Source organism: Salminus brasiliensis, chromosome 3 (assembly GCF_030463535.1).
Source record: "Salminus brasiliensis chromosome 3, fSalBra1.hap2, whole genome shotgun sequence".
NCBI lineage: Eukaryota > Metazoa > Chordata > Actinopteri > Characiformes > Bryconidae > Salminus > Salminus brasiliensis.
The window spans coordinates 12,475,160-12,619,338 of NC_132880.1; the positions used below are offsets into that span (position 1 = coordinate 12,475,160).

Sequence of the window (144,179 nt, forward strand, 5' to 3'; positions counted from 1 at the left end):
ACCCCTAAATGTCCAAATTGAGCACTGCTTGTCATTTTCCCTCCAAAATGTCATGTGACTCATTAGTGTTACTAGGTCTCAGGTGTGCATAGGGAGCAGGTGTGTTCAATTTTGTAGTACAGCTCTCACACTCTCTCATACTGGTCACTGAAAGTTCCAACATGGCACCTCATGGCCAAGAACTCCCTGAGGATCTTAAAAGATGATTTGTTGCGCTACATGAAGATGGCCAGGGCTACAAGAAGATTGGCAACACCCTGAAACTGAGCTGCAGCACAGTGGCCAAGATCATCCAGTGTTTTAAAAGAGCAGGGTCCACTCAGAACAGACCTCGCGTTGGTCGTCCAAAGAAGCTCAGTGCACGTGCTCAGCGTCACATCTAAATGCTGTCTTTGAAAGATAAGTGCAGAAGTGCTGTCAGCATTGCTGCAGAGATTGAGGAGGTGGGGGGTCCGCCTGTCAGTGCTCAGACCATACGCCGCACACTACATCAAATTTGTCTGCATGGCTGTCACCCCAGAAGGAGCCTCTTCTGAAGTGATGATGATAATGCCAGCATGATAATGACCCCAAACAAACCTCAAAGATGACCACTGTTTTATTGAACAGGCTGAGGGTAAGGGTGATGGACTGGCCAAGCATGTCTCCAGACCTAAATCCAATAGTATTACATATTTGGTAATACAGTAATACATATTTGGGGCATCCTCAAGCGGAAGGTGGAAGAGCGCAAAGTCTCGAATATCCACCAGCTCCGTGATGTCGTCATGGAGGAGTGGAAAAGCATTCCAGTGGCAACCTGTGAAGCTCTGGTAAACTCCATGCCCAGGAGAGTTAAGGCAGTTCTGGAAAATAATGGTGGCCACACAAAATATTGACACTTTAGGAACTTTCATTAAGGGGTGTACTCACTTTAGTTGCCGGTGTTTTAGACATTAATGGCTGTATATTGAGTTATTTGAGGGAAGAATAAATTTACACTGTTATATAAGCTGCACACAGACTACTTTTCGTTGTATCAAAGTGTCATTTTGTCAGTGTTGTCCCATGAAAAGATATACTTCAATATCTGCATATATATGTATATATATATACAGTACATCTACATATATATACAGTGGAGGAAATAAGTATTTGATCCCCCACTGATTTTGAAAGTTTGTACTCTAACAAATAATTAAACAGTCTATGATTTTTTTGACTTGACTAATGTTGGCTCCCACAGACCACTGACACACCCTAATCTCAGTGAAGTCGTTACCTGCATGAGAGACACCTGTCCCAAATTGTCACCTGTGTAAAAGGCCACCTGCCAAGAGACTCAGTGACACTCCAACATCTCCACCATGGGCAAGACTAAAGAGCTGTCTAAAGATGTCATGGACAAAAGGCTGGAATGGGCTACAAAGCCATAAGTAAGAAGCTGGATGAGAAGGTGGCAACTGTTAGTGCAATTATTCGAAAGTGGAAGAAGTACAACATTACTGTCAATCGACCTAGGCCTGGAGCTCCATGCAAGATATCACCTTGTGGAGTCTCATTGATCATGAGAAAGGTTAACAATCAGCCAAGAACTACATGGGAGGAGCTGGTTAATGATCTCAAGGCAGCTGGGACCACAGTCTTCAAAAAAACACTGGTAATACACTGAGACGTAATGGTTTAAAATCCTGCAGTGCACGCAAGGTTCCTCTGCTCAAGAACGCTCATATCCAGGCCTGCCTCAAGTTCACCAGTGAACATATTAATGACTCTGAGAGAGACTGGGAGAAGGTGTTGTGGTCAGATGAGACCAAAAATTAGCTCTTTGGCCTCAACTCAACATGTTTGGAGGAAGAAAAATACAGAATATGAACCTAAGAACACCATCTCCACTGTCAAGCATGGTGGTGGAAGTATTAAGTTTTGGGGGAGTTTTTCTTTTAAGGGCACAGGCCAACTTCACGCATCGACTGGAAGATAAATGGGGCCATGTATCGCAAAATCCTGGGTGACAACCTCCTTGCCTCTTGACTCGTGGATGGGTCTTCCAGCACGACAACGACCCAAAACATACAGCCAAGAAAACAAAGGAGTGGCTCCATAAGAAGCATATCAAGGTCATGGAATGGCCTAGCCAGTGTCCTGACCTCAATCCCATAGAAAATCTATGGAGAGAGCTGAAGCTTCGCGTTTCCAAATGCACGCCTAAAAACCTTAAGGATTTGGAGATGTTTTGCAGAGAGGAGTGGGCCAAAATTACTCCTGAAGTGTGTGCAAAACTACAAGAAACGTCTGACTGCTGTGCTTGCCAACAAGGGTTTTGTCACCAAGTTTTAAATGATGTTTTACTAGGGGGTCAAATACTTATTTCCTTCAATGACATTCAAGTTCATTTTTATTTCTTATTTAAAAGGTAAAGGTGCATGTATTTGTCACTGTACAGTGTACACTGTACAGCGAAATGTGTCCTCCGCATTTAACCCATCTGTGGTAGTGAACACACACTCACACACACACACTAGTGAACTAGGGGTAGTGAGTACACACACACACCCAGAGCGGTGGGCAGCCAACTCCAGCACCTGGGGAGCAGAGAGGGTAAAGGGCCCTTGCTCAAAACTAAATACTAAAAACTATATTTAAGTTTATTTATACAGTGTATTTTACACGTTTTTGGTGTTCTGTTTAACTCTGCTATTATAAAAACATCCTGACACAGGCTTCTCTCTGCCATCCAATATTGCGATAAACATTTAAAAATATGTTTTTTAAAAGTTGCTCAAGCATTAAACAAACTGAAAAAAAAACAGACCTTGAGAATCTGGGGAAAGGTGTAGGTATCCGTGCAAGGTTAAAAGCTAACTCCAGCCAACCAGCTTTACCACCTCATCAGCAAGCTAAAAACACACTGCAAGACAGGATATCATCACTATCCGGTAAGACTCAGGAGCATTTACAAAAAAAAAGCTTAAACCTGTAAAACAGAGTGCAGCTCATCAAGTTATTGCCAGCCCACCATAAAAGGCAAATTGTTTTATTCCATGCCCAAAACAAATAATTTACTTTGAACTCTTTTTAGATGACTTAATTATGATTATTTGGATTTATATAGTTAGGACACATATTGGTACAGCATTTGTGTGAAATCAGTGTCATAGTGCAAATGCTTCCCTTGAAAAAAGAATGTAGTACTTCTGAATGTTGTGCCAATATATATCTGCTCAGGTTTGTTCAGTGATGGATATAAAAATACAAAAAATAATGTAATGTAAGTATTTTAATTTTTTTTCTACTTAAACCACAATACATTTTAATGCAAAATATCCTACTGCCTACTCCACTGTTGTCTGCAGTTACCAGTTACTCCTAAGCAGAACAAAACATACAGTACAGCATTGTATCAGATTGTGCACAGGAGGTCCTTGTGTGTCGGTGAGTTTAAAAGAGGTGCTTTGAATGAATGCTCTTCATACACTTTTAGTGTCTTTCTTGGGCAGTAACTCCATCGATGTGGACTTAGCAGTTACCTCTTAACCAAAGTGACCAAATGTGATGAGTATCTCCTACATGCAGTCAATTTTATCAGCTATTGTACATGCATAGATTGTACGTCATTTGAGTTTGTCCAAAAATTGTCAGCTTAATTTCCATCCCAAAGGATCCCATGGAGCCAAGGTCAAGTAGGTTAAAGAATGCACAAGATTAGTTCTGTGCGCAATTGCATCAAACTGTCAACAGATGGCACAGTGAGGTAAGTTATTAGTATACATTTGTCATCAGCGAGAAGTCAACAGCCATTATTGAATTCATCATTCAACTGCTTCAATTGATCATTAAAAGTTTTATTGTTTTGATCAGGTAATCAGCCTGTTATAACAGGGGGTTCAAAAGCGAGGCACTGATATACATATAGACACTAGACATATATTAACAATTATTACTGAAATATTTCACAATTTAAAGATGTTTTTCACTGTTTCAATTGATGTTCATTTTCCATTCAGTCACAAACATGCTTACAAGTAGTGGAACATTCTTATAGCATAGTATATAATTATATTGTTTTATTAAATGTCTTTTAATTTCAAATGACTTGGGTGAATTTGCATAGTGGTACATGTTTAGCCAACAGTAGTCAAATAATCTTTAGAGAAATGCAGTTACCTATACAACTTCCCAAATGGCAAATAACTTGCTACATTTACCTTTATCCTTTTAGCATTATTAGGCTTCTGAGAAATCACAATGTGACACACATCACAGTAATTTTACAATGTACAAATACATACTGGATATATTTTTGTTTATTCCTTTCTGAAGTTTTGGATGCATTCCTCCAAAATGAGAAAGGAACCTGCTAAATGATTTTAACCAACCAACAGTGACCAAAGTTAGTGAATAGTCACTTTCAAAAGAGTGTGGCAGAATGTTATTGGTCTAAAATTATGTCACCCTAAACAATGCGTGTTAGTGTTTGTTTTCAAAATAATCTGTTTATTTTTTTACAGCGTTATTGGGGCAGGTGTATGTGCAGCAGCAGTCTGTGGTAGGTTAATAAAACTCTCAAAAACTATACAAAAGTGTCTTAATGTTCCTGTTTAGTGATTTTAAATGTTTGTGCCATTGTGACATACTCCTGACACACTTCCTTTATTTTTTAAACTTTATTTTAAACTCTGAGTACATTGAGGGCAAGTCTCATTTACTATGTAGCTGAGCCCATACATAACATTTTGAATATTGAAAATTGAATTTAAACAAACTATAAAAAGGCTAAAATGATAAGACAAAAAGAAACAAAGCAAAGAAAACATGAAAGGTTTTATTTTTTATAAATATTTCATGAATGTCTTATAACTGTGCACCACTACTTTAATGTATGTTTAATCTTCTTGAAGGTCTTTTGCAATTAATTTTTTATCTTGCAATCTTACGAGCAGTTTTCTCAAAGTTTCTTTGTTTTTATGTAGTATGTTTTTATGTAGTATGACTGACAATTTATTAATAATTATTAGGAGGCAATTTGACCTACTGACCTACAAGACAAGTTATTTAATATTAAGTCACCAGGAACAGTGGCCTCCATTATATTTGCCTTAAAACAAAACGTATGCCTTTGTCCATGACTTGGGCATGACCCAAATACCCACTCCGATATTTTACCCAATATTGAGGCAAAAGTAGGCTAAGTATGACAATTCAATATGTTGGAAACACCTTTTTCCAGAAATACAGCAGAATGTTGCAGGAGAATATTTGTGACTAGCTGTGCCAGAAAGAAACAAATACATCTGCACACTTAAAAACATACTAGTGAATGTTTGTCTAAATAAAGAAATGTGTCATGTAGGTGTGCATTTAATCTGAAAGATCGGCACAGGTTATCTCTCACTTATGAGGTTTTATCAGTGTAATTTTGATATTAGACATCCAAATAGTACAAGGCCAATAAACAATTGTAACAGAGCACACTGCCAAAAAATCAAATAGAAGCATTTCATCTGTTTTTAAAGCAATGCTTAACATATGACCAATTCCTTTATAGTGGTGGTGATACTGTGAACCAGGGACTGCAATGTCCACAAAGCAATCATGGCAAATATGCTTTAAGGCTCTAAAGGGATTTTACTTTGCTTACATCTTAATTATTTAATTATGTAGACATTTTGTCACCTTGTCCGATCTAGACTAATGCTCTGCTTTTTCTACAGAATAATCCATAATATTTGCATATCTTAATGAGTAATGGAACGTGTAGCCTAATCACTGGGAGAGCTATAGTAAACGAATGGATAGAGTGTCTTCAGAAGAACATGTTCTGCAACCCCTGGAAAAAGCGGATAAGAAGATGGATGAATGCAGATTCTGTAACCACATACTAAGTCGTGCAGGGTTCTCTGCCTGGGTTTGGCCAGTTTGTGCGACACTAGGTGACGTCACAGCTTCTAACCACGCCCCTCCAACACCAATCGCTTCAGCGGAAGGGGTCTGGAAGCTGTTTCACCATCCATGCACACCGTTTGTCTTCACGAACACACCGAAGACGTTTACTCCCTGTCTGCACGCCGGCCACCTAGAGACGGACTATTAGATGTTTTATGCCTGGTACTGACTGGAGACCAAGAACGGGCATCAAACAAAACACTAATTCGCGTGGTCAGACCTTTAATCCACTTGGATTTTGCCCTCAGTGGGTTAACGACACAAGTGTCTTTCAAAGTGAGTACACGGCGCGCGGAACATTGACGATTAAGAGTATATGAGCTTAAGGATTGTTTATTCTCGGGACTGTGTGCGTTAAAAGAAGGCTGTCGAGCAACACCGACGGCTCCGACTTTAACATGGGGAACAGCTGGCTGAGTCTTGTCGTCATTCTTCTGTCCAGCAAAGGTACAGTAGCATTCGCTAAGTTGTTGTACTTACAAGCGATATAATGTGAGAGCTTGTATGCAGGTCGCCGATTAACAGTGCTTATGACAATTTGGAAATGCGTAAAGTCAGACGTCCCATGCGGACCGAGCTGGCAATAACTTGCAGGTTTATAGCCTATGGGACAGGCTGCTCGTGCATGCAGGCAGGTTAGTTCCAACATTTAATTATTCTGGTGAAAGATTTGTAGAGATCATCTTACCACCATTCCTCACCATCATTGGGTTACTTGGTTTTGGTGCGCCATGTTAACGCAAGGTGTGGCTGCCTTGGGTGTTTCTTTCTGTAAACGGCAGCAGGTGGGATTGATCCTAAGCCGCCCAATCAAATGAGTTCCGACCATGCTTCTACCAACGATTTATATCCTGTCACATTTCTTACGACGCAGATGGTTGTGGGGAAACGAGCCAAGTGTAATCTCAAACGCAACAGGGTGTTCTAGCGGCGCCCAAGATTTCACTTGCTGCTGTTGTAATGTAATTATCTGATCAAGTGGTTTCCTCCACCGGCCTACAGTTTTACACATTGACATAAAGCAAAAGGAAGAACCACTGATTTACGCCAGGGCGCATGTTCTTGGACTTCCTACGTATGTCTTCTACTGCTCGTTTCCCCTTCCAATAAACCATTTGTCCTCGAGACTGAATTTGAAAGTTCATACGGTCGGTATGATTTTGGCCTCCAGCTGTTGTGGAAGTTGTATTTTGGACGTTCGGTCACGGTCAACATCAAACCCGTTTGGTGGCGCCGGTGAAATGTTCCGTTATCCTCCGAGCTGCTGCGCGTAGATAAGGACAGAGATGACTGCGGGCCGACACATAGGTTACACATATGCGGACGAGAGCCCACACACGGGGCAACAAAGAGTTACTGGATTTTTTTAAAATTCCTTCTCAGAATTATAACTGACTTCAGTTGGGAGGGAAATCATATACATTGGAATGCTGCACTGGGACATCAGCTTGCTCTCATTTTGTTTATACATTTCAGCACCTCTCCACAGTTGTGAATTGATTTGTTTATTGGTTCTGAAATTCAGTTGTCATGAGTCTTGCTTTGCATTTGTTATGAATTTCCTTTCTAGTTATGAACGTTGTTTCCTTATATGTGTTATTTCATCGATCCAATGGTCTGCCTATTGTAAGGGCTGATGTTTCAACAATGTAATTTAGAGTGTTTTTATCTGGAATTGTGAATTGCAGGGACTCCGATTACTATAAGGTGATGGTGACTGGTACCAGAGGTTGCAATCCCTACTGTCAATCCCAGCTCTCTGGTTTCCATCTGAACTGTGCAGAGATAAAGAAAGGTGGAATGGTCCTTTAAAATTTACTTTGGTCCCAGCTCTTTGCAGGTCATTCATCAGGTCCCTCTGTGTAGTTCTGAGATTTTTGTTCACCATTCTCATGATCATTTTGTCCCCACAGGATGAGATCATGCGTAGGGCCCCAGATCGAGGGAGATTATCAATGGTCTTGTATGTCCTATATTTTCTTACAATTGCTCCCACAGTTGATTTATTCACACCAACTTGCTTGCCTATTGTAGATTCACGCTTCCCAGCCTGGTGCAGGTCTACAATTTTCTTCCTGGTGTCCTTTGACAGCTCTTTGGTCTTGGCCATGGTTAAGTTTGGAGTCTGACTGTTTGAGGCTGTGGACTGGTGTCACAGATACAGATAACAAGGTCAAACAGGTGCCATTAATACAGGTAACAGGTGGAGGATAGAAGAGCTTGTGCACTACACTTTGTCAGATGAAGTTTTTTTTTTTTGCAAACTATTCTCTTTTGTAGCCTGTGAACAATGGGTCTCAAAGTGTGTGTGGCTTAGAAGGTGTACAAGGGCAAAAAGGGGTCAAGTAAAAAAAAAAAAGAAAGAAACAATGAGAACTTCTGAATGCCCTTTCACAGTAACCTCCCTCCACCCTTTTTCTAAACCGGCATTCAAACCTTCATTGTGCGCCATTGTTCTAGTGGCTTTAGTCATTGGTCAGTTGGAAGCTCCCCTGCCTCTCATGGCTAGCCTTTGCAGTCCCATTTGTTTATTGGAATCTGAGGGCATGATCTTAGCAGAGGGATTCCTGTAAAATAATTTGTGTATCAATAATACTCCTAATGCAACATCCGACTACGTGTGTAACATCATTCGAATGATGCTTAAATAAGAGCATCAGCCAAAGGCCATATATGCAAATATAAAAAAAAAAAATCAAATAATAATAGCTCAGTAAACTGTTCATTGGGATGGTACATTTGATCACTTTTTATTTTTAAGCTTAATAGATCATGGCAGCCTAAATTAGACATACACTGATATACTGTGAAGAGTAGGGTTTGGCGTATAATGTTAATACTGTATATTACAGTGTTGACGGTATCTCAAAATCACGATGTGAAATCCACCCGTAAAAAACGCATACTGTCTAGTCAGTAATCACAAACCATTGGAATCAAAAGTCCAAGCCTCTAATCTTACACATTCAAGTAATTGATTTTGTACTGCAATGAGTAAATGGATGCTCATCAGATGCAAAAATACATATCCTCTGCAGATGTATTAAAGTTCAACTGTATGTCGTACCTGGAAAGTATGCGTGTGTCATGCTTTTTTCCCCCCTTAAATTCTGTTGCTCTCTTGCTTTTGCTGTCTGTGCATTTTCTTTTTGTATGCCCATCCCTCAGTCTGTCTATAACCACCCCTCCCCATCATCCTTTGCATTCGACCAGTTATACAGTGGGCTGTGCCAACCTATTGTACTGAGGTCTCCCATTAGTGCTGGCTGGAGGGCTCTTGATGCCTCAGCCTTCAAGCCCTGCCACCCACCAGCGTTCTTGGATGAAACGAAGGCTAAAGAGATGGATTTTTGCGTAGGCTTCAAGATCATCCTCTTTCTAACCCATCCACGTTCTCACAGAGAAAGTTTTTTTATGCTACTGTTTACTTTTCTCTCCACGGTTTTCTCACAACTGACCTTTCTCCTTGGAAAAGACACAGAAACTTCGCTTTCTCCAGCTTGCTCTTATAGCACTGCTGTTGGAGGCTGATGAACCAGTATGGTGTTGCATGCCTTGCTGCTTGTGGGCAGCATGCTAGCAGGCTGTACACTGGTTACTCTCTTGGTGAGAGCAGCTTTTAATTGCCATCTTTATTTTCAGAAGCTTGCTGCTTGCTAGACTTTGTCTTGTACCATTGGCAACTGTTTTGTGTGTGTATCCATCTTTAATCCCTCCATTTGGTCACAAATCTTATGTTCACCTCACCAGACCTTGATGATTCAAAACCCTGGTAACCTCTATAGAAACAGTACATTTGTGCAGTCAATGAGGAGGCACAAACAAAAAAGTTTCCTCCTCACTAACTTCTAAACTTTTTTAAACATATAGCCATTCTTGCTATATACACTTCTGCATTTCTGTGCCTCTGAATGTGAGCTCAGCGTGCTATCAGTATTTTACCATAATAATGTGATGACTTCTAATTACAATCAACTGACATGGTAATTAAACTTAAAATCTCACAGGTCACATAAATGCAGAAGTGTATATAGCAAGAATGGCTGTATGTTTAAAAAAGTTCAGACGTTAGTGAGGGGGAAACTTTTTTTGTTGGCCTCGTTTAATGTTTTCTATCCCTTTTGGTTATGAGTAGGATTTTGAGCAAAAGAAGTTATTTGATTAGAAGTAGCATAGACCCCAAACTCCCCCAATTTCTTCTCTCTTGTTTGTAGAATTGAAATGACAGGCATGTCTCAGTCCTGCAACTTAAACCCTAGAGAGGATTTTACAGCGCCACTTTCTTGACTGAGAGAGACGCTAATGCTTTCAGAGGTTTCTGTGGTCTTTCACTTGTAGTATAGAGATGACATCCACAGGGGAATTTGCTTAAATGTTTACGCAAGCGGCTGCTGGAGTTCTTTCTGTCTGACTGTTTGAGTTTTGTTTGTGTGGGTGTATTTGTTTTATTTCTGCTTTTTTAACTGTGCTTGGCTGCAATTCTACTGCAGCAGACATTTATGTAGCCATGTATATTTTTAACAGTGTTTTGGAAGCAGGAATACTTTGTCATACCTCTTACTTACTGTACTGTACTTCCTTGTCGATAGAGGTGCATTTACACTCAACCTCACCTATTAGTGGTGGCCAATTATGACAATATGCTTTTCTGAGCTGAACAACCTTGTGTTTCATAACATTTAAAATAAATTGTTGCTCTCTATTGGTCCATTTCATCATGAAATTGTCATGCAATGTAAAGAACAACTGTAAGATTCACCAGCTGCCAGATATGTCAAAAAGTGAGAACAACCAAAAAGGAGATACACAGTTTTTGTATCTCCACTTTAAGCTTTTAAGAAAAAACAAAAATTGTAATTCACATTTTATATTGTGAAACTTATATAATTGCCATTTCCCCTTCCTTCACCACCATGACAAACACACATAGAGGCTGACATTGTACAGCTGATAGCTCTTAAATTCTTAGGCTGCACCCAGTTTCCTAGGCTTAGTGCTCCAAGTTTGGCAGGACTGTCATAACTGCTGCTATTTGTGGAGCTTTACCGGCCAGGGTTTACTGTATGGTGACACTCCTTTTCTCTCTGGTCAGTGTCAACTATTACATTTTTCTATCCGAATGATGGTGGGAATTCCCTATTTAGTCATGAATAAGAAAGTGAACATGTAAGCATGTTATATGCTTTCCAATGAAATTCACATGTAGCAGAACCTGAAAATAGGCATTTTTTGTGAAAGATGGTACATGATAACTTTATGGTGGGTGAGTACAGCAGTGGTGATAGACTCCATCCTCTCTGCCCCGGAGTTGCAAACATGCACCTCACATTACAGTAGCTGAGTGGCGGAAAATGACCCTGCCACAACAATCCTCATGCATTTATTTTGGAGACACTCCTATCTAGAGCAACATACAAAAGTAGTTTCTTATCCACTCAAAAAATGGATCTGTAACTAGTTGGAGTAGGCTAGAGTGTACCTATGTATATAGTTACCTATGTATATAACTAAAATTATGCTAGAAACAAGAGTTTACTTTGCTACTGCTGCTGGCATTTGGAATATATTCTGGCCCATAATTCAGATAGAAAGATACATAATACAGAAACATTCAATTTAAATAAATACAATTGACCAACTATACCAGACATTTTTCAACTACGCTAGAACTCTGTGATCATGCATGCTTTGCTCACACAACATTCTCTATTAGCTTACAGTCACAATGCGATCTCATTACTGGAAGATACTATGAAGAAAAAAATCTTAATGTAGACTTTTTTCTCTTCCCTGTGATAGCCAGGATAAAGACCACAACACAATTGGCATGTTCTAGTCCATGTTGACATTATTAAATTGACATTAAATAAAAATATATGGCATCAGTGAGTATTATCAAATATTACTCTATCCAGGGATGCATCACATTTAGATAATGAACCATAATTTTTCAGCATCTGAAGAATTTTCTCTCCATTTAGAGTACATATTCATTGCACTTTTTTAGCAATGTTGTGAACACTTTCAGAGTTGTTCAAAGTGTTTACTCATTAACATTATTCCAGCTGGTGAATTTTGGTCTTTAGCACGCACTGGTTAAAATGTCATAAAAAGTGGTGGTTAATTATTGATCCAATATTTTTTTTCACTTTTCTTTTGAAATGGTAATTTGGTAATGCAGAATCTCAGCATGTGGAATCGTAATTTAGCACAACACCTGTTGCGGAGAGCTCAAATCAGCTGAAACATCAAGAGCATAAAATCTTTTAATTCTTTTTTCAACATTATATGTTAAATCAGAAATCTGATAACAGCTCGTTGTCCAATTTCTATTTTATGTTTATGAAATGGCTGTGTACTATACAAACAACCCAAATGCATACAATCTGCTAATGTTCTTTATATGTTCTTTCTACCTTGCATAAGCACTTATTGTAACAATACAACCACAACAAAAAAAATTGACTGACGTGACATGAATTACCTTGAAATGGAACATGTTAGACATCTGGACTTTTTGGCCTATATCATCTCCAAAACAGCAGTTCTTGTGGTGTTCCTGGTATGCAGTGGTTAGTACACTGTTAAAAGTGTAAGATCCTTGAGGAATTGTTTGGAGGTTCTTCAGTTTGACACTGTGGAGGAACCTCTTAAAGTGCTTTGAGAAACCTTCAAGAAGAGGTTTTTAGAAAAAAATCCTTTGATTCCTTGAAGGTTCCTCAAAAGAATTCCTTAAGAGGTTCCTCTACATTGTCAGACTTAGGAACCTCTAAAAGTTCCTTAAGGATCTTATACTTTTAACAGTGTACCTATCAAAAGTGGTTAAAGGAATAGCAGTTAAAACTGCACAATATCAGGCAGGTGGTTGTAATGGTACGGCTGATCGGTGTATGTTACCTTTGGAATAACGCCATGGAACATACATTTTATCCAGGAGTTGTGATGGCTCAAAATGATATTGTTGATGAGACTTGAATATTAACAAGTTTGGAAACTATGATGTAGGTAAAGCCTACATACAAAGAAAAAGACTGATCCTGAGTCTCGCAAAACAAAATTTTTCATCAGTTGCTGTTTAATGTTACTCTTCATCATTGTTTTTCTTATTTGAAATATTAAAGTGAGACATTACACTCATTTTGATGGCCATTAGTTTAGAGAGAATCACCCTGATAGTGTGCGACCAATTTCACATTGTATGTTTACACAAAGTTGTCCTTCATAAATGACTGGCAGAGAACAGAATGCTCTCTAATCTGTCTGAGACTGTGCAGGCATCTGCAGCTGGGACAGCAGCTATGCTGACAATACACACATCTTTGGCATGCTGGAGAAATGAGGCAGCCCAGTGCCTGTCTAGATGCCAGGCCCAAAGGTTAGTGTAAGTGTCCAGGAGGGTACGGATTTCGTGAAGGGGTGGGTTGAGACTTCAGTTCATGGGGGCTTTGGCTCATATTTGAGCAGTGAGTCATACAACAGGGAGAAAAAGCAGTACCTAGCCAGAGGCTGCTAATAGCTGTTTTAGCAACTCTGTCATTAGACCAAAAGAAATGCTGTACAAAGACATATTAAGACAGGTTTGTGCAAGCAAATGTGCACAAACCTGCACATCAGCTTAATGCTGTTGATTGATACAAAAGAATGCACCGTCACCCATAATTGAATATGATGACAGAAGTTCTTGTATGTTTTGGCACAGAAACTTAGAGCTTTAGGCATGGTTTTAGTATGTACAACCTAAAGGACCTGTGTGTGTATATGTGTGTTTGTTTAGGTGTATGTACATAGCTTTGTAGTCTTGGAATTTGCATTCACTCTTGGTGTGCAGAATGGCATGTGTGTTTTGTGGATTCAGCCTAATACTGGTTTCTTTTTTACTCACTCTTTCCTTTACGTGTATTTTGTTCTCTGTTCATTGCCTTTTCTCTCTTCCTTCCTTACTTCTCCGTTCTCAGAGACCACCCCCCAATTCTAGTGCTCAGCAAAGATGTTTACTCATCATGTTTAGACAAACACAGATGATCTGTGTTGATCTGCATTTGATTTTTAGCACTGCCAGATTGACGTCGTAAACCGCTGTTTCCTCCCAGTGACCATCTGAAAATTGGCTTTGATCGCAAAATATTTTATGCACTGGTTTGCAGAACAGTTCCTTAAAACCTGACAAAGGGCTGAGGTATTAAAACATATCTCTCGTTTTTGTCAGTCAAAGGCTTTCCCAGGATGACTGCTGGTGAAAGCCAGATTGGCTGTCTGCCCTCTGCTTTTCCATCTCTCATTGTCTAGACTTTTGTTTTCTACTTCTTGTTTGTTTGACTACTACTTTTTTATCTTTGATCTTTGTCTCTTCTTTGTTAGCTTTATGTTGCCATATAAACAATTTATATTGAATATATATATTAACTATGACAAAGTGAAATGTATCTTCTTAAATAAGAGGTGTAATTGTGAGATATGAATGTATCTTGTTGATAATTGTATAATGATATAAAAACATGTTGCCAAATACTTTTAACACCTTTTCAGCCAGACTGTCTTCTTGGAAAGAAGCATTCACATTGAATGTTGAATTTTTGTCTTTGCCCCTCTATCTTACTTTCCCTTTCTTTAATGTATCCTCTATTTGTCACCTCAATCTTTCCCTTTGCTTAGTCATACCCTTTTGCCATTGCCTCCTAATTCTCTTGCACTGTTTTAATTACAGTTTGACTGCAGGAATTAGTATGCCCCTCCTACACCTCCCATTCTGTCCTTTGTAACTTCCCAGAGTAATTCGCTTGTTTTACAAAGAATATGTAAATACAGTAAACCATCAGGCCAGAGATAACAGGCTTCTCTCTGTCCCCTCTCGTCCAGATCTGCTCTCTCATCTGTTTTGGACACAACCCCATCATCTGTCGCTCTCAGACATGGCAGTGTTCCACAGATATCACTGGAAAGCTGTCAGAAGAAGACATCTTTATTATTCCCGTCTCTTTTTTATTCGCTTGCCTTTTTAGAAGCCTCACGCTTCCCCCTCTGAGGTGCTTTCCGAACCCTTACACTGTGTGTGTGCGTTTGCTCTTTAATTGAAGCAAAATAGGTTACTAGCATCACTGGGGTTCCGCAGACACACCACACACATGGTCACCACACACAAGTGATTTTCTACTATACTGATTTTATATTTGGATTGTAGTTAGGCCTTCCATTTTCTCCCAAAAAAATACATTTAGTTTCAGAAAATTAAAAGACAGAAAGGACATTTACAAGGACTAGGTTTGAGTGTAGAAATTAGCAGCAAGTGAAAATTTCTCACAAAGACAGGAATACAATTTTTTTTAGAAGATGCAGTATAGATGTGTAGCTCAGTCTTATTCTTGCTGAGCAGTCTGACAGGCAGTCTGTAATGCCATCAGTCTCCTGCTGCCCATGACGGCAGACTGCACTGCAAACACTCTAATTGTCTGTCCGCCCCACCCCACTTCTTCTGAGATGGGGAGGAAAGAAAAATCTTTGCTTGAACATAATGTTGGTTTCCATAGTAAATGGGTTGATATGCTTGTGGTAATGATGGTTCCAGCTTTTAACATGATCACAGAACCCATGCTCCTGGTTTCTGTGTTGTCTAAATTGGCATTTATGTTCCTGCTTCCAGTGAAGTTTAAGTCTACGCAGTACTGGCTCATGCAGGAATTTTCTCATGTTGGAATTAGATCCATTGGATAGGTTAGATTCTGTTAGATGTATAGGTAGGCCTACTCAGTTAGGCTGTAGTCTTTTAGCATGTGTAGTCTTTTTTGAATGTGAAGGGGACCGTGGTTATGTAATGGATTCGACACACTACACAACTTGTAGAGTGGCCAGGTCGCTGTACTGTTCAAACTACAAAACTCGAACTCTTGTAATCGTGAATGTTTAAGTCATTGTGGTTTGCACACTACACGACTGTTCAATGACAGCAGCTCGCACATTACACGGTCATTCCAGGAAAAGCGCAGACGAGTCTGTTTGTTCTTGTTTTGTCATGAAAACACGCAAGACATGACAAAATTTGTTTGCATGCTGAAAAAAGAAAAAAAGGAGAAAAGAATATGAATGAAGGAGTGGATTGGAAACAATTCACACATAACAATCTAGAGCTGTTTTTTGAGCCCGGCGGGAACATGGATTTGTCTATGAACTGATGTTTTTCTATTCCAAAACCTGTCGGCGAATGAAAATTCAGGACTAAAATCATGTAGTGTAAACTCAGGATAAGTGTCCCTGCTAGTTTAAAAGTATTTTTACACAAAAATAGAAACAATCCTCCAAACATTATGTTTAATTCCAGTGAACACTTTGCAATTAATCATGGATTGTTGTTTAGTCTTTATTATGATTGAAAAAGGAAGTTTAAAAAAAACAACAACAAAAAAAAAAACCTGTACTGTAGCAGGGATTGAATCTCTTGGACCATTAGGCTGTTATATTAATTTAACACCTGCACTTACCAAAATGTCTGTCATAACAGTTTTTTTTATTTAGTTATGTGAACATCTGAACTATTTTATGTAAACATATTATATATATTTATTACCTGTATCTAATTTCATGTTACTTGTTATTGTTTACAGTGTTTAACTGTCTAATGTTTTAAGTGTTTAACATCCCAAGTTTGAATATTCTGAACAAAATATTAAAAACAATTGTCTAAATATTTAGCCCATAATAAGGAGATTGAGAGTTTGAGTCCCCTTAAAGCCACACACATGTTATTTGTTGTGTTTGCAGTGGCTCTCTGGTGGTCTTTTCCACCAGAAACCACAATAAAGCCTGGATTCAACAGTGGTTTTGCGCATGATTTCCACATTGATTCAACTGCAATATTTGCTATTGAATATTCGCCTCTCTACTTTGAAACATGATTGGGCAGAGCTCCAAACCAAATTGTTCTATTTTTTTTTTCTCCAAGATTTAGTTAGTACCAAAAATGCCACTGTCCTTTATCTCTGTAAAAATCATGGGGCTAAAACGTCGACATAAGACATACAATCCTGGTGCTTTTTATTGGTTGACTCTTTGTGGAGTTCTCTGCCTGATCATTAGGATGAGGTGTGGTCTTCCTTGCCATAATGCTCTGTGTTTATCACCGTCACAAGTAGGTGGAGGTGACTTGTAATATACGTAATATACGTGCAAGTCACCTCCACCTACTAAATACGTGCACCTTTACCTTTTGTAGTTTGTGATGACCTTGATGCCCTGCTACAAGTCAGCAGTGTCCTGAAAGTGTGCATGCATTTTTGTGTGTGTATGCAAGCTTTGCCTTTCTAATGGCCCAGAAAAGCTTGGCCCTTGCCGTTTTGAGACCATACTTCTGCAGTCATCCATAGCTTCTGGTCTGGGTGTATTGTGATATGTTTGGAGACAGTAATATCATCAATGCTGATGTAGCCAGTCACTTATTCTGTGTACTCCTCCAGGTTGATGGAGTCACCTGAAGTCCTCAAGGGCAGAGATAGCTCCTGGGGGCCAGGTTTTTACTTTGATTTGGCATGTCTGATTAGCAGTCTTTATGCTGGAATAAGCATCACAGACAGAGTAGACATAGTGGGTGCAGGGCTGGTTGTGAAGTCCAGATGCTGGTGGGAGCACTGACTTGAGATTTGTGCATGGTTGAATTCTCTGGTGACAATAAAAAGTCTTTCTGGATGTTTATTTTGCCGCTCACTGATGATAATCGTAAAACACACAAAAAAGTCTCTGAACTCACGCTGAGTAGCACGCTGGGTTAGAAGATCGTCCAGTTTGTTCCCCAGGGAGCCTAGTGCGTATGCTGGCTCACTTGCCGTGCTTCTGCCTCCTGGCATACTGCTTTTAGTGTACTCTCTAATGGCCAGTGGCTTCACACAATGCTGTGGATTGTAGGTACTCTTTGGTAGACATTGGTGCTGGTTGTAGTAGCCATGATTTTAAGTACATGCCGGATTGCAACAGATATTAAACCAAAAAGACACCAACCTTTTGTAGTGGCCGCTGGAAGTGCCGTGTAAGTCAGATTGCACCATTGAATGAAATTAGATTTTTCCATGTTGAGTTATCATTAAACAGCCCAGCAAATTCAAATAAAAATCTTAAATGAATTAAATTTTTTAATTAAGTGATGGCAGTTGCTGTTTAGCTGGTAAAAACTGCAGCATCATAGAGCAAGATGCAAGATGGTTGCTGTGTTTGTGTGTGTAAGTATGTTTGTGCATGAATGCTTATGTGTGTGTGTGTGTGTGTGTGTGTGTGTGTGTGTTGGCAAGTGAGTTATTGACTTGGGATCATCTAGTCAAGAGGAAGGAAACAGACACAGGGGACCTTTTTTGATACAGTGCCATCCCTTCTATTGAGCTGATTGTGTGTGAGTGTGTAGATGGTCAATCTCGATATACTTTCCCGTGAGGATCTCATTTTGTAGAAATGGCTACTTACCCTACTATCATCTTTAGGAATGAGGTCATTACTGGTTGCCCTCCTAGATCTTTCTAATTTTACACATACTAACTGATAAGACTTTCTCTTCAGCTTCCGACATAAATGAACCAGATGCAATTGCTTTTATTTCCTTCAATCCCCTGTGCACATTTGTGAAGGCACACACGCTGACTTTAGCTCGCTGTCTCAGAATTTAAGGGAAAGAAGGGGGGAGTAAAAGTTTTTACTCCACACAATTGAATGAAATTAGGTTTTTCTATGTTGAGCCCACAGAATTTCTTCCTTTAGTCAACCTGGTCATTTCCCATGCTACAGATCTTTCTCTGATACTCATGCTTAACCCCCTCCCCACCCTCAAAACAGTCCTCTAATAACATGTGGTGATGGGGACAGTAAAATCAATCCTCAAATGTGAGGACCAGATGTTTACAGTAATCTGAATATTCATATGTTTATAAATCATTATGAATCATTGATTGTGTTTGATTCCGAAACCTTCACCAAATGTGAACCACTACACACTACACTTTCTCTTTTTCAGTGTGAAGTCAGGATGTGCTTTTGATCTTTAAAGTGTCTGTGTTGGGATTTCACAGAGGTGGGAATAAGTCACAGGTGCAAATCACGAGAAAGTCTTATGTCTAACCTTTAAGTCTTAAACAAGTCCAGAGTTACTGTGGTAAGATTCAAGCAAGAGTCAAGTCCAGTCCCTGCTATAGATGTCAAACAAGTCTCAATCAAGATATATAATTTATGTTGTTCTAACTCCAGTGTCCACATTTTAATAATTTTTTTAAAAGTACACTGCTAAAAAAAATAAAGGGAACACTCAAATAACACATCCTAGATCCTAGGCCTGGATTTGGAGTCACACACAAAATTAAAGTGGAAAAACACACTACAGGCTGATCCAACTTTGATGTAATTTCCTTAAAACAAGTCAAAATGAGGCTTAGTATTGTGTGTGGCCTCCACGTGCCTGTATGATCTCCCTACAATGCCTGGGCATGCTCCTGATGAGGTGGCAGATGGTCTCCTGAGGGATCTCCTCCCAGACCTGGACAAAAGCAACCGCCAACTCCTGGACAGTCTGTGGTGCAACGTGACGTTGGTGGATGGAGCGAGACATGATGTCCCAGATGTGCTCAATCAGATTCAGGTATGGGGAACAGGCAGGCCAGTCCATAGCTTCAATGCCTTCATCTAGCAGGAACTGCTGACACACTCCAGCCACATGAGGTCTAGCATTGTCCTGCATTAGGAGGAACCCAGGGCCAACCACACCAGCATATGGTCTCACAAGGGGTCTGAGGATCTCATCTCGGTACCTAATGGCAGTCAGGCTACCTCTGGCTGTGCAGCCCTCCAAAGAAATGCCACCCCACACCATTACTGACCCACTGCCAAACCGGTGCAGGCAGGCAGTAGAGCGCTCTCCACGGCGTCTCCAGACTCTGTCACATCTGTCACGTGCTCAGTGTGAACCTGCTTTTATCTGTGAAGAGCACAGGGCGCCAGTGGCGAATTTGCCAATCCTGGTGTTCTCTGGCAAATGCCAAGTGTCCTGCACGGTGTTGGGCTGTGAGCACAATCCTTATTTGTGGACGTTGGGCCCTCATACCATCCTCATGGAGTCGGTTTCTAACCGTTTGTGCAGACACATGCACATTTGTAGTCATTTTGCAGGGCTCTGGCAGTGCTCTTCCTGTTCCTCCTTGCACAAAGGCGGAGGTAGCGGTCCTGCTGCTGGGTTGTTGCCCTCCTACGGCCTCCTCCACGTCTCCTGGTGTACTGGCCTGTCTCCTGGGAGTGCCTCCAGCCTCTGGACACTACGCTGACAGACACAGCAAACCTTCTTGCCACAGCTCGCAGTGGTGTGCCATCTTGGATGAGCTGCACTACCTGAGCCACTTGTGTGGGTTGTAGAGTCCGTCTCATGCTACCACAAGTGTGAAAGCACCACCAACATTCAAAAGTGATCAAAACATCAGCCAGAAAGCATAGGTACTGAGAAGTGGTCTGTGGTCCCCACCTGCAGAACCACTTCTTTATTGAGTGTGTCTTGCTAATTGCCAATAATTTCCACCTGTTGTCTATTCCATGTGAAATGGATTGTCGATCAGTGTTGCTTCCTAAGTGGACAGTTTGATTTCACAGAAGTTTGATTTACTTGGAGTTATATTGTGTTGTTTAAGTGTTCCCTTTATTGTTTGAGCAGTGTACTTCTCATATGACACTCCAGTGCATAATCCTTGCATCCAAACGTTTTTTATTTTTAGAAGAGCTACTTCCATGAAACAAGATACTTTGTACGTTGGTCTCTGCTGGTCTGCCGCATTTTGATAGGTTGCCAGGTTGTCATGCATTGCAGAACAAAAATCACTAGTCTAGAATGTCTAGAAAAAACTAATATTTACTAAAAAAGATCCTTTTGAGTCATCTGTCTAGTCTTAAGTCATGAATGGCAAATCAAAGTCGAGCCTTTTATTAGTGTTATTTAAGCAAGTCTCAAGTCCTTAAATTTGCAAATCGAATCCCCTAGCTCTGGTATTTGTTGTCTAGGTATTACTTGGCATTCAAGAAGAAGGTACAGATTAGCTGTCACCTTAGCAGGCTGATAGATGCATTGTATCATAGGAGGAATGCAGAGGGTAGAAGCTGGCTTTAAGTAACACTGCTGTGAAATTGATTTCTCTGCATATGGCAGATCATATTTTAGGAACATGTATGAGCTTTTCAGCTTGCATATGTGGTTAAAAATCAAAACATAAAAAATTAGTACTGAGGGAAAGTTCAGCAGCACTGATGCTTGAAAGATGCTCTACTCCAGTTCAGCAAATTATTAACTGATGACCTGCACTAATTATTTCCTCTGAATATGAGCAAACCTGGCTATTGCATATAACTCGCAATTCAAGGAACAGGTTGTAGTAGTATGATAGTATTTGGTTGGTCTGAAATAAAGAAAAATGATGAACATGCCTGAGGCCCCTCCTCCCAATTTAACTTCTTATAAATAATATACACATCATTTATATTGCTAACCAACTTAAGCCATATGATTGTTCCCCTTTCTATTATGTCATGTCTACTGCATTATTTTTTACTATTCAAAAGATAAATTATGTCATGTTAGACCAAAAGAATAGTTATGTAGTTAATTGCAAATCAATATACAGCTTACAATAACTGTAATAAATGTCTAAATTGTGTGTTACACTTTTTGCTGAGATTTATTAAGAATGTAAGTTGTTTAGGTTTGCATTCATTTTGTGTTATTTGTGTGTGGCTTGCCATTTCACCCTTTCACTACATTTTTAAAATCCATATATTGGGACACCATCACATGAGTCACTTTACCTACCACCCCTAATTCACAATTCTAGTTGCAGACCATTTTTCCTAGTCTCGTTTCTAGACTCTCACACACAAAAAGAAGGGTTTTACACAGAGTCAGGTCTGTCTATACAGAGAGACAGATAAACAGAGAAAAGGGAGAGAGAGAGAGGGGGCACTGAAAGAGGAGCAGACACTGATGCTCTCCAGATAGGTCAAGTCAAGTGGGTTTATTGTCATTTCAACTACATACAGAGTACACAGGTGACAGCAGAGGTCATAGCAGCCTGGGTCGTGTAAGGGGTGACAGTGTCATGAACGTGAGTTCTCTGAGGAGTGAAAACTGAGAAAGAAAGGGAATGTGGAGTTCCAGAAAACGCAAAAAACTAAATTGAGAATCACTAAAGACACATCATCTCACTACAGAGACTGCAGCCTGTGAGAAAGCAGGAGCAGAGTGAGTAACAACAAAGAACCAAAGGTTTTCAATCTGAAACTGGGAGAGAAAGCAGACATATGTGTGTGTGTTAGTGCACCTGTGTGGGGGAAGGTTATCAGAAGGCGACCGTAAGAGGAGAGATAACAAGGATTTTGAAAGCTGAGCTTTAGCTTATCTGGGCCAGAATTTAGCTTGGTTAGTGCAGTGGGCAGATCCTCTACCTGCTTTAACCCCCTTAATTACAACTTATAGGGCCTGTTTACACATTAACGTGCATTTTATATCCGGATAGTATCTAGATCTACTTTGATACTGGATCTCCTTCGGATTCTGTTTAATGCTTCTCGAATTTAATTTTTCTGTGTGAAAAGCTTAACAACACGTACATAATTTCTGTAATATTGCCATCATCTGCCATGTTACTGGTTTCTCTGTATGTGTGCAAGAGTGTGCACCCTTATTTAGTGATAGATAATTTACCACAGCTGGTAGTATTATAGTTCCCTTGCATTTTTTGCAATGCTTTTTACTTCTGTGGCCAAACGCAGGAGTGATGTTTTATAGTGATGTTTGTTGACATGCTTGTTATATAGCAAAGTAAATCCGCTCACACTGTAGAAGTATTGTAGTAAAAAGTATAAAGAGAAGTAGAACCCCTGTTTCTCAGCCTCTTCTATGTATGTGAGTTCTTTTGAAACAGAGAGATTTATTTGGGCATGTGTATCACTTAATAGTCATTGCCCTTTGAGTGCCCCTCTTCCTCTTTGTCTTTTTTTCTTCTTCTTCTTCTTCACTTTCTCACTTACTCTGTCTGTTTTCTTTTAGTTTCCAGGCTTTAAGTAAAGGAGTACTTGCCACTTGCCATTTGCCCCTTTTTGTGCATTTTTAGTCCCTTTTTAGTCTGCATTTTCCAAGCACACTCCTGCTGTGTGTTTGTCAGCGATTCATTAAATTGTCATTATCATGACCATCATCATTGCTGTGGAGTCTCACTGCTCCTGAAACTGAGGACACACTCTGTCCTCCCATCTCTCTCTCTCTCTCTCTCTCTCCCTCTCTCTCTCTCTCTCATTCACCACCCTTGCTCTCTTTCTTTTGTCTTAGGCAGTAGGGAAATGTGTGTCTCTTCATGGCTCTCTTCAGCAAAACATTTCATATAGTATATGTATCTGTTCATTGTTTTGGCATCATATTTCATAATGTGTTGTAGTAATGTTTTTTTGGCTCTTTTTCATTTTTCTGTTTCTCATTTCTGCTGGTTTATCTGTGCCCTAATCTCTCCATTCCACTGCCATTATTGGCTCTCTTTGCAGTGTGGATGCTTTCTAAGAACCCCCCCCCTTTCCCCTTTCACACTATTTATCCCTCACTCTCTGTCTCTGGTCTTTCTATGTTTCTGTCTGTGGTATTGAGTAGGGCTGCATATCCCAGGTTGAAGTGCCCTACTTTTTCTCTGCCCCTCCCTCTATTTATTTATTCACATTCAGAGGAATGAAAGAAGGGCAAGCAAAAAGGAGGGTAGAAGTGATAGAAATAGAGAAAGATAAGGAGGAGAAGTAGACATTAGATAAGTGATGATGAGCATATTTGCCAATGAGGCCCTGTTACAGTGATAAAAGTCAGAATTAACAGAGACAGTAAAGACAAACTTCAGTGCAAGTTGGCAGGCCTCTTTTTCAGTAGCTGACTTCTTCCTGAACCTGCTCATGTTTCCACAGCCATCACACACATTTTTCTTACTGAATGACTTTTTCTGAATATTACACTCAGTTCAAATCAGTTCAGCATAAGTCATGCATATTGTCACAAATCTGTTTACAGAATAGTCCAGTACTGTAATGCGCATGCATTAGGGGAACAATGGCAGGAATAACTACCAAATACGTAGTCACATTGTCATATGATTTCTGAACCTGGCATCTCTAAAAAATGACTTTATAAGAGAAGGGAAATTCTGATTATTTAATTGAAATTAATGTAAATGAAGATGTTACTGCAGCCACCTTCAGGTTCTGCTTGGTGGGTCTTTCTGCCTCTAATTAGGTCTTTAAATAAAATGCATGATCAATAGTGACTTAAGAATAGTCATTTAAGAACATTCCATTTCTTTGCTTTATGAAGCTTCTGGGTTGCTTTCACCTGGTTTAGGTCATTAGCCATCTGGAGATGCACCATACTTTCAGTTGTGGAGCATTTGAGTAAATCTAAACAGTCTAAACTAAATTATACTTTTCAGAAGTTATACTGCTATTTCAATCAGCAGTTACCTCATCAATAAACATCAGTGACCCTGTGTGATTGGCGGCTGCATGCCCATACCGCTGTGCTGCCATCATATTTGACAGATGATGTGGTATGCTTCAGATTATGAACCCTTTTCCATTCACAAATTAGTCTTGAACCAGAAATGGGTAGTTTTTTTATGTATTCCATCAGTCTTATCTAATCGTTCTGATCCTGTGTGTTACAAGTGGCCCCAAAACTGCATATAGTCCAATTACTGTTGAAAACAGTAACAGAGGGTCCTAAAAATCCTAAATGGTTAAGTTTTGGGCATTTAATGGCTTCTTTTCAAATCCATTAAAGGGAAAGGGTTCTTTGTACAGTGCCAAAGAAGAATCACTTTTGTTCCTTAGAACCAATGTGTAATCATAGTGTAATTAAAGAGTCTGACAAGCCCAGCATAGACTGTTTATAAGAACAAGGTAGGACAGGTATGAGGGTACACTGTAAGATCAGATATAATTATTCTTTTAAACCATCCTCAACCAATCTGTGAGCTCATGAGGAATGATGAGGATGACTGCACCAGCATCTTCATTGATGACAACCCACTGTGTCCATGATTCCTGAACTCTTAATCCTTCATCTGGAGAGAAAAAAATGAAAAACTAGTAGGTTTTTAGCCTTTCAGAAGACTAAGGTTGTATCTTAATACAAAATGAGGTTACTTTTAGCTGGACGCTTTGTGGGGGAAAAGCTGGGCCCTAACCCTAACCCTTTCTTTTATACTGAAGTACTGATAAAGAGCCTCCAATTGAAGCTTGTGATTGAACATGTACAGTGGATCATAATAAGAAGCGAGTTCACTAGTATTGTGAAGCAAGACTGTATAGATCTTTGTGTTTGAAGAGATTTTGCAGTCCATATGTGTAAACGGCAGCCTATTTTGTGCTAAAGGACTATTGAAGGGTAATTGGACAACTCGCTGAGATAACGTTAGTTCTTTTGAACAAAGTTGTGATTACTGTTAATCTGAGAATATTTGGTACAGAGCTGAGGCAAAAAGAAATTATGCACATTGAAGCAATGTGGAATCATGTATACAAATATTATACAAGCAGATAATTGTGAGCAAGAGGGCAGAGAAATTAAACCTGAATTGAGGAAAATGATTCCAACTGCTCCCCTGATGTGTTCTAGTGGGCTGCGATTTGTTAAACAATGTTCAATTTCATGTTTGTGAAACTACACCAGACAATCTGGATTTTAGTAGCTCTCCGGTTCACTGTGAGGTTTTGAGGTACTGAGGTTTTGAGCTATGGTTGAGGAAATTGCTTGATTTGTGTAGCAATGAAAAAACACTTCTGAAACAAGTATAACTGTTCAGCTGTGTAATGATTGTCTGCTCATATGCTGGTCATGTATAATTCATCCACAACAGCTAGCATGACTATAATATGTTTTAATAAGAATTAATTAACAGAAGCCAACAAAACCACTAAGAATTCAGGTAATCTTTGTGCTACAGAGCGTGCATTAAGTGTATACCAGCATTATTTGGTTGACAAAACTCATTCACAAGTAGAATCTGATGAAGTATCTACTACGACAGCTGTAAGTCTAAAGTAGAGCTTGGCAATGTGATGTTATTTTAGCGTATCGTGATACATTTATTATCGCGATAATATACTTTTCTAAGCATATCGAGGATACTGTTAGTGCTTAATAAACACTGATCAGCTGCAGGTTTCATTACTAACAGTGTAATTAGACTGGTTTAATTAGATGAAGTGCAGCAGATGTTTAATAAAAGTCACTTACTATTCAGTATGGGAGAGAATAGTATCTGAATAGTGTCTAATAGTTATATATATAACTATATATAAGAACCTGTCTGCAATTACATGTACCGTGATAAAGCATCCAATTTGGCTAATCAACTTGCTGGTATTACTTGAACAAAACATTGCACTGTTCTGATTGCACAAATTCACCAGAATGTCTACATTTACACAAACCTGTGTGTAAAAATGAAGGGAGATTCAGTATTTTGCTTTCTTTCACAGTGTATATGTATTTGCTCTAATTTCATTGGGAACTCTTTTAAATCATGACAGATCAGCAGAATAATCTTTTCTTAATTTATATCGGTTTTAATCTCAATAAAATTCTTTAAATGTGCTATAAAGTTGTTAAAGTTCATCTCAATTAACCAGAATTAACTTTTTAAAATGTAAGTTAATCACCTGAGCATGTGAGTATGTGTGAACTCTGTATGTAAACTCTGTATGTATGGAAAAAATATTTAAATCAGTTTGGCTTCTTACTGGGACATTTACCATGAGGTTCATTCACTGCTGTGCCAGATTTCTACAGGAAACTATAAACTGTAAACTTCAAATAATTATAAAATGCAGCAGTACTCTCACTAAACACACATTTACGCAGGCTACACTTTTTGGAATATACATAACCATGAAAAGTATCATGCTGATAAGTATGCACACATTACGCTACAACTTGCAGTGCAACATGCAGTGTCATTTAGCATACAAACTCACATGGACCTCCTCCATAAGCCAGATCGAATGATAATGATTTTTTATTAGACGCAACCGACACTCAGGGGAAACTGAGTGAAACCAATGCATATGTGTGTGTGTACAGCCTGCCACTGAGGAGTTGCTTAATTAATTAACTTACTGTAATGAGCCAGAAAGTGTGGCTTTATTATTATGTTCACCATTTATAACATCTAAACTGGTGTCAGCTTTAACTGGTTAAATGCTGCTTTCTGCATGCAAATTAAATACACTTTCACTGAACTGACAGCAGCTGAGTCTAATATAAAAGAAAAATCAGATAGACCTTTTATGGTGAATGAGACACAGGTGTTGTGATAAAAAGCGAGAGGAAAGGAGATGAGATAGAAGCAGAGGAGTGCTGTGACTACACAGGAGGCCAATGCAAGCCACACTGGCTGAGAGAAAAGAGAAAGACTTGGGGAGGAAGTAATAGAATGAGTGAGGAAAAAGAGAAAAGAATTACAGTCAATCAGATGGCTCGAAGAGGAATGGAACGCTTGGACTGAAAAGATTGGTAAAATAATAGATGAAGCTGGAGAAAAGAAGTGAGAAAATGCAAGAGGAACCAAGTAAGAGGGAAACAGCAAGCTGGGTGCAGGAAGCTTGTCACCAGTTTGGGGGGGGGGGGGGGGGGGTGTAGTTGTGGGGGATGGGATTGCCTTATAATGAGCTGTAGAATCTAAAAAAAGAGAGCAAGTGTGAGTCTGATTGAAGGTGTCTGCAGAGCTCATTAATGAGCTGATGTTATGTGATGAATGGTGTGTGTGTGTGTGTGTGTGTGTGTGAGTGTATGTGTCAGGAAGAAGTGAAGTCAAGTTGATAATGCAAATCAGGGAGGCCTTGCATCTGTGTTCCCCAACTGGAGGCAAAACGATGTTTGAGAAGATCCTGAGCAGTTTGAAGTCTTCATGGAAGCTGACTCTGGATTTGGGCCACCAGTTTAATCAGTGCTTCTCTGTGTGCAACCTGTTCTTTAGTGTCTGATCTCAGCAAGCAACCATGCTTTTTTTACAGATGTGGGCCACACTGTGCAGCGTGACCCTGATGCTTGTTGTTGAACATTAGAACATGGCAAGTGAGAGCACTCTACTGTGGGCCGCTTTGTTCAGTGGTAGGCCATTAAAGAGGCCTGTCAAGTCCCTATTAGCAACTATGCAGTATGTTCCCTAAAGCAGCATAGATCTAAAGATGGCTTTGTACAAAATACTTTCAACAAATGGGTTTAGGCTGGTAGATTTTTCCTAGCAGGGCCCCCTCTGCTGGTTTGTTGGTTCAGTTTTAATAAACCTCTATGTGTCCTTCATCTCCTGAAGATAATGGAAACCACAAAATTATTTCCTCTGCATGTAACTGTCTGGCAGACTCTGTCTCCTAGACTCTAATCTTATCACCCTGAAACCCAACAGACACACTCCAATGAACACAGTAAATTCTTCTCTATCACTTTTAAGATAAGAAGACTTCTGTGAAATTAAACAGTCTGGTGGAGTTCCCCTGCTCAAACATCCTGTCTGTGAGCATCTAAGAGTCTGACCATCACTGATCTGACCCCGGAAGTTATTAGGCAACCTCCTACCATAGTTACCCACAGCTATTCTCTGAGCAGTTTTACATGTGTAGTAAGTTTTAGAATACATTGTCAAATAGCAGATTTACAGTATTGAACAGATTATTAGGATAAGGTTAGCACTTAAATGGGGGGAAGGTGAAAAGGATCACAAGGGTAACACCTTGTTTTTTTCTGTTCAAATGTTGGAGCCAAATGTAATCTTAACACTTTCTATTATAATGGATTTAATTGATTAATTTATTGTGAAAAATCACTCAAAAACAAACCTGTGCCTAAACTAAGCCTAGTATTGGTTACAACTTTATGTATTGATACACAAAAAAACCTAGTCAAGATTAGAAAAGTTAAAATGCCTAGTTATTTAATGTAGATGTTCAGATGTTGTTTTTTTTAATGGGTTATGATATTGATGTTTAGATGTGGAACATGTTTTGTCCAAATGAGACCGTATCTAGAGACCATATCCTGACAGGCTTGGGGTGGATAGCTGACCTCTAATGTACAATAATGGCCCTTTTTGGTATTATGGATGTATAAAAATGTCTGTTTTGATTAGCACTGAAACACTGAAATATTAGGTGAGGACAAGTAGAATTATTTAAGTTAATATACTTAGTCATACATTTTGCCTTTGAATGCTGTATATCCTCAAGCTGAATGGCCAATCAAATGGTCGAATTGTTTAAGGGTGCTTGGGGAAGGGGAAGTACCACTTTAAATAGCATTGGATAACATCAGTGTGCTTCATGACTCAACATTTTCAGCAATGGGGCTACTTCCTGTAGCCACCCCAGGACCACACACAAAGCTAGGGCATTTAGCTCATGCTGATCTATCATTAGGGCAGTACACCACCCAACCATGTGTGCAAGTGAGAGCATGCTCCCAACCAACTAGGCCAGGGCACAGTTTTAGTGTTGGTTTGTTTATTTATTTATCTGTTTGTTTTTTTCCCTCATCAGTTGACCTCCTTCTCTTAGTAAGTGACAAATTAGCACACCAGAGGTTGTATTGAGCAGACTGACTGTTCCAGGGGGCTGCACTTGAAGGTTTTCCCCAGAATGTGAACAGCTGTGCGTGAAGTGCAAACTCATAGCAGTGCTGATGTGTGTCAAACAGGATCATGAAAGTTTCTTTATGCATTTGAATTGAACAGGCTATTTGTATTGTGCCTCAAAGACTGATGGAAGTAAATGATATATATATATATATATATTCTGGTTGGCTGCCTTGTATTGTGCCTCAAAAAGCTAAAGCACTGAACTTGATGTAGTATGTGTAAGAGGCATATTTGATCCTACTATAATGTTAGTGTGCAGACATATTGTTAGTGTTGTGTATTGTTAGTGTAGGATTTTAGATGAAATAAAATCAATAAATAGATCATTGTCATTAGATTCAGTTAGTATTATTATTGAACGTAATACTGTGAGCAAATCTCTGTGAGTCTTTTTGTGGTGATGGAGTGGTAAAGAATCTATTCATATTTTTGGACACTGCTCGGCTGACTAATATGTGTGTCCTAACAGAGCAAAGCATGTTGCTTCAAATATAATAAATACAGTAAAAATAAAATCTATTAAGTAAATAAGTAACTTACTTACTTTACCTAACAAAGTAAATAATTTAAACATGGCCCCATTTAGCATGATCTGAAGGGACAATTATCAGTGAGATGAGGACACAGCCACACAGTGTAATTAATGTCAGAACATGTTCTGTCATGTGTTGTATAAATGTCAATGTTGTGTTCATCGACTTAAATAAAGAACCAGAAAATGGTGTTGAATTGTTTGTCATGTTGTATTTTCTTGCACTTGCTATTTTCCCCTAAGGGCCACTAATAATTTTGTGGGTTTGTGTTCTAAATTTGGTCATAATGAATGACCCTTTAAAATGATTTTTTGCAAGGCTATATGAGCTGTGAATCTAATACGGTATTCTTTTTAAGTATTTTTTTTTAATAAACACCAAATTAATTATCAAAAAATTGTGTGTGAATTTGGGTTCAGAAATTAATCAGAAATTATTTTGGTATTTTTGGTATTTTGGTAAACATTCAGAAATTATTTTGGTAAAGGTGGCCCAACATGTGGATTAGTTGTTGGTGCTTTGAGGTCATCTTGATTGGGCTTGAGGTTGTTTTTGGCGCAGAATGATTGGACCGGTGTGTTTATGCATGTGGACAGGCGAAATGTACATCTAGTTCAGGCTCAGCTTGACAGATTGTCAGTTTGGTTTTGAGCAGGGGCTGATGGAGAGGAAAAAGTGGAGGGAAAGCAGTACGGAAAGAGAGACAGATGGAGAGAGAGCATATGTTGTATCCAGGGGGAGAGAGAGCAGGCTGAGATGATACAGCCTGAAAAGCTTGGAGCAAGAGCTCGATTGACAGCGGATGAGAGATCCCAAAAAGACTCCAACAGTTGAACTTGTTTGCCAGACAGTTCTTTCAGCAGCTTCTCTGCATCAGTGTGAAAGAATTAGCTGGACTGAGTCAGACATCTTGCATATTCTTTCTCCCTCACTATCCATTCCTCTCTTTCTCCCTCTCTTTCCTCTCTCTCATGGCATGCTCTGCTCAGCACTGCGACAAGCACCCTTGTAGCCAGATGTGACTGAAAATGAACAGCTGTTAATCCGACACCCAGCTGCCTCTTCTCTGGCTGTCGCCTTGACAACCGCAACTCTTCTCTTCAGAACTAATGTTCCTGGAAAACAAAGGGCATGATGTCTGTCTGTCTTTCTGTCTGTCGCTCTCTCTTTCTAGTGCACAATTTTGGTCTCTCACCTTTCATTGGAACTGTCAAAGAGCTTTTGTGTTTTGCCTTTGATCAGGTCTGTCTCGTGGCCTTGTTTTTCTAAACAAAGCAAGGCAGCTGTACTACTGGGCACCTACACCCACTATTCCAAATCTAGCCACCAAAAGGCTGAATTGAGTAATTAAAAAGTAAAGATATGAATGACCCACAGAGGGAAAACGTCATAGCAGCAGTTGATCATCTGTTAGCATTTAGCTTAGTCACTGTAAGCTGGGTCAGCTTACTAAGTAATTTAATCTTGCCATTAATCATATATTACTTTAAATGCAGTTTTTTAAGCAAAAGAATATCATTACCATATCAAAGGATTTATTATGATCATATGTCTTGTTAAGAGTATTGTGAACACTTAAACATGCTTCATTACAAAATAAATAGCCATTGCTGTTGAACTGCATGTAGGGTAGCAATTGTTCAATAAAATGTCTTTGTTTGTTGGCTCCAAGTTGTGCTATATAGTATATTGTATGTTCAGTGCTTTGTCATTACTACTGTTTAATTTGCCATCACTTGAGATCTTAAAAGCTTTTAAGTAGAACATGCACTTTTGAGGGTAGCACGGTTTAAGTATCTGTTTAACTGGGGCTTGTAAATATTGTTAAGATTTCCCTTGTTCACTCCACTTTTGTGTGAGACTTTCTTTCAAATATTTCATTGATGCCAACATGGCTATGTGCCCTCAAACAGTGCCTCTGAAGAAATGTGGTGTGATTTGAGTGCATCAACAGAGAGGATTTGTGAGGTGGTGGCACAAATTAATCTTAGCTTAAGATGTTTAGATGGGCTATGATTGAGTGGTGTCACATGTCTCTGTGAAAAGATATGCATGTGTGTATGTGAGAGACACAGGGGGAGAGAGTGGAGGATTAGTGGCTGAAAAGCTGAAAGGAGTGCTTAGCACAAGAGAGGAAGAGGGACTGTATACAGCATTGGTAAAATAACTTTCTTGCCTTGTGTCCAGGCAGTATTGATGAGATTTAATTTTAGTTTCTGGATATATTTCTTAACTTGCATCCTAATCTAAAAAGAGATGAATGATTTTGGGGGTGGGACATTACTATAAGAATCATGTGGAAATATATTAAGAGTAATAATTTATTTCAAATTATGTTGCCTTTTTTGTTGTGTTTATTAAGGTTCATACAGTGACCGAGCTGTCCGCTGAACTTGATGTGCATTAGTTTAGGTTCAGCCTAGTCAGAAAACATGATCACTCTACACTGCTATGGTTTCTTCTAATATTTTGAGTAGATCATACCAACATTCAGAAGGAAAATGGGGAAGGCGATTGAGTTAGCCATGCATATTTGTAAAAATGCTCTGAAATAATTCTAATAAAATTTCCATTATTATGTCATTGTAAACCTGCCCACCAGAAGCTAAAACTAGCTCAAAATGTGGGTTTGAATGTTTAATAAATGAAGAATGTTTAAAAGAGTGTTAAAACCCACTACAGTGAATATGAAATAATCTCTCTAAACAATACATCTAATCTAAGTTTTTTGTCAGCTCATATAACTTGACTGCATATTGGAAACAGCCCAGTTGGGGAGACAAATCAGTGAGTGAAACATGAATGATGACCACGCAGCTTAAAAATACCTTCTGTTTTCTAACTCTTTATTGCATTTGCAGTATCTTGATCATTTTCAGACTGTGATTCATTTTCAGTCATGGCTTTTCTTGAGGCATACATTTTTTTCTGGTACTGGTAGTGCCTTATAGCTTTTTTTTTTGGATTGGACTGCTTTGTTCTGTTTTGCTCTTCTTTAAAAAAAAACAAAAGAACTATATCACCAGGGATCTTACGTAGAACTGTACATACATCTTTCAGTACTACTTATCTATCTTTATGCTGCTAAAAGGACTGTAGCCAGCTTTGCCTTGAACCTGGAAGACACTTTTGTCTTTGCCACCATCCAATTCAATTCACTTTCACCCAGATTCATCCAGATGGGCGCTGTGGCCACAGATCAATCAATTGGGCGCACCTTTGATTAGGCAGGAGTGTATCTGGATTAGATAATCTCTTTAAATGGAGTTGTCATCCTTTCCAGCCTTAGTTGCACAGTAGGCCACGATGAACCTAGTTTAACGACATCATTATTTTCTCCCACAATCATGCTATTTGTTTTCCATCCTCCCAACCAGATCTTGTGTGCAGACCAGGATCGCTTTCAGAGAGAGAAAAAGAGGGAGGGAGGGAGGGAGAGGGGATCTGGCCTGCGCTTCAGAGCTGCAAACTAGAGATTTGGCTCTTTTAATCAGCACACTGTTCTCAATAGGGAGAAAATGCAACAAGTCACCTAATTTAAAGCCTCAAACGCCAAAGCCACGGGTGTGTGTGTGTGTGTGTGTATGTCTGTGTATGTCTAAAGTTAATAACACCACAGAGCGAGAACAGTCTAGATAAGCCACAGTAGGTTGGTGGGTTTGCCTGGTTCAATTTTTAATACCATGTCACGATTGGGGAAAAAATCCCCATAAGGATAAGGGATAAAGATCTTATGCTATCTGACGAATCTGATGTACCAGGCCAGGGCATTTTCAACCTGTAAATAACAGTCACTGGAAGATCCTCTTAGTCGGCGTTGCTGTGATGCTGCAAGCCATCGTACTCTGACATTGAGAGGACGCTGAAGTGCATCATGAGGAATCTCGAGGCAGTAGAGCTAGAAGTAGGGAAGTAAGTTGAAGCCAAAACCAGGATAAGAGAAAACTGGATCAGAATGTTTGTGTATGAAAACTCTGCTCTTTGCTCTGCTTTAGTACTGTTTAAGCAATCATATTATTTTGCCATAGCAGAACGTTCTAATTACATGACTGATATCAACTGAACATTTAAAAAAAAGGCTGTTGTTTTCTGACTGTACTTAGATTTGTACTACAGCTGGCAAATGTTCTAACTGACACAGTACTGATCATCCAAAAATGACTGTACAGTGCTTTGATTTGATGACTGCAATTTGTTATTGATTTGATTGATTGATTATTTGATTACACAAGTAATCTGATATTTTGATCAGAATCAAGTGTGACCGCCTTTTCTTTAGAGATGCATTTCGACAAGCACATTTCCTTTATCTGAATTTTCAGTGTGGAAGCACAGAAAGTCCTCCAGCTCAAGCATGTCTTCATCTTCTCGATTGGTTCATTTAACCAAACCCTATCCTAGTCACTGTTTCTCTTGCTGCTCATTTAACATCCAGGTGCGTGCCCACTGAAGCATGCTACACAAGTGCCCTCGTTTAAGGGCTAACCACCTGGGACTTGCACATAACCCTTCATATTTTACCTTAATGGGAGCGCCCAAATGAGAGGGAGAGCTTTTCTATAAATGCAAGCTGTGTTGTGTGAAAAGCTACCATCTGCTTCTCTCTCCTTGATGTGTCATATCTGCTACTGGTCCGCTGCAGCTTTAGGAGCTTTGCATGTAACAATTGTACTTAAAGTAATACAGTGCTGCACACACACACACTCAATTTGTCAGGGCAGCTTTTACTATATACAGTGTTTTCAGTAATATGATTAACATCTGATTCAGCAAGAGGACAGTACTAATCCTGACCTGTCTTTCTTGCTGGTCTTTACCCCCCACCTTTCTCTCTGTCGGTCTCTCACACTTTATTTCTCTCTCTCTCTCTCTCTCTCTCTCTCTCTCTCTCTCTCTCTCTCTCTCTCTGTATCTCTCTCTGGCTGATGACTGATAGCTGACTCTGGTCACCCTAACAAAGCACAGTGCAACCCAAGGCAGTTGTTGAATTGTATTCTTTGTCTAAGGGGATTGAGAAGTATATGCTCTGGTTTACGGAATTCACAGCCTGCAAGATGTAATTATGGTGGTGGTGGTTTCCCTTTGTGGCTGTGACGTGTGGTAATGGAGGAAAATCAATGTTTCGCCCCTGCTTCGATGGGGATTCAGCAGTCCAAACAAACACACACACACACACACACACACACACACACACACACACACACACAAAGCCTTAAAAACAACCACACATTGACAAAAGCAATGTGTCTTGCTTCCTTGTTGCCTTGTTTGGCTGCTTGTTTACATGCTGAAGAGGTAATTGTAGTCCACCGTCCCTTTTAGCGAGAATGCTGCTAGCTAACAGCTTCACTTAGCCTGAATCAATTCTTACAGAGTGATCAAACCAGCATCGTTCTAATAAGAAGTGAGAGCCTATGCAGTAAAAAGGCCATACCAACCACTCTCTCTACCCTTTTCTCTCTCTACCCCTCTGTACCTCTGTATGCTTCTCCTAGCCACCCCATGGGCTCTCTGATTCTCTCTGCCATGGAACTGGTGTAAATGTATGGCCCTGAGACAGGAAACCACCTCTAATGGCACTCAAATGAATATTGTGGTCCAGTCATCATCCAGTCTGTGGCCCCTGGCAACAGGGAATGAGAAGGGGCTATAGTAATGGACAAACTGCCATGTGTGTGTGTGTGTGTGTACACTTCCCTCTTAGATCTCAGTCACTCTCACCTTCATTCTCTTTCTCTACCTTTTCTTCCTACCTTGCTCTTTTTTCCCCTCTCTTTCCCCCTACCACTCTCTGTTACTGCCTATATCTTTACCCCCCTTTACACCTGGTCACTTCATGCATTTTGAGTATCAGGATTATATCTGGATAAGGCCAAACCACACATAAATGCAAGTGCAAACACACCCAAGACACATTTAAACCAGCTACAAATCTCATCACTCAAACCACATCAGGAGGTGTTCCGAGACACATTTGAGCCGCAGGTTAAATTTGTCAGTCCAAGGCAGAATCCAAAAACTCAAAATCCCAAATTTACATATTATAGGTACCTTAACGTATTTACATATTATAGGTACATTTCCCAGCATTTTTACTCCACACAGCAATCAGATTTCACTCTGGCTGACATTTGACTACCAAGTATAAATGCATGTGGCTAAAATCTGATCAGGATACAATCCAGATGTGAAGTGACCAGGTGTAAACAGGTCTCTTGCTCTTTCTTTCATCATTTTGCTTCTCTCTCTCTCTCTCTCTCTCTCTCTCTCTCTCTCTCCTCATTCTTTCTGTTCCCGTTGTTATTTTTGTGTATTTATTAAATCTCCTATGCACTGTCTCTCCCTACTTTCCTTGATTACCCTTGTTTTTTATTCCCTCTCTGCTTGTGTTGCCCATGTCAGCTGTTCAATTCACTTATTCAGCTCCCTTAGGCCCAGTGCTTTCTTCTACCTTTTCACTTTGGTCTCATTACCCCTCATCTCTTCATTATTCCTCCTCTTTTCCCTTCATCTCTTATTTCTCTGCCTCCCTCCTTTCACCTCTGTCCACTTTCTGGCTAAATGCTGAAGAAGGTGAGTGGAAAGAACAGCTGGGTCTTTAAACCATCTTATTCCTTGTCTCATGCTTTTGTGCTTACCTTTCTCAGCATTTTCTCTCTCTCTGCCCCACCCAGCTCATCACAACCCCTTTCCTCAATCTCTTATCCCTCCACTTTTCTCTTTCCCTCCCTCCACCACCCCCTTCTTCTGCAGGTTAAGTGCAGGGGCATACATGTTGGCTGTCAATAATTTAATAAGAAGGGGAGTGCTCCCCTCCATCTCTTAAGCAGCTGTATGAATAATGCATGGCTCGAAGCATTGAGCAGAGCTTCTGGTCCTGGCCTGTCCTTTTGTGTGCAAAGCGATTAAATAAATGTATGTGTAAATAACTCAACAAATGTGCACAGGTCCAGGGCACAAATAAAGGTTGGTCTGCTTCCAAACCTTCTAGCTTTACACAGCAGCCGCTGCATGTGGAAATCAAGGGGGATTATTAAGGACTCCACCCACCCAAGCTACTGCCTGTTCTCACAGCGAAACTTGAAGACCAGAACCTGTCGGCCCTCAGAGACAGCTTCTATTCTTAAGCAGTTAGGCTGCTGAACGAACAATAGTGCAATGTACCGGTCCACAGTCTGCCAGGCCCTTACTGCAGCCATAGCTCTATAGCTTTCATAGCAGCTCTTATAGCTTTATACAACTCAGAATGTATCCTGCTACTTTTATCAGCATTTAGATAATCAATAAAACACCAATAACCCAGTCACATTGGCAGCCATACACATCAATGCCATAACAGGGCCTCCACCATGTTATACAAAAGATGTGGTTTGGTTCAGATCATGATCACTTTATTTACTTCTCCATATTATTATCTTTCCATTTTTCTGGTAAAAGGTAACCTTGGTTTCATCTGCCCAAAGAATCTTGTTCCAGAACTAGAGATGTTTTCTAGCAATGTCTAATTTGGCCTTTCTTGAGTGTTACCAGTGGTTTGCATATTGAGGTAAACCCTCAATTAATATTCGTAAAGGCTCTTGATTGTAGATTTTGACAGTGATAGACATCCCTCCCCAAGAGTGTTCTTGACTAGACTGGATGTTGTGAAGGGTTTTTTTGTTTCATGAAAAGAATCCTTCACTTGTCTCATGTGTTCGTCAAAGCCTTTGGTGTTGCTGAGCTCACCATCATTCTTGTAAAGAATAATTGTTGATTTTCTTGGGTTAATAGTTAGTTAAAGTTGTTAATCAGTTATGTTGGGAGCAAACTGCTGTATAAAATACTTGGGCAAACCGACAATCCGGTGTAATGTTTCATTGATGGAGGAAAGCTGTTGCCTCTATTTCCATTATCTCTCTTGGAGTGTAAGAGCATGGGCTTTTACTACACTGGCATATGCCCATATACACACACACACTCGAGGGGGCTGGAGATGGGGCTTCTGCTGTTACACTGTCCCCCAAGGAGAAAGTGGTGAAAGATCCCAGCCAGCATACACATACACACACACACTCACAGTTATAGACTTTTACTATACACTTTTTTACACACAAAATAGTTGCATCACATGTTAACTTTTAACTTCCTCCCCAGTTCCAATGAATTCCCTCTGAAGAAGGCTTTAGACCCAAACAACTGTTAAAATAATCAAAATGAACTATATTATGTGTATAATAGTAAAAATTAACTATGTTTGTTGTTTTTGACCAAGTAGACTTCAGAATGTTTATTACTTTAAACTGAAAAGGAGTTCCCTGAAATGAAAGAAAGCTGTAGTAATTGTAGACTAGGTAGACTGGTTCACTTTTTCATACTTTCTGCAAATATTATCTTCGCATCATCAGTGGAACTATTCCTGGATGGTCCTACATTTATAGTGATTTCCTAAATTAAAAACCTAAGAAATTAATAGTATGTTACTTTTTACAAAATAGAAGTAATTTATATCATGGTAACAAGAATGAATGAATAGTGTCATGCTTTGGAAACACACTTTGTCACATGTTTGTTCTTTATGCAAATGGCTCCCGTTTTGTAGAATGACTCATGGAGTATAGCTGCTGTGCTATGGACAAGTGTTAATGTGTGTCTGAGAGAGTGAAGTCGAGCAACTGGTGGCATAAAGTTGTAATGTGTCAGATCATGTTGTGTTTAAACATGTAGCTGTCTATGGTAGGTCTAGGGTAGTTGTTTAAAAGAAAATGAGCACATGGAACAGGAGGGTAGCACAAAGAATTTTTACACATCTGTAAAAATGCTAAAAACCGATAATGCTACGAACAATCAAAGCACAAGATTCACAGATATTGTGTTAGGTTTCATGTTCCACTGTAAAACAGTTCCACACTGAAGACTCTGAACTGTTTTGTTACCTTCTGAGAGGTTCTTCACTGCAGCAGCTGAAACTCATGCCTGTTAATGGTGCCCAGAGGAAACTCTAGAGGGTGCTTAGACTAGAGGGCACTACGACCAAAATAAGAATCAGAACTTGAATGGCCTTTAAAAGCCTATACTGGATCCATTCCAATGCCTAGTTTGCTTTCCCATCTGTTTTCAGCACGACACCACCAATCAGTAATACTGTTGTAACTTTTAAATACTGTGGTATACCATATTACTGGTATTTTACCACTCTAGGATTAAAAAATGAATATTACATTTAAGTGTTAAAGCCTCTGTGTAAAGAGAACAAAGAATTAAAATGGTCTATATGATTACTAACAATGGAGGAAAGGAGTGAAAAGGAGTAGTTTGTGATGCTGGTGAGTGGCAGAGCAGAGTAGCAAGAGGTCCGCTTGGACTACTGGATAAAGGAAAAAAGATAAAAGGAATAATTCTAAGAAACCCACAAGATGAAAGTAAAAATGAGTAAAAAGTGAAATAAAGGAGGGAGACAGATTGAGGAGGAATGATAAAGATGAAAGCGAGACAGAAGAATGCCACGGGATGACTGGGAGTTGGCATGACCTTGAGATTGGGGGCATGTGGAGGGGGGACGGGGGGGGTTTGGAGGGTGCATCACATGGACAAAAGAGAAGACAGCAAAGCAGAAGCAGGAGAGTGAGGGGCACACATTTAGGGTGTGTGTGTGTGTGTGTGTGTGTGTGTGTGTGTGTGTGTGTGTGTGTGTGTGTGAGAGAATCCTCTAGTACTAGTCGGAATCCAGGGGTGGGCCCCCTTGTGTGTCAGTCTGGCAGGGGGTGTGCGAGTGAAAGACGAAGAGACTGAAAGAGGCGAGATAAAGGGAGGAAGATTAGTAGGTAGCGAGAGGCAACAGGGAGTTAGGCCTGGAGAAAACAGGGCGATGAGTCAGAGGGTGTGATAATGCGTTATAAAGGGAACGTGTGATATTTGGAAGCGGAGAGGGAAGCCTCAGTGGCAGTGTAGGGTAGCTGAAGTGGATGAGGGAGAGTTGGCTCAAAAAGAGGAAAATGAGAGTGGGAGCAAAGTTGGCCTTGGTCTAATCTTTCTCTTTGGGCTTTAGACAGAATTTGTAGTACCTGCTGAGCTAATGGATTGTTTGTGTGTGTGGTGTGTGTCACTGGACCAGCTGAAAACATCAGGGTCATGCAGTGTGTTGCCTGTCCTTTGCAATACCTCACTATTTATTTGTGGCACAACTCTTTGCAATTATGCACTTCACTAGCTCCTTTTTGGTCATGATGATTTGTAAGGTAGGAGAAAATCTCAGCCTGTCACTGTATGTTTTTTAATGAGATACATCATGGCACTCTGTTTTTCGCGCTTGCAGACTCATTCTCCCCTGTAAGGAATTTGTCGATCAAGCCACAATATCGTTGATCTAGCTTTCTTTCTGTACTGATTTAAATGGACTACGGATGTGTTTTAGAGACGAATAGTAAAACTCCAACAGTGTATTTCTGTATCATACATTTTTCCTCTGTAATTATTACAAATGATTTACACATGATCTTCTTCTGTAAATTGTCAGCTTTGCCGTGTTTCAGTACACTGCGCTTTCCTGTGAAATTTGCGACAGGGCAGATACAACCACTGTGCTAATTATTTTCTCTCCTCATAAAAAACTGTGCCGTTCTTCCAAGCCTTAGCACTTATGTGTCAGGATGAGCTTGAGGTGAAGAAGCACGAGAAATGCCTCAGAAATGCACATCGTCATTTTGCAGAGATCGGTTATCTAAGGGAGGGGGTTAGGCCGAGCAGACAAAATAGTGAGTTTAAAATCTAACACATTGAACACATTTAAAGGCACTTGTATTGGGTTAATTTTGCTTTGCTGAAAATATTTTTCTTTATATAAAGTTTTCAAAACATTTTGGGGTTCTAGAGATATTTTCACTTTTCAATTTTTCAGTCCTGCTTATTTCACAGTTTCCCATGCTGGTCTAAAAATCCTGAGGTGAACCGGGTGTGTGTCCCTGGATTTGTTAGCTGGATATGTAATGTTCACACGCTCCATGTCCTCCACAAAAAAAACCTAGTTTGAGATATGCCACATTAAAAATTTGTGGCTGTCCCAATACTTATAAATATGAGAAAAGATGTTTCAAACACCTTTTAAAGCAGCTTCCAGTGCATGATACAAGTGTGAAAAATGATATGATATATACACATGCCCAGAGTGGGATCATATATGAAAATGGATTTTGTTTGTGTTAATATATATTTTTTGTATTTAATGTAAAATAAAATAAAATATAAACATGAAGGAAAAGGCCACAGAATGTAATTGGACTTTCCAGTTAAACCATGAAAATTTGGATCAGGATCAGGATAAGAACTGAGAACCATAAATGAGAACTAAAACCTGTTTTGTATATACTATAAAAGCACTTACTTTTAAGGGTCTGTTCTTTTTTGCACCGACAATACCTACTTATGGCAGTGTGACAAGCGGTGAAAAATATTTTATAGGCGGCATGGAAGTATTCACTGTTATCAATACTTTCATGGTTTCCTAATACTAAATAAACATAGCTTTATTTTCAGAAAAATGATTTCTGTGCTATCAATCTTGCTGTTCTTAGTCTTGATTGCAAAAACTGCATCATCAGTCTACAAGTAACTGTGAGACTCTTTGTGCACTTAAACATAACGTGGAGTTTTGACTTTTTTAATACGGCTTTTGTGTGATGTTCATCATAAAAAAGTTCTCATACTAGCACATGAGCACTTTTTTGTCATTCACATGTGAAGCATGTTAGCAGTCCATAGACATGCCATCTGTTTTGTAATGTTCTGTATTGTAATTAGTACAAATAGCTCAAGGACAACTGGCATATCAACACCAAATCCAGAGCAAGTAAAATGTACATGTCTTAAATTTTTACTTGACAGACTGTTCATTGTGAATAAGTCTTGTGGCTCAGAAAAAGAGGATGCAGTAACTAAGTCATGGCAGTGTGTGGGAGGCGGTGCAGTTGTTCTTGTGATAAATGTGTGCTGTGAACGCATGTTCTGAGTGTATTTTGAATGTTGTCAGTACAATAAGAACATGGACAATGACTGCATGTTTCAGAGTAACTAGTCTCATTTATTTTAATGTAGTGCAACAATTTATTAGTTTATTATTTTATAAGTGTGAAGAAACATCAAGTATGGTGATATATTTTGCCATATTGCCCTCCCCTGGGCAAGACAAAGACAGATAGAGAGCAAGAGGAGTGAGCTTATCTGCTCTCTGTCTTGATGTCTTTCTCAATGGTGCTGGTCTGACAGGCCATTATGCTCCTTAGGCGGACATTCTGCTTCAGTGACTGACTTGCACTTGATATGGCCTTCACAAAGCACAGGGCATTCAACATTATCAATGGGCTTACACTACAAATGAAATTGTAAAATGGCCTGTGTGTGTTACAATGACTGACGCGGAAGGCTGTGATGATAATCATATTACTTCAATACCGTGGTTATGGGATGCCTACCATGGTGTTGAGCTCATTTTTTTCATCACTGCAGTTATTCATTTATTTGGAAGATGGATATGTCCGGCTTTAAGATCTGATTGACTGAACCACATGTAGGGATGGTAATAGGGTACCTGTCTATAAAAAGTGTGACTATTTCCAAGTGGGAACAGTATTTTAAAATGATGACGTTTCTGGTGTGCCAAGTTTCTGTACACCAAAACAGCTTATTAATGTACATTTAAAATTGCCACATTCAAAACATCCCTAAGACTAAAATTTACTTGACTTTGTGCTGTCAGGTATGAGGCCTAATTTTCTAAATGTGTGTAGTTTGAGCCTCACTTGGCTTGAACACCGCCTGTGCTGTGATGTTTAGCCTGTTGGCTAGCCAACTTCTCTAAGCCAACTATCTAGCTGGCTACGAGAACATGACATAACCTGTCACATTTCGCCTTTCTTGTCACTCCAATGTAGTTCGTTCTGAGTTTTTATTGTCAATATTTGTCAGTTAGTCAACAGCAGCTGCACTGGGCTGTCTGATACTCATTTAATCGGTGGTCAAGCTGCCAAAGCAAAGACTGGCTTAGTAAGAGAGTTAAGGAACCAACACCACAGAGAAAACACCAGTCCCTCGATCTGAGTCATTTTCAAAATGCTTATATGGGGTTTTAGTTAGTCTGGCTTTATCATATTCTATGGTGAACAGGATGTAATCATGCTAACTAAGTTAATAATAACTAGGGGTGGGCAATATGGTAAAAATATTATATCACTATTTTTAAAGGCGATACGATACATATGATTGCACTTCATCCAATAAACCGGGACCAATTACACTGTTTGTAATGACAATATCCTCAATATATGTGGGGCGTTTTCACATTTGTCTTGAAGACATAAGCACGCACCCAGGTCCGATTCTAGGCTTGCTTGGAGGAGGAGCTCATTGTAACAGGTTTGCTTTCACACAATGGAATTTCATATGAACCGTGGATCGATTGCTTAATTTCAAATGCCTCTTTTCTGCACAGGACCTAGGTTGATCTGTTCATTGCTTTACATTATTTTCTTGGATATAATCACTCAAGCAGTGAAGAACAGAGCTTTCTGGAGTCATGGCTTTTCACCATTCCAAAACACCTGCAAACAAGTAGCCGTTCTGGTAGGAGAAGGTATTGCAGTCGATAAGTTGAAGCAGTCATGATAAAATGAACCAACTACCCAACACCACATGTGGCACCAGGAGCAGATAGCTTCCATACCTGCCACGGAATGCACCAGAGTTCACTGTAAGTGAAACCCCAGACCACCGATTTCAGAAGGACCAGAGATCAGTGCTTTGGACCGCTCCCAGGCTCAAAAACAGCTTTAACACTTGACATTGGTCATTTTTATCAATAATGTTTAAATAGCTCTGACCAGAGGAGGATGGGTCCCCCTTGTGAGTCTTGGTTCCTCCCAAGGTTTCTTCCTCCAGCTCTGAGGGAGTTTTTTCCTTGCCACTGTCGCCGTTGGCTTGCTCACTGGGGGTCTTTGATCCTTCATGTCTTACATTATTATTTTTTTTGTTTCTGTCTTTTACTAATTATGTAAAGTTGCTTTGTGATGACAACAGTTGTAAAAAGCGCTATACAAATAAATTGACTTGACTTGACTTGACCAAACATACCAAACTCACAGAGCAAGAGGACATAGGTACAACAAAACTTAGGATAATATTTTTGTTTTTCCTTGTATTTTGTGCACCACACAGATTTGTTTCAGATACTCTATCTTGCCAAATGTATTTGCACATCCCATTCTTAATCCGTAGGGTTTAATATGATGTCGGGCCACCCTTTGCAGCCATAATAGCTTCAGCTCTTCTGGGAAGGCTTTCCACAAGGTTTAGGAGTGTGATTATGGAAATTTATGACCATTCTTCCAGAAGCATTTGTAAGGCCTGACTCGCAGCTCTAATTCATCCCAAATCGTGTTGAGGTTGAGGTTAGGACTCAAGTGCTTCTACACCAAACTCACTCACCCATGTCTTTATGGACCTTGCTTTGTGCACTGGTGCGCAGTCATGTTGGAACAGGAAGGAGCCATCCCTTAAACTGTGCCTGCAAAGTTTGCATTATGAAATTGACCAAAATTTTTTGGTATGCTGAAGCATTAGGAGTTCCTTTTACTGGAACTAAGGGCCCAAACCAAACCTTTGAAAAATAAATCCCACAACATAATTCCCATTCACCAAACAATACACTTTGCAAAATGCTGTCAGACAAGTGCCGCTCTCCTGGCAACCGTCAAACATAGAGAACACATCTCCACTGCTCCTGTGTTTTCACACGTCCAGCTTTACACCACTGCATCCACCACTTTGCATTGCACTTGGTGATGTAAGGCTTGGATGCTGCTCCTCGGCCATGGAAACCCATTCCATTAAGCTTTCTATGCACTGTTCTTGAGCTAATCTGAAGGCCACATGAAGTTTGGAGGTCTGTAGTGATTGACTCTGCAGAAAGCTCTGCACACAATGCGCCTCAGCATCAGCTGTCCCCGCTCTGTCATTTTATGTGGCTGTTGTTGCTGTCATTCCCATTCACTTTTACTTTGTTATAATACTATAATACCACTGATAGTTGGTATATTTAGTAGCATTGGAATATTTAGTTGCTTGGAAATTTTATGACTGAATTTGTTGCACAGGTGGCATCCTTTTACTTTACTACACTAAAATTCACTGATCTCCTTAGAGCAACCCATTCTTTCGCAAATGTTTGTAGAAGTCTGCATGCCTAGGTTCTTGGGTTTTATACATCTGTGGCCATGGAATTGATTGGAACACCTGAATTCAATTATTTGGATGGGCGAGTGAATACTTTTCTGTGCAGTATAGTTACAGTGCCCTCCATAATTATTGGCACCCCTGGTTAAGATTCTTTATCTTCTAATAAATTGAGTTTTTTTCTAAATAATATAGGACCACGATGGAAAAATTAGTAAAAATCCAACCTTTAACTCAAGTGAATTTTAAGGGGAAAAAATAAATGTAATTAAAGTATTTCTGTCAATTCTACAGTAGTTTACAAAGTTGATTCACAACTTCCTGTTTCCCTGGGGTATAAATATGACGTGACACAGAGGCCATTTCTCTTCAACATGGGAAAGACAAAGGAACATACCATTCAAGTAAGGCAGATGTGTGTTGACCTCCACATGTCAGGCAATGGATACAAGAAAATAGCCACTCACCTACACCTGTCCATATCTACTGTCAGAGGAATTGTTAAGAAGTTTAAAACAACTGGAACAGTGGTAAACAAGCCTGGACTAGGACGCAAGTTTATTTTGCCACCACGCACAGTAAGGAGGATGATAAGAGAAAGAAAAAGGTCTCCAAAGCTCACTGTTACAGAATTGCAACAAATGGTAGCTTCTTGGGGTCACAAAGTCTCCAAAACAACCATCAGGCGCTATCCGCATGCCAACAAGCTGTTTGGGAGGCATGCACAGAAAAAACCTTTTCTCACTCACAATCATAAATGCAAACGTTTGGAGTTTGCTAAGCAGTACTGGAACTTCAGCTGGGACCGTGTGCTTTGGTCAGATGAAACTAAGATAGAGCTTTTGGCAACAAATGCTCTAAGTGGGTCTGGCGTAACACAAGAGCTGAGTATGCAGAAAAGCACCTCATGCCCACTATGAAATATGGGGGAGGATCAGTGATGCTGTGGGCCTGTTTCTCTTCCAAAGGCCCTGGGAACCTTGTTATCATGTATGCTTTGAAATACGAGGACATTTTAAAACAAAATCTGGTGGCTTCTGCCCAAAAGCTGAAGATGGGTCGTCACTGGGTCTTTCAGCAAGTTAATGACCCAAAACATATGGCCAAATCTACTCAGAAATGGTTCACCACACACAGAATCAAGCTCCTCCCATGGCCATCTCAGTCCCCAGACCTCAACCCCATTGAAAACCTGTGGGGTGAGCTGAAGAGGAGAGTGCAGAGGAGAGGACCCAGGTCGCTGGATGATTTAGAGAGATTGTGCAAAGAGGAATGGTCAAAGATCCCTCTATCTGTATTCTCCCATCTTGTGAAACATTATAAGAGAAGATTAGGTGCTGTTTTGTTGGCAAAAGGGGGTTTTACAAAGTATTAACATCAGGGGTGCCAATAATTGTGGCACACATGATTTGATGTTAAACAATTATTTCTTAATGTGGGATTTTTTCCCTACTTAATAAATTTACTTGAGTTAAAGGTTGGATTTTACTCTTTTTTTCCATCGTGGTCCTATATTATTTAGAAAAAAACTCAATTTATTAGAAGCTAAAGAACACATCTTAACCAGGGGTGCCAATAATTATGGAGGGCACTGTATCTAACCTACCTATTGCAGTGTAAAGTCTCATAGTGCTTAAAATGTATTTGTCCATTAAATTTGTTGCAGCAGGTGGTTTGTGTGTGTGTGTTTGTGTGTGTTTGTGTGTGACTGTCTGCATGCTGCGTGTGCCTAATCACATGCTCTAGTCAGGACTGAGCCAGTAGCTGATGGAGTCAGTGTGTTGAGTGCACTCCTCCAGTAGCCCTCATGCTGTTTGATGGCCTTTGACTCCAGTAGCTGAGGGAGTGCCTCAGGAGCATGCAATGACTACAGGTGACTACAGGAGCATGCAATGAAAACTCTCACCCACTCACATTGCATCCATGTCCTCATTTAGCATTTAGGTCACACAGACTTGCAATAAATCTTTGCTCTGTATCTGAATGCTGGGGACATCTATTTTAGACAACAGATGTTATGCCAAATTTCACTCTGAAGAATGCCAGTGCAGGTCACGCAGGTATATGGATGCTAGGCTATGGAGCATTCACAATTTGTGTTGTTTCTATTGCTGTTTCTATACCATGTAAAAATTTATGTTGGTTCCAAAACATTCCTTTAGATATCATTATTGATTGTCTTACTGTGAAATTAAAAATCTAATATTAAGTTTTATGTATACCACCCAGTACCTATAGGTAAACCTAAAAAATACTTGAAAGCACTTGTTGTGCTGATGTGCTTCTTGTGGTATGTGTCTAGTAAAAAAAAGCTGCATAAATGAACACAGAAACTACTACAAGTGTTGTAGCTCTTATTTTATGGTGCTCTCATAAAAAAAGAAAGGAATGCATGAATGCAGTTAGAATTTTTACCCACAGCCTATGTGTACTGGTTGTCAAACTTTGTTTTGATGGTGTAAAATTAGCTTTTATTTTAGCCTTTCCTTTGTGATTGCTACTAATCATTTCTAAAACAAATGGTGAAGATCAAGGTTCTCCTTTGATTATAGTGCTGTCATATGAGTGAAATTAAAACTGATCTTGTTATAATCTTTGAGAACATGACTAAATATTGAAAACAGTACTCTTTGAGGGTAAGAGGAGTGTGCTTTTTCTTTTGCAATTTCGGGTTGTCAAAGCAAAATATGTGTCCTGTTGTGGTTCACCAGGGGCTAAATTCAATTATCAAATGTAAGGCAGAAGTGCTCTTATGATTTTTTTATGAGTTTCTAATGAGTCTGAGGCTGCACTCGCTGGCTTATTTGATTCAGTCATCACAGAAGCCAAACCTTGGACTGCTTCAAGCACAGCAATGTGGCTCTGATTAGCAAGATAATTAAGAGTATATATGAGCAAGTGTTTTGAATGTGGTTCTGATTTGCTGTAAATTTGTGTCTGTGATGTTTAATATTTCTTCTTCTCTCCCTGCAGTGGTTTGGAGTCAGCGTGTGCGGGTGCTGCCTGAGGTGGAGGCTTACCCAAATGAATCTGTTGATCTGCGCTGCCAATTTGCCAACCCGGGAACTACTAAACTCACACAAGTACTGACAGTATTTCTCCATTTGTCAATTAATATGAACATTTGTTGTTTAGTAAGCGAAGTATTTAAGTGCTGGCAGTCAGTCTGAGATAAAGTCAGACAGTCAGTAATGGAGTCTGTCAGTTTGTTCTTTAGCCAGTGTGTAATTTGGTCTCCATGTTCTAGGAAGTGACTCAGTGAGTAAATTAGTGATGCACTCAGTCAGTAAGCTCACAACACATCCAGCAATTGACATTCCCAGTCACCAGATTTGAATATAATATAACACATTAGGGATGGGACACCATGTCCAAATCTTAATGTTAATCTTAAAGGAAGTTTTCAACATCTTGTAGAACTGAAGAGCATAATAAGGCCCTAACCAGTCTTAAGCTGTTCAAAGGACATTGTTTCAGAAGTCGTAGGCTGTAACCGAAAAGCATCCCTGTTCGTTCACATCCTTCCGAGTTGTAAAGTGGAATGTGAATGTGATTTTGAGGGCACTACAATCTCCCACAATGCACTTGTAATATATGGTAAACATTGTAGTTCACTACATGATCTAATTGTTGACCAAAATACATTGAGAGTCACTAAGAAACAAAAAAGTAATTGTTACAAGCCACAGAAAGCCAGGATTTTGAGATATTTCCCATGTAGTTCATTAATGGGAGACATATATTTCTAAGCAACATAACAGTCAAAGAGTATTCCATGAACAGCACAGTGCTTTTACTAACTTAAATTCAGAATTCAGTTTGTGTGTGTACGGAGCTTTAAACATGGCTCATAATATATAAATAAACACTAATGTGTTTGTTTATGCGACCAGAACTGATGCATTATGATGATTAGGAAGTGTCAGAACGTCTTTGTCTGAATTTTCTTGTTTCACTGCTGCAGATGGGGCATAATTAATGGTGGTTAAAAGGGCACTTTACCAGAGCAAAGTGAAAACAAAGGGGTTCCAAACAGGAGTCCTGATCTATACACGCATGCTGGTTTTGGCCCTGCTCCACTGGATTGGATCAGGATATTCCTAATGTCTTCCAGTTCCTTTAGAATTGCTTTTGACTTTCAGGTTTCATGGATCTTTGAAGCAACTGAAGGTCAGAGAGAAAACATAGCGGTTTTCCACCCCACGTATGGTGAAAGTTTCCCCACATTGGCCTTCAAAGGACGTGTCCAATTCACCCAAGCCTCTTTGGAGTACCCCTCCATTAGAATTAACAATGTGAAAATGTCTGATGCTGGCAGGTATACCTGCGAGTATGCAACTTACCCTAGTGGAAATGAACAGGGAACTACCACACTCATCATGCTTGGTAAGCTGTTTACATTACTGAGACACTTAGCACTTTATTAACTTTATATGATGCATATCATATGAACCAATTTTGAGCACATTTACTGTTGTATATAATATACCTAATATGCTGATGGTCATCTGCATGCCACCAAAACATCTTACTTTACTAGACTCATGAAAGTGCTATGGTATGTGACACCAGGTCATTACTATCAGACCCTTTAACTCCTGTCAGTTGCACTGCTGAGCCACTGTGCACCTGGTGTGAATTTCAGGGCATCTAAGTGTGTAAAAGAAAACTGGACTCATCAGACCAGGCAACCTTTTTTTTTTTACCCCAAAGTCCAGTCCATACAGTGGACAGGGTTTAGCATTATGCACTATGGGTCATGATGTTATCCTCATGTAGGAACATCACTGGTTGTTGGTTGAACTTACATATTGATAAGCATGGGGTGCCCAACACTCGCTGGTATTTGTGCAGCTGTCAGTAGTTGCCCACGATAGCTCACCAGAAACACCCACAAGCTTTGCCATTTTGACCAAGTCATCTGGCCATTACAATTTGGCTTAGGTCTTCAGTGAAGTCACTCAGGTCTTCATGCCTGACCATTTTTCCTGCATCCAGCATGTCGGTTATGAGAACTGTACTTTATGAGTACCCTTGTCGCAGGTCTGCTTCAGACCACACTTTCTTGAAGGAAATAACGCTTGTTCTACCCGGGTGTTGATTGCAAAATAAAATAACTCCAAGACCAATTGAAAAAGGGAGAAAAAGAAAATGCACATGAAAATGTTTTCTTTTATTTGTATACATTTTTCCAATCAGATGTAATACATACCTGATATAGAAAAAGGATGTGAACTTGAACCTGGTCCTTTCTTCAGAAATTTAAATGTGTCCTAGAATGGAAAACTGTGTTTACCTTGGCAAAGTTGGATAATGACAGTTTAACACATGGAAGTGACATACTGTGAAACACTGTTGTCTCTTCATTGAAAAAGAAAATCCAGAATAAACAAACAGGGCTGTAAAACAGGCCTACTGTGACATAATAATCTTGGCTCATTTCATTTATGCCCCCTAAAATTTGCATACACCCAGACCACTGGCTAAAGCCTGTCGACAGCTAAAACTGCAATGTGGTAAAACGCCACTCTTCAGCTAGCTAACCGCACTTCAGGCTGTAGAGGACAGTAGCATTTGTTGTGACAAAAACTATGTAGTCAGAGTGCAGCTTCTTGCATATACAGCCCATCTTAAGCCCAGGTCTAACTGGGAGTGTCTTATTCATGAATAAAACCATTACATATTGGGAAAATTAGATTCAATTAACTACTTCTGCCCATTGGGTATCTTCACACAGGTAAATATGCTACTGAAACAATGTTGGATATATGGTATATTAATCTCATCTCTCACATGTTCTGCTCTGACACCTTGAACATGTGGGCCCCTTTTGTTAACCCTTCACTATATCACAAAAGTGTAGGACGTTTCTTTTTTCCACTCTTGTTTTTGTGCCCCCCCCCCAGTTAATTTTTTTCTCTTCTGTCAAATTCACTTTCTTCTTTTGATAATTTTTAGACATCCACTATTGTCTTTGTCTATTGTCTATTTGTCTTTATGTGTGTAGTTCCTGGATGTGCATTAACATGCGTGAAAAAGGGAATTGTACTGTGTGCTTAGGAGAGTTCAACTGTTTGATGCAAACAAGGTTGAGGTACATTACACATTATATGTTGCCATCACTTTATACTGTGAAGCAAAAAGTGCAGCCGGCTCTCATTTGCAACTTGCTGTTTAAATGACATCATCCACAAACTGGCTAATTTGAATTGTGGAGGTGCTATTATACAGATCCACGCTGTGTTTCACCAGCTGTAGACCAAAGAAAACAAACAAAAAGCAGAATTCTCTGTACAAGAGCACAAATTCTGACAGGAGGCAAGTTGCTCAGTTACCTATCAGCAGTCCCAAAACAAAAGGTTTTGTGCTGCAAGTGAACCTGCACTATTTTAGGCTAACTTTTTTCAGAAACTGAAAGAAGTCGTCTTTTTGTTATGACATCACTTTATCCATCTTTTTATTTTTGTCCTTGCCTTTCTCTCTCAGCCAAGCCTAAAAATTCTGCCACCCCAGTCATAGTGCAGGCCAGCAGTGCCAAGGTAGTGGTGGCTCGCTGCGAGGCACTGCAGGGGAAGCCCGCCGCAACAATCATGTGGGAGACCAGTGGCGTGGGTGAGTACAACAGCACGTCTCAGTTGGAGTCAGATGGCACAGTGACGGTGAAGAGCGAGTACCACATGGCTCCTTCATCTACTGACAACGGTCGAGATCTCTCCTGTGTGATCAGCCAGCGCACACAAGACCGGCCGCAGACCTTCACCATGAAGCTGGTGGTGCAGTGTAAGACTGTATACACACACACACACAAACAGTCTTGGACAAAACCCTACACTCTTAACAATAAAGATGCCATAGAAGAACCACTTTTGATTCCAATAGATTTGCAGTAGATAACACTACTACCTCCCAATGAGAGGCTGGGGTTCGATTCCCAGTCTGGGAGACTTTGCTTTGCAACACCAATAAGAATCTTCAGGCAAGACTGCGAACACTACATTGGCCCACCTCTGTAATATGAGTAACATTGTAAGTCGCTCTGGATAAGAGTGTCATCTAAATGTAAATATAATGTGTGTAACAAAAATGTGCAAAAATCTTTTAAAGGGTTATAGATTATTTTACTTGCTGTAGAGGTTCTTTACCCTCCCATATCTGTTAGAAATTTATGGAACAAAAAGGGATGGCATCGCTCAAAAAACATTCGTAGCACCTTTCATTTTAAGAGTGTACATACGTACATATATACGTACCTACATACATACGTAACTGTGTATATATTTATATATGTATGTAACTAACCATGTGTATGGTTTGTCACACTTGTCCTATTTTCTAAAGTCTTTTAAATCCATGTTTTTTTATTTAATTTACTCAAATACGTTAATATAATATATGTACAAATACATTTTAAACCCCACTCTTCAGTGTTTGGCTGCTCTGCTTTGTTTGGATGTCAGCACACGCTTGACCATCTTTAGTTTCACAGTCTTCCTTTCCCAGCCGCAGCTGCACATAATCATGTTCCAGCTAAGTCTATCCTAGCTGAAGACATAAGTCTTTTTCTGTGTCTTTCTTACACTGTCTTTCTCTCTTTGTGCTGTTCAAACTCTGTCAGCCTCCTAAGCACTGAACCTCGTCAAATACTGTACTAATGATACTGAACTGTCTTTGTTGTTCTCTCCAGATGCCCCCACTGTCAGAATAGAGGGATATGATGAGAACTGGTATATGGGTCGTACCGATGCATTACTGATTTGCCATACTGATGCCAACCCCAAGGTTTTAAATGTTACTTGGACAACGTAAGTTGCGTTAGGGGGCCCTTAGCCCCCAATTTCTTGTTGGCTTTCATGTAAAGTGCATAATCCAATAATTGTTGACAATTCCTAAATCATAAATTATATACTTACTTTGAATGCTTAGACAGTCTGTTATGTGCCATAAATAATCTAATCTTGGTAGCCTGATGAGAGAGATTTTCTTTTTTCAATGGACAATTTTTTTTTGCATCTACTCTGGGGCAAAACACACAGTACCCTTTAACACTGCTACACATGTTGCACAAAAGCTCACATTTAATTAGGTGAAGCAGGCGATAAACATGTATCGCCTGCTGACAAATACGTGGTTAAAAGCTCAGCAGCTACTATCTTGTTTGTCATAAACAGTGTCTGCAGGTTGTCTCCAAAAGCTAAGGCAAGAATACACAGTACATGATACAATAAATTAAATAATGCGAAGATCATAAGTTAAAACACAAAAAATGCAAGATGCAAAACTTATGCATAATCCAATTGTTTGCATGTAAACAAAGTAATTCAGAGTGACAGTACACAACAGATCAGTGATATGTCTGAATTTGTGAAGACTGAAGAGTAGTCATTTTGCTGAATCCTGGATCTGTTGCAAGTGCTACACAGACAGACAGACACTTTATTGATCCTGAAGGAAATTTATATATGCTAAACAAATGCTTTACTTTGTTGTCATGTATGTTTACTTAATTTCAAACCCTTTTGTGAGATGTTTACTTTCTTTTGCACCCAGAGATCAGTGAAATAAATGTCAGTAGATTTTAATTGAATACAAACCGAAGCTACAGTATGACTTCACCTCCCCCACCCGCATGTTGTCAGTTGCTTAACACGAGTAACCAAGATACAAATGGTCCAGGTGCTGTTACACTCTGCAATCCAGCTATAGGTACTTACGGGAAACATGACATTTTCCCAACAATTTGGATGCTTAGAACTTTCCTCAGACAGTGTGTCGCCTCCAACAGAGACCAAGAGATATTTGTTATAGCCTAGCTTAATGGCTAGCCTAATTAGTGCGCTGCAACAATAGAGAATAAAATTGATGAATAAATGAATCCTATTAAGTTATATAAACTACCTATGTAAAGTATTCACCTCCCTGGATGTTTTCCCCTTTAATGGCTTTTAGAAATAAATCATGGTCAATATAATTAAAAAAATTACAAAACACAAAGTCTGTAAAAGTAAACAAAATTTCATATATATATATATATATATATATATATATATATATATATATATATATATATATATTAAATAAAAATATATAATGTAAAATAAATTAGTGCTTAAATATTCACCCTTGACCAAACTCAACAGATGTCCAGGCAATTATTACAAGTGTTCTGACAGTTAATTGAATGGAGATCACTAAATTATAGATCACTAAGTAACTGTATCTCAAGTGACTAGTATAAAGACACCTGTCTGGAACTTCCAGTCATTGGTAAATAAGTATTTCTGGCCACAAATATGCCATAAAAACAAAAGACCACTCCACACAATTTGACAACTTGAACTTGACTAGTACAACTAGTACCAATGGCTTGGACCTCTTTTAAATTAGGTCAGTCATTTTAAAGGTGATTATAAAGGTGAATAGTTATGTAGTTACTTATTTTACATTATATATTTTATTTATTTGACATTACTTTGCAGAATTTAGTTTTCACTTTGACAGTTTTATTTGTGAATTCTTATTTTGTACCAATTTCACGTTGATGGTAATTATCGCTTTTCAATCCTTTGTATTAAGTATTTGACTATTAAACTAAATCCATTATTCTGGCTGTGAGAATTGAGCATTTCTTTAAGTGCTGCTTTATCTGTTCTTAGTGTGTCAGGAAACCTGCCGCCCACAGTGAGAGTGGATCAGAACAGGCTGCTGGTGCAAAAGGTGGATGAGAGTGTGAACACCACCTTCATCTGTGAGGCAAAAAATAGTCTAGGATCAAGCAAGAGTCATCTTACTGCTTCAGTCATCGGTGAGTAGTGAAAGAAACATAAAATGAGAACATATCAAACACATACAGTGCTGTAAAAAAACTTCAGTTTTTGCATATTTATCACATTTAAATGCTTCAGATCATACAAGTAATTTTCATACAACATAAAAACAACACACAATGCAGCTTTTAAAATCAAAACCTATGTTACCAATGTTACCCCCCCAACTAACCTAACCTAACAAGTGATTGTGTCACATGTGGCAGTTTCTTGCAATTCTTGCAATAATTTGTGATTAGTCTTTTACATCACTGTTAATTAATTTCTGGCCCTTTGACTTGGCCACCTCGAAACCTTAAGATTGTTTCTTTTGTGCTATTTAGAGATGGACTTGTTTACCACTATAAAATCAATACCACCTGTATGCCAAATGTATGATGTTCCTATGGTGGAATGTGTTGTTGACTTTATGCCAAATGTAACTGTTGCATGTCTTTCAAAAGCTTTCCCTTTTGACTCTAGAATGTGGCATCTTGTGCTGCTTTTTGAGATCGTTTACACTACTTCCCATTGCCAGGCTGGTTCTATTGAACTGATGTTCATATCGAAGAGGTGTGGCAGTAGTAAAATTTTTTCACATGAATGATATGTATTTTGAATGGAATGATCATTTAAAGGCTGCATTGTGTTTATACTTGTGTTGTCCTTATAGATTGATGACTATGCAAAAATAGAACATATTGGGACTTAGGAAAGGGGCTTGGTAATTTTTTCACAGCACTGTACACATGTACAAATGCAATATATGGACAAACGTAATGGGACAGCTACATATTACACCTACAAGATCAAACACCTACAAATCCCATTATAAATCCATAAGCATTAATATGGGGTCGTCCTACCTTTGCAGCTAGAACTTCCACTATAGCTTCTACTTTTTCTGGAAGAGCTTTCTACAACATTTTTGGAGTTTGTCTGTTTTTGCTATGTTGGATAAGTGTCTGGCCTGGAACAAAGGGGCCTAGTACATCCCCTGAAACCCCATAGCATTATCCCTTCTCCACCGAACGTTGCTGTTGGCACAATGGAGTCAGGCAGGTAACATTTTCCTGGCATTCGCTAAACACAACACAGTTCCACTGCTTCCGAGTCCAGGGATTGTGTGCTTTACACCACTCCATCTAATGCTTGGCATTGTGCTTGGTGATGTAAGGCTTGCATGCAGCTACTCAGCCATGGAAATCCATGTCATTAATCTCCTGACACAGTTTTTGCGCTGATGTTAATACAGACTGCATGGCTAGGTGCTTGATTTTATACAACTGAGGCAATGGAACTGAATGGAAACACTTAAATTCAGTGATTAAGAGGTCCCAATACTTTTGTTCATATATTGTATACACACATTCCTCATGTATTTGATAACAGACAAACATGGTATTGTCTTGTAATATGCTATGTCAGGCTTCACTGTTTTAACAAAAACCAAGGCAGACTATATTGGGCAGACTCTAGTAACCCAATTAATGCACATGGTGGTTGGTTTTCTAGTTATTAAGTACTTGTAACCAAATTTTGTATGTTTTCCTACAAAGGCAGTTTTGTATGGGACATTGGTTGGTGTGAGCCAGTTTGCCGGGTTATCTTTTATTTTTCCCTCTTTTTTTTAATCCCCCTTATTTTCCTTCCTTATGCCTGACATCCATAGAATTGCTATGTATTTCTTGTTCCGTTTCTGTTTTTCTAATAAGGAACTGGGATGTTTTATTTCTCGTCCTCTGCATGCAGTAGTGCAGATTTGCTCATTGTAAATGTTGTCAACATTAAAGCAGTTCTCTTTTTGTGTTCAAGAATTGGCACACACTGGCACACGTATAGACACACATCCCTAAAAGCACTAGTCCAAAACACACCCCCTAGGTGGTCTAGTCACCTGAAATGTCAGTCTTCTGTTTCAATCTTAGCCATTAAGCGTTAGCACTAGCGAAAAAAGCTCTCTAGCGTCAGTGCTGCTGGCACCTCCTTGTGCCAAAGCAAGTGTGAGGGCCGCATTTAGAATCCGTGGGAATCCTTTTGGAGCTTTCGATTGTCTTGTGGAAGAACAAAGACGCTTTGTAGGCACACTGTAACACAAAGGTGTGGGAGGTGGGCAAAGCAAGCCGCTCTTGTTCCATCAATGGGTTCTTTTTTCCCCTCTGATGACAGTAGCAGGGTACAGTTGATACTTCAGCAACCCCTCTACCTAAACACACTCACACAAAGGCTGGCACACAGTTCCACCCACCCCCACCAGTGTTAGTTGTATACCCACTCTTCCAACCCAAAAAACACATTTATGTTGAGCATGGCATAAGCTAAGTGACTGCTTAGTGAATCTGCAAGTCCAGATGTTGTTTTAGTCTGCTTACACAAACTGAAATTTTGTATCAACTGGCCTCGTTTGAATGTGAAGACAGAGATAATGTATCAAATCGCTAAATATTGTTTCTTAACCTCTTAACTTTACAAAAAAGGACTACAGACTTGAACAGTGTGGTCCACATGTGTTTGCATGTGGTGTTTACTTGTCAGATATTAAGGATTGTATACTATGATTGTAATGGCTGTTAAGAGACATGTGTAGGTGCACACACACACACACACAAATATCCTGCCATAATGAAGCTTGGTGGGGCATGCGCTGTGCTAGAACTGATGCAAGTGGAACCAAAAAGCTCCCTGCTCTCTGTCTTGCCCACGTCTCTGTGCCTGCAGTATACCACCTCCCTCCCCATGGGTCTGCTGGCCCAGCCAGTACAAGAAAGTCAGTTGGAGTTGTAAAGCATGTTTTTCAAGAAGAGACCTTTTGTGCTGAATTCCCTTCAAGTCATGAGATTTTTTTTTGCTTTACTTGAAAAGAAAAAAAGCTTTAGAGGGGGGAAAATGGACCTGGGTGACACAGAGCTAGCACACTGATGTTGGTGCTTGCTGAGAAGTCACCCCATCCCTAGTCACCATGTCAATAGAAAAAGCAAAGGAAACAGTGTTTTGTTTTGTTTTGTTTTTTTTTGGGGGGGGGGTTGTTTCAGTGGAAACTCTGATCTTGTTCTTTTGTCCTGATTTGCCAATTGTGGATGTCACTGACAGGGAGGGGTGGGGGGGAGGGGGGGGATGCAGGTGGGCAGATAGGGTGAGCCTGATTCGCTTTGTGGACCTAGCCACCTATTTTATACCAAAAAGCATTTTTAACTATTCAGTGTGTGTGGATTTTTATTGTTATGTGAAAAAATGAGGACATCCATTAAGAGTTGTCTTTTTAAAACACATGGACAGTTAATCTTAATTTTAACACTATTGAGAGATGGAGGCAATATAACTAAACGCATAAAACTGAGGAAATGTAATTTAAAAATCATTAGTAAAATGCAATATTCCTGTGGGGGAACGAGTTAGGACACCCCCACATTCTTTACTAATAAAAAAGTCTAACATCAGAATCAGGTGCAGCACACTAGCTGCAGATGATTAGAACATGGTTAGGTTTTTTTGAGGATTATTGTTATTTAAACTTTAGACATTTAGTTTGGTTTGCTCTTGATTGTTGTAGTGAGTGGTATCATCATAGTGAGATCCAAAGAGCTCTCTAAGGCCTTCAGAAAGAAGAAAGAACAATTACAAAACAAATTTTATATGTTCAGTTATATTACCTCTCAATATTGTTAATACAAATACCACATTTCTGTCAAAATATGTTATAGGTTTTTTACCATTTGATAATTTCAACTCCTTTATATTGTTTAAACATTTCCTGACAAATCAACCAACAGAATTGGTCTTTCATGATGCAAATTAAAATCTTTCTTACTAAATACATTTTAATGATTTTGATTTACAATTTTATTTCTTTTATTTTTAAAGGTATAATTTGGAAGATCAAGGTTTTGTTATGACAGCAGAAACATACACAAAACATTGACACATACTTCTTTCTGTCTCAGAACATACACAACCTGTTCTGTTGCTGTTCTTGGAAAAAGTTCTTTTTTTGCACCGTAAAAAGCTATACTTCCTTCTACACCAAACCACAAATTGACACCATAGCATGTGGGCCCCACTGAAATAAATGTTTCCTGTCTATAGTGCTCAAAACTCTTTCCCATATACGACATAGTATTGTAAAGGCTCTCTCTATGCAAATTAGTCTTCCTTTTTTTCACTGTTTAAGGTGGCTAGTCTCTGTAATGGCCCCTAGACAGTAGAAGCGCTTTTGACATTTTCTGGAGCAATTAGCTAATGCTAAAATTGTTTGCATGTGCAACAGCAGTAACATGGCCTGTGATGACCATGTCCAAACCTCAACAAATCAGTCTCTGATTTTCTGGTTTGGCATTAGTAGCCAGATCAACTGCCAAAAAAGTGCTTGGATCCTACATTGCCAAATCCTGTATATTATCCTTAGTCTACATGGATACGCCCTCTGAGTTCAGTGCCTGAGATAAGGTGAGAGAAACACCAGAGCAGACCCACACCTGGCTGAGGCTTATCACGTTCAGCCTGCAGCTCAGCAAGACATAAACTGGGGAAGAACAGACAAAGGGAAAGACAGGTAGAGAGATATTGCCTTGCTACAATTAAGTGAAATGTCAGAAAGATGGCTGCCAAGAGTGCCTGGCTGCTGGCTACCATCCATCTTGAGCATTTGCTCTCTCTAAATAGGATTCAAATCCCTCTTTTTATGAAGTGTTTCACCAGGCCTAGTGTGTTTTCGTTGTGTGGAGAAATTTATGATGCTGTTTGATATTAAGCATGGTTAAATGTGTGGGAACATCTTTCAACCAAGTGATTTTTTTTTTAGCAGGCACAGATGTTCTATTCATTGTGACACATACTGTAAATGTAACCGCTAGATTCAGTCATTTTAATTTTATGTTTTGATAAAAAGATTAATTTCATGATCGCAGACATAATGGATATTCTGTGCATAATGAGCTTGATAATCCTACACTACAGTTTTCATTTAAAGTAACACAATAGAAAATCTTGCTCCTGGGCTCTCCTTGCAGTGGGGATGTGTAATTTGTGCTTTAAGGCACCACAAAAGGACACATTTTCTGAACAAGCTGAGAGATACAGTATCTTCACTGAAAGTGAAATAAGCATGTGAAATGACATGGTGCAGTTATATTACCGGATTGTACGCAAATATAAAGTGTAATCCTGCCCACTTCTCTAAAGCTATGTTGTGCTGTGATTTAAGGGTTGGTAAAAATAAAACATTTTTAGTTTGTGTGAAAACAAAAAAGCCAACCTTTTAGTGTGTCACAAAAATCTTTTATAAAGATTTTATAGTATATGCACCCTTTTAGGAAGTACTTGTGCAACTGTACAGATTAGACAAGACAGTTTTCATCATCACACTGTAAAATGTAAAAAAAAAAAAGTCAATTTTGAGAGAAACAATTCTCATCTTTTAGTGCAGCTAGCAAGTCTTGCTTAACCATAAATTATAAATGAAGTGAAGTGTGAAAAATACAGTGTTAAGTTTCCACATACTGCAGTTCACAATAATATTAAAGGACAGTTGAATAAATATCATCATAAATTCTGTTGAGTGTAGGACTGTCTGGATCAGCATGTTGCCTGATTGCTAATGCTTGCCTACTCCTCTTTTACATATATTCATTATCAGCCATTAGCCATTCTGCAATGCCTGCTCCCTATTGGAGAACCCCAACTTAGTGAGGTAATTTTCGAATCGACTCGGTCATGCTTACCCATCTGTCTTTGATGTGCAGCACATGTGACATTAGGTGGGCAAGAAATGTGATTTGTGCCTTGGGATTGTCATCTGTTACAGATCAAATGCGAGTTTGAGTGTTTGTCAGAAATATTCTACTCTGGAAGAGAAACTTTACATCTCACTTCCCCCACCACATTGACTGTATTCACTGGTGGAAAAAGTATCACTGACAATGGGGTTATTAGCATCTCCTCAAAATGGGAGGGAAGCCCAATTACAAATTGAAATGTGCTTGTTGCAGGCCTGCCTCAGTGCCTTTTACAAGGTTGAAGTACCAGTGAACACTGGGGGTCTTTGATCCATCATGTCTTACGTTATTTTATTCGTTCTTCTTTGTCTCTGTCTTTTATTAATCACTATTTATGTAAAGCTGCTTTGTGATGACATCAGTTGTAAAAAACGTTAAACAAGCGTTGTACAAATAAATCTGACTTGACTTGACTTGACATGTAACAACCCCCCTCTTTCAATTACACACTCTATAATGATAAGTTTATTAAAAAACAATTCGCTTATAAAAATGCTTTGCAGTAATTGGCCGACTCTATGTCATTAAGGAAGCCAGATTATGTAAAACTCTTGACTGTGCTAGTAATACTAGGGGTCTGTTTGCATAAACCCAAAAATGAAAACACTGTGTGCAGGATCTAGTATCCCATGGAGAGTGGACCTCAGCAAGAAGTAAAGCTTAGGTTCCTCCATTCTGACTGGTGTAAGGGAAGCTGATCTCTCTACATTTTCTTTCACCGTTTCATGCTGTATTGTCTGAAAAGCCTTAAAATGGTAACATGGCCTAATGGCCTCATGGGGAATTAGAGTAGAGTTTAAAGTCTTTTGTGTAAGCTTTAGCTCTCATGTCAGTGAAAATACACTTTCCCTTTTTATCTCATTAATGTCGGTATGTATAGAAAATGAGTGTTCGAACAACAGGTAATACAGCACTTGCTTGTATTTCCTATCTTTCCTTGCTTTTCCTATCTCTTTTCTACTTCTTTCTTTCTGTACTACTGGTTTGAATACTGTATAATGCATCATATATAGAATAAAGGAGCATTGAGCTTGTTTTGCAGAGAGCAAATATCCTTAAATCATATATTTTTGACAGTAATGTGAATGGAACACTCATATTTTCAAGTGAGTGGAAAACGCATATCTGTGCTAATACGCAGCCTGGTGCAATTGTGTTAAAAACCTTGCCACTTGACAGAATTTTCATTTTATACTACAGATCATTAGTTTGAAACTATATGAAAACACTTATATATATTAGAAGTCATATGACAACACTCATTTGTTGCTTTTAAGAAATTGCATAAAAAAACAAAACAAAATTATGGATACGGCAAAAATTAAATGCATGTATGACATCTCTGTACCCAGAATCTTACTTTTATTTTAAATTTTGCTTGCTGCTGTAGTCTGTTTCTGTACATTTCTATTCATCTTGCTAAGCTTAAAAGCAAATGGGATGCAGTCTGAGGAGGCCAAATAAGGATAATTGGCAAATGTTGAACTAGCACTTTAAAGATTATATAATGTATGAATATACATAATATTGAATCAGTAGAAATTACCAATATGGATATGGTAACAGTATCACTGGATCACATACTGTAGATCTGGGAAGGTTGGAAATTTATTGAATGTTAGGAAATAGTGCAAGTTGTGTGTGTTGTACTAAACTCTCTGCAGACAATATAATGGTTTATTTTAAATCAGAAAAATATAGGAAGTACTTGATGTGTCCATCTTTCTGGTTATTTAAAGTTAAAACTAACTATTTCACACAGTGTAATCAGACAATAGCTATGGTACAATAGTTCTACATATCCACATTTGCTTTTGCCACGGTATGTACTCTCCTTGCTACAAAGCAGCTGAAGTCATTTGCTAAGAAAAATAAACACAATTTCCCATGTGGAACAATTTTCCAGCGTGTCGTCGATGGCATGCTGTAGAATAGCAATGTGGTAAAATTACAGCACTAGAGGAGCTTAAAGGACGTGCTAAAGGTCAGCTGAGTATGAGAGGCACTTCGGCAGCATCATTGACATTCTTACACAATAATGACCTTTAACAACCTTCATTGTTCTTCAAGGCTCTGAACCATGTTGTGTTCTCTCAGCGTATCTCATAGCACTTGTGAATGTGTTGAAATGAGCTTGCATGCTCAATTTTTTTCCTGCTAATGCTCTGTCTGTGCACGCTTCCTTTTGTTTTCTCCTCTCAAAAAAGAGCAACTGGGATCGATAGCTAAAGCTCGATGTCCCTTAGCCACAAGTCTCCTGCGTGCTCTTCATGCCCGGAAGTAATGGCCATCAGCAACTGTGATTCATAACATAGCTCGAAAAAAACATTGAAACCTCAGAAGTATAAAAGGCGTTTCAAACTCTTAGCTGTTTCTGTTTTTCTTTTTCGTTTTACTTCTTTCACTCTGAGATTACAGGGTGACTCCTTTTAAGCACCATGGAAGTTTTCAAGATGACATTTCTCTGTAGCTAGGTCATGGTGGGCGCATTGTTGGGTGTTTGCCCTGTGTGCCTCCCCTGCTCTATTCACAGTGTAATGGCTGAATGCTAGCTGTTAGCCTCACTGAAACCGCTTACCAACATAATGAATAATGGAAGGCTTAAGAGTGGGAGCTGCCAGGGAGAGTGCCTGAGTACGACTGGAGGAGTAAAAGGAATGTGCATGTCCATGTGCGTTTGTGTGGCTGTCTGTACCAGGTGACTAATTTTAACCACTAACTAGACCAGAGTTTGTTCAGAATTTTTTTTTTATGTGGTTTTGGTTTTGTGTTTTGTGTAAAAAGGTGTACTTTTTAATGATTGGAAACTTCAGAACAAAAATAGTTGTGCTATAGCTGTATTTAAGGTTATCAGAATGGGTGTTATGTTGTAACATATCATGGGTATAGTCTATAGTCTGATAAAAAAAAACAAAGACAAAAAACAAGAACTCCTAGGTGGTAGAGAGGCTGTAGTGAGGCTGTAGCTGTAATGTAGTGACACACAGTTAAACATTTATTAAAAGTTTTGTTTGAAAGCAAGGTTAAGAAAAATAAAATATATATATGTGTGTGTGTGTGTATGTATATCCTGAAACCGTATGTATGGTGCAGACAGGTTTTAAAAGAGGGCATGTTTTGTGTCTGTCTGTGAGTGCTTGTGGGAGAGAGGGAGAGAGAGGCTCTTTAAAAGTGAGATTGTGTAACTTCACATATATTTATAAGGACCAGGTCTTTGTGCGTTAGTATTCCCACTATCAGTGCAAAGGGCAAAGGTAATGCTTTCCTTAAGAGTGATGAAAATTATTTTGTGTGTGTGTGTGTGTGTGTGAGTGTGTGAGTGTGTGAGTGTGTGAGAGAGAAAGAGAGAAAGAGAGAGAGAGAGAGAGAGAGAGAGAGAGAGAGATATTCAGATAGAGATTCAGATTCAGACCTGAAGAGGAGACAGTGTTTTCAGGAAAAACCTCTTGACTCTTGCCATGTTGCCTGAATCCATGATGAGTCAAATTGTCATGGTAACAGGGAGATATCAGGAGGCGGAATTGGTGATGCTCTGACCGGAGAGAGGGATAAGGGCAGAGGAATGGAATGGTGTGATTGTACATGCAGAGGTAGAATCCAATCTCTGGTCATTCTGTCTGCACTGATTTGACCATCTTCAGAAGAACTGCTGCTCAGATAAAACTTATGGAAAAAGGAGGAGAACTCATTTGCACATTGTCTGTGCAAACAAGAACAGCATGACTGCATGTGTTAAATTATTTGACGACTTCTTCTTTTTTGTTGTTTATCACCATATGTAGAGATAATCTAATTTGGATTAGTTATGTTTGAAGTGACTGCTTTTCATAAAGGGATCTTGAAATGACCTGCTAAAATTCACACTGAGATTGTTATTTAGGATTTGTCCGGCTATGGACATCAAAACAATACTTGCCACAATGTTGCTTTAAGACTATGCTGTAGCACTATACATACTACATAGGTTTGTCCCTTAACTGCTACCATTCCCTGGTATATTCATCACCTCCTGTGTACCTTCATTGACAGGGTATTCCATGCAGATTTCGGGCTGTTGCATGGAATGGAACTAATCCTATCTAATGCAGGCCTTTGTGCTTCTCTTCACTTCAAGTGTTTTGGACTTGTTCCTAATATTCAACTGGAATGCACACAATTTCCTGTTGTCAGTGGGTCTAATCACTTATCTAAAGGCAGTGTGAAATTAGGGATGTTGAACGGGTGTGCTGCATTCCCTCGTGGACGGACAACTCTTACCGTCTCTGCATGAAAATACTTTAACTGTCATTTATATTCCTTCTCCTGTCTTCTCTCCTCCCCTTACCTTTTGTATCTCTTGTGCTCTGTGTATGTATTGCTGTGTTCACCTGGTCTCAAGCATAGGAGAAATGATATAAACTGGAGTGCTTGGCTGGTGGTTTTTGAGTGTGTTTTTACTCAAAACCAAAGCAAGAACGGACTTGGCAAACTTGGCTCACACCATGTAGCTGGGAAATCAGGGGGCACCCAAATAAACAAAAATCCAAAACAGAACCAAACACTGAACCTCCAACAAGGGGAAGATTAGCTGTCAGATGCAGCACTGATGTGAAATCAACCACCAGCTCCTGTGGAGATCAAGACCACCTAGACCTCAACCAATGCTCATTTCTGTTCTTCACCTGTACTCCCTCCCTCCCTCCTCTGCAGAATTAACAGGGGATCCCTCCAGTGCTGGTGTATTGGTGGGAGCCATCCTTGGTAGCCTTCTAGCTCTCCTTTTGGCCAGCGCATTGATCGCCGTCCTAGTGATACGCAGTCGGCGACAACAGCCCAGTTACTCAGGTGACAATGAGCAAGGCAATAATGGGAACAAGGCCCGTCTCTTTGGTGTCAAAAAGGCCAGCAAAAATGGCACAGGAGCAAATAACAATGGGCCAATCTACACATACCGTGAGAGTGAGCCAGGAGCCCTTGTTGAGAAGGGGAATGAATTCCCTCACGCACCAGCAGGAATGATGGCTCCCCACCACATCCCGCTAACTTGTGAACTGGATGAAGCTGGGCAGCGAAAGTTTGACTCCCTAAATGACAGCATGGAAGAAGAGGATGAAGAGCAATATGACGGCTTTGGAGGACTGCCACCCAGTTACCACATCCCTCGGCATGAAGACAACTATGGGGTGTACCTTGATGATGACATGGAGTCACAGAGGGATGGATCTATCATTTCTCGGACTGCTATCTATGTCTAAGCAAGCAAGAAACGAGGCAGAGGAAGTAAAGAAAAGATGAAGCTTTACTACACTCGCTACTCAACCTTTTAGAAACATTTTTAGTTTGTGTTTTTAGTCTGATATAAGAAGATGGAGTAACATAGCTTGTTAAATGGACAATTGAAGTGCTGCCCCAACTTCATGGATAGAAACACATGATATCATTTTAGTTGATCAGTGAAGAGAAAGAGAAGGAGACCAAGGATTCAAGTGAAGAAAGGATTCTGTAGAATTGTTTGGATTAATACACCTTATTCTTTCTTGTCTTCTCTCTTGGTAATTTTTTGGTTATCTGTTCAGACCTGAGGTTAGAACTATGATATTATTATGAAGTGATCCAGTGTTTCGGACGGGTATTGCAGTCATCAACGTTGAAAGCTTTGGAGGCTAATAATGGTCATTTGCTTTTGCGAGAGCTGTGACTCATCTCAACTTCTACCATCCCAACACACCCTAGCTTTATTATCGATCTGGTTGAATCTTCATCTGAGGAAGCACAGAGAACAGTAGGCAGTTTGGTTGCATTTGAGTTTGAGCTGCAGGCACTGATCATTCCTGCTTCTGTGGCTTTGATCTCTGCGATGCTGGCTTTGGCTGTGCAGCCTTTGCTTTGTGCATGGACTTCTTCCTCAGTCAATTCTTTTAAGTATATTTTTTCCAAACACAATCAATATTTTAGTGTTCGTTGATTAATCGGATGACTTGTTACAGTAAAAGAAATTCACTGAGCTACTCCAGGGATTCTACGCAGAGGCGGGATAATGCCCCCCCCCCCTCCTTTCTTGCCGGCAGAACAGTCTGTTCTGGATGATGTTTAATTCAGAAGGCAGAGAGAGTTGCGCATTAGCTGTGCAAAAAGCCTGATACTCAGAGCCTCCTTTTGCTGATTAATCCAGTTATATCAAAACCATAGAATGAAACATCTGAAAAGCACAGCCAGGATGCTCATGTAGGAGCAAGCACAGTTTGTGCAGCAAGGCTCCAGCAGCCCTCTTAAACTGTCAAATCTCTTGCTCCATGTGAATAAAAGGATGGACTGTGGGAGTGAGGGGCATAAAAAAGAAAAGAAAAAGAAAAAAACAAAGGATCAAGCACGCTTTGACGACTTCTCTAAAAACAGATTATGTTGATTGATAGGAGTTGCAGAGTCACCGAATGTGGGCAGGCCTTGATAAGAGGCAGCAGAGCAAACGTGCCTTTGAATAGGGGGGATTATTCGACCGCAATGCAAAGGCGGACTTCGGCTTGCAGCAATAAGCCAGGCCACGTATGCCACTGGGGGTTCAGCAGAGTCCGTTGCCTTGAAAAGCTGCCAGTTGTGGAAGGTTAAGGGGCTAACCGCTCGTGCAGCTTGCTCAGCCATGAGATTAAGCTGCTCACCTTATAGAGAGTACACGCTGTAGCATTAGCATGTGTGCAGCTATCTGCTGCTTTTAAAGTGGCCTCACATGAGCAGCTCAGTGCTGAGTTAGGGAGAGCATAAGTACTCTTTGGGGGGGAAAAAAAAACAGATGCCGTTTCATTTATCTGCAGGGCCCTTGTCATGCAGGTGACATGAATTGACGACTGTGCTCAGGCTCACCTCATTACAAAGCCATCCATCCTTAGTTGACTAATAATGACTGTAATAGATAGTTATGATACTAAACTACACACACCATCCAATGTACATCCTCTCACACACATATGAATGCACAAAGACAAAGTAATACTAGTTTTTTACTACAGTGTAAACAGGTAGAAGATGTAGCATACAGTGCTTTTCTCTCCCTCTTACAATACCAAGTTGTTTCTTTGTTTTATTTTTCCTTTTTTTCCCACAATGTCTCCAGCTCACATATTTACGCTAATAAATATGGCTGGGAGTGTGTTTTGCGGGAACTGTTAAAGCCCTGAATCACTCAAGCTGAAAATAAATTGTGATGCACAGTGTAAAACAATGGAAGTTGAAATACAAAATAGGTCTGTTGTTTAAAGATTACTTCTTATTAACCTCCTATTTATTTCTCCATCTAATTACTTTTTAAAAGCACTAGCAGCTTGAACAGAACTGACAGTGCAAACCTACATCAGTAATCAAAAAAACACTGGGCTTTTGGAATTATATAAGCAATGTAATAAGTGTTGGGTTTTGGAACAAATGCTGTTATTGAACTTTCTTGCAGTATTGCCAAAAAAGAAGTGTTTTAGTGACTGTAAGTTTAGCAGTATTGTTGATAGTTTGGTTGATTTTCCAGAATAGTACAGTAAGTGTGTTGTGTACAAGTAAATTCATGGTGTTCTTGTTTGTTCCTGGAAAACAGTAGTAGGTCACAACAGCTTATCTCTTCATCTAATTAAGTATGTCCTAAAATGTAATACTGTATTCATGAAAAGTATTTTAAAGTCTAAGTGCCTACCAGGATGCTTAAATATGCTCAATTTCCTAAAGAACATAGTAACTAAAAAGAATTAACCATGGTTTCTGTAAGCCAGTCTATTTTGATTTTACATTTGTTTTATTTGCTGACATTATTGTATATTGCACTGCCATGTATATAAAAATTAGAAGAATATTATCACTTGCAATCAAAGCAAGAAATGGCTGTTCTGTTTCTTGGCTTAATTGTAAATAGTGGCAATTGCACAACAACTGTTCATGGGTTCATATAACAAATTCACATGCTGTATCTGTATTTAAAATGGAAATCTTTTTTGTTGGTAAAAATAATGGAGATCTGTAAGATGTGGTGTGTATTTTGATGTGAGGTATCCATCTATGATGTATAAACATATATGTAATTTAAAAAAAAATCTGTGAAAAAAGCACAAAACAGTTCTGTATCAGTTCTGTAAAAACAACTTTGATCTGGCCAACATCAAATGTGGGTTTAGGTGTGGAAAAACAAACAGAGCAGTTACAAATGACCTCAGATGCCTTGTTACAGGTGGGAGGATGAAGCTGTATAAACTGAAACACACTACATTCCTGTCTTCACATAGCATACAATCGTTTTTTTTTTTAGCTCTTTCCTTTTAAGCATTGATTTGAGTTTCAATTATTTGTGACTTTTATTTCTATAAATTGAGTTCAATCAAAAAATGCATGTCAAAATGCAGAAAATAAGTCTCTGCATCTACTGCAGCTCAAAGTACATTCCTGAATTTCAGAAATTATGTGCAATAATTGCACAGTACAATATGTGGCTACTGACAATAAATAAACAAACAAAAAAGGTTTTGAAATATATGTGAATATTAGTAATAATTTCTCAGCTTTATTTACTTTAAGCTATATTATGCTAATAAGCATAAATAGTTTACTAATAAATAGTTACTCTGGAGTGGAATAAGTTAATAATATATATCACACAGAGCTGCATCACAAGACGGCTATTTTGGCCAATCATGCCAATTATCAACTCACTTGATTTACACTTGCAGCTTAAAATGTGAAAAGTGGGAGATTTTATGAAATACTCATTCTCATAGATACAGACCTTCTATACCTCTTTACAAAAATCATTTTTCAACTCCAAAGTTGGGAATCTCTGGTTTATAGCTGTCCAAGTGTTTAAAGATCTTGACACACACACACACACACACACACACCAGTTTAATCAGCACAATAACATACAGTGGTAAAAAAAAAAAAGCTTGATAATTTTATTAAATTTGCTTTATAAATCATTGGCTGTTTGGATCAGCAATTTCAATGAAATATATTATATAGCAGACGAACACAGTGATATTTGAGAAGTTAAAAGTTTATAGGATTTACAGAAAGTGTGCAATAATTATTAAAACAAAATTAGAGAGGTGCATAAATTTGGGCACCCTTGTCTTTTTATTGATTTGAATACCTTTAGCACTAATTATTGGCACACAAAATGTTTTGTAGGCTCATTGACCCATGACCTACATACACCGGTAAATCCAATTATGAGAAGGAGGTTAAGGTGGCCAGTTGCAAGTTTTTCTCCTCTTTGCATCTTCTCTGAAGAGTGGATGAGCTGGATACTTCAACAAGACAACAACTCTAAACACTGCTCAAAATCTACTAAGGCATTCATGCAGAGGAACAAGTACAACGTTCTGGAATGGCCACCTCAGTCCCCAGACCTGAATATTATTGAAAATCTGTGGTGTGATTTAAAGCAGGCTGTCCATGCTCAGAAACCATCAAACCTGACTGAACTGGAGATGTTTTGTAAAGATGAATGGTCCAAAATACCTTGAACCAGAATCCAGACTCTCATTGAAAGCTATAGGAAGCGTTTAGAGGCAAATATTACTGTGTTCATCTGCTGTATGGGGTGCTTTTTCATAGCACGGAATAGCCAATAGCCCCTTTACCATCAAGATCGACACTCTTCGTATTAGTATTGTACCTCACTGGTCTGGGTTTTTTTTTGTTTTGTTTTGTTTTTTTTGGTCACACTCAGGGTTCTAGATGAAGACAGAACCACCCAGGCGTTAATCCTCTCTAAGAACTGTGCCACAGCAGGCACAACACTATCGAGCTAAAAGGCAATGTTTCTGGCATGCAATTACCCTGGTTGTCCAAGACTGTCATGCTTATTTTATAAGTAAAACAGGGTCACAACATCCCCAGTTCCAGCCTGCCTGCAATCATAGGACAACTAAACTAAAGCCTTAAGACAATAAAGCAGCATTGTTCTTGCAGTGTCCCCCAACATCGTTATTACTTGTACATAATATAAATAAGTTAGATACCTTTCAAAAAGCACTACTAATCGATTACATTCGCAGTAGCTAAGCAGCTAGTGGTCACAATTCAACTGTGCTCTGTTGAAAATGGTTGTGTTTCATGTTCTGAGTAGATGTTTTTTCTTCCCCCTCTCTCTTCTAATTACTGTGCACAGTATTTTCTGATTTAGATCGTTAATCTCTTTGATCTTTAAGAAATGGTTTCACAGATATAAAACGATAAACCTCTCTTACACTCATGCTTCATTTGTACACTGTGTTTATTTTAAGAAGACAAAAAAAGAAAAAGAGACTCCAAGCTCCAATTTTGTCATTTCACATTATTTTTGTATTCTGGTTGTAATTAAAATCTGTTGAATTTCTAAGTGTTATGTTGCAATTGCATTTGTGTTAAGATCTGCTCCTGGCTTCAATTTGTTTCTCTGTTGTTTTAGGCTATTTGATGTGTTGTCATGCAGCATTGAAATAGAACGTGCAATTTTATGAAAGCAGTTTCAGATGGTGTATACAGAAAGACACAGGGTACTTGGTCTCAGACTCCAAATGTAAACTCATGAGATTCTCATGAGAGGTTCTGTATTATAAAGTGGGAGTAAAGACAACAGAGGCCAGAGGCACAATAGGTTTCTCAGTGGTGCATACTGAAATTATTAATTCTGTCCTTGTATTGTGACTCTTTTCTGACTTTTGTGGCAACTAATAATGTGATAATTTAGGCATGTCGAGCATTTATTACCAAAGCCTAAATTGTCATTGATCTGAACAATGACTGAAATCTCAGGTCTGTGGTCTACAAGGACAGGGCCATGTGTTAAAATGTTTTGTCATTCCACCCCACCATTGTCAACACTACGTTTTGAAAACCAGCAGCCATCGCTATAATAATATTGTGGTTTTGCACGATCAGATGCGTCACTCCATATCCTTGAGGGCCCACTTTAAGCCCTTGCGTCTGTCGCCTTGACAACACTACAACCACCGCCTTGTTGCCACCTTCAGCATTGTTCTCTCTCAATCCTTTCCCCCAGAAAGGTCCTTAGCTATGCAGTCAGTTGTACGCTTTAATTGCAAGTACACTCCTTCAGATACACACATGCAGCCTAAGGTCTCTTTTATTAACTGCTTGCCTTCTTTGTTTGATAAGGTCTTTGAGACAAGACTTACTCCAAGGTCATGCTGTGGAATCTGATATTAACAGCAAGGGAGTTGCTTTGGAGACATAAATGAGGACTGGCAGATTGTGAAATCCTCCTGCTAGTGATCTGTTCAAGTTTATTTTAGGTTAAGCAATTTTTCCAGAGCTGATGGGCTGACCCTATGATGAAAAACAGGTGCCCAACCTCCAGTGACCGTATTGGAAGACAGTTGTGTTGCACACAGAGTAATTCCTCAAGGAATGCTGCCCCCCCCCCCTCCCTCATCCCTATCTCACCCTCATTCCTTATCTCTATCTGTTCCACCCTCACTCTTTCTTTGTCTCTCTGTCCCCCCCACTCTCTCCCTTTCCCCCCTCTTTTGTCTCTATTTTTCACTTTTCTCCTCTTCCCCCTCCTCCCTTATTCTCTCTCTATACCTCTCTTTTCCCCCCTCCATACCTCTCTCTTTCTCCCTCTCCTCCTTCCCGCCCTGCTTTCTTTTTTTTCCCTCCCTGAGAGAATCTGCCTCCTCCTCCCTTGGATTGGCTTGGTCTCATGCCATTGTAGAGCAACCTGAAAAAAAAAATATTCACTGGACTTGATTATTTTCTACATGAAAGAAAAGTTCCAGAGAGGAAATAAACAGTAAGACAAATTGTGTACTGAGAATGAAAAACGAAAGGGAAAAAGAAGCTCTGGCAGTTATGTTTACTTCACAAAAGGACTACATAAATATAACTGCATCATGACCAAGTTTTTAAATTCCAGTAAACAGACTGCTTATGTATCACTTCTTACCCTACAGTACAAATTTCTCACCACCTGTTCAAAAGCAGGAAAAAAAAAAAAGCAATTTTTTTTACTATTATTCTTCCCTCCTCCACAGTTGTTTCTTGGTTATTCTATATAAAACTTATTACACTAACCCCCCAGGGTGCCAGATTTTATTTGCATTTGTAATCCGCACACAGAGAAAGTAACACATTAAGACTTTGTATTTCTTTTTTTACCACCCAAATGCCTCATGCTAAACCAACGAGCCAATGCAAAGAGGCTTGTGTGGAGGGGAAAAGCTTTTCCTTCCTGGATGCTTGTTTCCGTTCCACTTGTCAAGGAAAAAGACACTAGTTTGTGCACAAAAAATAAAGTGTGGCTTTTTATGGTATAACACCTGCTAGGGTGGACTTTTAATGTATTTCTCACAGCCTACGGGGGGAAAAAACCTTTGAGAGCTGTTAGTGGAGCCACTGTTACCTAACACTCTGTGATTCTGTGTTAGCGGAGGCTGATCAAAATGTCTGTTTTAGCATCATGCAAATAGGGTATTTTACACAAAACTAACTTGCTATAAATCAGTTTCATTTACTTTCAGTAAGACCACGCTGTGTAATAGAGGACTTTTTTAAAGTCTGCTTGAAAATCAAAATTAAAGTTTGATCTAGTCCTAATTAAAAGCACAATTCATGTTATGATCCATGAATCACTTTGACTCAACATCTCATAATGCACTGTATTTCATTCAGTGCATTATTTTACATCTGAAGTGCAGCATAGCAACATAAGATGGTTGCAGTGTATTGATGAAGAAACAAGATGCATTTAATCAGACCATCAGACCAGCTGCCTAGCCACCAGACTGACTGGCAGGCACCCCTGCTACCTGCATCCGACCAGCTGCCCACTCTCCTGCTACTGTTGCCTACCTACCATGTCATGATCTACTCGGTCTGACAATGACAGGAGAACACTCACAGGGGATGGACTGAAGCGAGGAGTTTATTGATAACAATAAACCATAAACAAAACAGAAATGCAGCACCAATTACTAGGGATAAGGAAGAACTAAACAAAACTGTGACAAACCATACTGGGCAAACAAAAGGAACACACCTGGGGCTGGTGAGGCACTAGGGCAGTGCTAGCTGCCAGGGCTGAGCCAATACCATTACTCAGAAACATAAACCTCCAAGCCGAGCCTGGGAAAGCTATGAACTAGGACATAGAGTAGCGCTAGTCAGGCGCATTGAACTTACTAGACTTGAGAGCGTGAGGAGTCAGCCACCAAACCTAGACGACTGTTCCGGTCCGACGGTGAGGAGAGCTAACTGCTGAAGCAAGCTGGAGAGTCGCTCACTCCTGGAGCTCCAGGACCCCAGCCTGCAGAACCAAAGAAGCCTGGCGAGAGATCGCCACAGACCTGCAGTAGCTCCCTAATGGACCCTGAGATGAGAGCTGCCTAGCTAGCTAGCTTCCACTGCTAAGCTAGCTAGGTAGAGAGAGAATCCTCTTGTACAAGGATGCACTCTACAGACCAGTGAATACTGAGTCTATACCGTTAACTGAATAACCTGGGTGCATGTGGCGCACTAAGGGTAATCCTCGGCAACCAGCAGCTGGCCCTAGCCCTACTTAAATACACCAGCCCACAGGTGTAACACATTAACCAGACAATGAACAGTCACATGACAAACAAAACCAGAAACCAAAATGGCGACGAGGGGTATCAACCCAAAAGTCCATGTCAACATAAAAGTCCTTTCTTCGAATAAACCCAACATGGTTCAGTGACAAATAGTTCATCTCTTCCTGTGAGCCACGGCCTGGGACTGCCTTTGGGGCGGGCGCGGCGGCGCAGGCGTGACAGTACCCCCCCCCCCCCCGAGGCGGCCGGGTGGGTCCCCCGACGGGGACGCCTCAGGCGCCGAACCGAAACCAGTGTCTCCGAACTTCCCGCGGAGGGTCCCATCTGGTCCGACGAGGCTGACAGACCCCTCTCCCGATGCGAGGGTCTCCCACGGACGGGGGCTTGCGACTTCCTGGGACGTCCGCGAGGCCTGGGAGCCGGCTTACTCAGGAACCTTTCGTGGAATTCCCGGACCAACGCAGGGTCTAGGACGTGATCAGCCGGTTCCCAGGAGCGTTCCTCTGGACCGAACCCCTCCCAGTCGAGCAGGTACTGCAAACGACCCCCACGCCTTCGAGAGTCCAGCACTCATCGAACCGTGTAGGTCCCCCTCAATCTCCACTGGTTCCGGTGGCGTGTCCGCCGGGGTGGCCTCGTCCAGGGGTCCAGGTACCACGGGCTTTAGCTGAGACACATGACACAAACCGGGTGAACACGTGACTGTGGGGGTAGTCGGATACGATAAGCAACATCGTTGACTTTTTTCTATGACATAAGGACCAGAGTACTTAACTTTCAGCTTGTGAGAAGGGAGACTAGTCCGGAGGTCCTTCGTGGCCAACCAGACCCGGTCACCTGGTTGGTATGTCGGAGTCTCCCCTCTCTTCCGGTCCGCTTGGGCCTTGTAGCGTCGCAGGAACATCTGGATGTGCTGGTGGGCTCCGGTCCAGACCGCTTCGCTGCGACGCATCCAAGCATCCACTGCTGGGACTTGGGTCTCCGTGGCAGTCCAGGGGGCCAGCGGAGGCTGGTAGCCTAGGTAACACTGGTATGGGGTCAGGCCAGTGGTTGCGCACCTCAGTGAGTTCTGGGCCATCTCGGCCCAGACCAGATACCGGGACCAGTTGCTGGGGTAGTCATGACAGTACAGCCGTAGGAACTTCCCCAGTTAGTGCGCTCACACTGGCCATTAGACTGGGGGTGATAACCCAAGGACAGGCTTACACTCTCACCCCCAGGTGTTCACAGAAGGCACCCCATACCTTAGACGTGAACTGGGCCCCCCGGTCAGATACTATGTCCTCCGGAATCCCGAAATTCCGGAGGACGTGGTCTACCAAGGCTTGAGCGGTCTGCATTGCTGAGGGCAATGCAGAGAATGGTATGAACCTAACCCCTCATGAGAAACGGTCCACTACCGTCATCACCACCGTGTGCCCCTCAGACTTAGGCAGGTCAGTAATGAAGTCAACAGCCAGGTGAGACCACGGACGTTCAGGAACGGGTAGCGGCATGAGCTTCCCCGACGGGAGCCTCTTCGGGGTCTTACATTGAGCACACTCACTGCTTGATGCCACTACCCGATGTATATCTGCCCTCATCCCCTCCCACCAATATTTGGGAGAGAGCAGATAGTACGTGCAGGCCTCAACTGGATGACCCGATGCCGGAGAAGCGTGAGCCCAACCGATGAGCTTCTCCCGGAAAGCCCCTGGGACGTAGACCTTGTCCACAGGGCATGATGGGGGCACGGTGGTGCGTTTGAGGGCCTCGTCTATCTCTGTATCCAGGTCCCACTGAATTGCCGCGACGGTGACACCCGGTGGCAGGATGGGTGCTGGAGCGGTCTCTCCCTCATCCACAGACTGGTGAATACGAGAGAGAGCGTCCGCTTTGGTGTTGCGGGAGCCCGGACGATACGAGATCGTAAATCTGAACCTGGCGAAGAACAGGGACCACCTGGCTTGCCGGGGGTTCAGACACTTGGCATTTCTCAAAAACTCTAGATTCTTGTGATCTGTTAATCCCAGGAAGGGGTAGGCAGCACCCTCTAACCAATGACGCCACTCTCCGAGCGCCATTTTGACTGCCAGGAGCTCCCTATCCCCTACCCCGTAATTCCGTTCGGCCCCAGTGAGCTTCTTTGAGTAGAACGCCACCGGATGGAGTCTATCGTTCTCCCCGTGACGTTGGGAGAGAAACGCTCCTACCCCGGTGTTGGAGGCATCCACCTCGACCACGAACGGCCTACGGGGATCGGGGTGGCGCAACAGCGGGGCCGGCGTGAATGCGCGTCTGAGCGCCTGGAAGGAGTCCTCTGCGGCCGACGTCCTTGTGATGCGCCGGGGAGCTCCTTTGAGTAACAACGTTATCGGGGCTGCCAACCTGCTAAAATCCCGCCGCAGACCGCACCAGGTTGTATGCACTGCGGAGATCCAATTTCGTGAATATCTGGGCTCCCCGCAGCTGCTCAAGAGCGGAAGGCACCAACGGCATAGGAAACGGGTACCTATTGGTGATTGCGTTGAGTGCCCGATAATCTATACATGGCCTTAACCCACCCCCTTTCTTCCTGATGAAAAAAACCTAGAAGCCACCGGAGACTTGGACGGAGTGATGTATCCCTGAGCTAAAGCCTCTGAAATGTAGTCCTCCATTGCCCTCTCTTCTTCCCCTGTAAGGGGGTAGATCCTGGCTTTAGGTAAAGTGGTCCCTTCAACCAGATCTATAGCGCAATCGTAAGGGCGATGGGGGGGGGGGGGGTAGTTTAGCGGCACTGGACTTACTGAACACATCTCGCATATCGTTATACTCCGGTGGCAGGACTACCGTGTTTTCGGGCTCGGGGCTCTCTATGGAGGTAGACATGACCCTAAGGGAGGCTAGGGTAAGGCACTTGTCACGGCAATAAGGGGACCAGGATACAATCTCCCGTTCAGGCCAGGAGATATGAGGGTCTCATGCTTGGAGACAGGTAGAACCAGCAGGGACGCCACTTCCTGGTGGAGGAAGCTTACAGCGAGATGAAATCCCTCAGTACAGTGAGTAATGGGCCGAAGACCCATGGGCTGTCCGTCCAGGGCGGTGACGCAGGAAGCTGCCCTCCGCTCCACAGTCGATCAGTGCTGAAACGACAAGAGACTGGCTCTGGTAGGAAACCCTGACAGGCAACGTGATCGACCGGGAAACGAGTCCCTGGACGGGCAGACTCACCGCATTGGCGTGCGGGGTCCCTTCCTCGCACTCCTCGGTGAATAGGCAGGATTTCAATGGGAGTCATCGAGGACAGGCCTTCCTTCGGTGCCCCACAGCCCCACAGTAGTAGCAGAGTCCCTCTCGGCTCCGTCTACTGCGTTCTTCCTGTGTAAGGCCCCGGGAACCCACTTCCATGGGCTCGCAGGTCATTCCTGCCGACGACGTCGGGGCAGTTCACCCCTCTGAACCAGCGAGTAGGTCTCCACTCTGGACAGCCGGACCGGTCTGCCTTCCCGGCCTGGCCGCTGAACCCCCAGCTTTCGGGAACCTGGGGTTAGTAGGACGACCAAGAAGCTGGTCTAACCTAATAGCGAGCGCGATAAGCTCGTCAAGCTCAAGCGACTCACCCCGGCATGCCATCTCCCGCTGCAGACGCGGATTAAGTCCATTGCGGAACAGTGCCACCAAGGCCGGCTGGTGCCATCCGTTACCAGCGGCTAGCGTTCGGAACTCCAGCGCATACTGGGCTGCCGGCTTGGAGCCCTGCTCCATCCGCAGCAGGAGATCGCCCTTAGTGAGCCCCTCTCGGGGGTGTTGGAACACCGCCTTGAAATGCTTCAAATAGTCCGAGAAGGGCTTCTCACTGAGGTCCTCCCAGGTGGCTGTGGCCCAGTCCAGAGCTTTTCCAGCGAGCCGGGATACGAGAAAGGCGATCTTCGCCTGGTCAGTGCCGGTTAGGTGATTATTAAAGAAAACCGCACACTGTAGCAAGAACCCCTCGCAAAGCTCTGGATCACCATGGTACTAGGAGAAGTCATGACAGGGCTGGGAGGACTAGGGGGCTCCAACGAAGTCTGAACCAGATTCGTGAGCCCCTGGATGCCACCCACTAGTTGGGCGACTTGTTGCTGCTGATCAGCCTGTTGCTGCACCAGGCGACCAACCGTCTCTGACACACTCTGTAACGTGTGTTGCTGCTGCCCCAGGAATCGACCCTGGGCGCAAACAGCCTGACTCAAGGCCTCCATCCCCGCTGTTCGGAGACGGTGGGCCGAGGATTCTGTCATGATCCACTCGGTCTGACAATGACGGGAGAACACTCGCAGGGGGTGGACCGAAGTGAGGAGTTTATTGATAACAAACCATAAACAAAACAGAAATGCAGCACCAATTACTAGGGATAAGGAAGAACTAAACAAAACCAATACTGGGCAAACCATACTGGGCAAACAAAAGGAACACACCTGGGGCTGTTGAGGCACTAGGGCAGTGCTAGCTGCCAGGGCTGAGCCAATACCATTACTCAGAAACATATACCTCCAAGCCGAGCCTGGGAAAGCTATGAACTAGGACATATAGAGTAGCGCTAGTCAGGCGCATTGAACTTACTAGACTTGAGAGCATGAGGAGTCAGCCACCAAACCGAGACGACTGTTCCGGTCCGACAGTGAGGAGAGCTAACTGCTGAAGCAAGCTGGAGAGTCGCTCACTCCTGGAGCTCCAGGACCCCAGCCTGCAGAACCAAAGAAGCCTGGCGAGAGATCGCCACAGACCTGCAGTAGCTCCCTAATGGACCCTGAGATGAGAGCTGCCTAGCTAGTTAGCTTCCCCTGCTAAGAATCCTCTTGTACAAGGATGCACTCTACAGACCAGTGAATACTGAGTCTATACCGTTAACTATAATAACCTGGGTGCATGTGGCACACTAAGGGTAATCCTCAGCAACCAGCAGCTGGCCCTAGCCCTACTTAAATACACCAGCCCACAGGTGTAACACATTAACCAGACAATGAACAGTCACATGACAAACAAAACCAGAAACCAAAATGGCGACGAGGGGTGTCAACCCAAAAGTCCATGTCAACATAAAAGTCCTTCCTTCGAATAAACCCAACATGGTTCAGTGACAAATAGTTCATCTCTTCCTGTGAGCCGCGGCCCGGGACCGCCTTTGGGGCGGGTGCGGCGGCGCAGGCGTGACACCTACGTTAGCATGGACTCTATTTTTCTGCTATTATTATCATTACCACAATTAACCAATACTTTAATTATTCTCAGCATGATTATATTATATTAGTATAATATTAGTATAATGTTAGTTATATTATATTATGATTATTTTGCACACCTGAACAGAAGAACAGTTTTATGTGGTGATACAGTGACCTATCAATAATTTATAAGCAGTTTTGACCAGAGGAGGATGGGTAAACCTTGTTAGTCTTGGTTCCTCCCAAGGTTTCTTTCTTTTTTCTGGCCACTGACACATTTGGCATGCTCAGTGGGGGTTTAATGTTTGTTTTGTTGATCTTTTGTCCTATTACTGGTTTCCTTTAAAGCTGCTTTGTGACAATGGCCTCATACAACTTACTGTGACATAAAACATGATTATATTACATATTTGTTAGACAGACAACAGAGCTAGCACTGCACACATGACAATGGGAGAAAACAAGTTAACTAGAAAATAACGAGCATTCTTTGTCTTATCTTATTCTTTTAGTCATGTTGACTTTAATATACTGATCAGCCATTACATGTCATCAGAGCATATTCAAAACATCAGGCATCTCCAAAACATCTTGTGGGTTTTTTTCTGGTATACAGTGGTCAGTAAAACTAAAAGTGGTCCATTAACAGACAAACTGTGAACCAGTTGCCATTGGCACTAAAGGCTCATTGAAGCAATCCATGGAGGCCTTAAACTTACAGGACTGCTGCTTACGGCTGCAGGATGCCTTTGGAAGTTTTGTGGAGTCCATGCCTCAAATGATCTGTTGTGGTGGAACAAGGGAGACCCACTCAGTACTAAGCAGGTGGTATTAATGTTGTGGCTGATCAATGTATACTGCTTTTAAAATGACAAGATTTTAGGAGAAGGGTTTTAAAGCTGGAAATTCTCAAAAATATGTTAAAAGTGAAAACATAGATTTTGAATCTCAATAAATTTCAGGATTGAGGTATGATTACCCTGTTGTTTTACTACACACTTTCGGGAGAGAGGAGAAAAACGTATGTGTTTACTCATCAAACCTTCAGTAACATCAGTAGTTAATTATTGTTGAAAAAAATAGTTGTGTTTACAATCCTTAAAACATGTGCACGTTTTCCCTCTGAGACTGGTTGAGTTCTTTGCATTTTTGCTGTCTGCTGGGAATTGTTTGGAGAAACAAATACTGTCTAGAATACCAACCATATACAGTACAGTATACAGTGCGTATCTGGCTTTTGAAACAGGCTGATGCGTCAAGGTTAACAATAACAGTAAGTGCTATGTGTCAGCGTGAACTTTCACAGCGGCCATTGGGGCCTGGAAGGCGGTGTCTGGTTGCTGTACTATCGATGTTCCCTAATGGCCTGTCTGTGTAGAGCTAATGGACAGGCCATTAGAGAACATTGCTGATGTTAGTGTGTTATTTATATCTGTGTGTGTATGTGTGAGAGAGAAAGATGTTTTGTCTGCATGATTTCTGCATGGTATGTGAACATTCCAGAGTGACACCCTCTTTGCCCTTGACTGTAGTTGCTACAGTCACCTACTTGTGTCATGTTTATAGACTGTGTATATTGGATAGACTGTTACCTGTTTAGACCACTGGACCAAGTAAGCTAGTCACCTGTGACCGATACGTACCTAATAGTGTGTAATACCTCCAAGAACATGAATAACAGCTGAATTTGGCATTGACTGGACAAGTTTCTGAATGTGGACACCATCAATGTTTAGCCACTTTTGCATCAAAGAATTGCGCAGTTTGGCCAGATTTTGTGGCGTTTTACACATTACTCCAGGTTGGCTCACAGATTTTCAAAAGGGTTCAAATCTGGGGATTTTGCAGGCCAATCCAGATGTGTGAATGCCCCTTAATGTTCGTTCACACTATGGCCTTTGCCATGCCAGAATGCAATCACTACTTTTTTACAATCATTAACATCTGCAAACTGCCTTGAGACCCATTTTCCACACATCCAACAAGACATTCACTGCACTGTACCACCTCTTCTCAACCCATGAATCCTGTCGCATACCCCGGTATCTATAGTCCCATCAACCTTGTGCAACACCTGCAGGAGCCTGAAGTTACTACCACCTTATACACGCTAGGTGATAATTTTTTTGTCTGGAGAGTTTAGTTTACAGTAAAAGTAAAACTATTTTTTAATAAGTAAAAAGATTTATTATTTCTAGTTTTAAACAGACATCACCCAGGAGTACAGCAGTACTGATTGTCATGTTCTTTATAGGACTGTGTGAAATGATACCGTTTCATCTTTTGTTAGTTTTTTTTTTAATAAACAAAACATTTCTGTTTAGTGTTAGGCATGTATAGCATCATTGCTCTTTTACAAATTCCCTGGCAATCTTTGACTGACCGAGATAATTGTATCAGTTGTAAAAGTTCACCATCGGTCAAGTATAATAGTGAAATAGCTCTTTTGGGTTTGAAAACAAAGAAAGTATGTCAGTTTGCAATGATTAATAGTCATGTTCTCTCGCTGTTGACACTTCACTCTGTCCCTTGCCTTGTCCCTCTGGCCCCTCAAGGCGGTGCTGGGGATTCCTTCAACAGGAAACGAAGTCGACCAGGGCATGTTAAAAACAATATTCACATGGGCAGTTGGTGTATTATATGTTCATGCCTGCTTTCTCTCTCCCTTTCTCTCTCATGAATAAACTTGACACAGATGGGGAGATAAATGGCTCATGAGGATTAGCAAATCTCTTATATACGCCACCCAGCCTGTACCAACATGTGTTAAGATCTCTCTGTCTCTCTTTCTAACACACACACTCTGTCTCTCTCTCTCTCACACAATGGTAAACACACAAACACACTCAGCAGGACTGCTTTTCTATTTTTATGTGTGGCAGACCCCTGGGCATGGTATTCCAACTTACAGCTGTTTCTCACTGTTTTTCTTTGAGCTTCAGAAGCAGCACTTGCTTCTTTAAATAGATGTGCTGGGCTAGGCTCTCACAGGTTGAGAGAAGGTGTGGAGAGACAGTGAGGTGAGTGAGAGAGAGTTAGGAAGTGGGTGGAGGGAATGAAAGGTGGAGAAGAAGAGGAAGTGTGAAAGACAATGTGGAAGGATGAAAAAAAGGCAAGATCAGGTGTGTGGAGAAAAAAATAGTGAGAATCTTCTTTTTCCATGTGAGCATTTGCACAATAAGTTTACATCAAATCATAATTTTGGGCAAAGAATGTTCATTGTGTTTTGTAGTGCCATAATCCTTGTGCGGTACTGTAAAGTTGAGCAGTGATAAAAAAAAAATATTAAAAAAAAAAACTGTGGAGAACACTGTATTGTCAAGCTAAATCATACATCTTGATTGGGAATCCAGCCTTAGAACTCGTTCATACCTTGCTATTCAATACAGCAAGCATCAGCAGTACGTCTGAAAAGATATTATTTACATGAAAAAGTATGTGTAGTGATTTTGCAGATTTAAATCTGAACACCACATTTAAAGAGGTGGTACCAGATACAATACAAGTTGCAAATAAACAAAACAAACACTTAACCAAACCACCTCCCAATACATAACATCAAAACATACGACCTCCATGATCACTGTGACTGTGCCATTTTCTTGTAAACCTTGACTACCAAAATGGTTGCCTTCTTCTAAACTTAAAAACAATCAATCAATAGCATGCACAGTTGCGATTATCGAATATCGTTGCCATATTTTGAATAGGACAGACAAAGCCAGAAAAAATGGCAGATGCTATGCAGTTCAAACGTGTGCAGATTTCAGTCTATCTAATGTAAATACATTTTGACTATCAAGTTTTAAAATGTAATGACCAGGTGTAAACAGGGTTCTTGATTAATTATCTATAATAAAATGATTTGTATATAATAGCAGCAAGCGGCCTATTGTGGCATTCGGTTCACTTTATCTTTTGTGATTGTTAGTAATACAGCAAACAATATTATTCATATGTTCTATAATGACACGGCATGGGGGAGAAATATGATGGGCAAGAAAACCAGGCGTTATGCAAAATATTATAACAAGCTATAAACACATCTAGCAAAATGAAAACACCTGTGCCACATTTGTCAAATGTGCTGGAAAAATCACTAACGTTATGCAAGATTGGAAACACTTTCATCAAGATGACAACACAAGCAAATGTGTGGCAGATTCGGACAATAAATGCAACTTCACAAATGCAGCAAATCCAGTCACAACACAACAAAAGTGTTGTTTCCAAAGGACACTAAAAAGGACTGAGACCCTGAGGCTTTTCCTTTCACAACATATTACTGTATTAAAATATGTAAATATTGTGCAGCCCCATTAGAAGTGCATTTATTAGCGTAATATGCAAGGTACAGAAGTGTGTGATTTGGGACATAATCTGAGGCAATGCGATGTGTACACAGAACAGACACCAAGCAACGGAGTGAATGAAAAACAAGTAATGTTTGTGAACTGTGATTACCATGGTTTTGTCATGGATTTATGACTAAACCAACAATTGACCTCTTAGTTCTCTGTGTTCTTTTACTGGAGTCAATCCAGTTGCAATTTGAATCTGTACGTGCATGTATGAGGCTGCTTACACCTGGCAGTAACATGCACTTTTCATTATTGGATCATACCTGGATTTCACTGGTCTGTATAAAAAAACAAGTGTAAACACCCCAAAATGCATTGTGATCAGATTACAACCAGATTACACAAACCCCGTTCAGACCAGGGATCAGAGACGGATCTCGTACACATTTAAGTGTAAGCGGAATGTGTTTAGTGCGTGCATGCGATTGTGCATATTTGCCAGTTACCAGTACATTATGGCAGTGTTAGAGTTGTTACTATCCCCTATACCTGAATTATTTCAAGTTAACCTTCACCATTCCTGTTAACTGGACCTTTGTGATCTGAGAGCTCAAAACTTTTACACAGTGACTTTTTTCCACATGCCTGCTCTCTCTTTCTTTTTACAATCTTTCTTCCTCATTAAGAGAAAAGAAGACATGCTGGACCCCTTTATGCATTAAGCTGTTAAAGTGCTTTGACATGCTAATTTACTATCTTACTTAGGAGCTTAATAATTATGGCATGCGATGGCATGCGATGATCATATGACTTGAATGTGGAATTTTAGATTAGGGTGAGGCAATTTTCAAACAGAAAGCAATCCATGTGAAGACCACCCAAATGCCAGTGATCTAGCATGTAGACACAATTAATGTTAAGGGTATTAATTTCTAGAAAAGAAACAGAGTGTGTTAGATATGTTTGCTCATCAGAAACTGTTTGAGAGGTTGTTCAAATATATTGATTTAAGTCACATTTTGTGTCTTCCTTTATGAAATATGTTTTGAAAAGTGGGGAAGTACAAACTGACTATTGGAAACAGTTCTAAAAATGCATTATTGTATATAAAGGTAAGAACACCATTCCTTCTCCTATAAAATTGCCATTTTGAACATAAAAGGTTTTTGTCTGACATTTGTCTGTGTGGTTGATAAAGATTTAACATTTTAACTTCACAGTAAGGTTAAATTCACAGAAAGTTCATGAATGTTGTGTATTTATTTTTTGTACTTCCTCTGCATGACAGTATGTATGAAAGTATGATAATATAGACTACCTAATGTCCTTCAAATAGGTTGTCACACTGCTGCACTGCTCGCCCATCTAGTGTGAATGATTTAGTGTGTGACACATTTTGACACATTAAATACGAATACTGTGTTCAAAGTTTATTTATGTTAACAGGCAGCTGATAAAGGGAGGGTCAACACACACTCCACAGTGGTTCCTACGTCCAAGCTTACATGTGTTAGGCCTTATCCATTTGCTATTTCTGCACCTATTTATAGTATTCCATGATTAACAGTGTTCTTGAAAGAAAAGGGCATGTACAAAAGGGTTGTAATTAAAGGTACAGATGAGAAGGGAAACAGATTAGTCCTGGTAAATGACACTGCAAAATATGATGTTTCGCTTGTACTGGGCGAGATTAATTTCAATTAGTATCACGATTAATTAAACATTATACCTCGATTACGATTAATGAATGATTACATTAGCTGCTCAAACTGCTTAATTGGCCCTGTGTTTATGTTCTCCTCCATGTTGCTTCCATGTCGTAGACTGAACAGAGCGGAGACACAGTAGTATGTTTTTAAGGGAGCACTACATGAACATGCACAGTGAGGAAAGTATGAAGGGTATTGTAAAAAATGTATTAACAGCTTTAAAATAATCGCCATGGGCAAGAATAATTTTGGTTTTGATTAATTTTCAATTAATTGCCCAGCCCTATTTTTTTACCCCTATAAATTTTAGTAATAGTCCAGCATTAAAACATTTTTTCAAAAGCAATGTTATTTTACCAGCTTTTGATTAAAAACGAGGACATTTCACTTTAACAACATTGTATTAAGTATCAAGGTCATGTACAGTGAGTACTTACGCATTAAGAATTTCTGATAAATGCCTTTTGCAATTTTAAGCATATTAAATGGGGCTATGCAAATAAGCCTATAGTCTGTACAGATAACATGCCATATGTAGCACCTGCCTATGAAAACATTACTTAAGTAAGTACATCATATTGATATAGTAGGTAGTATCCATACCTGTTATAGCTACATTGTAATTGTATAGATGTTTTTGTTAGGCACTATGGGTAGTATTTGTGTGTAAGTAGGTTAATGTGAGTTCTGGCTATGATTTTTGCCCAGATAATTATTTCTGCTTAATTATGACTTATTTACCGTGTTCGGCAGATTTCATTCTTTTTTTCCTGTCACTATTGATATAACGTGTCAATCAAAGGCTCTTGAACAGATGCCATTTGTGTCTGTGTGTGTTTGTCTAGCATGTCACTAGACATAAAACACCAAATGGCTCTGATTGTAATAACACGCTTTCAGGGACTTAGATCTTTTGTTGTTTAATCTGTACTATCAAAGCTATGGAGAAGCCAAGCAGGTTGATGGATGTATTGAATGTTAAAAAGTAGGATTCATCAAAACCTTTGTTGTTGTTTTTTTTTTGTGTGTGTGTGTGTGTGTGTGTGTGTGTGTGTGTATGTTGGTGTGTGTGTGTGTGTGTGTTGGTGTGTGTTGGTGTGCATTCATGCTTGTGTGTCATAGAGGAGTTTGTCATACTCCTAAGAATAGATTTGCAACAAAGAACTGATTTTGATGCTGTGTGCAGTTTTTGTATTCTGAAAGTCTATTGGTGTGAGTGCACACACGTGTGTGTACTTGTGTATGTGTGGCTTATGGCGTTTTGCAGATCATTCGTGTTTAATCCACCACTTCCCCCGCCTGCATCATTCCCAACAGGCTGCTCCTACACTGATGTACCCCTGCACACACACACATAAATCTACAATTTTGCTGTAGAGAAAAATAAGTGTAAAAACTAATGGAATAGGACTGAAATGTTGAAATGCTACATGTGTCTATATAAGAAATGGATGGAACAGTTTTCTTTCTTTTTTGGGGGGTTAGAATTTAGAATTGGGATAAACATTGTTACATAAAAACGCATCAAATGGCATATTTATAGGGCATCTAGCAAATCGAATTTACAGTACCTTCCTTGATTAGGCATGCACAACATTAGAAACATGCAAATCCACCCTCAAATACACAGATCAGAGACTGAAAATGACTTAGCATAGTGATTTAGATCAAAGAGCCTGAACATAACTGAACATACCAATGTACTTTTACTGCAGTAGTCATATTTCTTTTTAATTGCAGCTTGCAGCCTGCAAAATGTTTCTGTGAATCCATAAGAACACCTGGCCGACAGGTTCTATGACAGATTGCTTTCACCCTTCGGGCATCCTCTGACTTGTCCACAATTTTCAGTTGTTTGTCTCTTTTCTGTGGTTTCCAAGGTCAGCTGCCCATTTCAGTTCTCAGATCTCTTTCTTTCCAGACAATGTCCAATTCATCCTTTTGCTTGCTCCTCTTCCACAGGTCTTCTCCTTTCATTTTATCGTTTCATCAGTGCTTCCCCTAACTATATCTGGTTAGCTCTGAAGCAGCAATAACTAATCACCTCTGACAGTTTTGTCATTTTGTCCGCCATCCCTTGTTCCACTTCCCTCAGTTATGTATTTATTTCTTTTTTAACTTTAATGAGGTTTATTTCATTCCTTCAACCTCTTCTTCGCAATCTCTTCTTTGTTAATGCCATCCGTGACTTACTTTTCCTTCTCCTAGTGTATGTTGTTTCTTTCCCCTTCTGTGTCTAATCTCTCGTCTCTGTCTCCGTCTCTGTTTTCATGTTGTTGTTGTTTTTAGAAGGTAGCTTATGAACATGCACTCCATTGTTTTTGTCTGCTCCTCCCTTATCTGTCTTATCTGTTTGGTGTCACCACTTTGAAAAAATTGTATTTTTATTCAGCCAGGCTTTCTTTACTCTTTTCTATCTCAACTTTTTTTTCTCTCTCTCTCTCTCTCTCTCTCTCTCTCTCTCTCATACTCACTTGCCTGTGTAGTGGCTCAGAACCCTCACTGAGTCATGTGTAATCCCTCACACTTAGGCCTGTATATATAAACACACCCAAACACTGCATAATCATTAGCGTATGCTAGCATTAGCCTATTTGTCTTCCATTGATTTCTTCATTTTATTTTTCCCTCGTGTCTGTCTCTGTTCGTCTCCCTGCCGTTCTTTCGCCTCCAACCACCACCCTGCAGCCACACAAGTTTAGTGTTTTTTCTCTGCTTGTTGCCACACATGCAAACAAACCCAGTGTGGAACAAATCGGTGCACCATAGGACCCTGGCTTCTACTGCACGGCTGACCCACACACACGTGCACACACGCGCACACTAGCCATCCTGTCCGGTTAGTGTGACAAGCAGACAAGACAGCAAGCTCCACCTGGGCTTGCACTGATGACAGGCCATCAACAACACCATGCACAAACAGATATGTCACAGGCAGCAGCTGTACACCTCACACACTGCACACAAAACCCACTTCCAGGCTACACAAGACACATACTCATTTTTCCATGGTCTCTAACAGTAGGCATGCACATTGTGTAGATTTCATTCATCAGTTACACTTACAATTTTTTTTTTTCATTTTTGTTTAACTCATTGCCAAGGCGAGGAGTCCAATCAGATGTGCCCTCACCTTTGCATGTAATAATTTGTAATTGGTATTAGGGTAACTGCTTCATTGTTAAGAGGGTTTAGTAGGGATGATTTAGTTAGTGGATTAGTTGGTGTAGAGTGCCACTCTGTAGAGTTGCCAGTCTGTTGCCAGTCGACCTTGCCCATGCAACGTTTTGCACTAAATGGCCACTATGTGATGTTGACCTGTAATATAGATCTACTATATACTACTATATACCCTATACTTGGATGGTCAATTGTAGATGCATTGTAGATGCTTACCTGACATTCAACTAAAATGTAACTCTTAAGTTGAACCCTACACCTAACCCTAACCCTTACCTTAAGCTTACCCTTTTAGGCTAAGGTTTAGGGTTAGATTTAAGGTTTAGGTTATGGTTAGGGTTTTAGTTAGGTTTAAGGGTTGATTCAGGATTAAGGTTAAGTTTAGGTTTAGGAGGAGTGGGTGTTTAAAAGTTAGACAAGTTTAATAGATTTTCAGTTAAACATTTAGTTGATGGTAGAGCACAACAGCAAAACACATAAGTGAAGTTACACATAAGTACACATACGTTTGTATACTTTGTCCACCGCTCACGAAAAGCGTCTGAGTCTACAATGCAATAGTTTCTAATACATTGACCAGTGAGAGTATGCAAGTGTTATCTGTGTGGTATTTCATAATGATACTTGTATCAGCAGAGTGCCTAGTTATTGTCTTGAAGATACCACAATACTGTAGTCTGGTGTTATATAGAATGTTCAATGTAAATGAGAGAGTGTAACAATGTATACATGTAAGCACATACATAAGTGTGAAACCATTAGCATAAATGTGTGTATGTGTGTGTAAAGACAATTCACAGTGTTGTACGCCATCTGTAAGGCCCACTCTGTCTCCCTGCGGGGGCTGAAGCCTTATGACACACACACACATGCATACAGAGTTACTGAGGTAATCAGTCAACAAAATTAGTCACTGCCTAAGCTCTGTGAAACTCAGTTGTAGGCCTTATGGAAAGTCATTTCACACGCTGTGATTTACTGGTAGATCTGTGGTCTCTTTTATTTGAGTATGCTACATTCATGAGGTATTGTTATTGAAAATCCCTATAAGCACATTTTACCTGTCCTGGTTTAACAAAAATCTTTTTGGTGTGGTCTTCTTCTTCAGTATGAGAATTGAAACTCTGCTGTAACTCGTCTTTAGCACTGGATGTAATTTATTGTAGTTTTAGTGATATTGATTGATAATGCACTTGAGGCATGAAGTCTTTAAACTGACATGTTCGTGAAGAAGTTGGAAAGGATAGAATGCACCGGTAAAACGTAATCCTGATACAATAAAGAACTTGAGGTATGGTGTCTTTGAGCTGAGAAGTAACTACAGTGTCTGAAGTTTGCGTGTGTGCCGGTTTATTCAGTTATAAAGAAGAAAACTTTCTCTGAGATGATGAGTAGTTTGATCTGATCATTGTTTACCATATGATATATGGTTCACTCTGACCCAGTCAGAATGGGCTATGTCAGGTTTGTAAGACATACGTAAGACACAAACATGGACTACCAGTACTCAGGATGGATGCACATTTAAATATGGTCTGAGACTGTGATATATTTGGAGGTTATTGATATGGAAAAACTGGAAGCCTAGATGTGGGTGTAGGCATTTTTTTTGTGTGTGTGTGTGTGTGTGAGCTGAGAAATGGGACACTACATGTGAGAGATTGAAAGACAGAAGTCAATAATGATATACTGTATTGGTACCCCCTTCAGATTTCTTGTTTTAGTATTAGACAAGCAAGATTGTCTGTAGCTTTTATGTTCATATAAATACTATATGCATATAGGAAAGTGTGTGTGTGTGTGCATGTGCATGAAAGAGGGAGAAATCCAAAAGAGAAAGAGGTCAAAGTGGTAATGTAAGTACGGTAGATAGGAGAGTAGGAGAGAAAATGTGAGGAAAGTGAAAGAGGGTGTAGAAGATGTGTCCCTGAGCAGCTGAGCGCTCCAGATGGAGAATGACTATGGCATGAACGTGTGTCTGTGTGTGTGTATCTCTGTGTATTTGTGTTTGTGCGGTGGTTGCGACACGCATGCGTGTGTGCATGCCTTTCCAGTTGTGTGTGTGTGCATGCGTGAGTGTCCTTCCTGGATGCTATTTAATATTAGCATAGTGAAAAATGCCTTTCCCGGGGGGGGGGGGGGTATTTATATATATAAATGTATATGTGTGTGTGTGTGTGTATGTATATATATATATATATATACACACACACATACACACACATACACTGTATATATGTGAGTGTATTTTTTTCATTTTTCATGATGAATGGACCAATACAAATGTTGTTCTCTTGTATATTTTGTCATATAAGCTAATATATTATTTAGCTTATATGGACTGCAGTTGTTCCCATTTGCCGAATGCAAATATGTGATTCCCAGACTGTGGATCATTCAGTGTGCCTAAATGGTTTTGTAGTCCATTATAGGCCTGTGTGTAAACAACTGAATGTATTTATTCTGGCTCTCTAGTTATATGTATGTATGTGCGCGTGCGTGTGTGCGTGCGTGTGTGCGTGCGTGTGTGCGTGCGTGCGTGTGTGTGAGCAAGAAAGCCAGTAATAAATAGAGACATACTAGTAACCAGTAGCTCTTAAAGCAGCACTCAAATAAAATAAACCTCAGTGGTCGATGAGGGGAGGCACTGTGTATGTTTTTGTTTTTGCAGTTGCAGTATTTAGCACGACACAAGGGAAGATGTCGGACAGCCTGTCAGCTTGTTTTTAACAGGGCAGGGTTTTAGTGGGAACACTATTAGATGGATCTACATCAGAATTAGGTGGCAAGGATTGCATGCCTAAAATACAGGTGGTACCTCAACAAGCAGCTCGCCTGAGGCTGTGTGTGTGTGTGTGTGTGTGTGTGTGTGTGTGTGTGTGATAAGGGAAAGATTGAGTGAGTGTATAACTAAAAACGAAGTGGTGTATATTTAAGTATGTAGCGGTGCATGTGTGTGCATGTGTGTATGACTGCACCGTAGGCAATCTGGTATCCACTGTAACAGACTTTGACATGCCTCTGAATCCTTGCTTTGGAATGTTGGGTTTGTGCTAACCTGCTGGGGTGTCATGCATAAAGTGTGTGTGTGTGTTTGTATGTGTGGTCTTCTCATCTTCAAGGTTTTGCTTTTTAAAGCCCCTCTATTAGAAGCCTCACTCCATCTCTCATGTTTTTGAGGGCCAAGCAGGAAAAAGGAATTTTAACAGAGAAGAGTTAGAAGTTAGAAGAGCGGCCCTGGGGAGATCTCCACCTGCAAATACACACACCTGCACACACACATGCACAGTTACAGCTCAACTGGGTTCAGCGGCTAGTGCTTTACCTAATCACAAACCCAAGGTGACCGTGACTAAATTTACATTAATGAGGTGTCAGCTAGTTTATTATGCTAATATAACTGAGCTCCTGCTGTGGTTGTGTGTATGTGTGATGGTGAATGTGTACTAAATTTCCATGACATGTGTTTAAAGGCAATGTGGATTATAAAATATATAGCATACATATATATAAAAAAATATATAGCATACATATATAACATATCAATATAGAGGAAACATTATAATCATGGTGTAGTATAACTAATATAATCATAGTAGTGATTGTAAGATAATGATAGTTGATGGTGGTAATAGTAGTAGCAGAGGCAAGAGGGTGTGCAGTTGGTTTTGCACTGGTGTTGGTGGAGCCTGGTGGTTGGACTGGTGGGTGGCAGTTGGTCTGACACAGGTAGAGGGGACCCCAGTGGTCAATCTTCTAACAAGTCGGGCTGGTTGAGTGGGCAGCCATTTACTCAGAGAAGATGAAGAGAGTTAGTTTTGGATAGTATGGATTTATAGAGAGCAGAGAATGTTTAGTGGTATCGGAGTGTGGCTGACCACTCCGGCAGGTCTGACAATAACAGCCTAATTAAATGGAGAGCCAGAGGGTAGCAGAGCCATGGGAGCACCCTGAAACACTGGCGTTCATCTGCTCCACCTTCCATCTTGGATATAAATGTTAAGTTAGAAATGGGTCTATAATTAGACAGTACACTTGAATCAAGATGTGTTTTTTTGATTAAAGGTTTTATGACTACCAATTTAAGGGTTTTGGCCACATGCCCTAAGCTAAGGGATAAATTTACTATTGATAAAAGATGGTCTGATTATAATTCGGAGTAATTCTTTAGTATATTTGAGGGAATTGGGTTGAGTGTACAGGTTGTACAATTTGCAGAGGAAGTTTTATATTATATTGTGAATATTGTGGGCGTAATCCTCCCCCAGTAGGTCTGCCCAGGTAGATCTGCCCAGGTAGAGGGACTGGCGGAAGCTAGACACCGCAAAGACTTCTCCAAATCCTGGTTCACCCTCTCAGTCTGGCCATTAGGGGAGACGGATGGAGGCCCCTAGAAAGGCACAGAAAGCCTTCCAAAACTGTCTGGAAAACTGGGGGACCTTGTCATACTCCAGGTGTGTGGGTAGACCGTGGTATTGCGCAACTTGATGTAAAATTATCTGGGCTGTCTTTCTGGCCGAGGGGAGTTTGGGCAGGCTGATGAATCTAGCAGCCTTAGAGAACCTGTCCACAACCACCAATATCACTGATTGACCCCTGGACATGGGCAGGCCTGTGATAAAATCCAGAGACGGGTGTGTCCATGGGCGATGTGGAATGGGTAATAGGTGCATCAGTCCAGAGTGCTTGGTCCTGGAATCTTTGTTGCGTGCACAGGTCTCACATGTGGACACAAACTGCCGGACATCCCAAGCCATATTTGGCCACCAAAATCTGCTTTAGATCAATTCCAGAGTGCTGGTAAATCCTTGGTGCCCTGCAAAGAGACTGTTGTGCCCCCATTGCATAACCAGAGTCCGAACCAATGTGGGGACATAAAGGCATTAAGTGGGGGCCCCTCCTGGGTCGGGTTCTACCAGAAGAGCCTGACCACTGCCTCAATATCCCAAAGTCGAGGTGCAATAATGCGTTCAGGAGGGAGTATGGGTGTGGCAGGCAGAGCTGTAGGCTCTTCCTATTGTTTGGAGAGGGCATTCTTGGTGCCAGGGCAGTACGAGGGGGTAAAATCAATCCGACTGAAGAATGAGGCCCAGCGGGTCTGGCGAGTTCAGCTGTTTGGCCCCCGGATGTAGGCTAGGTTTTTGTGATCAGTCCAGAACAGGAATGGATGCTTGGCCCCTCCAGCCAGTGACACCATTCCTTGAGAGTCATTTTGACTGCGAGCAGCTCTCGATCTCCCACATCATAGTTGTCAGTAGTCGTTAGTCAATGGGAGAGGTGCAGGGCTTCTTGTCAGTACCTGAGCATTGGGAAAGTACCACTCATACGCCAAGTTGTAGGCACTGCAAAGATCCCATTTTTAAAAGATGGATGCTTCTTGCAGCACCTCAAAGGCTGAGGTCATGAGCGGTTAAGGATACCGATCTGTAATAGTGATTTTATTTAGGCCCTGCAGTCAATGCATGGTCACAGACCCCTGTCCTTTTTGTCTACGAAGGAAAAACACTCACCGGCGGGAGATGAAGATGGTCTGATAAAGCTTTGGGCCAAGGAGAGGGAACCCATTGATGGCCGCAACAGGTAGAGGTGCTGCCAAAGGCTCCACCAACTTCTTAGCCATAGAGATGTCCATAAAATTACTATAAGTTTATAAAGGCTTGCAGCTGTTCTTCAGTGGGTGGATTGCCCCACATCAGGCTGGCTGGTAGGAACAATCCGCTAGTGCTGGGACCTAGGAGGGGACTTACCCTGGGGCCTTACCGGGCCTAACTTGGCATTGGATTGGCAGCTTTTGGCAGTCCTGTACGAGGTGAGCCTCTTGTGGGTCAGACGGGCATGCCCAATCTGCGTGGGTTCACCCCTATCGACACCAGTGGCAGGGGCAGTGGTGGCTCAGCGGTTAGAGCGCCGGGCTATTGATAGCAAGGTTGTGGGTTCAATTCCCGGGCTTGGCAAGCTGCCACTGTTGGGCCCTTGGGCAAGGCCCTTTATCCTCTCTGCTCCCCGGGCGCTGGAGTTGGCTGCTCACCGCTCTGGGTGTGTGTGTACTCACTGGCCCTAGTTTACTAGTGTGTGTGTGTGTGTGTGTGTGTTCACTACCACAGATGGGTTAAATGCGGAGGAAACATTTCGCTGTACAGTGACAAATATGTGCACCTTTACCCTTTTTTTTTTACCAGTGGTGGATAGGAGATAAGAGACAGTGTAGGAGGTAGGGCATGTTGGGCCTTCTTTTTAACTCAGTGTCGCTCCCGTAAGTGGTTGTAAAGTTTAATAGTCGCCTCATACAAATCCTCCAAAGAGGCCAGGGGATCCCTGGTGGCTAAAAGGTCTTTAAGGTCCTCATTGAGGCCTTGCTGATAGATGGCCATTAGGGCCTCTGAGCTCCACCCATTCTCCGCTGCCCACGTACGGAACATGATGGTATAATTGGCAACAGAGAGGGGACCCTGCTGCATGTTCAGAAGAGCAGAGGCGTCTTCAGCACCTAGTACAGGACTGCCAAATGTCCGCCTCATAGCTCCTGTGAAATCAGTGGCTATGCCACAATTGGTGGACCCGCTTTCCCAGAGGGTCGGCGTACAGGCTAAAGCCTGATCGGTCAAAAGAGAAATCACTTTCGCCACTTTTGCCCCTTCAGTGGGGAACCGGGTAGTGAAGGGGTTGTAAGCTGTTGCACAGCCATTGTTAATTTCTGCATGCATGCATTAACTGACTTAACGCCTCCTCATGTTAACCCAACCGTGCTCCCTGAGCTGTGATGACTTTCTGCAATACCGCCTTGTCTGCTGAGTCCATGGTTGGTAGAGTCTTTCTGTTACGAGGCGGCAATCCTGTGGAGGGGAAATCTGGAAGGTCTTCCCAGGATTGTCACTATGTGTGTTTTATCCCAGGTTTGGACAACAACCTGGGTGGACTCAAATGCAGAAAAGGAAGTATTGCAGACAGTGGGATTTGAACCAGGGTTGTTGGTTTGGGAGAGCAGTGCTCTACCCACTAGGCTAAGAGGAGGATGTAGTGCTTGTGACTGTGGAGGTCTTGAGAGGACCCCAATGTTAATGATGGTGATTTTGAAAGAAAGAGGGAGTCAAACGACTCTGGAAAACAAAGGAGGGAGAAAGGGCCAGGAGGGTACTGGGTACCTACTAGGCTGATCCCAGAACTAGGGAAAAGGGAAGGCAGTAATGTAACTCCTTCAAGAAGAAATCCCATTTACCAGCAAAGTCTGGTTTCTGAGGGCAAAACACAAGACTCTGCGATAAGTGAGAAGTCCCTGTGAAGCCCTTAAAAAGGTCAGAGCCCAGCTGTAATCAATTAGGTTAATTATTGCTGGGAGCTGAGCGTGGTCTCCCTCTGGCGGCAGTAAGTGTGCAGTGAGGACGGCTCCTTACAAAATCAGCTACACAAGGTGACAGACATGCTCAATTTAATAAGGAGGGTAGGATTTGTTAGATTTTAAATACACTTGAGAGTTATTATAAGTGTGTGCTTTTTTGTGTAGCCTTTTACATGTAGTGTGGTTACTAAACCTGTCATTGGTCTGGCCTGAGGACTCCAGGGCTGTGTATGTCCCCAGGATAAATTACTTTTCACATTTATGTTGTTCCTTTAGTCATTTGTAGAAATTCAAAGGCTAAGTATCCAGTGCATTTGTACATCTGCAATGGATTGTCTTGAGTCTTTCATCCACCATAGGATTTGTGGCCCATGGTTCCCTGATCCCCTGACAGCTAAAGACACCTGGGCACTGGCCTGTGCTGTAAATCATCCATTTGGTTACTTTCACATAACAGGGGAAGTGCATGCTAGCCTTCAACCTCCCTGATTAGTAGCTGTGTGTAATAGAGAAGATTTTCTGAACAAGTGGTGAAATTGAACAGTAATAATACTGCCCATAAAACTCCCCACCATGCTTGTGTTTGGAAAAACCTGGTTTCTCGGATTTCACTTGGATATGTATGTATAGGACAGGGTACATTTATGAACAGTGTCCGTTTTACTTGGATTTCATACTGATGTCTCTTAAGCATTAATTAACCTGTAACGCACGCTCAGACTTGAGTGTGTATATTCCAAACTTGTCTCAGTGCAACCTGAGCCACTTGGACTTATCTACAGAGTAGCTCAGTGCTGTTAGCAGCAGCCTCTCTCTTTCTCTCTCTCTCTCTCTCTCATTTTCTCTCACCTCATCGAGTACAAATCATATCATTAGTCGCTATTAATGTCAAATCTCTATTTATGCTTTCATTCGGTGCAATTAACAATAGCCAAGACCTTTTTTAACTGTGGAAATGTCACAAATGAAAAAGAAAGACCATTTAGCCCTCATATGAATTAGCAGGAGCCTTGAGGAGTGCCTTTTAGATTTCCAGTGTTTTGAGGTAGCATTTAAAGAAATAACAGAATGGTAAAAATGTTTTAAAAATGTGTTTTTTTTTTTGGTTTTGTGTGTGGTTTATTTATTTATTTATTTATTTTGAAGCGTAAGTGCATAGGAGTAGGCGCTTAGGTAAGAGAAGGAGGCAAATGGAACGTTTGGTTCTTGTGCAGACATCTTAATGTGGTTTGATCACTGGCTAATGGGCTGCGGCTCTTTTCTCTGGGCAGCATTGAGCTTCACGTCCTCCACATAATGCATGTTACATTGGAGAGTAATGACACTAAACAGGCCCCTGAATGGACTGGAGTGGGGAGAGGCAAGAACATTTAGGGTTTAGGTAGTTGCTTTGTTTGTGTGTGTGGGTAAGAAGAACCTTAGGACTGTGATGGCTGGAACATTAACCTGCTGAGGCTTATTTTACAAAGAATTTCTCTGAGAGCACAGTGGGAAAGAAAGAACCCTGTGTCTGAAGCTAATCGTAATAATAGGAGATTGTTCTTTGGAAGACATAAATTGCTGCAGCACTAACACATTATTATAATTTGAGGTCCATGTGAAAATGTGGCCTATTTGGAAACCAATTTACTGCAGTTTAGCAGTATTTGCCTTTTTTGGTTAGCTAGTTAGGGGAAGACACAGAGTTGGAGAGAAATCTAAATAAAAGTGTAAAATACTTGAACTGTCACAGCTCTTTTACACTTTAATTATGTAATGCTTCTATGTTGTTGCTGCTATTATGGGCAGCTCAAAGCCTAGGTTCATGGGCGGAATGTTTTTAGCGCAGGCTGATTCTTTTTCACCAGATGCAGCCGAACAGACTGCTGTTTGTACGACTCGTGAAGTGTTTGCTTCAGTGCATGTACAGTAAATTTGTCTCCTTAGAAAAAGGAGGATTTGATTGCTTTCAGCATCAAGAGCATTTGTGAGGTCAGGATGTTGGATGGTGACCTTATCAACATCTCATCCCAAAAGTATTGAGTGGAGCACCATCATTCCAGAGAGCACAGTTCCACTGCTCAACAACTCAATTCTGGGGGGTTTATACCATGGTGCCAATAGGTTCATGTTTATCTGCTCCAGAGTCCCATTCTATTGGCAATACTTGCTATACATGCTGCAGGGACTAGCCAATCTGTGTCTGTGCATTTGCATATCTGTGTCAGCAACAGGTGTGCTTATAGTAGTGTATGTGTGTACATATAGTGTATGTACGGTGGAGGAAATAATTATTTGATCCCTCACTGATTTTGCAAGTGTTCCCACTGACAAATAAATGTCTATCACTTTAATGATTGGTTTAGTTTAACAGTAAGACATAGAATATTGAAAAGAAAATCTAGAAAATCACATTATATAAAATATATAGAATTAGTACTTGGCAGTAAAACCATTTTTAAAAAAAATGTTCCACTCCTCTTTGCAGATCATATCTAAATCATCAAAGTTTTGAGGGTGTCTCTTGGAAACTTGAAGCTTAAGCTCGCTCCACAAGGTTTTCTATGGGATTATGGTCCGGAGACTGGCTAAGCCAATGCATGACCTCAAAGTGCTTCTTCTTGAGACACTCCTTTGTTACCTTGGCTGTATGTCTTGGGTCATTATTGTGCTGGAAGACCCATCCACGACCCATTTTCTATCCTCCTGTCAATGCAGTAAAGCCCTTAGCAGAGAAAAAAACCCAAATCATAATGTTTTCACCTCCATGTTTAAAGGTGGGAATGGTGTTCTTGGGGTAATAGTCAGCATTTCTCTTCCTCCAAACAGTGAGTTGATTTGATGCAAAATTAAACTTTGCATCTGACCACAGCACCTTCTCCCAAGCACTCTCTGTATCATTCAGGTGTTCATTGGCAGACTTCAGATGGGCCTGCACATGTGCCTTCTTTAGCAGGGGGACCTTGCGGGCACTGCAGGATTTCAGTCCATTACAGTGTATTGTGTTACCAATGGTTTTCTTGTTAACTGGGATCCCAGTGATGAGTTGACATTATGAGTATCTAACCGGTCTGTGGGAGCCAGAACTCTTAATGGTTGGTAGGGGATCAAATACTTATTTTACTCAATGAAATGCCAATCAGTTTATATATATTTATATAATGTGATTTTTTGCATTTTCTTTTCAATATTCTTAATAAAATTCTCAATTTTAGTAATCTCTCACTGTTAAAATAAACATACCATTAAAATGATAGACTGTTCATTTCTTTGTCAGTGGGCAAACTTACAAAATCAGCAAGGTATCAAATAAATTACCTCCATTGTACACATTATATATATTTGCAGAAATAATTCTCTGAATTATTGAATTAGAATAATTATTGAGAAAGGTGTACTGTTATTATGTTGTTGATACAAAGTATAGAGCTTTGTTTTTAAAGGGAGAGTATCTAGGTAAATTGGGTAAGCTGTGGGCTAAAAGGACTGACTGTCCCTTACTGCTCTTCATTGAGTTTCTCTTCAGTGAACTCACATAATTTCACTTGCATTACACATACCATTACAGTTGTTTGGAATCAATTCCCACTACTTCAAAATCAAAGTTGACGCCATTTTCTGAAATCAAACCTCCTAATTAATGGCTATTGGTGCAGCTGCCATGTATTGTTAGCTAGTTAGCTAATGTGTAAATGAGTATGATATACTGTCTTTGTTTATACAAAGTTTATTTATTCTGGACGAGCAAAATATGGGTGAACTCAAACATAATACTTATCTGTTTTGCAACTGTTTTGCAAATCTCTCAAATATTTTAGGAAATTGCAAAGGAAAGGCTGGGTACAAGCTTTGTACGATGGGGATTAATGTGTGCAGAGATATTTGCTTTGCCGTATTGACATTTTTTCACTGCAGCTTTCTAAGTACACCTATGTTATCTTTCTGTGTGGCACCTCACATCTGCTTTTACTGAACTGCCTGCAAGTGCTTTGGAAACCTTGTCAACCTTATAGTACTGTCTGAAGTTTTAAAACAAAATCAAATCCTAATTTTTCCCCTCAGTTAGTACAAGGCCATCTCTTCTCTCTGTTCCTATTGAGCTGTCACACATGCTCTCACTTTTATGTTTTTCTACCTCCTCAGGAATGGAACGCAGTTTTCTGTCAGCTTCTGCAGCCACGGCTACAGAATTACCCTTTCTCCACTTTGGAAAGAATTGGCCTTTTCAGCACGTGCTCTTTGGTCTTTTTGGTTTGCGTAGGGAGCAAAAGGAGCTGGAGGTTGAATGAAATGAATGTTAATGAAATGCTTTTTTCTGCTGTTAACGAGTGAGAGCGGCAAAAAAAAAAAACATGCCTGGAATTGGTCGGGTTGCATCTGTAAAAGCTTTGATCTGTTTGAGGCTTACTGTCAGGGTTAGCAGATGGAAATACACAGAGAGTCTTGATCAAAAGTCTTCTATTTCCCTCTCTTTATTATAGTGTTCACTCTGTTATATTTTCTTTATCTACTTATCTACTCTATTTATATATCTTTCATTTTCCCTCCCTTCCCACCTTTGTGTTCCTTTGTTTCTACCTTTATTTATTTATGTATGTATTTTTTTTTTATCTGTCGCCTACCTTCGTACCTACCATTCACAGACCATTCACTTTTTCAGTGATTCTGCAGAAGACTTACTCTTTGATTCTCGTTTTCGCACAATGTAAATCTTCTATGTTGATTAGTTTTCCAGGTATTCCTAGAACTAAATCCATATCAAAACACCATTATGAAGTGTTTAATCGTACTAGTTATTCTTCCTGTCTCTTTTTCTGTCCTCACTGTCCCCTTGTGTCTCACACATTCACCTGTTGTTTCATCCTTATTTCCCATTTTGCTCTGTACCCTGTAGGGAAAAGAGCTTTTATCTGTTTATTTTCTGTGATATGTATGTATGTGCACAGCACCCGTTTATAGACCTACTTGTATGGAGTTTTTTCTATTATTTCCCAACAATTTAAGACAACGGGGAATGCATCAAAAACTATACAATATACCAAATTGTGCAGTGATCGAAGCAGTGTTCATCCTTTGATGCAGTTTTGCACTCTCGTGCAGCCTTATGAGGAGCCCACTGTAATGCTTTTCCTTTTGTTGCAATCTTTCAGGAACACTTCTTGGCTGCTCATACCCATCTAGCAATCTATTATTTTGTTTTGTGGATTTTCTTTGTTTTGTGGATTTCAGATAAAATATCTGCAGAAAGGAAACTTTTCCTATCCAGTGTTCTGTTATTATCCCTCCCTGCAATGTTTTGTTATAGGCGATATTTATAGGGATGTGGTGAAGAGATGATTGCCAGCTGTGGACAAGTTGATAGATAGATAGTGACAATCTGACATTATCAACTTGCAGGTATTTCAAGACAAACAATGGCATATTGATGTGCTCACAAATGTGGTGTGCATTTTCCTCTACTGCGCAAACGCAAACAAGATGGAAGCTTCCATTTCAGGCTTTCCTTTCGGCTTCAAAGTGGCACAATAGGAGTGAATAGTCAAGTCAAGTCAAGTCAAATTTTTATATCGCTTTTTACAACTGTTGTCGTCACAAAGCAGCTTTAGTGAAGTTAAGTCAAGCTTTACATAATTAGTAATTAGTAAAAGACAGAGACATAAAAAAGTGAGGTAAGAAGAAACCTTGGGAGGAACAAAGACTCACAAGGGGGACCCATCCATTTAGGTTTTAACATGGTCATTAAACAGGTAGCAGCGGTAGGAGGGTGTGCCGCTGGTCTGGTAGGGTGGTGGTGGGTGGGGGGCCTGATGGTCGAACTGGTAGGTGGCACCTGGTCTGACGCAGGTAGAGGGGACCTCAGCGGGCAATCTTCCAGCAAGTCGGGCTTGGTGGCCATTTACTCTGAGTAGGTAAAAAGAGAGAGTTAGTTCTGGGGGATGGGGATGTATTGTCCACACTTATATGCGGTCTATGATAAAAAAAAAATGGAAATAGCAAATGTTGACCAGTAGTGTACTATAATCCATAATAATCCATATTAAACACCCAGTAAACAAATACTAATATTAATTAATCACCTGGGGAGAGGCTCTAAAGTGTAATGTTGTCTTCTGTATTCTAGAATCATCCCTGGTGATTCCAGCTTTCTGTGAAGAGAGTGTAAAAATCTGTGAGATTTATGTTTACAGCTAAAGGCCACAGTAAAGGGACAAGGTGGCATTCTCACAAACACAAACCATAGTCATGTTTAAACATGTTTCCTTCACATCATGAGATAATCCTTCTCTCCAGTCTCTTTCTCTCTCCTTTTTCTTTTCAGCATTAAGCATACTATGAGTTGCCAGTGCCCAAAACATTGTCCTTTAACATTGCATGTGCATGTAGCGTGCGTGCATGCGTTCATGTGTGTGGTCATGCTCCTCTGCTCTCAGAACTGCTAAGCGCTCTGGCTTTACTGCAATAGAAGAGACACAAGGAGTTGTAATGGAGGTTAAGTGAGCTCCAGGCTCTCCCATGCGTCCTTCCGTTTCTGTCATTCTCCCTCACGTTCTCTCCCTCCCTCTTCAGCCTCTTTTGTGTAATGAGAGCAGAAAGAGAGAGGCTAAAAGGACTGTAGTGACCTACCGAGCTGATCGAGGGAGCAGAACATGTGCATGAGCTGTGTGTGTGTGTAGAGGAATGCAGGCTAGAATGGCTTTGTGAGGGTCAGTGCTACTGTATGGAGTGTATATACTGTATGCTGGATCTGCACTCAGTATTTCATTCTGATAAACAAACTGTCTCTTGGGGAGACAGAGAGAGCAGGAAAGATTGACAAATAAATGCTTAATTGAGCAAGTGTGGGAGAGAGGAAAACAGAAAGGTGGAGATGGTATGTGCATAGAAACAGTGAGATTGAATCTCCTTTTTGTTTTCATTCTCTTTTAGCACAGTGATTGCACGACTCTGTCCCTGTTATAGGTATTGCAAAGTGCAGACAAGATGGAAAAAGAGACACACAGATAGAAAGAGAAAAGATTGCTTAACATGGCATGGTTGGCGGTGCGGGGGTTTAAGTACATTAAGTCGATTTTCCTGTAGCATATGTTTAGTGCATTACAGAGCCGGGGCATGTTCTGAGCTGGCTTTCACTACGGTAGCTGGTGATTGGCAGGGATAAAGTAGAATTAGAAAAGATGGTGGAAGAGAAGAAAAATAAGAAGGCGCCTTTGGGGGGTGGGGGTTGCAGAACGGGGAGAGGAGAGAGAAGAGTGTGTGGAGAGGTCAGGGTGAAGGACAGAGAGAGAGTGATGGTGGAAAAACGGTGAGGGAGAGAATGAGATGATGGGATGGAGTGATTGAAAGATGACGAAGTGAGAATTGTGTGAGAGTGCACACCTGTGTAAGACAGTGATGGAAACCCTACTGTGTATAATCAATGCACTGAAAGTTCCTGTGGCGAGGCACCCTAACACATACACATACAGAGGACAAAACCCAAACAGGCAGTGAGCAGACTGTTCCTCTGCAGATAGAGGGGAAAGAAGAGAGATGCTAGTGGCAACACATGTCATTGCATGGAGGGTGGGAACATGCATTGAGACTTGCTGCCTAGACAAAGACACACACACACACACACACACACACACACAACACTACACATGCACAGTGTCACTGTCATCTCACTTAATCCCCAGACAGTTCAAATGCACTAGGCCAACTGAAGGCTCAGAGGAGATTAGCCTAGACTCTCAATGATGCAAGGCTAGAGACACTCTCTCACACAAGCTGCACTAGTGTCTCACTGCTATCATAAATCAAGATTTTTCTTTTTAGTGCTATGGTATTTCTCAGAGCTGCCCCTGTCTAAATGAATTGGATAATTTATTGGTAATACTTCCAAAATGATTTTCATTAAACATTTTTTTGTCAAAAATAAAATGTTATAACATGTCTACTGTCTTTAGTGTGTTGATACAGATATGCAAGTATATAACGCATACCAACCTATAAGTAGAACATCTAAAGACCTACAGTCCTCTCTTGCACTGAGTAATGTCAATGTTCATGATGTTCCACCATCAGACAAACACTGATGTGCATGGCAGAGAAGCAGGGTGGAAGCCACTGCTCATCTAATGCTCGCTAAAGACCACACAGATAAACCAGATCCGTACTGGAAAAATGTTTGGGGACAGATAAATCTAAAATAGAACTTTTTGGTTTAAATGACAAATGTTTTATTTGGCAAAAACCAAAAACTGCATTATCTACAACATATCTGTTGTAACTATAACTGACACAAAACAGACCATGCAAGACATGTATATTCATAGCTCTGCTATCTAAAAAAAATGCATTTATTAAAAAAAATGCTTTTATTATGGAAGAATCTGAGCATGCTCAACACAAGACACATTTTATTGGAGGGGAACATCAATCTGCAGTATTGTCTTGCAACAGCCTCCAGGGTTATTATGGGTCATTATGTCTTCAGTCATGTTTTTCCTCTACACTGCAGAAGAAAATGAAGGATGGTTTACATAGCTTTTCTGGTGTTTATGCCATGCATTGAAATTTAGTTTCAATGGGACATGGAATTGAGTAGCAGTTTTGTAAATTGAATCAGCAAATGCTCTAAATAACTATAGTGTTGTTGCTTTACCTTTTTTCCATATAATTTTAAGCCATATAATTTCTCACATATTACTTGCTCATTTCAATATAGCACAGTCTGCTGCAATGGGAATTTTCACTTTATTGCACATCTTGTGTTTTTTCATAAGAACTGACCTCATGTTCACAGTCTGTGTCATCAGATAAACAGTTATTTATTAAAACACAATTGTTCAGTACAATATGTGTCTGCACCATCTGCTTTCAGTCAACTGTGCATTACATTGCAGCAAATAGAGATTAGATTTTTGGGGGAAAAATGCTTTGGGTTTGGGTGTTGACCGGCTTCACTGCTAAAACAGAAGACGACTTGGCCTTGATGCTGATGTTAGATGCAAGTCGTGGAAGCTCATTACAAATCTGAATGTGATGTGCCACTACAAAAGCTGTACTCATAATGCGCAATTTTTGTTTTTTTTAGAGATCATAACTGAAAAAAAGATGAAGAAAAACCTTTGCCTAGGGCCGCCCAGGTGTGCTGCCGCTCCAAATGAGCCTGTGAGCCACAGACAGACACACACTTGTCTGAGGTGCATCATTGATCTATGCTGTTTCTAGGTAACCTGCTCTATCTAGGAAGTGGAGACTCTATCCACCAACTCCCACAGCTGAGAATGACCTTGTAACACACAGGAGTTCTCACAGACACACACACATCAAACGCATCCTCCAAACCAGCTGAGTACAAAGGTGTTATATACACAAAGACAACCAATTATAAACCCCTTTGGGAGGGGGGGATTGGCACCAGTGTGCAGAAGCACTTAAAATCCGTTAAGTAGAGTGGCAGATGGATCAAATTTGAAGCCGCTCAGTGGCCTGGCGAGCTGGAATCGTCCTATCTCTGAAGCTGAGAGGGAAAATCTCATTCATTATTCTTGTACGCTTTATCCCTACAGACCTGCTCAGACAAAGAATGAAGGCACTTTTCTCGTTAGGCATTGTAGTGTGGAATTTGTTACATGGATCGGGGTGCATGCTCTGTTCATTGCTTCCTCTTTCTTACAAGATCCTCTCTGTTGTTTGGGTTGCTGGTGGTTGTTGCATCCAAAGGTTGTTGTGATGAAGCAACAAAACGCTCCATGTTGGTACTTTTATCTTTCACCGGTGGTGTGCAAAATACACAAGTCCTGTACTTCAGTAAAGCGTTTTGGTTACCTTTAGTACCCAAAATTCTATATAAGAGAATACAAGAGGTATTATATTCTATTCCTAATGTAATACCATATTCTTCTTTTTGTGTTTAAATTGGTCTTTGAACTTAGATTTGTGTTCAAATTGCAGAATTGCATATGATTCACCATTTTATATGATAATTTTCTTTTCTGTTTAATCCCTTTTTTGTCTTCTTAGAAGTGTGTATGTATAATTGTTCGGGATGAGTAAAAAATGAAGGAAATGGAGGAGTAAATGAGATTACTAAGTTGCAAGTCTCGTTTAAGTGGCTATGATTGTAAATAAATGCACGTGTAAAAAAAAAACTACTTTTTTCAAAACTTAAAGTTTTATTTTTATAGTATTATTTTCATTAATATAGTACAGAGTTTTAAATATTAACACATGCTGCCACTTGTGTAATATGTAGCAGGCTAATTTACTTTGAAATGGAGTGTGGTGAAAGCAAAATGTCTTTTAAAAGTAAAAATGCTTTTATAATCACAGAAGTGTGCAAGAATGTGATATTACTTAATGTCATACATTACTTAATGTACATTTCAGACCTGTGTGTTTGTCTATACTAACTTTACTATGGTGTGTTTCAAGGTCATCCTTTATGATCATTCCATAACAATGCAACAAAGTCTCCACATGTAACTTATCTGTGGCAGTGAGCACATACACCCAGAGCTGTGGAGAGCTGCCTCAGTGCTCAGGGATTGGTGCCTTGCTCCTCAGGCACTTCAGCCATGTCGGTCCAGAGGATTGAACCCTTGTTCTAGGTGAGCGAGAAAGAGAGAGGGTGAGAGTGAAACGGGGCCAGTTGCAGACCACTAAGCCAAACAAATACCAACACCACCAATGACCAATCAGGAATGAGTATACGAATTGGATTTGGGTAAAGGGGTCAGGTGAGGTGCTGGCAGGAACTTATTGAGTCATCCCAAGAGCAGTGGTTTAGCAAAAAGCTGTTGAGTGTGTATGTGTGTGTGTAGTTGTAATCCTCTTTTATATGTTAAGAAGAGACAGCAGAGCCAGGGTGAGGCTTTTTTTGTGTGCGGACAGATTTCAGATTGCACTTCTCAATAATCATGATCTTTCTAAAGCTTTCAAAGTCAGCTCAGTAAAGTAAAAAGTAAGCTGTTCCCTTCTGTGTCAACCCCCCCATCTCTTTCTTCCTCTTTCTGTCGCCCCCTATTCCTTCATTACTCTCCCCCTCTTTTTCATTGGCCGCTCTGCCTCTTAAAGTGAGGTGGCTAAGTATAGTGGTGAAGGGTGAAAGAATAAGTACGATAATCTGATGATTCAGAAGTCAAGCTACTGATGATGATTATTATTATTTCAACAAAGACTTTTTGTCACTCTCCACAGTGCCCACCCGTTTCTTGTGTGTGTATATGTGCGGGTGTGTTGCTGTGCATGGGAGTGAATTTTCGCCTACTCAAGAAGGTTTTGCTGCCTTTTATTGACAAGAACAGCCATATATGTGAGAAAAATAGCCAAAACAAGAATAAAGGCTTGATGTGTGCCTGAATTACTGAGAGAAACAAATTTGAAGATGAAGATAGATAGTGCATGCTCTTAAGTAAAAACACTTAAACATGCTCATATACGCAGAGATAGATTACAGTATAGTTACACTTTTAATTTAGAGAGCACATAGTTTGAGTGTGTTGAGTAAAATAAGCTAAGAGCACTTTAGAGCCATGCATAATTGGTGCAGGCATCTTGGAAAAACCACACACACACAATTCTCTTCTGACCGGTCCCTTTAACACTTTTTTTTTTAACGGTGTTAGTTTGATCAATAAGGCATGTAAAAAGACTTGATAGGAGTTAAATGATGACATGTGGTTGCTTGTATCCAACATATTGGGTATCTTAGTTGAAAAAATTGACGGTTAAGTTACAATTATGGATAATTTTTCAGCTACCCAGTAAACTTATTTTTACACTCCCCAAAAGGAAAGGGGGAAATGTTTGCTTAAGAGGAAAAGTTTTTAAGATGTTCTACGTGATCTAAGTGATCATGAACTTGAAACTCAGTCACTCACTTTTTAAGACTGGTGTAATGCATCAACAGCATTTTGTGTGGTTGTTAAACATAAAAGGGTATAAGAGTAGAAACCACAGTTAAACTTATATGATAAATTATGACTCATGTAAAACACAGACTATTACCTATTTTTAATTCTCACACATTTTTATTTACCAAATTTCAGTTCCAAAGCACAAAAGCAGTTTTTCATTAAAAGGAATGAAAAATTACCATTGTTATTATCAGTGGCATACACTCTTAAAAGCCTGTCGCTAATAGTTAATGATGTTAATGATGTATAATGATTGTTAATGATGTATTGCGCCTAACAGAGTCTTATGGACAAAGAATCCTTCAACTGTGGTAAAAAAGAGAGATAGAGGTTAGACCTAGAGTAAATTTCTGCTTCCTCAAGTCATCTCTTCACCAGTGGCACATTTCTTTAAATACTCTTTTCTCTCTTTTCTCCCTTTCCCCTTGTTCTTCTCTTTCTGTCCTCTCTGCCACTCATCTTTTCCTCTGGGAGACAGGAGACCTTTAAAAAAAAAAACTCTTTCTCTCCTCTCATCTCCTGTTGTCTCTCTCTTACTACCCCAGCTGGCTCTTTTTATCCTCTTCTCCTTCTTTCTTTATGCTTGCCTCCCTTCCTTCCCTCCTCCTCTCCCATTAAGAATATTGGACTTAGCCTAGCAGTGCGTGTCCTGCAGGTTTTTAATACAGACGCCTAAAAGAATGGCAGTGGCCTGTTAAAATGTTTATGATGACTTATTTTTTCATGCTTGGTTTTTCTCACCAATTAATTGCAATTTCCTGTCTTGAGAGCCTCAAATTTATACACAAACAGCAACAGCAGCAGCAGCAGTGCTGGAATGGTAAAGCAGAGTAATGAATGATTACAACAGAGAGGATTAATTGCCAAATGGTTCTTGGCTTGCATGGACTGCTGGCAAACTAATATTGTTATTTTTAAGAGTATGGAGTAAACTGTAAGATTGGTAGATGGTAGGGTTGTGAGGACCAGCATAGAATTTTCACCATAGAGAATTGTCACCTATAAGAGTGTAAAGCTTTCCAGGATTGTAATATAAGTAACATTGGAGTAAAAACAAATAAAAAACACAGTGTGTGTGTGTGTGTGTTTGCCTATGTCCAAGCCTCTGATCCTATCAATCTTTCATTCAGTGAAACTAGGTCAGAACAGTACAGTACTGGAGTGTGCAGAGGAACCACTGTATTGTAACTTACTATATTATCGAACATATCAATCAGCAGCTTTACCGACAAAGAACACATTCCTAGAACCAGACGTATTGCTGAGATGTATTGTTCTAAACCATTTGTGAGACTTTTGCACAGTGATGTGTTTTCTTAATGTACAAAACCTCTTTGTCTAGAATGTAGCAGCAGTCTGATTGCTGCTGGAGTTGGCAATTCTAGACGGTGAAGATGGAACCACTTTCCCCAATTTCTCCAAAGCTTCTCTTGCTCTGTATAGTTTTGTGATTTCCACGCTCCAACACATATGAACAGAAGAGTCTCTAAAATTAGGCTTGGGAAACACTGTTGCAGAAGAGTAAAGCTGGAGTGTGATTGTGTGATGGTGGGTTACAGCCGGGACCAGGGGCAAAAAATAGATTATTCCAAACTGTGGAGAGCCATGTAGAGTCATGTAAAAAAAACAAAAAACATTAAAACCCTGAAAATGCTATTTTAACATATTTTAACAATTTAACAGTATTCTGTATGAGGTAATAGAACTAAACAAATAAAACTGAATACATTTGTAAAATGTCAAAAAAAAGTCATTTGTAAAACTGAATCATTTAAGAATAGGACCATCCCAACATTTATTAGTACTTAAAATACCTAAAACTAGAATCAGTTGCATCATATTAGCTATAGATTAAAGGGGATTCTGGATAAGTCTTATTTAATAAAGTCTTAATAAATAAAGTCTTATTTAATAATGAGACATTTAGTTTGATTCAAATCTCTTCCCAGTCTCATATACATGCACAACCTTCTTTCTTAAGGCCTCAGAGAGCTCCTTGGATCTCGCCATGATGATACTACTCACCACAACAATCAAGAGTAATCTTGATTGTTGTGGTGAGTAGTATCATCATGGCGAGATCCAAGGAGAGACTATTAGAGCATAGGGTGCATATTCATATGTCCATAGTTCTTAAAGAACTAAATATTTAATGGGATGTCCTAATTTGGGTCTGTGATTTCCTGCTCAAGCTCTCTTAACAATGAATCTCTCTCTCTCTCTTTCTCTCCCTCACCCTACCCTCTCCCTCTAAATATCTATCTATCTTGTTTGCGCCATCTGTTTTTATCTAGTTGAAGTTCTCATCATTTATTTATTTGGACAAGTTTACTATCGTCGGCAACATCAATAGCAAATGCGTTCATTTAAACTCTCATATCCGTAAATGTCATGGGGAAAATGTGTGTAAAATGTGTGTTTTTGTTTTGTATTATTGTTTGTTCTGTTTCAGTTTTTTTTTTGGGGGGGGGTGTTGAGTTCATCTACCAGATAAAACCAGACTAACATCTAAACAGGCATAATAAAAATGACTTGGCTGCAATCCAGCCATGAATTCCTCTGCTCATTCTTCTTTCCCTCAGTCTCTCCTCCACAACAGAAATGAATAATTGACAGCTACCAGCTTGTGATTTGGTTGAAAGGGTGTGACTGCAGACAAGTATTTTCTAGGCTGTGCTAGACACTGCCTGCAGGTACAGAGTGTATTTGTGTGTGTATGTATGACAAGCAGGGTGTCGTTTAAGCATTCTGGACATCCACTACCAGTTGTTGTTTTGGACCCCAGCCAAATCTTGTGTTTGTGTGTGTGCACCCAGCCCTGAGGTGTTTTACAACCAGTATACAATGAAATTGATTTAAAAAAAGTGTCGCCTTAAGCTGATAAATGATTGCTGAGACATAGAATAGTAATACTTTCAGTAGCGACAGCGCCACCTGTGGTGAACGGTAATATTACAATACATTTCTTGCTTTGAACTAATATAGAATCCTCCTCTGATGCTCTGTTACTCCTTTCACTTCATCACCATCTCCCACTTTCTCCCTCAATCATTTGCTTTTGCTGTCAAGTTGTTGTGTTTTTTTTATTTTTTTTATCTCTTTTCCCCTTGCATTTTATGGGGGCTTTATTAGCGTGACAATGTATCAGCACTGCCAAAACATTCAAAGGTCTCTCTCTCTCTCTCTCTCTTTCTCTCTAATCAGTATCTGTGAATGCAGCAAGGAGGATAATTTTAGCTTACCACGCCAACAACAAGTCTGAGCACACTATGACTGTGAATCCCGTTTCTCACAAACAGCAAAATAAATATAAAGTAAAAACAAAACTGCTCTCAACATGCTTAAAATGTCTTGCTGTCTTAGCTCAGATAGGGTAGATGATAGACCCCCTATTTAGCTAGATTAATGACCAAGGGTAACTAAACCACGCTCTGATTTTTAAAATTGGAACTGAAATGTAAGAGTTATATAACACACACATATCCTTAAAGTTTAATATATTTCAGAATTGCCACATTTCTATTCTGGTGCGGCCTGTTATTCTCCTCTCCCTCTGCTCTCTCATTAATTCTGCACAGAACCAAAATGCATAAACAGAAGACATAAACATGTGCACATATATTTCTGCAAAAATAATATTGCAGCTTCAACACTGGGTTAATGAAATTCTTCTGTGTGTTCCTTTATCTTCGTAGCAAAGGGTAAGCAAGCCCAGAAAGCATCAGTGACTGGGGGCATCATTGGTGGCATCATTGGTGCTGTGGTCATTCTGTGTCTGATTGGAGCTGGGGTGGCCATGTACCGCAAGCGCCTCCAAAGTACTGAAAACGGAGAGTGAGTATAAATAGACACACACACACACACACGCCTTACACCTTCTAAACCTTTATTTTCTCACTTCTTCTATGAAGCATTTTCTCTCCCCCTCTCATCTAGAACCTCCAATTTATTTTTGTTCCATCTCTTTTCCATGCATTCTAATTTACACCTACGCAGTATGACAGTGAAGCATAATTACAACTAACCCGACCCCTTGTATTTCTTGCGCAATCAGTGGGCCACCCAAGCACAAGCCGCCTCCCCCTATGAAGACTGGCGGCTCAACTGAGATGGTGAGCTGAGACGACTTCTGTCTGTAATGTTTGAAGTGTTTGTCATTTTTATGTCATGTTCTTAACCGTATGACCTATAAAACAGACAGACGTTTTGTGGGGGTCCATTGTTAGAGAAAAACACTAGCTGTACTCACTTAATATTTGATATACAATGGCTAGAAACATTATGTGAACCCTTTGGAATTGTATGTTTTTCTGCATTCTTTTGTCATAAAATCCAAGTCAATAATATGACAAATATTATGTGCCTAATAATAACACACAAAAATATGATCTTACAGGTCTTTATTGAACACACTCATTTAACATTCAAAAGTAGTGGAAAAAGTGAACCCTTGGAATTAATAGCTGGTTCACTGCCCACCCCCCGGTAGCAATAACCCCAACAAGACTCATGAACACAAATTAGCCAATTAGCTTTTTTTCTCCAATTAGCTTTTTTGGGATCATTAACTCACTTACTTTTTTACTACCACTTTGAATGTTGAATAAGTGTGTTCAATTTCTTTTTCTTTGTTTTAATGTTTTATTATTTTAGGCACATTATATTTGTCAATACACTTGACTTGGATCAAGTATCAGACCATATTTTATGACAAATTAATGCACATAGCCATAACATTCCAAAGGGTTGACATACTTTTCTTGCCTCTGTATGTATGTATATCACTTCATTTTTAAGACCTTTTTAAAAAAAAATTAGAAACCATAAAACCACTTCCTAATCTACTGACTCTAGTATTACATAAGTCATATGCAGTACTTTTTGTTTTTAAACATACATGACTCTCATGCCATTTAAACATACATTGCAACAAACAGACTCTCATTGTTGTAATGAAATCCTCTGTCTAAGCACATTAGAGATACATAAATTGGCTAAACATTAGTAGACTATTGGGAAGCGTGTTAAATTATGGTAAGAAAAGTTTTAAAGCATTGAGAACGATGTCTGGATTCACCCCAGGAGCAGATATGATTGGTTACATGCATCACATATACTGTTGTGTGATTATTTGCCATGTATTTCTCTGGAAGTTGAGAGGGAAGAGTAGCATGTGTACTGCTAACCAGTGAAATGGCTTAAACCTAGAGTAATGGGTATTGATTGCAGTGATTTGGGACAAGAGTGACCTCATTGCATATTTTGTGTGTTCATCTTTTAGTGTACATGTGCTCAAGAGGAAGAGTGATAATACAAATAATATTAGCCATTGCAGCTGTGATGTTTTGTATAATAATAACACAAGTGTTTTATGCATTTTTAAACAGTTTTACAAAGTGAAAGAAAAAGTAAACCATACAAAGCCCTAAAAACGATTTCAAATATTAAAATTAAATTAAATGTTTTTAAGGTTCCCTCCACCAAAGACAGTATTTCCACCTTAAGCTTAGACTGAACCATATTTTGTTGTTACTTTCCAACCAGTGCTCAGTGAAATTCTTAGTAGTGTAGCAAACAAATATTGTTTTCTGACATAACAACACAAAATGCAATCAATTAGATTGTGTGATAGACCAATTTGTTCTATAAGGTAGGACTGTGTTTGGCTATTTGTTGTGTATTTGTGATCTTTCTATGTCTGTGTGTGTGCAGCTTCAAAAACCAAAGGACCAGACGGTGACCATCACAGAAAGTCAGCCTCTCAGCAACTATGAAACAAACTACTATGAGACCACTGCTGCTGAACCAGTTACAGTAAGAACATGATTTAATTCCTCATAGGTTCTCATTGTGAGCATGTAGTGCATGAAGTGATGTACTGTATATTACAGAGCAGATTTCTCAAGCAACTATTATTGCTTGAATGTCATTGGTTATTTGCTAGTGTGAACGGGGGTAAAAGCATCCACAGGAAATGAGGCAAAGCCTTTGTCTGCCACAGTTCTGTAGTAGAGGGCTTGGAATTACGATGTTATATCCAACTGGCTTCCAACCCCCGCTTGGACTTGGATGCCACCATTTGCGGCTTGTTTGGCTGCAAACATTTTCTAACTAGCAATTACCACAACTGTGCGATAACAGACAAAATACCACCAACATCAACAGATGGTTTAATATATAGTTTTAATATAGTTTATATATAGTTTATATATAGTTTTAATATATAGTTTATAGTTTTTTTGCTATTGTTGTTCTTAATATTAGACAGCAAAATAAAAAGATGTTTAGACATCTGATTAATTCCTCATTGCTGCTCTCTGGGCTGCTTTGCACAGGCCATAGTTATGCATGTCCCATGTGTGTATATAAATACATCATATTTCTTTTAAAAGCATATGCTCTTCAAAGCAGCACCATATGCAGACCATATGACTAAAACTGTTACATGATTGTAAATTGCAAATCTGAGATAAAGAACAAATGAACACATATAACACTTATAATAGAACATTTTCCTCCATAAATTGGATGAGAATGTTTTCTATAACTGTCAGATAAAAAAAAAAGAAAAGAACTAGAGGAGATAAGAACATGATGATCTGAGTTTGTTAGAAACCAGTAGTTTGTCCTACTTGAGCAAGCTTAAAAAAATGGTTAACATGTCTAATGATGTATATTTTTATTAAACATGCCACAGGAAAAAAACATATATCACTATTAACCATTTTACCTACTTCACAAAAGACTCTAAATGGTCCATGTCGTGGTGAGCAGCTTACATGCTCGCACTAAAAGTAAAAGCCTAGTGACTCAGAGAAATCTGTGATGAGCTGCACTAACACTGCCAAAGGCCCTTTATGAGGATTAATATGATGAGCTGGTTATTTCATCTCCCATGATAACCGTAAAGCCAATTACTACTACAATGAGTGTGTGTACAGCCACACACACCCACACCTCCACAGAGGCTGAATGTGCTGCAAAGACTGAGGGGTTCCTATTCTGTCTACTTTCCCATACAGTATTCTTTATATATTGTCACTGTCACACAGACACCTTCTCCACACTGACAAATTTACAGAAGAACAAGGGACCTTCTTAATTTCCAATGGAAGTAGTTCATTCCAATGTAAAAAGAGTTTGTCCTTTTGGAGCATTTCTTTTGGTCCATGCATTGTTTTTAAAGAACAGTGACAATATGTTGCCTTGAGGCACAGTGTTCAAAAATGAACAGATTTCTTTTCTTACAAAGATCAGAGATCACAAGCTGAGGAGCTGATTGCAGGTATTTATGACCTTTCAATAACCATCCTGTTGGCACCAGGCTCATGGTCCTCAGCTCAGTCCTGAGTCACTACTAGATGTGAATGAATATCTACGGTAGAAAACTTGAGACTTCTGCGGATTTAGGAAAAAATGTCACAGCTGCTGGACCCATGCAAGCTCATTCGCACACAGCCAGATTTTAAATAATGTTATTATCCAAGAATTTCCTGCTAGTGCAGCAAGATTGCACCTTTACAAATATCAGTATAAATATAAATATAAGTCACACGTTTTCCTCAGACTTTTTTTCCCCGAGACTCTGGCTCGAGTTCTCTTAATCGGTTTGAAATAGGTGAGAAAAGAAAGCAATCATCACTTACTCATGCTTGTCACGCCATGCATTCAAGCACACACTGGTTTGGCAGTAAGTTGGGTACATCTGTCTAGTCTTATTTTGCCTTCTTTGGCTATTAGGACCACATAAAATTATCCATGTGTTCTGGAATAATGTGCTCCACAGTAACTGCAAATTAGATGCCTGCACAGTGTTCCTCTGAATGATCCTCGCCACCTCATCCCAAAAAACGTCAATATGGTTAAATCTTGGGACTGTACAGGGCACAAAAGCAATGATGCCCTGAAATTCATGGAACAATTCAGTGATGATACATGTCTTGTGACACCGTGCTATATCAAGTTGGACATGTCCAACCGAGTGTGGATAAACTGCAGCCATGAAGGGAACTTGCACTGGACCAGCATAGACGTTCTAGCACAGTTTTTCATTAAGAATTAAGGTAATTGATGTTTGCCAGGAAAACATTCCTTTTACTTATTGCCCGCCTTATCCTGCAGTACTGACAACACACAGGGTGGCTGTATAGACCCATGTTGCATACACAAATTTTAACCCTTCCACCAAGATGATGCCAATAGCAGGCTGCTGGCTGATAATGCTTTATGGGCATCAGTAATAAAAGAACTTTTAATTTTTTTTATGTTAGGCTATGGGAATATTGCAAATCTTCAGGTAGGTGCTTCAGGTAGGTGTTTTATAGGTATCCTCAGTTTGGAATGTTATTAAGCAATGGCAGTAAACAAGAATGGTGGAGCTCAAGTTGAGATCTGGAAAACCAATAAACCGTGCCAAAAAAGTGATTGTATAATTGCTAGAAAGCCAAATCAAAACCCCTGTTTGACTCCAAAATACCTTCAGGGCAATTAAGAAGGCTTTGAAGGTGGTGGTGCACTGTTCTGCTGTAATTGTACAAATATGACTTTCATGAAAGAGTCATCAAAAGAAAACCTTTTCTGCTTCCTCACCACAAATTTCAGCACCAGGAATTTTCAGATGGACAATTTGCAATTGCCATAAAATAATTGTGATTAACATTTCAGAGGTCTTTTATATACCGTCATAAATTATGGTAATAGTATCTTGTTTCCGTGTTGTTCGTTCTAGTAGCTTCCAACTAATGACAGACATAGTTTAGCTCAAATTAACAAATGTTCCTCATCACTGCTATAGACATGTTAAAGCAACCTTCAGAAGTTTTGTAAGATCCATGACCAAGAATAAGAAAGCTTAATTCAATTTTTTTATTCACATTTGTCTCACATCAAGTGGTGAAAGCTCACCTTGTTAATATTGTTTTTTTGTGATGTAATCATGATTGTGAAAGCTAACAGCTGGTGAAAATATTTTACAATCGGCTTCAACAATTGTGCTCAGCGTTTGTGTAATAATTTTGTATATATTTAAACACTGTAAGCTTTACTTAGCAGTTGCTTAAAAGTCTGTGTAGAGAACATTTATCCACTAATAACTTGTTGCTTTTTCAGGATCTTGATGATGAGAACCCCAGCCCTGCGAATGGTGGTGCCCCCTCTGCTTGGGAGGGTTCAGGGCACCCTCCTGGGATGGATGAAACTGCCAGTGATTCACTTCCTCCATATGAGACCGCAAACCATGACATTATGGAAGCCAACCACGAACCCCCAGCTGCTAATGTAGCCCGTGGGGAGAGTTTTGTGTCTGCGCCTATGTTGGTTTAGAAATTAAGGCTGCCAGCTAACCGCACTGCCACCCTCCTGTCCAACCTCAGCTGGAGTTAAGCAAGATTGACTACCATGGCTCGGGCGCCTACAGAAACCACCCCAGCCTAAATACGGGGTGAGGATGTCATATAGCCAATTTTCATGCTGTCTGGAGTGTTATAACTGCAGCCGTACCATACCGCTCTGATTGAGAGGTTGACATTGTTTCATAGTGCAAAACCTAATGCAGTGTGTGGGGGAAAATGATGAAAATTAGTAATACTTTCCTTTTAAGGAAATTTCCTTTATCAATGAATTCCAATTTTAGCTGAAGAAAAAAAAAACTTTCAGTATGTCAAAATTTACTGTATTTACTTTTAATTTTACCAGTACTTCAGATTTTATTTTGCAACCATGCAGTGCAATGCACCTATATTTGTTGATATCACTTGCCTTTGCCTGTGTTTTCAACTTCAGTGATTTTAAATGAACTGTCTTGTATTATATGCAATGTATTTCACATTTGGCAAAAAAAAATATTTTTATATTTTGTATTTAAACTTTTTTTGATTTGCAAGGTGACTAACATTATTTTATCTTTTTCACCTTACGTTCTTAAATTGTCTAAATTTAAATTTGAAGTTACCAAAAGAAAACTGTAAATATTATTATGAAATAATATATATTTGGTCAAATGTGTGCTCAGAAAAAAATGGCATATGAAATGAAATTGTACATTTTTGACAGTTTATTTTAAGTTATTATTAATGTATGCCAATGTTTCAAATATAAACTGTGAAGATCTTCGTGTAATCTGCATGGCATGACTGGTGAATTTTTAAAACACAATGGGCACATGTTTGTTGCTTTTTTTTCTCTCCCCATGCCTCATTCCAACCCCCATCTCTCAGGCCACATAAAGCACAATGTTTTTATACAGAGCAGTGGAGTGGGAGATATATTTACTCACTGTAATAAACTGTGGAGCGTTTTTTAATCCTCTACAACCTAACATAGTTTTTCATAATCAGAAAGCAGTGACAAGTATTATTGGTTTGGTCACATTGTAGGTTAGAGTATACCTGTGTTTTCTGGTGGGTAAATGCTGAAATAACCCCCATATTTATGATCTTTATGATGAGTAATTGTCTGGAATACTCAGAGACCAAAATTATTTCTATTAGCATGTGGGCAGTAATGTGGTACTTTGGATATGTTGCTACTTGACCTCTTGCTTACTTTTTCTGAGAAGCTTGCCTTTGAGGATGTACCAAACATGGAAAATTCCAGATAGTTATTGAAGTGTTTGAAAGAATCAAATCGTACTTGTGCCAAAGAGCCAACAGCCTGCTTTCGTACTTTGCTTACCCACATCTTCAAGATGCAGACTGGACATGCTTTTCTTTGTGTCTTGCAAACCCAGCACACATGTGGGGCATTCAAATAGATCCTTAAAACAAGTTGGCTGGACCAAAGCCAAAGTAAAAGTGTGCTTTAAGTTGTTACAGATGCTCTGGCTAATTATCATTATTTTGTAGCTACATTGCTCCGTAATTGTGATGTCAGCGGTTTCTAAGAGAATCTTTAGAATGAACCTAGGAACCAATCATCACAGCGCATAACTCTGGCAATTAGTTTTCGGGCAATTAAGTGACATGGCCTGTATTAAAACAATGGCGATCTAGAAGTAAGTTACAATAAGCCAAACCGGTTTTAAGTGTAGAGTTTAAGTAAGGACTGAGAATTAACCCTGCACAATATACAGTTTCATATTTTGCTACAGATAGGTAGTACATCTTGCTAATATTGAAGGCAATCATTCCAAAATAGGTTAAATACATTTACTGGCTGATCCTCTGCTTTTGGATGTGGAAGGAAATGGAGAGTTACATGCAACCACCGCAATACTTCATTCGAAATGACAATCGAAACATTTCCTTTTTTCTACTTGTTGAGTGCTGTTTTTGTCTTTGTTCCTTGAAGAAAAAAAGGACTTAATATTTGCATGCTGCATGAAATTCTGGGTAGCTAGCATTATTCCCATGTGCAAGATGGCTCTGACTTTACAATTCCACTAAAAACAGTGCCGTATGGGTCGTTACCGTTTTGCCATGCTTTTCTCAGAAACATCATATGGGTCGGTGATAACCCTTTGACGCATACAGCTCATCCATGAATATTGCACATATTAAATGAGTTTGGTGCTGAACATTCTGCAGATGACGATGACTTTCAGATAACCCTGTAACAGAGCAGCAGTCACTGGCCAACTCTGTCACTGAACTATGAAAAAGTGTTACGCATTTATTATTCTCACCATTCATCAGTTTCCCGTTTTAGGTTAAAAGAAGATTTAGCAAAGCACACACTTGCAGGTTAATGCATTCCTGAATAGATCATAATACTTTTAGTACTATACAGTGCAGCACATAAGTACAATCTAATTCCTCAACAGTTTCAATGTATTAGAAACCAGGCCTGGAAAATGCTTGAGTAATGGTACTGCTACTTAAGAATCTTTGTAGATTATTATTTTACTCAAGTGGAAGTATTAGTAACTCTTTAAATTATTATGTTGACCTTCAAAGTGCTCATTGTAAATGTCAAAGACCATCTTTTTGTTTCCTCTACACAATTATTTAAGGTCGTCTACATCTGAATTTTTCACTAAAACATCCAACCGTGTTCATATCATTCTAAAACAGTACTGACCAAAATTTTGCTTATTAGTTTATGTTTGAGGACCAGTACCACCGATTACTTCCTGCACCACACACCACCAAGAATAGAAAATTACTTTCACTACAGTTTATGTTTGGCTCCATACTTACACTTTCAGTTGAGCAATTTTTAACATAATACTTTTACTGAAATACAGTTTCTTTGTATTTTCAATCACTGTTGAAACATACTGCTATGATCATTATTAATGTTTATGATGTGTGTTAAGGGGTTAAAGTTAAATTTTCTTTTCTTGTTTTGAAATGGATCAGTATTATGTATCTTCTGAGTAACATCATGCATTATGTTGTGCTCATGTTGTGCTCATGAGCTCATGATCATTTGAGGAAAAAAAGACAATCACTGCCATTTAAAAAGAGATTTTGGGGTGTTGCCCCTTTTACTGCAAAAGGTGCACAGCTACTGTATTTCTTGTAAGTGTGGGCTTTGTCAGACATTACCATGTCAAAGCTCCACTTGTCTGCCACTCTTTAGTTTGTTAATCATCATCATTGCTGAGCCAAATGTGCCTTTGTTACTTGTTTTATTGATGCTTATGTTCTGCCACTTTACAATTATAACCACAAAAATACAGTTGATTGTACAAACCACCACACACTAGCCCTCTAGATGTATTTGTGTGTGTGTGTGTGTGTGGGGGGGGGGGTCTGTTTGTTTTGTTTTGTTTTGTTTTTTGCGTGGGTGATCTGTAGGGGACACTTGTTCTATGTTTATGGATCATTGTGATGTCAAATAAAAAAATGAGGCATATATTCTCTCTCTTGTTTCTTTAGGTAATGTATTAAGTGAAACTGGAGCGATATAAAAGTCATAGTAGTAATGCAATTTGTTCAATGGTAAATCTGATTGTTTCCTCCTATGCTCTTTTTTCCTGGATGAGTAAAATATACTGTGTTGTTTATTATCTTTACTGTAGAAAAGAATAAACCATGCAGGCTCACACATTTTGCCATGTCCTGAGACCAAATGTTCTGCTTTTTAATTACACTTGTTCACATGGCTTCTAGAGTGTGTTATGTAGTGTCAATAAATGTTCTTGGTCTCCAATTGCTTTTCAAGAACACACACTTCATAATTAATGCCCCTGTTATAAAGACCCTATGCTATACTTATCTTTCCCAGATATTATCAGAAAGAGGTTCTCAACCCTTTCCGCAACAGCAGCAACTGCTGCCAGCAATCTGGAAACTGCAGAATGCACACACAATATTTAAAGTTAAAATGTGCAGGCTTGGGCTCTGAAGCTTGTACATGTTCCAGCAAACATTTTAACGTTTACTGAAGCAGGTCAAATGTCCAGTCTAATGTTTTTCAGATGTGCTGCTGACAACCTAAGGCACTATCCCACTGTTGACCCTAAAAAAAATGAAAGACACCTGTATGTACCTCATTGTCCCTGGTGGGTTCCAGTGCTGCCTCTATAAAGCCTTAACTAAGGTCAAGTTGCACCTGACTGTGGTAGAAATCAGATGTTTGAGCAGATTTTTGTATATGTATTATTATTATTATTATTATTATTTGTTTTTTATATAAAGGCATAATTTAAAGGACATACAAAATTCCTATGACGTTTCTGGTGCGTGTTATGTAGTGGGTTGTTCTCTGTTCAACTAGAAGTCATCTAGTCAATTCTCAACTTTGACACCTGATTTAATATGGCATTTTCTTTCTTTTTTTTGAGTGTGACCAAAACACAACTGATCTTAACCTCATGAATCGTAGCTTTACATACAAACTCAAACACTAATACAAACTCAAGGCCACATTAATACATTTAACTAAATCCCATGCTCTCTCACATTGGACTAACACAGACTGTGCTGCAAGCCAAGCTGGAAAAGGAAGCACCTTGGCGATTATAGCTTCTGTCACCCTGCATTCGTTAGTCCCTTCCTTAATTAAAGAGTTAGGTCTCTAGGCCCTGCCGCTGATGAGATGCGAGCTGAGTGTGGAGATTGCTCTGTGTCAAAGCTTGTTAAGTCAGAGGTGGGAGGCGCTGGGATGCGACTCAGGCCATTAAAATGTTGATAATAATAATGTGCAATCAGCTATTAAAAAGGATTGGTGTGTGTGTGTGGGGGGGGGGTGCTGACTCGCTACAATCTCTGCCTTCTGAGATAGTGAAGAGGACTAGGAAAGGATTCTAGGAAGTAAAGCGAAATAAGTGAGAGAAGGCAATAATTAGAGTGATAAAAGGAACATGGAAAAGCAACGACAAGAGCAGTTATCCATTCCGTTTACTTGACTTTTGATCTATGTTGGCGTAATGTTGGTGTGAGTGAAGAAAAGATAATTAAAAAAGGGGGGAGGAGAGCCACCTCTAGTGGCTGAGAGTTGTTTTGCACAAAATGATCAACTCTAGCATTGAGTATTGCAAAACTAACTAAAACTAAAATCTGTCATTTTGTAACACAGAAAATCTGGATTTGTAACAGAAAAATGTAAAATGCAAAATATACAATTATCAATTAGTGGGACTACATTGTTCCTAGTTATAAGGACATTCCTGCTGAAACTAATAGTCATAGTGATGCAGCAGGTAGTGTAGGAGCTGCACAGCTGCAGGGGCCTGGGTGTCTGTGGGGAGTTTGGTATGTTCTCGTTATGTCCAATTGGATTAACTCCCACCTCCCAAAAACACACATGGTAGGTAAACTGACTATTCTTGATTATGTGGAACATTGTCCAGGAGGTATTTCTGTCTTGCACCCAATAATTTCAGTTAGGCTTTGGACCCACTGCTACTCTAACTAGGTCAGAAAAGTAATGATAATAGTCCTCATGGTGGACACAAAGTCTATTACTGTACATATAACTGTAAATTAGTCCACATGTTTAAACTGCACTTAAACAAAACTGGCTAAAGATGACTTTCATCTGAAGCTGTTAAAGCCGTTACTCCATATTGTATTTCAGAGTGTTGCATCTAGTTTGCTCGGTGGAACCTGGTATTACATAATATCGAAGATGAAAGATTTCAGACACTTCAAATTTATTGGAAACGTTCAGCTGAATAATATTTGCTTGGCCTTTTGACTGATATGCACTTTGAGATTCAGATTTACATTATAAATAGCAGTAATCTAATCTCCTCTAAAATATACTTAGTCCATCACTACTTGCAACATCATGGGTTTATGCTAGACACTGCATGCTAAACATAAAAATAAAATAAAAATAAAGTTGCTAAAAAATGATGTCAGAGGTAATTGTTGGATGTTTGATTTATTGGATATTGAATTTGGCTTGCATTTTTTCTATTGTTTTATTTTACATCCGATTTGACAGGTTGGACATTTTTAAGAACATTTAGACGAAGATGTAATAAAAAAAATCTTTATTTATACATATGGTATATCAAAGATATATAAAAAAACTCACTATGCAAGACAAGGCACCAGCAATTATGTGCAGGAAAGCAAACAAAAAGATTGTGCCCATATACACATGGTTAAACTATGCACAGGTGAACAGGGTTAATACTCTGGTGACGTTGAATGTGGGAACAGTTTGTGTTTGGCTTGCAGTGAGCATGTGGTAGTCATGTGGGTGTTCGTAGCATTCTGGGGGGTGGAGTTCTGAGGATGGATTACATTAAATGGTGATTGATCAGTCTATTCATGCTTTAGCAGAGCTTTGTAACACTGAGACAAATAACTGTGCATTACTATGTTTTATCAGTCTACACTCTTTGAGTGTTCTTTGAGTGATGCCACAGAAGATCAACTTGTGGTTCCATAAAGAACTAAATCTCTTTCATAAAAGTGTTTTTTAGGCAAACCAAAGTATTTCTTCTATGACATTTCTCAAGAACACTTTGCAGCATCTTTATTTTTAAGAGTGCACTATTTCTGAACAGTTTGGGACTCTAAGCAACATCCTACACCCACCCCAATCACATAATTTAATATCCAAAGAGGAAATTATTAGTTATTAATACTAGATTAAATGATCATTAATGTCAGTTGTCATGTAACAAGCAGTTTAACTGGTTTATGCAAAACGTTTTTTTTTTTTTCCAATCTAATAATGCAAAGCAAAGTAACAAGTAGTTTGATTGGCAACATTATTCTTTTGTACCAATTCAGTACAGAAATTCAATTTCTGCCCCATTACACTTTTTATAGATTACATACTAAAACATACAATATAACAACATACCACTGAGGCACATTAAAAAAAAAATGTGTCTTCCGCATTTTACCCATCTGTGGTAGTGAACACACACACACTAGTGAACTGGGGGCAGTAAGTACACACACACCCAGAGCGGTTGGCAGCCAACTCCAGCGCCCGGGGAGCAGAGAGGGTAAAGGGCCTTGCTCAAGGGCCCAACAGTGGCAGCTTGATTGTTCATCCAGGATGCACTATTGAATCAAGGGAATGATCAGTAAATGATTAATTTTTAATATTAAATCATATTAAAGCATATTTAACTCCAGCACCTGAGGAGCAGAGAGGGTGAAGGCCCTTGCTCAGCTTGCAGAGCCTGGGAGTCTAACCCATAACTCTGTACTCTCGTAACTCTCAATAGCCCAGAGCTCTAACCGCTAAGCCATCACTGCCCCTGCTAAAAATAAGCCCAATGTGGAGTGGTTTGACTCTGCTTGAGCTGCTAAAACGCTCAAAAATAAAATTGGAGACAAATTGAAATTTTGTCCAATTTTCCTTTTAAGCAAACAGGTTTCATTTTTACTGTGGCGCATCACACTTCCTATATTCCTATATGGAAGTGTGGATACATGTGGAGAGAAAAGGCAGAAAAACCCAGAAGTATAGTCTAATACCTTAAAGGCCACCAGACAGTTCCATTTTTTATGTAGTGTTTTGGAATATGCATGCTTAATGGTCTTCCTTTAATTTCTGACCTCCTTTAATTTCAAGTTGCATTCTCTGTTCATTTTAGACCACATGAAAACCCCTGCAATTGCCAAATCCATGAAGGGTGGCACAAAGCAAAATGAAGCATCTCTTCTTGTTTCTTGCCAGGATTTAAGAAGTAAGAGATGCAAAAACTTAATGGACAATTGAGAGAAATGCTGCAAAATAATCTGCTGTAAATATGTCAAAAGATATTTGTATGTTTTTGCAGGATAAAACATGAATGCTACATTACAATAAGATACAAATCATATTAACAGGTAATGTACAACTCATTCCTGACAATTATAGTGTGTGATAGATTCTGAAAGATATTGCATCTAAATGACATTTTAAAAATGTATGCTGAGATTAGGTAGTACCATAATTTATTCTGTATATTACATTATATTAATGTAATTACTGCACTGCAATCACTTTTTTCTAGTACTTCTTATTACATAATTGGGTTATATTATGTATATTATAGCTGTATTTATTAATATAGCTGTATTTATAGTCAAGTTTACTGTTTCCTATTTGCCACTTCTTACTACTATTTTAAGTGCCTTTATTATGCTGCTCTCTTGTTTGATTTTGCTGCTGTAAAAACTGACTTTCCCCATGGGATAAATAAAGTGATCTATCTATCTATCTATCTATCTATCTATCTATCTATCTATCTATCTATCTATCTATATATCTATCTATCTATCTATCTATCTACCTATCTATCAATCAGTAACTATCTAACTATCTATCAGTAGTAAATCTCTCTCTTGTTCACCCAAAAAAGAAAATCTTATCCAAGTAACAATATATAATAAATAAGAACATTACTTAAATAAACAAATTATTCTTAATCATTCCATTGTAGCATTGATTTCTCACCAAGATTTATAGTTTTTGACCTATGGACACTGAAAATAATTAAAACCTTGCCCCTCTAGTAACTTGAGTACATATGACCTATGTTACCATCTCATTTCCACAGCATTCAACATACAGATTGAATGTTGGCAATTTACATACAGGATAAGACAGTGTTGCCTTTAGTCATTTATTTTCATTCCCCTGTCCTGTCAAGCCTGTTTTGTATTGTGAACATGCCTGATAAAATTGGCTATGAGTGTAATTACTTGGTTGAAGACACATACAATGTACGTTACATAAACACTGAAAAACAGAAACTGAACTGATCTTGTGTTGTTTTTTTTATGATGTATTTATGCATATGCTTATGCATAAATGCATAAGTGTCATGTACAGTCTGATCCATAGGAGTTTCTAATAAAGAAACAATAAAGTTCTGTTGTGCTTTAGGGACGTTTAGTACCACACTGTATGGTTAGCAGATAGAGTAAGTACTAAATTGACTTACAATCAGTACATATGCCATTAACACGTTGTCTTCTAGTTCTGTGATATTCTCAAGCCGTCTTACACAGAAGTTTTCAAAAATATTTAAGTTAAGGGACTTTAAGGGCCATCACAAAATCTTCAGCTTTCAGTGTTCCTTGTAGTTCATGGTGGATTTGAGGTGTGTTTCAAATTATTATACACACGGTTACTGTGTTATTAGCTGCCACACAGTCCTATACTTTAATACTTTAACAATGAGTTCTTCTCAAAAATAATGATCAAAATAATAATCAATAATCAAAAATGCTTCTGGACAGGATCACTAACACTAACACTAACTTGTGTAAAATGTCAAGGATTTTGCATTCCAGAATTCTTCATGGAATGCTGCTCCTTTCTGTTTCCGTTTGACTAGCATACAGCACTTGTTTTCAAAATGCCTCTGATTACCTATATACTGTTTTGTAAACTTCAGATGTTAACCTTTAAGAGGAGGTCACAGGTAATGCAACCTATGACTCTTCCATGCAGATCATGTTTATGCAAGTTAGTTTTCTGGGTCTTTCCAGATTGCTTTAAACTGCAATTCTTAGTGACACTGTGAAAAGTGGAAACTGGAGCTGTAATGTTTTTACCCCTTACCCTGCTTATTAGGCTTAATGAGTTCTGAGACAGCTGAAAGGGTGTCCAAAATATTGGATATGCCACAATTTTCATTTCAAAAACATATTTGTTCTCATAAGTGTAAAAAAAAAGTTTAACCCACTTTTTATAGATATTGTTTTACCATATATATATAGATATTATTGATTACCAGAAATAACACTGCCACCTACTTGTAAATGAAAAGAACTGCACAAGACCAAAAAATAGTAACTGTGTATTAACATTTGCATAAAAAACTTTAAATTAATATAGCTACCAGCCAAACACTAAAGCAATAGCTAACTAATTTGAATTATTCAGTTATTCAGTTATTATTCTCTCATTGTTTAGCTAATTCAGTGCCACTTAATGCAATATATCACCATGTTTAAAGGCGAATTATGTGAGAATTGGTATTTTTTGCTTCTGGGCTCCCCCTACAGTTGCAGAGAGCTTTTACATCGCTTTGATAACTGTATTTATTGACAAGCTGAATGACACAGCATAGTGAAACGACCATGTCGATTGACAAGGTAAAACATATTATTTATTAATATGTAATTTTACATGATTTTTATACAAATCTGACTTAGGTTGCGCAGTGTTACATCGTTGTAATGAGAGGTCGTGTGCATGCTCCACCAACGTTACACTCATATAGCAGATGTTCCAGAGACTCCATTCTCCCTTTTACAAGTCTGTCCCATGAAATTTAAGTTATTATGTTAAGGTAAAATTATTACATAGTGTTAATGCAAGCTTATACTGTACTTTAATGAGTAAGTCAGACTAAGGTACGGCCTCGACATGATGAGTGGAGTAGAGTGGAGTGGAGTCTTACCGCTAAGGTTCTGAGAAGAAAAAACAACTAGAGAAGTCTGTGTCCCCATATTAATTCAGATCTAATTAATAATTCAGTTTGTTTGGAAGGTTAAAATACAAATTAGTCAGAAATATATTACAGATGTCACCATATTTCAGTTTTATCATACTGATATTTTCTGTTCGACTTTATGGTCAAGATACATCTGCATGTCCCTTTTTTCACCAAGAATATTCTGATGCAGATTTTTTATTTAAATAACAAAATCATCTCATTTTATCAGTCTTGTTACCAGCTGTTTCACGTAGCCTCGTTAACATTACCTCTATAGGCTATAGGCTAACGTGTAACATTCGCACGCGCTTCGCTTAATGCTGGTGTTGTGCACAGTTTTACAAAATTCACCTTTCCAATTGTATTTCAGAGATATGTAGGTTGTGTGTGTGTAACCTTGCTCAAGCACTTGCTAATTCATCAGAGGTAAATTCATGGTTGACCAATTAAGTTTTTAGCCGTGTATGTTTTTGAGTTTAATGGTTTAGCTGGTCTACAGGCATGAGCAACCTGACCAAGCTAGACTACCAGGATGACCAAGCTTGACCGTGCTGGTTGACCAGCATGACCGGCATGTTGTTTATCTGGAGGTATGCTAAGTGTTATGCCTTGCAGGGCAGCTTCACAAGCAGGACCGCATTACAAATAAACTACTGCAGAATAAAAGTGGTTTGTGGGCGCTGTAATATTTGAGTTGGTTAAAAAATGTGTTCTTAATGTGTCCCCAGAGTGTAAAGCTATGATCACCATTTGCTTGACTGCTACATCACTTTCCTTTTCTAAAGTAAATTATATGCATATCCTGTAGATGTCGTTTCATGTATAGCCTCATGCGCTAGATTATATACGCATTCATGTTGTTTGTAACACATCCTCTTTATCGTCGTTTAGCAGTGTGATTCTCCTCTTTTACAACTTACAGGCATTGATGTGACCAACGCTGCTGCAGGGAAACTGTAGGGGAAAAAATATCAAAGTAGATACGTTCCCCAAACAGCAGAGGGCGCACGGGCCGACGCGTGACTCCATAAAAACGGTAGCAGTAAAACATGGAGGTGAGAGGATGCTCCGCAGCGCCTTATTCTGGAAACAGATTGTGCGTCGGTCTCTGCTGCCGTCAAGGTCACTGTTTAGTATTAAAGTCACTGTCTCTCAAAAGATTTTTGTCTGGAGAAAATGAGAGTAGGACGTCTGTGTTTCTTAAATGATCGTTTCCAGCATGCTGAATATGATACAGGCTATGATGCAGTCATTTGAAGGTTAATCAGTGAGGCAGGACAGATCTGGAGAGCCAGCATTGCTCAGTTTAACAGTATAACTCATGAACACCCGATTTAACACCAGGTAATTACCACAGCCCTCAGGGGCTGTGTTGAGGTGTTTATATGAAAACAAACAAACAAACAAACAACAGCATGTTAGGGCATAGTATGGTTACATTTACATTCATGGCGTTTAGCTGATGCTGTTTTCCAGAGCAATTTACAAGGTTGCTCCTACTACAGAGCTGAGCCAATGTAGTGTATCACAGCAGTCCCAGACTGGGAATCAATACCCAGTCACATCCATGATTTGGTAGCTCACTGACAAGTGGTGGTGTTATTCATTGTGCTCCACCAACCCTTACTAAAAACCTGTCGGGTTTATCAAAATCTTTTAATAATGGGCATTTCATTACAGGTCTGTCTAAAAGATAGAACTGAAGTGATACATGTGGTAAATCTGTTATTGACAGTACATCCTCTTTTTTAGCTTTGACCTTTTTAAGTACTAATAAATGTAGAGGAGTCCTAATTTTATCCCCACAAGAAAATTCCATTTCTAGCCAGAAGATAACATGGGAGCACACTGAAACACTGGCATCCATCTGCTCCACCGTCCACAAACCTTAGTGATCATGGGCAGGTGGCGGTATAGCATGAGTCCATGAACCACTGGATCTGCAGCCTTTATCTCAGAGAAACATTAATTACCAAAAGCTAAACAAAACAGAAAAGTTTTTAGCCTGGACTTGTGAGACTATGTATAAGCCCCAAACATCTGGAAGGTTATTCCAGAGAAGAGGGGTTTCATATGAAAAGGTTGGTTTGATGGTTCATAATTGGAATTTAGATCTTGCAGATACTCAGGAGTTAGGCAATGTAGGGCTTTGTACGTCAATAGTGGAATTTTAGAATCAATAAATACAGAATTTAACTGGAAGCCAATGCAGTGCTGACAGACCTGGACAGCTGTGTATCATCTGCATAACAATGGAAGTTAACGCCATGTTTGCTTATAACTGTACCTATTGGCAACACGTATAATGTAAATTATAGCAGTCCTAAAATGGAGCCCTGTGTAAATATTACTTTTGTATTATTTAAAGATAAATACCTTACAAACTGATAACATACCTTTACAAACTGACAACATAAATATGATTTAAACCATGATAGGGCTGGTCCTGTTATTCCAACCATATCCCCTAACCTTTCTAGAAGGATAGTGTGATCTACTGTATCAAAGGATGCATTGAGGTCGAGTAGTACTAATAAAAATACAAAGCCTTGATCAGAGGCAAGAAAAAAGTCTGAATTCACATGTGGTTCTTATGCATGTATGAGCAAAGTTGTTGGGCCACAGCCTTTTCTAGGATCTTACATATCAATGTTATAAATGGGTCTGTAATTAGACCCTCACTAGATACAGATGAAGATTTGGTTTCTTAATCAAAGGTTTAACAATTGCTAAATGCTTAATTAATTTACATGCCATAAGCTAAGGGAGGTCTGATTCTGACTGGGAGTACTTCTTTTAGTAGTTGAAAATTAGCATTTTAAAAATGATTTTTTTAAAGTGTTCAGTTTTATTTGATTAGTTATATTATCTCCAACGTTAATATGTCCATGTTTAACGTCCATCTGTCAATATGTTAAAAACACAAAGGTTTTAATGGGGTTTTCATGTTTTTTTTACATGATTGTATATCTGTCTTGTATTGTTTTGTCACCTAACATGAATACTTTTCATCTCTGTCCTAACACACACAAGAACACCAGTTCCTTTTTCATTGCCTCATCTTCCTGATTTTCAGCATCATTACCTCCTGCATCATTTCCTCTCTCTCTCTCTCTCTCTCTCTCTCTCTCTCTCTCTCTTTCTCACTCTCTCATCTCTTGTTTTTTATCAACCTTGGATACCTCTACCACCCCCACATTTCCCTAGTGACCAATGCAGTGGCGGCATTGATTAGCCATTTCCATGGAAACAGCCTAGCAACAGGCTTGCTTCTCACAGCCAATGGGAATGTGTATGCTTTGGGCCCTCCTCCAACTGCTTTAGTAGGCTTGGTAAGCTCGGCTTGTCAAGGTGAATGAACAAGAAAGCGTGAGTACTCACTTCTTTGATGGTAAAATTAGTCACCTCTCTCTTTCTCTTTCTCTTTCTCTCTGTCTCCCTCTGTCTTTTTCTCTCCCTTTGTTACAGGCACACGCATGCACAAAAACCTATTGCTGTCGCCCCACTGCCTCAAAACCTTTTGTCTCTAAATGTCTCTAAAATAGATGAACTAATACACTTTCCTGTTCTGCATCCCAGAGTGCAGTTATTAAGGAAAGTGGCTTATGTAACACAACATAAGCTAGGTTTCTGAAAGCACAAGTGGGCTTAATATATCAAGGAGAAAAAAGGATGCATTGCACAGACCTGCTGATAAATCCATTGATTACACTTCTTTCAAGATATCTTTCAGAAGAGCATTTGAGGTGTAAACCTGACCCCACAAGCAATTATGTTTACAATACACTTAATTCACAATTAAGACTATTACACAGTAATGGAATGTTGACAATAAAGTGTTTTGCTTCTGTATTTTACATAATTCTAGTTTTAAGTAATTTTTTGTCACATTTTACACAGGCAGTCGCTGTCTTTGCAAGGAGACACACCTTATTTAAGGAAGACAAGCAGTGTGTTGAGGGTTTCTGAAAGAAAAAAAGATATAGAGTTATGTAGAGTTAGTGTTATTAGAATATTATTTTTCGAGAGGCCTTTAGGTTGGATACCCAAAAGACTGAATTTGTAGGACTAAAAATATGACTGAATTAAGAGGGCCCTAAGTATGGAAGAATGGAAATCTACTATTTACAAATATATTAAGAATGTGAATATCAACAGACTGTGGATGACAATTTTCAATTAGTGAGCCAATATGTTACGAGCTGTAGCTTTAACTAAATTGTGAATGAAGCTAATTGAACTCAGATAAGAACGTCAAGTTTGCTTTGTGCTTACTAATTTGAGTCGCATGTTGCCTTTATTTTGTTATGTTAAAATGAATCAAATTAATCAGTAATAAAAGTTAAGTGTTAGTTACAACTGCTGCATTTAAGAAACAGAAGCTAAATATCAAAGCATCAGGGCAAAGACTGTATATCATTTATAAGTGATATCTCACTATATAAATCGCTATATAAAATATAAGGCTGGAAAAATTATTAAAAGTGTCGCTATTTGAAAAGGAGAACATTTCTTGGACCAAGAGAGGGTAATCAGCCACAAAGCACCTCCCACACAACAACAAGGCACGTTTTGTGTAGCATGTAGACTACATACAAACATGAACACATTTTTTAACCAAAAGGTAATTGTTACTTCATTATAAATGTTTATGTTCATTATGAATGTATATAGCATTAGTAAACTTTATTTAGCTACTTGGTTACTTGGTTACATTGATAGCTATATGGCTTGTTTACACTAATAAATTCAACAATGATGTAGGACAGTTAATGTAGTTGTTAAGCTAGTTGTTAAACTAGTGCCTATGGCTTATATTTATTAATACAAAATTAACAAAGCTAATTTCACAAATTGGTTAACCCCTTAACACTCCAAAGTATATTACACGCAAGAGTGTATTACTCCGTAACTACAGGGATTTCTGTAGAAACTGGTGGTGCTATTCTCTAGCTCTGGAGCCCATGTAATAATTAAAATTCATTAGAAGTGTGGGACAAAAAGTTGCAATGAAGCAAACATGTAGAATAACTATCTAGCGTCTCAAGTGCTCCAAACAAGAGCAGAAAATGAGAGCCACGCAGGTGCAGATATGGCTGAGCTGATGAAGAATGTAGCAGAGGAATGTAGATTTAGATGTAGGTGTCCACATGTAATGGCACCATAAGAACACTGTAACAACTTGTCCTACTCATTTTAGCAATAATTCAGTTTATACCAAATGCCTATTTAATGTACTGTATGGCTCTGGTCCTGCCGTGTGCCAACTGGCCCACTGCCAGGAAAAGGGCTGTTAGTCATCTTTACATGACTTTCCACTCATGAGATACCAGCAAGTTAATAATTTGTCCTTAAAACTACTGCCAAAGTGTCACACCAGGGCAAAACTCCATTAGTATAACATAGACATGCTGTCATACTGTCATGCACCAGACTCTCACTGTTGGTAAAGCTGTTTGAGATGTGTGTGTCTGTATGTGTGTGTGTCATGAGTGAGACTGCATTCCATGCCAGCACTAGTCATCTCCAGTCACATGACCATCCCGACTGGATGTGGTCTCCTAGCAACCACCCCCTCCCCTCTTGCTCCTATGTCCCTCTTCACATTTCTTTTCATCCATTCGTCTACTGGTTCTTTCCTTTGTTGAGTGCATGTGGGTGTGACAGAGTGATCCACTGCGATGTAGTTATTTATAGATCTGATGGGCAAAGTGGGGGTGACTTATGTGTTTTCTAAAATTAAACCATGTCTCCGGTTCAGGCACTCACACATACACACACACACACACACACACACACACATACACACACATATCTTTGATGCGTTCCATTCATAGCATGGTTGATGAGTGAGGGAGAGGGCATGTGGAGGTGTGATAAAAAAAGAGCATGAAATGGTAACTTCTGTAGATTTACTAAGATTCTACATTTTGAAATGAACAATGTTGCTCAAAAATAGCATAGGTCAGTATCATTTGAATATGCTATTAGGCCATTTTTATGCCAAAAATTGCAAAGAGGCCATGTGCATTCTGCCTAAAAGATTGGATGATTTCATTTAGTAGAATAGAACACTTTTGATAGGATTTTATTTTAAACCGAAGCACTGATGTGTGCAAAAATGTGTACAGTTATAATTAGTAACGCCTGTGTTCAGAGTGCTGTTGGTTGGGTGACTAATGTGTGAGACCTAACACCATTGCTGCTGATTTGTGAGCAGTGGTTGGAGCTATAACATCAGAACTGTGCACTGCTAGATTGAGGCACATTATTGACTGACCTCATTTAATGGCAAAAACAGGTCATTCCTCTCTTCACCCTTTAATTTTGGAGTAAATGGAGCCTGTCTGGTTTTTATCAGTAGGCTGGATGAAATATTTGAGAGGATTGAGAGGTTTGATGATTCATAGATGCCTTATGATTCAAGATTGAGATGGAATCTTTTTTTTACCACAGCATCATCATAAAAAAATTAACAGGAGCAAAATAGTTGCAGTTCCCTTTACTTTTTGTTTAATTGTTTAACATAGTTATTAACACAAACATAGTAGCATTTTAAGGCTTCTACAGGTTTGCCTACAATGTTAACACTGTTTGTTTGTTTTAATAAAACTTCATTCACAAAAGTAATGTTTCATCAGTTCAACCTAAAATGACCATGTTGAACTGGTTTTAATCAGCTTTACTATTTCATTTGAAGTATTTGAGTTGCATAAAACTTAAAATTTTATCATGTTACAGAAGTAAAAACAAATATAGATTTAGGAGTTTTACAAAATTAAACTTCATAGAATAGTGTGGTGTGCTTTCTCATCTTTGAATGAATAACCTATTCCTTCCAGATATTTATTTGTGTGGAATATAAAAAAAAGATCAGTTAACGTAAATACACAAATAAACAGCCTTATGTAAACATTTGGGCACCCTAGGCCAGGTAGTAAACATAGCCCATGTAGCTAATCAAACATAAAACACAATACTTTCAGTGAATCCAAAATCATGGTTTTTAGAGCAGCAGTGAATATAGCAATAACAGAAGAACAAAACAAAGAATATAAAGTTGCAATCAAATTATTCAACCTTGTTTGTAAATTCAATTTATTCCCAAAATGTAAAAATATATATATACAAATATTCAGAGAAGAGATCATTGCCTTGTACAAATGAGAATAATGACACAAAAAGAGAGCAAAGGCCCTGAAAGTTAAAAGTTAAAGAAACACTGGCTACACTACCTGGACCAACTGCCACCAGATACCTGAGGAGGCAGATGGTCAAAAGCCCTGGAAAGACCTGCAGCAATATTTGGTGGAGCAGCAGGCAGAGTGGTTTTATTTGCACAGTACGGCGCATACTAAACACTTAGTCTCCATGCCCGTACACCTTTACTGACCCAAAAGCACAAGTCCAACACAACATAAGTAAGCCACAGAAGCCACAGAAGATTTGGGATTCTGTTCTGTGGAGTGAAAACTGTAACTTTTCGGGCCTATGGATCAGCAGTATGTTATGAAAAGAATGGATTATACCCCCAAAAAAACTACGCTACTTGGAGTAAGATGCGTCTTGCCCCATCATCATGCCTTCTTTGACATAGCTGAAGCTTGGGCATTATTGAACCTTCAAACAGGACAGTGATCCCAAACATACCTCAAAGTCCACCAAAGTTTGGTTTCAGAAGAAGTCCTGGAAGATTCTGGAGTGGTTTTCACACCTAACCTGAACCCTTTAGTTAATCTTTTTTAGGATTTGAAGAAGGTAGCATGCAAAACCTATATTATTAGTGAAACATTGTCCATGAGGAGCTAAGATTCTTCAGGAACACTGCCAGAAGCTGGGGTTTGGCTATGCATCACATATACAGTAAGTCATAACAGCAAAAGGGTGTTCTAGTATATATTAGGGACGCTTGTTATGAACAGGGTTGAATAATTCTGAATGTTGTGTAAATTGTGGAACTAGCTGTAGGTTCCGTAATGACATGTTAAGAAGTTTTCATGCTTCTTTACGCATTTTGTGGTTCTTGGGCTATACGTGCTAGGACAGTCATGTTGGCCATGTTGGCAGTTGTTTCACATGTAAATTTTGTTGTGGACAGTGGAATGGCTGATTCCACTGTGAATGATTCTGTTGGGTGTATCTACAACCTTCTTTCTGAAGGCCCCAGAGAACTCTTCGGACCTGACCAAGAACTCTAAAATCCTCTCTAACCATGTTCTGTGCTGCACCTGATTCTAATTTTAGCTATTTTAATTAGCAATGAATGTGGCGGTGTGATAACCTTTACTTCAAATAATAATTTCATTAATGATTTCTAATAATTACATTTGACAAATTAAAGACATTGCTTCATTTTTGTTGCTTAGTAACATGGTGACATTATTTTTGCTAATCAAGGTCTGAGAGCCTTAGCAATGTTTAAGGTGCCAAAGCATTTGAACAGACCAAATTAATGTCTTTTTTTTTGTTGTTGTTGTTAGGAAAGACAGATTAGCTATGCATTGGAATGATTAATTTACTACAGAGGCTCTGTGGATGTGTTCTGTGGATGTTTGATTAGCCACTGAGACTACCTCTCAATTTACAAAAAATATAATTCTACTACATACTGTATATAGAACGCATTATTTTATTTCATGCATACTTATATGTAATAATATGGAATTATACACACCCCTACATCCTGACAACCTACAAAAACAAGTGTGTGTGTAAGATAAGAGACAAAGAGAGAGAGAGAGAGAGAGAGAGAGAGAGATACATACACAATAATAAAATACTATTACTAAGAAAGACAACCTATCAAAGTGTAAAATAGTGTGTGTGTGTGTGTATGTGTATGTGTCTGTGTGGAGAGAGAGAGAGAGAGAGAGAGAGAGAGAAGGAGAGAAAGGAGGAGGGACGTTTTGACCACTGTGCCTTGTCTTTTTTCCAGTCTCATCCTTTCTACTATAAGCATGAAGATTATGCAACAATTACGTAGATAGAGGCAGCAAAGAAGTTAGGGGTGAGGAGAAAGTGAGAGAGAAAGCGGTAGAGAGACAGTGGAGTAGATGGGGAAAGCCTAGCACTTGTCGTCCAATGTTGTGGATTGTTGTGTGTTTTTAGATGTACACTCTCTCTCCTCTCTCTCTCTTTCCCTCTCCCCCATCCTCTCTCATTCTCACACATCCTTCCATTCTCTTTTCCAACAAGGTCGTTGGCAAGGACACCCACATCGCAGCATCTCCTCCCTCACTGGCTGCTGCAGGTGGCTGCGACTTAAAGAGACAGTAACGCGATTATGGAACAGCAGCCATGTTGGATTTCCTCAGCCTTTGCTATAGCAGACTTGACCATTCTGTCTGAAATGGAAAATTTCATATAACAGACAAAAGACGATGAGAGCATGGGACAATACGCCATGGTCTCAGCTCAATGAGAGGGGTATTATGTGGGGTTTTATTCACCAAACATCAGATCTCCACCAGAATACTGTCTGCATCAGAGCAGAAGGACCAGACAAGGTTATTTGGGCAGTATTCATCAGGGGAGGGGGTGCTTTATTGATTGTTATGGAAGTAGCGCTACACACATTGTGACCTGGTCCCACAGATCCCCTTGGATAGGCTTACAGCTTAACTGAAAGAAATTAGGAAATGCATAGAACAGAGGAGGCGAACACTGAAACAGAGCTAGGAGCAATAAATAAATAAATAATAGGTGGTCTCTCTCATGTTGAACATGGGGGTCTTTATCCATTCATTTCATGTTAGCAGGATTAAATGCTTCCACAGGTCACTTCACTTCCTGCTTTCCACTCTTGTGCTGTGCTGCTCATGTTCACAATCACGTGTTCAGCTGGTAGGGCACAAGCAGCACACATGCACAACTTATGTAGGCGAACATGATATACTTTTAAAAAATATATGTAATGCTAGTAACATAATTTCTATTCAGTCAGTACATAACGTGACTACAAATTATAATTGTAATGTTTCACACTATTTCAATACAGGAAACTTGATACTTGTATCATGCTACCCCAAACATTTTATATGAGACGTGATATGTGTGTACTCTTATTGGCATAGCAGTGCTGTTTCTGCATGAAATCATGCTGTCTTCCATGTGCAAGGCATTAGCATAACTATGCTATTGATTTGAACTAGGTGAAAGAAATAAAAAGCCAAGCAGTGGCGATATATAGGCTGCTAAAATAAAAGTGTGTAATTCCAATGTTGGACCAATACACATATATAATTTTCCATTTATTAGTGAATATTTGTAAACTAAATAAGACCAGAGAATCAGAGGCTGGCTGTGAAAGGAAAAAAGGAAGAAAGAGTAGTGAGGTAGAGGACAGAGATGTGATGGTGGAAAGCACTGTAGTCAGACCAAATCAATGTCCGGTGGAAAAATGGAAGATCACGCTACTGTATCCTCGGGATGTAGTCAGCCTGGATTTCAGTGAATGAGAGAGGCACAGAAGAAACATGAAAAATCTCTGTGGCCTTTGTTACCAGATTCACACAAACTCTCTTTCTCTCCTGTAAGCTCACACGCACACACTTTACCATGTCAACCTGAATTATTCAGAGGAATGCTTCCAAAAGAATGTCTGCTTATAAGCAACTGTGTTTAAATTGCTTGGCCTGGCAAAGTTGGAGGAGGTGTGTCCATGTGTGTATTTCTTACATTTTCAGAACTATGTAGAAGAACTATAGAAAAAGTTATTATACAAAAACAACATAGCATATTCTAAAGATGAAAGGGTAAAACCATTTTTGTCACTAAGGTCAGGTTAGGTTTAGGTTTAGAGGTAAATGTTCTTTAATATGTATATATACAGTTGTATATAAATGTCAACTCCCGAGGAACTCCTGACAAATTACATATTTAGTGTGATTTTTGAAGTGAAAGAGGTAAACAGTGATCTATTAAAATGTTTCTGCCAATGTTGTATTTTATTTACTGAAAAAAACAAACAAAAAAAACAAGCAAGCCTAGTTTCGCTGGACCACCATTGGCTGCATAGAATTGTCAATTGCATTTCAACTATGGGGAGTTTGTTTGGGACCAAAATATCTGCTCATGTACCATTTCATGTGACCCTGCCTGGTAAAGGGCCTTAACCTTGCCCTCAGAGCCTTAAGATGCTGCGGTAGCAGGATGCTGGGCGATGCTATCGGCCTGCATGCTTATGGTAAAGATATGGTGCTACAATATGCTTAGGGAATTTTATAAGGAAGAACTCAGCAAAAAAAAGAGCCTAGTCGACATTACAAAAGCAGAAACTTCCTGAGCCTTCTCTGACTGAGATACCTGCCTTTCAAAAGATCAGAGCTGCTGAGCCATTCCACATTTTTTATGTAGTTTTAAAGTCAAGAAAAAGGAAAGGAGCAGTTACATATTCCAATAATTTATACAAAACCTTGAATCATGAGCACCACAAGTGAACTTCAGTCACTACAGTGGGGGAAAAAAGTATTTAGTCAGTCACCAATCGTGCAAGTTCTCCCACTTAAAAAGATTAGAGAGGCCTGTAATTGACATCATAGGTAGACCTCAACTATGAGAGACAAAATGAGAAGAAAAATTCAGAAAATCACATTGTCTGATTTTTAAAGAATTTATTTGCAAATAATGGAGGAAAATAAGTATTTGGTAAATAACAAAAGTTAATCTCAATACTTTGTTATATATCCTTTGTTGGAAATTACAGAGGTCAAACATTTTCTGTAAGTCTTCACAAGGTTGGCACACACCGTTGCTGGCATGTTGGCCCATTCCTCCATGCAGATCTCCTCTAGAGCAGTGATGTTTTGGGTGACTTTCAACTCCCTCCAAAGGTTTTCTATGGGGTTGAGATCTGGAGACTGGCTAGGCCACTCCAGGACCTTGAAATGCTTCTTACAAAGCCACTCCTTTGTTGCCCTGGCAGTGTGCTTGGGATCATTGTCATGCTGAAAGACCCAGCCACGTTTCATCTTCAATGCCATCGCTGATGGAAGGTGGTTTGCACTCAAAATCTCACAATACATGGCCCCATTCATTCTTTCATGTACACGGACCAGTAGTCCTAGTCCCTTTGCAGAGAAACAGTCAAAGCATGATGTTGCCACCCCCATGCTTCACAGTTGGTATGGTGTTCTTTGGATGCAACTCAGCATTCACTCTCAACGAGTTGTGTTTGTACCAAACAGTTCTACTTTGGTTTCATCTGACGATAAGACATTCTCCCAATACTCTTTTGGAACATCCAAATGCTCTCTAGCAAACTTCAGACGCGCCCGGATATGTACTGGCTTAAGCAGGGGAACACGTCTGGCACTGCAAGATCTGAGTCCCTGGCGGCGTAGTGTGTTACTGACGGTAGCCTTTGTAACGTTGGTCCCAGCTTTCTGCATGTCATTCACTAGGTCCCCCCGTGTGGTTCTGGTATTTTTGCTCACCGTTCTTGTGATCATTTTGACCCCACGGGCTGAGATCTTGCGTAGAGCCCCTGATCGAGGGAGATTAGCAGTAGTCTTGTAGGTCTCCCATTTTCTGATTATTGCTCCCACAGTAGATTTCCACCAAGCTGCTTGCCTATTGCAGATTCAGTCTTCCCAGACTGGTGCAGGTCTCCAATTTTGTTTCTGGTGTCCTTCAACAGCTCTTTGGTCTTCACCATAGTGGAGTTTGGAGTGTGACTGTTTGAGGTTGTGGGCAGGTATCTTTTATACTGTTAAGGAGTTCAAACAGGTGCCATTAATACAGGTAATGAGTGGAGGACAGAGAAGCCTCTTAAAGACGAAGTTACAGGTCTGTGACAGCCAGAACTCTTGCTAGTTTGTAGGTGACCAAATACTTATATTCCACCATTATTTGCAAATAAATTCTTTAAAAATCAGACAGTGTGATTTTCTGATTTGTTTTTCTCATTTAGTCTCTCAAAGTTGAGGTCTACCTATGATGTCAATTACAGGCCTCTCAGAACTTTTTGGTTCTGACTAAATTGGTGACTGACTAAATACTTTTTTTCCCCACTGTATATGTTGGCTCCACAACTCTGATCTTCCTCACAAAATCTACTTTGTCATTTTCCCTCTTTTTGTGGTGTAAATCTGTAAGAATGTTATGTAATGGGTGTCATACTTTTAACCTATATATGATGAATGAATGAATGATTGGTCAAAGCAGGAATATCTTAAAGCTCAAGGAAATACTGCAATAAAACCTTCATATCTACCCCCAAAACAACAGTCAGATGGCCAAAGTGAGTTTACTCTGTTAGACCTAATAGGTTAAGTGAAAGTAAATGAGAGAATGAGACCAATGAGGCCTCAAACCTTTTTTAAATATATATATTTTGAAGATATGTTGGGGGGGGGGGGGGGTGTGGGGGGGTCTGGCTTCAGGTATCATCAGAACCCAGAACCTCAGCCTTTCTCAGGTTCCCCTCACTTGCCTCAGCCAAGAGCGTGGTCCACATTGTATCTATGTACTCTTCTTGCAAAATACAATTCTTATGCTTTAATACCCTCTGTGTGTGCTGATTCTGAATGTGTGGAATGTCTTTCTGTTTCACTCCTTGCATACTGAAGAGGTGTCAGACAGTCACAGCAAATGAAATATATGTAAAAGAGAGAAGAAGGAAAGCAGTCTAGAAACAGAAGTGAGAGATAGAATTCACAACAAAGAACAAACAGCAAACACCAGGCTTTTTCTTAGAATACATTATAAGGACAGGATTGTTCAGTAGGTTCAGATATCAGTAGGTTCAGTAGGACAGAAGACCTTAAATGTCTTATTGAGGTGTTACTGAATTTACACAAAAGAATCTTTATTATCACAATATAAGGAACACTGCTTTGCAAAGATGAATCACATTTTCTGCAGCTTTCTAGATAATTTGACTTGTTTGATAATAGCAAAATTGGTCTTCTGAGACACAAATTCAAGCCACCAAGCCATTCTGCCACATCTCCTGTTAACTCTAATAATTTAGTATGTTGAGAGAACATCCAACCCACCTCTTTACAGCACACTTGAGTTAAGCATTGAGTGTATGTATGTGTGTGTGTGTGTGTGTGTGTGTATGTGTGTGTAGTGTTGCTATGTGCAAGTACCTCTTAAAGTGGTACTTTTCTTTAAATGTTAAAAACATCCATACATCACATGCCAAATTACTGCACAGTAAATTATGTAATCAACCAGAAGGCAACTATTACAATCATTCACAAATATGTTTGATAACGAGGTCTGTTATTGCCTTTATTCTGTTCTACACTGTTTGCCCTCACATTATCCCCTTCTGTCATTCTTCTTCTTCCAATAATTTCAAGGTGCATACAGGCCACCTACCAAATGCCTCGTTCTCTCTCACTCTTTTTGGTGGGCTTAGATTATAACCAGCATAGACCTTTCATTATGGAAAATATGAGCTTTTCTGTCAGATTAAAACCCTCAGATTAGAGCATAAATCTCTTTTCTGTACATGCATGCAAGCATGCTCACACACACACGCTTGTCTATATATCAAACTGTTTAATATTAACTTCTAATCTAGAACCTACATTCTAGAGCCACAAATACACTGGGAAAGGGCAAAGAGAAAATATATTAAACTTACACAAGCAGGCACACACAGACACACACATTCACAGATATGTTACATTACATGTTCTCAAAATAAGGGTTGCTATGGGGATTTTCCATGGAATCACCAGAGAATTTATTCATGACACTATGAGTGTCTGTGAACTAGGAAATTTTAAAAATGCATCCTTATATTGCAATTAGACCATTTCAAATGTCTATGGCAATAAATCCTCGTTATGTTAAAATAAAGACTTTTTTCATGGCTTAATTTGATTTAAAATTGTTACTTGAGTCAATGCTACAATTATAACTGTGGTTATAATTAATCTTAATATTTGCAGTAAAGGGTAACTGAGATTGGTCCTGGCCATTCTATATAATAAATGATAATTACATTGTTGCCTTTAGACAAACAGTAGAGTCTAAGACAAAGATAACCATAATCACCATTCATGTTGAACACAGATAGAAGAAGAAAAAAGCTAAAGCCGGGGCGTCATTGGACCTTACAACTGAACAGTGATCCCAAGCATACCTCAAAGTCCACCAAGGCTTCTTTTCAGAAGAAGTCCTGGAAGATACTGGAGTGGACATCACAGTCATCTGACTTCAACTCGATAGAATATCTTTGGAGAAGGTGATTGCAGCAGCAAACCCAAGAATATTAGTGAAGTGGAGGCCATTGCCCATGAGGAATGGGCTAAGATTTCTCAGGAATGCTGCCAGAAGCTGCTGCCTGGCTATATATCATGTTTGCAGCAGGTCACAACTGCAGGGTGATCTACAAGTACATCTTATCACGAAGGGGTTAAATAATTCTGAAATTGCAGTCATCATTAAAAGTGACATTTTGTGTTAAATTTGAAGAAAGTACTTAGTATTAGTCTTAGTATTTGTGTATTAGTTGTGTTCAGCTATTTAAAATGTTCTTGTTTGATTGTTTTTTGCAAACAGGTGCAAGTTTGGAACAGTGGTGGCTCAGCGGTTAGAGCACTGCACTATTTGATACCTGGGCTCAGCAACAATTCGTAAGGCCAAATAAAGGCCAAATTCCATCTGTGTCCAAAACAAATGTATGTTTATTTTTGATTTTGCCAATAATCCTAATTTGCAATTGGGGTGAATAATTCTAAATTCAAGTGTACTTTATATAAAGCCAATTTGGTTGGAGACAAATCTGTAAAATATTGTTAGATAAATTCACTGTATGTAATGTATTTTTTTCATATATAAGGGATTATGACAAAAGTCTTCCCTATTGTGCTGCGAAAGCCATTTCATTCTCCTTCCTGCTTTCTCATACCTACAAGGCAAGTATCACAGTCTGGACTAAGTGAAACTAATCCTACCACAGGTTTTGAATTTAGATGTCCAGATTGTTGGTCTGCACAGGTGTTTTAAGAAATGGTTCGGCCAAACTATTCCAATGAAGAGATGGAGGCATATATCATATGACACCCAGAACAGGCTAAATCAGCAAAACTATTGTTATTGGTTGAGTATTGTTAAAATTACTTTGCTTTGTATTGTCTGTATATGCATTTAATCCACTGTTTTAGTATCATGGCCTTAAATATTTTGCTGTATACTGTTCTCCGCTTTACATGCTCCAATACACCTTGGTTTATTGATTTTAGTAAAAACAAGTCTAACTATCAGCTAATGTAGCATTGCAGGCATATCTTCAGTAGTGAAGTACTACGCCTTAACAGAAATCGAGGCTACTAAGCCAGTACTTGAGGCTCCCATCTTGTCTCTCTTTAGTTAGGAAGACATTGCTTTCTTACTTCTTTCAATTTTACAGTCATCCATTTTCCCTTAATCTATCTTCGTCTTTTTTTC

The 144,179-nt window shown here is 39.7% G+C and overlaps 1 protein-coding gene across 3 annotated transcripts; it reads left to right on the top strand.

The window, feature by feature from the left end:
- Positions 1-5,913: 5,913 nt before the first annotated feature.
- On the top strand, positions 5,914-120,778 carry pvrl2l (PVR cell adhesion molecule related 2 like). 3 transcript variants are annotated; one of them, XM_072675519.1, is made up of 10 exons: positions 5,915-6,201; positions 48,284-48,393; positions 49,453-49,696; positions 51,797-52,090; positions 52,995-53,112; positions 54,964-55,112; positions 111,679-111,817; positions 112,038-112,095; positions 113,696-113,797; positions 117,092-120,778. In XM_072675519.1, exons 1-10 carry the CDS (start codon positions 6,081-6,083, stop codon positions 117,302-117,304), a joined length of 1,548 nt encoding a protein of 515 aa, XP_072531620.1. In that variant the 5' UTR covers positions 5,915-6,080; the 3' UTR covers positions 117,305-120,778. The 3 variants fall into 3 exon arrangements, with proteins under 3 accessions (XP_072531619.1, XP_072531620.1, XP_072531621.1); XM_072675518.1 differs by lacking the exons at positions 111,679-111,817; positions 112,038-112,095; positions 113,696-113,797; positions 117,092-120,778 and adding an exon at positions 65,574-71,183 and having other exon boundaries at positions 5,914-6,201; XM_072675520.1 differs by lacking the exons at positions 111,679-111,817; positions 112,038-112,095; positions 113,696-113,797; positions 117,092-120,778 and adding an exon at positions 65,574-71,183 and having other exon boundaries at positions 6,109-6,372.
- The last annotated feature ends 23,401 nt before the right edge of the window (positions 120,779-144,179 follow it).

Excerpts from the sequence above, each read along its gene's own strand:
- pvrl2l (XM_072675518.1), top strand. The coding sequence starts at position 6,081 with ATGCCTGGTACTGACTGGAGACCAAGAACGGGCATCAAACAAAACACT. Across the intron at positions 53,113-54,963 it reads TTAAATGTTACTTGGACAAC|TGTGTCAGGAAACCTGCCGC; the intron begins GTAAGTTGCGTT and ends ATCTGTTCTTAG. Across the intron at positions 55,113-65,573 it reads TCTTACTGCTTCAGTCATCG|AATTAACAGGGGATCCCTCC; the intron begins GTGAGTAGTGAA and ends CCTCCTCTGCAG.